The sequence below is a fragment of the Convolutriloba macropyga genome, chromosome 7 (assembly GCF_964194025.1).
Source record: "Convolutriloba macropyga chromosome 7, txConMacr16.3, whole genome shotgun sequence".
Classification (NCBI taxonomy): Eukaryota; Metazoa; Xenacoelomorpha; order Acoela; family Convolutidae; genus Convolutriloba; species Convolutriloba macropyga.
The window spans coordinates 53194444-53315175 of NC_134474.1; the positions used below are offsets into that span (position 1 = coordinate 53194444).

At 35.9% G+C, this 120732-nt stretch overlaps 1 protein-coding gene across 1 annotated transcript; it reads right to left on the reverse strand.

Annotated features, from left to right (window-relative positions):
• Positions 1 to 5996: 5996 nt before the first annotated feature.
• On the reverse strand, positions 5997 to 81084 carry LOC142343155 (erythroid differentiation-related factor 1-like). The gene is made up of 14 exons (XM_075394851.1): positions 80584 to 81084; positions 75890 to 76122; positions 69837 to 69928; positions 69459 to 69524; positions 65510 to 65742; positions 65015 to 65225; positions 64222 to 64562; positions 63689 to 63891; positions 45178 to 45568; positions 44324 to 44787; positions 12783 to 13280; positions 12268 to 12560; positions 7445 to 7982; positions 5997 to 6406 (listed from the first exon to the last, which is right to left on the reverse strand). The coding sequence occupies exons 1-14, from the start codon at positions 80736 to 80738 to the stop codon at positions 6066 to 6068; spliced, it is 4059 nt and encodes a 1352-aa protein (XP_075250966.1). The 5' UTR covers positions 80739 to 81084; the 3' UTR covers positions 5997 to 6065.
• Positions 81085 to 120732: the final 39648 nt, after the last annotated feature.

Below are 120732 nucleotides of genomic sequence, written 5' to 3' on the forward strand. Positions count from 1 at the left end.
TCAATTGGTTTTAAAGGTAGTTTGAAACAAGTCACGCTGCAATCCTACTGGCTTTTTCGCTCCCTTTCATAGCACAGCGTGACTAAAATCATCACTCTAATTTGGCTTGTCAGTGGCGTGTAAAGTCCGAAAAACAGATCTTAAAAACAGCATGACAAGACCTGTAATATAATTCAACGAATTGAGCAAATTGAACACAGCACACAACCTCGTGAAAGAACAGCATCTGATAGCTGACAGATCATATCTTTAGACAGTCAACCAACATACGTACGCACATACATAAGCAGAACATTACAAAAACAAAAAAAAAACGTTTCTCTTAGCAAAATAGGGTTATCAAAGATATAAGATCCAATAATGCCAACTTCAAAAATCTTTACACGACAGAATTTTATACAGCGAACACCAACTTTACAGAAAACCAATGCGAGACAAAGTAAAAGGACAAGGCAAACGACATTTAAGAAAAACAATTTCATTAGTGTCTTCAAAAAGTCATTGAAACGCGCAACTAAAACTAAAGTTGTCAACATCTATCGCACTATACACCAAAAGAAAGCACAGCAATAAACTATAATCTTTAAATGGATTCAATTATGCCTCACTAGAGATCACATAAATCAATGGTGAGACTAGCGCCCCACGAATGCTCTCGAACGACTGGCGAGGTAAACAATTTAGAAAGGAGAACTTCTGAATGGCAAGGGGTTCGAACACCCGACCTCTCGGATGGGAGACTCGGACATTCCCCTCTACGCTAAACGAGCTATGTCCGTTCAGAGCTCACAATCAATTTTCTTTTAGCAGCTGACTTAATTTATGCGCGCAATTCGAAGGAACAAAAAAAATCAAAGTCAAGCGTGAAAAAATTACTCAAGAAGTGTAATCGAAAGAACGTTCTACAAGAACGTTTTGCATAAAAAGAGCCACACGTTTAAAATAATTGCTTCCATTTGCCAGGAAAATAGGCACCGTTGACCGCATGGCGCATATTGGGATTGAAACAGAAAAAGAAAAATTAAGAGATTGAAATTGATCGATTTTTCTAAGTGTCAAAGTGTTCTTATTTGTTGTGCAATTTATGTATATTCGGTTAGTTCTAAAATTACACTGAATTCAACATCTAAACTGAAGGCTGTTAAGAATGATACTAATGCCAGCAAGCAAACGCTTTTATGAATTTTCGTAACATAATGCACTATGACCGGTCTTTATATGTTTATCCCGTTTCTTTTAACTTTGCTCTTCTGACTTTGACCGTATTCACTACATTACGTAACTCAATACGCGAAAGAATTTAAAATCCATTTAGTTGAAACTGGGTGAAGTAAGTCAGAAGTCAAGTGAGAAAATCGTGACTTATAGAAAACGAAAAACGTGATCAAAAGGTAAAGCGAATAAAAAAACATAGCAGAACAAGTCCTGAATACAGTCCAAAGAATTGAATGAAAAACTTAAAGTACTGCATCTGAGCAGCGTATCAAATAACACTGACATACAAAAGGCAAACAGTCCGAAAATTGGAGAAACTAAAGCAAACATAGCCGACTAAAGTCGCGCGAATGCTCTCACGAACGACCAACGAGTGGTTGACTTTGTCAGTAGCTAGCTACGTTTTAGTAAGGCTAGCTTAAGCTTAATTGAAGGGGCGTGAGGTGAGCGCAGGAGGGGGGGGGGGGGGGGAGGGGGGGGGGGTGTGTTGAGTGCATCAGTGGGGGGTCTTTGGCTGCATGGTGCCCTTACGGCATGAACGGGGATGTGCAGGGGTGTGGATTAGGAGGGTGGGGTTGAGTGAGGGGGCTGATGTGGCGGGGGTCAACCTCTAAGATCCGCCCTTCACGCCATAAATATGTCTCCGAAAAAATTTCTGTGAATCGCATACTTGAAGAATAGTGAGCAATTGATGCCTTCTGGGCGCTACCTGTTTATCCCGTTTTTGCGGCCGAAAAGTGGATCAGGCAAAAATGGGTCAAGCAAAAATCGCATAAAAAAGACCTACAGGACTGCTATAATCGCAACAAACTTCGTTTAAGATCAATTAATCAAATAAAGTAAACAAAAATATAATCAATGCTATATGAAGCTGTTACCTTGAAGGTCGAATTTCATCCAGTTGAAAATACCCATTAACCCACGCACACGCCTTAAAATCGGTTAATTGGCCACTAAAGACGGAAAAACATTAAAAACTGAATTTGGCAAAATATTTTTTAATGTATCTGAATTTTGCAAAATTGTTATGTTCAAAACCATTGTTGTTGCGTGCCTTTCGATTCTGTTCAGTAACTTATCTGCAAGACTTAAAATTTTAATTGGCCCTTGAAAATCGATAAACCCAGAAAATGATAAAAGTTTCCAAAATTGAAAAATTCAAATTTTACAAGGATAGTGCTAAAATGTTTGATATTAATATCTTCAGAACCTTTCATTGTCTTCAGAAAATATCCAGTTCAAGTCCCATAACTCAAGTTCAAGAAATGTTTCATTGGCCGGAACGTGATTATTTTCAGAGCTATTGAAAAATTTCAAACTCACTAAATTTGCAAAAACATGATAAAAAACGTTGAATACCATTTCCTTGACCCAACCAACTTTGCACAAACTACTTTCAAAACCTAGAGGAGGTTTCTTGGCCCCTCTGGCTGGAAAGACTCATGCAATGGTACCAAACTAAAAATCGCAAATTGTATTTAAAAAATTGCAAAAATTTGTGACCTTAAAAAGTTGAAAACCATTAAACAACTTTCAGTAACCTATTATCAAACGCTAGAGGAGATTCTCTGGCCTCTAGGGCTAAAAAACCTCAAAAAATGTCAAGAAATTGGAAAGAAAATTGCAAAATTTATCAAATGGCTGAATTTCGTGATGTTAAAATGTTGAAAACCATTCCATTACCGCTAGAAAATATGCAGTAACCTATGATCAAACCAGTGAGGCGGTTTTTGGTACCTTTAGCTAAAAAATATGACGAAAATTGTCAAAGAACGAGAAAAATAGCTACATTTGGAGCTCAAACACTCCTAAAGATGATATTTTAACCTTAAGGCCTTCCCAGAATCTTCGACACTCTATGCACTTGAAGGACTACTAAACGCGGCTAAGGGTCTTTAATGAATTCTGATGTTCGCTGAGCTTTACCTGTTTATCCCGTTTTGAAAGGTTTGTTTTGAAAGGTTTTGAAAGTCATGAAAAAAGGTTTGGAAGGTTTGAAAACAAAAAAAGACAAAGCAGCAATACAATCCAATTCTTGGATTGTAAAAAAGGAGCGCGCCTAAATAATAGCCGTTGAGAGGTTGACAGAGGCTATTAAACAACAAAAGGAACTTGTAAAATCGAAAACTCACCAGTAATTTTTGAAGCAAGCTACAAAGTCGTTAAAACTGTTAGATTTATTTTCAAATCACTTATTCGTTAATAATGGTCTTATCATTAATAAGACAAAGTAACAGAACAATAAAATCAACTGCAAAGCACGCAAAACTCAATTGAAAACAAATAGAATCAAAGTCTTAAAACATAACCGACTAACGTCGGGCGACTTGCTCTTAAACGACCGGCGAGCGGTTGGCTTCGTGAGTACCTAGCCAATGTTTAGTGAGGATAGATTTACCTTGATTGAAGGGGCCTGAGATTAGGGTAATAGACGATGACATCACGCCATATAACAGCCGCATCAACAAAAGAATTAAGGAGAGAGAGAGAGAGAGAGAGATTAAACGTGAGCGAGAAGGAGAAGGAAACAAACTCCAGCTAACACAGAGAGAGCGAGAGAGAGCTAGGAATTTTTTCCATGATGAGATTCGACTCAACAACCTCAAGTTTTCTAAACCTGTTAGTAACTAAATCATATAGAAAACTTAGTGCAAAATTCCAAAGAAAAGTTTCCACATTTCGCAGTAAAGAACATGTTCAAATACATTTTTTGCCTTTGGATTTTTTTCATGTAATTCATCTGCAAGACTTGAAAAGCTTCGTTGGCCAGTAATGATCGTTAAACTCAGAAAAGGACAAAAATACAGTAAATTTTAACAAAATCTTGCAAAAACTCGTGATAATAATATCTTCAGAACACCATTCCATTGTCTCAAGATACTATCTTGTATGCCTATTTCCAGCCCTAAACAGCTTCACTGGCTCATAAAGGTCCATAAACTTGGAACATGATAAATTTTCAAAAATTTTTCAAATTGAAATTTATCGAAAATTTTCTAAAACTCGAGTCATTAAAACAATGATAACCATTAACTCTAGAAACAAAGCAGCAGCTTAGTATCAAACCTCGAAGGAGGCTTCTTGGCTCTTGATGCTGGAAAAACCTAAAAAAAATGACAATTTCAAAAAGATTGGCGAAAATTTTTCAAAAAAATGCTTAAACTCGTTTAATGTTAAAATGTTTAAAAACACTCCACTGCATCTAGAAACTATACAATAACTTGTTATCAAAATCACAAAAATTGTCAGAAAAAATGAAAAAATTGCAAGTTTTAAAAAAAACAAATAGATAAAATTGTGATAATAAAAAGTTGAAAACCACTCCATTACCACTAAAAACTATGCAGCCACATATTATCAAATCCTCAAGCAGGTTTCCTGAACCCTGAGGCTGAAAAATCTTGAATGACAATAAATGTTAAAAAAATTAAAAAATGCTATTTTTTTTCGAAAAAAATGAGAAAATTCGTGATGTTAAAATCTTGAAAAAAAATTCCATTACGTCTAGAAACTATACAGTAACCTATCATCAAAACCTAGAGGGGGCTCCTTGGCTCTTGAGTCTGGATAAACCTAAAAACCGACAAAAATTTTCAAAAACCTTGAAAAAATTTTTTTTCAAAAAATTGCAAAAATTCGCAAAGTTGAAACGTTGAAACCATTCTATTACCACTAGAAACTTTGCAGTAACCTACTATCAAACCATAGAGTGGGTTCCTTGACCTCCAGAGTTGATGTAACTCCTCAAAAATTTAACAAAAGTTTTACAAAAATGACAAAAATTTTCAAAAAGCTTGAAAAAAATTGTGAAAATTTGTATAAATTTGCGTGTTTTTAGCGACCGGTTGTTCTTTAGTAACTGGCCATGGGGGGAGGTGCTGATGGGGGTGGCAACAGTCGGGTAGGGGGGCAACAGCGCGGTGAGGGGCAATAGTGGGGGGTCAACAGTTGGGGGGGGGGGGTCTTCAACCTCTAAGAACCGCTCTTCACACCATAATTATAGGTCTCCAAAACAGTTTGAGCTGAAACAGAGCTGAAAGGCTCTAAGAGCACTTAATGCCCGCTGGGCGCTACCTCTTTATCCCGTTTTTGAGGACGAAAAGTCAAAAGCGTCAGACGAAAAATCGGTCAAGCGAAAATTGCATAAAAAAGACCGACAGGACTAATATAATTGCTACAAACTTCGTTTGAGAGCAATTAAAAACCGTATCGTAAGTTGGGTTAAGTGCCTTTGGAGGGTTTAAACAACAGCAGCTATGCACTATTAGAACACACGTATCACTTCAGAAGTTTTACTGCAGAAAAAAAGATGAAAAGAAGTACAGCGAAAAGAGGAGTAAAATTGCCGCATGTGAAAATTTCCTCTAAAATATTTGCTCGCCGAAATTTTGTTTGAACGCCTATTTCTAAATTCACTTTGAAAAATTTTATGCCTAAAAACTGCTCGCTTTTCTTACTACTCCAGTGTGATTAGAATCACTATTCCAGTTTGACTTCTTATTGACTAGAAGAGGTCGCAAAAAGTGTGAATAGATCTTAAGATAGCGCACCTATGAATTTTAATTCTTTGAGTTGTAAAAAAGACAGCGCCCCAAATGCACTCCGAATGCTTCAAATTGTTAAGAAAGCGCCTAATTGATAGCTATTGATAGGCTGACGGCGGCTATAAAACACAAACCAAGTTTACCGCAAAATCAGATACATCTGCTAACCGACATTAAGTCTCGTTAAAACAGATTGTAATCATTGAGCTACCTCGCGCCAGACCGGAAAATGTTGCCTTCGAAATCAGACTGTTAAATTAATTTATATTACTAAAATGTAACCTAATTTCATTAATCAAGCGCGTTTTAGCTTTGGGTGGCAATAATAATCATCAAGTTTTTGAACTCAGACAAAACTTCGCGCCAACTCTCGTTATCTGAGTTATGAATTTTGAGGGACTTGGCATAAACTGTTTTTAACTTCTCTTTGAACTGATTTGTCTCCACTTCTTTCTTGGTCGATTTTCTCGTGTGACTAGGTGCGCAGAATTTGATAGTTGAGAGAAGAGTTTTTCGTAGTTGTGCAATGAATACTGTTGACAAGGAGTGCGATTGGAAATCTAGTCTCTCCAATGTTGTAAATGCCTCGCTCAGGAGTGCCACTGCCGTGTTCAGCATTTTGGATGTCAACTTCGGAATGGTTATATCTAAAACGGTTTGTCGGGCAATGACAAGATAAACATGTTGAGAGCTGGCAACTCATTGATATTCATTTTTGACAATACCAAAATTGGATATTTCGAATATGTCAACATCGTTTGTCTTATGTTGCATAATCGATAGATTTTATTAGATACATTTTATTGACTGTCAACGGTGAATCACAGACTTCCTCTCCTTTCCTTAGAGATGTAAGTCATAAATGTTTTAAAGTTATAACAATTGACCAAAAAAGGCTTTCCAGAAAAGGTTTAATCCTAACCAGTATTGTAAAAATGCCAAAAAGTAAGAACATACCCGGCAGATTGCCGGAAAATAGCCGCCGTTGATTCCAATAAGCATGATTGGGACTGAAAGAATAGAAGATATTGAAAAAAAAGATTTTTGTACAAAAACATTTTTTAAGTCCGATTTATTTTGATGGCATTTCGTAGTTGAACATACTTCTGTTTCTTAGAGAGAGGCTACAGGGGCTACTATCAATACCAATAAGCATTAGAGATGGTAACTAAGACTTATAGGAACGACGGTCAAATAGCGGGCATCCAAAATTGGGCTTTATGGGTTTATCCCGTTTCTACTTCTGACTTCAGTTTTTTATACTGACTCTGTTGATTTTGAATTGCTTTGCTGAGCAACTGATGTTCAAAATCACTGTTAGCAGAATGAGAGAAGAGAGAAACTAGCCTAGAGAAGTCAAAAAGATATCACGCAAAATATTGAAAAAGCGGCAAAATGAGGTAAAGCGAAAGTAAAAAAATAGGAGCGCTATAATAGAAGATGAGGGCGGCTATTAAACATCCTCAATGTGTATATGCCAGGGCGCTGAGAAGATGAGGGCGGCTATTAAACATCCTCAATGTGTATATGCCAGAGCGTGCAAAGAAACGTTTCATATTCGCCAGGCCATCAGACTAACAATTAGGCGACCCCTTAAATCTGGACACCTGCAATATATCTTCACGGAGCTGTCGCATCACTACCGATTATTAACTCTTGGGGATTTCGAACTGAAAAGTACTAACTGATTAGTTGGAACTCGATGAGAGCGACACGCTCAAGCTGCACTCTGGCATATAAGTCATCTCTCTCCAGTCTGGCTTTCTCCACAACTGCTGACGGCGAACACTCGAAGCTCTCATTCTCGTTTAAATGAAAACAATCAGCAGCCTTCGAGTAATGGAACTCTGCTAATGCATGTATTGACTTCTCCGCGTCCTGCTCGTACCTGTACGCTTGATGATACAGGGTTCCAAGACCTTGATGGATTTCTCCCAACCGCAACAAATGACGCTCTCTGGTCAAAATGTCCTGTTCAGACATTAATTGAGCACCAATGTTAGACGGCGGGATGCAATATTTCATTGCTTTAGTTAGATTGTCGATGACTTCTTGTTTAGCACGTTCTCTGGCCTTGTTGGAGGAGAGTGAGTCGGTGTTCTCTTGTATGAGTCTTCCGAGCGTGAAGTGGGTGCTGCATAGATCCCAAGTGAGGTTCCTCAACAGAGACTGATCGCCGGTATGCTCCAAATTGGCTAAAGCTTGTCTGTAGTAATCAATTGCCTAAAATAGTAATCAAACTTGCCAAACTCTATGGACAGACATATTACACATAGCCGGCAGATTGCCGAAATAGCTGCGAAATAGACTTGTGTGCCGTATACTGATAGAAACAGATACAGATATAATCAAATAACTATGTAAAAAACATCCAACCATAAATTAATAAGGCTTGTTAAACTTCACTACGTAGAAGCAATTTTATTAGGGACCTTTATTACACATTTAGTCACGTATGATCAAAATCTAATCACGCAAATGACTTAAAATCTTTTTTACTAGAGAGTGAAAAATGACGTTAGTGAGACGTCACGCGCCCAAATGACGTTAGTAAGAGGAAATTTGACATTTTCAGCTTTGCTGTGTGAACAAATGCAAAACGAAAAAAGAGTAAACAAATGCAAAACTAAATCAACATTTTGCTAGCAACATGAAATTATGGCAGTCAACAAAGCACATGATCGCAAAAATAAACAAATGACGAACAAAACTTAGAAAATTTTACTGATACAATGCCTCAAAATGAGTACAGAACAGGAATATTAAGAGCAAATGCAAAAAAGTCAAAAACTGAAACATAGAAAAAGGGACAAAGGAACAACATCAAGGCATGATTCAAAAGATTCAGACAAGACCCAATACCTTTTAAAAACAAAATGGTGCCCTAGTCAATAAAAGCGATTGTAAAAAGATACAGCCGATTAATAGACAACAATTACGCCGCGCTAAAAGGCCAATGAGCACAAAAAAACAACGAAAACCAACACATGTAAAGCTCAAGAGTCCACTAATAAGATTTCTCAAAAAGAGTTTAAAAATGATAAAAGCCACTGCTATGAACTCAAATCATCACTTAGATTCAGGTATGACTCAACATCTACAGAAATACCATTGCCAATAGTGGGAGGTTTTAGGACAGCAAAATGAACAAAAAAATGGCAAACTTGAAAAATTCTAACTTTTTTGATAATTTGTGCTCTAAACTAAATAATTCAGTCGATTATTTACGCCTTATTAGCAGTGAGTGATTTATCTGATCATTAGTCAGATTGAGTGATATGCGCAACACTACAAAACATAAACGCAAACTCAGATTTTTGATAGCAAAATATCGAATTCATGAAAAGCAATATGAACGCACGCCATTAACTAGATTTATTGACACCTAACATATAAAAGCAAAGAACTGCCATTAATGAGACTATGTGATAAGACAATAAAAATACAAAACTGGCAAGAACTAAAAAATCACCGACAAGTTTTGCAAACAAGTAATGACAACGTAGTTAACACATTTAGATAACAAATGAAACTATTACATAGCTTCTATAATGCCTCATTGGAGAGCCAATGAGAGCAGTCGTTAAGACCTCATTATAAGCTTAGACAAAAGAACTACAAAACCAGGTAAAAGTTAAAATAAAAACTCGTATTTTATTAATATAGCCCGCGAATTGCCGGCAAATAGCCACCGTTGACCCGCTTGAGGCACATCGGGATGGAAACAGTAAAGAGAAAAAAATTAACAAAATTAACAGTGCCTAAAAGTGTTGTGCAGTATACAATAATTCGGCGTGCAGTATGTTATATTCTAAAACTACACTCAATTCAGCTTATAAACTGAAGGCTATTAAGCTTAATACTGATGTAAAGCAATCGCTCTTATGAACTTTGATAACCTAATGCACTATGACTAAATGAACGGGATTTATCGCTTTACCCCGTTTCTTTTCATTTTGGCCGGCTTATGATCTTGACGCGGATTCAATATATTGCGTAGTTAACGAGAAAGAATTTCAAATCCATCCTGTTGATAAGTCATGAGTTAAACGTGAAAGTCGTCACTTCTGTAAAACGAAAAACGTGTTCAAAAGGTAAAGCAATTATTTTTTCTAACAAAGGGAGCGCCTATATAATAACCATCGAAAGGCTGACGGCGTCTAATAAAAATAAGCAGGGTGTAAATTCTCCAAGCCATTAACTGCCCATTGATGAACTAAAAAAACATTATATGATTATTACACATGTACGCCTAATTTCAGAAAAACCTCAAAATTAGAAGTCAAAATTGCTGCACATGAAAAAAATGCTTTTAAAAATAAAAATACTATTCCAATACCAGTTTCCAGCTCCACTCCAAATTAATTGAAAAAAATCACTCTTCAAATCTCGCTCTTGCTTTTGCGCTCTCTTAACTACTCCAGCCTGATTAAAATCACCACTCGAATTTGACATCTCTTGACATGAAAAAGTCGGAAATGTAAAAACATATCTGGCTTCGCAAATGTAAAAACAGATCTGCAGTCTCAAAAAGTAAGCAAAATCTGGCATCGTAGATCTGCAGTCTCAAGAAGTTAGAAAAAAACGAAATTTCTTTTTATTAAACGATGAGATAAATTTTGATTAGGAATTTGTAAAACTGATATAACTGATTGCTGCTTCTCTTAGCTGCTCTTAAATAACCTTCAATTAGAGTAACGAGCTCACTTCACCTTATTTCCTTAAGTAAAGAAAAGTCAATTTGAGAGTGAGGTAGTCATTTTTGAAAGCGAGGCCAGTCATGTTTCACCAAAAACTTAATCACGCGAATGAACAAAACGTTCGCTCTAGTAAGAGTGAAAATGACCTCACGCACGCAAATCAGTTGAAGTTACATGAAACAATGAACAAAAGCAGATTCGAAGTGATCGTGGCATCATATGGTCGTGACAAAAATTTTGACAGAATAAAAACATACCAGGACAAGTCCTGAAACAACTCAAAGATTTTTCATAGACAAAACCAAGAAATGAGACAATGAATTGACTCCGAAACCACTTTAAAACCATTCGCGAAACAATTCGATGAAAAAACGGTAAAGAAAGAAGTCCGGTTGCAGCATATGCACAAAGTTTAGCTCTCAAAGACCGAACGTTTTTCCAATACCGAAAGACCGTTCTCTCATTCCACTTTATAATTGGAGTAAAAATGCACGCCTCCAAACCACTGGCTTTTTTGCCCAATTTCCCGTTTGGGCGTGAATAAAATCACCACTCAATTACTCAATTTGACTTCAAAAAAAGCAAAACCGTGTGAACAGATCTCCAATAAATTTCAAAATCTTTGAATTCTAAAAAACCAAGAGGAAGCCAATTATAGCCTCAGCTATCGCCTTGCGGCTAACTAAAACATAGCTAGCAGATTGCCAGAAAATAGCCGCAATAGTTTCGTAGATCTGCAAAACGATAAAAATCAAGAGACGAACATGTTATATTTTGATTATGAAAATGTATAACTTATTGCTGGTTCTATTCGCTGCTCTTAAATAACCTTCAATTAGAGCGACACACAGTCACTTGATCTTATCTCTTTGAATTAAACTTAAGAAATTCAATTTCAGAGTGAGGAAGGCATTTTTGAGAGTTAGGTAAGTCACGTGTGACCAAAAACTTCATCAAGCGAATGAAAAAAAAATAAGCGAAAATACAATCCCAATCATATGGATTGTAAATAAACAAGAAACACCGCAGTATAGCTACGTTCTCAGCTGACAACTTCGCAGCAATAATAACATAGCCGGCATATTGCCGGAAAATAGCCGCGATAGACGCATGTGGCCTTCCATGGCATTGAAGCAACTAAAGAAATAAGATAGACAGATCGACCACCAGACTTTAAATAGACCACTAGACTTTTTGGCATAGATTCGGACTGTCATTTGTTATGAGACCCTAACGCTCTATAAGGAAAAGCCCTAATAGAGCTTTTTCAAAATAAATAATCAAAATCAAAGACTCTAATACGCAAGCATTAGGGCATAAACATTTGGCACTACTTCGATGCACACTATTGATCTTTAAATAGTAAATGTTCATAAAATTTAAAGTTCATCAAGTGAGTTCAGAAGTCATTTTTTGAGTGAGGTAAGTCACGCAATTGACCTCAAAAGCAAAAAAAAGACGTCACGCACTCAAATTTTAACTTCAAAGCACTAGAAGTCACTGAAACTGAAAAAGTCATCGCAAGAATCATCGATGGAGACGACGAATAAAAAACGATGTTCCCAATAATGCTCCCGCTATCGCTTCGCAGCTATGAAAAACCATTAGCGTAGCGTGAATTCGGAGACGCATGAACTCTGTATTTGAATGTAACTTTAACATTTTGGTGTGCGAGTCGATTTGATTTTTTTAGTCAAGTTGTGACTCATTAAATGCAAATTGCCAAATAAATCTTTGAATCTACAATTATTCACTTTTATCAAAGAAAACAAATAGCAGCTCGTACATGTTCGTTGAATGTTAACTACCTTGTAATAGTAACTTTTCTCCATGGAAGAAACAGCGCCATCATTTTCTTTGGCCGCAGAGTGCTCACTATCCTCATCTTTCTGTTTAATTATGTCTCCGTGCTTATTTGAATCTGCACTCTTTGGATCCGATTGGACCCCAATCAAGTGGGCCCATATTCTGCACAGTCTGCCCGTGTTACCCAGCACCAGACCCACATTCGCCCTGTCTCCTATCTGGGTGAAAAAATGATGTGACCTCTCAAAGTGTGTCTTCGCCAACAGCAGTAGATCCTCGGGTTTATTCGCATCACCTAAAATGTTCCTCCTTTTCCCTTCAAATTGGTATCGCTTTCAGATACGCCATTCGATGGTAACCTTTACTTTCAACTTTCATAAAAACACGCGAACACTTAAATTCAACGAAACTGTACATCACACCACAAACTCTGGGTTGTTAAAATTTGCTCAGGATCTACAACGGGGTGCTTATTTGAATGTAGAAGAATCGTGCTGAAACATTAGGCCAGACTAACTTTTATTATCAGGTGAAGAATAGTTTTCCATCAATCTGTTCTCGTACATCCTCCCGAGCTCATTGTTAACATTTCCCAGCCTCTTGAGAAGCGCTTCTTCGCCCTTAAAAGCCCACTCTTGTACATCTATGACGGCGGGAGAACTCTTCTTAGACACGCTCACTTCAGATGACCCCAATTGCGACTCAACCGACTTGCTCCCATTTTGACCTGGTTCACCGCCACTCACAGAAGCTTTCACATTTGACTTCCTACTCTTAGATGTCTTCTCCATTTTAGCCACAGCACTCTTATTTGTCCGGTTGTAGGGGCTGTTCCAGCGTCGCTCTAATACCGTTGGGGAATCATCTCCATTACTGTTGCTGGTTTTTACAGAGGACGTGACTGGTACGTGTTTAGCAGTGCTGATATGTTCTCTGCACAGACTGTAGATACTTGCCGCTGACTCAATACACTTCGAATATCCTCCGCATATTGAGAACTGGTCCATCTTTGCGTCTAAACGTAAAAACAACAAACTTTTTAATTCCCAAGTAGTTGTAATAATTTATTTATTGCAACATATATGCCAAGGAGTGTACAGACAGCAAATTTAAGTGACCACTTGGTATATTTTTCGGCTAGCTCTTAATTTAAAATCAGTTGTTTTCGATTGAGTGCATTAAGTGAACTAGCAGTGCAGAATAATGTAAATGGTTCACTAAGAAAGAGTTTAGAACTGCTTTCATTTGTGATGTAGAGAGCAAGTGCATATATCGTTTTTTTTACCCAACAAGCTATTTTTTGGAGGAGATGTGTGTGGAAATCTAGGTTTTTATCCAGGTTCACTCCAAGGTATTTCACAAACTGTTTTCACAAACAGTGGTGGATGACTTCATTGACATTAACAGTAGTATATCGTGAGCAGATCAGGGGGGGGGGGGGTAAAAGGATGTACCGATGTATTAACATTAGGTATAGCCCATTAGGTATAGCCCATCTTCCCTCAAATTCCAAGGATGTACCTCACAGCATGATACCCAAGCTGTTCACACGAAGTGGATTAGAAAGATAATACCTCAATAACAAAATAGTAAGGTCAACTACCCATTCCCATATTACACTTTACTAATGTAAAATTCCAGAGATGTACCTCACAGCAAGATACCCAAGCTGTTCACACGAAAGCGATTAGTTAGTTAATGTTTTAATATTAAATTAGATTGGATGACTCATTTACACTTATGTACGACTTACGTGATTTTCAAAAGTGTACCTCACAGCATGATACCCGTGCTGTTCACACGAAGGGAATTAGCAAGATAGTGCCTTAACAACAAATTAATAAGGTCATTTACCCATTACCATATTACACTTTACTGATGTCAAATTCCAAAGAGGCACCTCACAGCATGATACCCAAGCTGTTCACACGAAGGGGATTAGCAAGATAATACCTTAACGAAAATATCCCGCGCAGATAAAAAATACCCGATTCGTGCCAAATATAGCCAATTCTTGGCAAAAATACTTAATTCTTTCTAGCAAATACCCAATTCTTGCCACAAAAATAAGCAATTCTAGGCAAAAAATACCCAATTCTTGCTAAAAAGTACCCATATTTTGACAAAAATACCCAATTATTACGAAAAATATTCAATTATTGCCAAATTATCCAATTATTGCCAAAAACTACCCACTTTTTGCTGAAAAGTACCCTATTCTGGCCCGAAATACCCAATTCATTGTCAAAAAGTACCCAATTCTTGAAAAAACCCAATTCTTGGCAAAAAAAACACCCAATTCTTGCTAAGCAATACCCAATTCTTGCTAAAAATACCCAATTCTTGCCGAAAAATAACTAATTACTGCCAAAAATTACTCAATTATTGCCAAAAATACCCAATTTTTGCTAAAAAAATACCCAATTCTTGCTACAAATAACCAATTCCTGCGAAGAAATACCTAATTCTTGAACAAAATACCCAATTCATGCCAAAAATACCCAATTCTGTCTAAAAATATCCATTTCTTGGCATAAAGTACCCAATTCTTGGCACAAAATACTTAATTCTTGCCAAAAATACCCAATTCTTGGCAAAAATTACCCAATGCTTCTTGTCAAAAAATACTCAATTTTTTTAACGAAAAGAGCCAATTATTGCCAAAAAATACCCAATTTCTGCTAAAAAAATACCCAATTCTTGCCAAAAAGTACCCAATTATTGCCAGAAATACCCAATTTTTGCTAAAAAATACCCAATTGTTGCTGAAAAAACCCATTTCTTGCCAAAAAGTACCCAATTTCTGCTAAAAAATAGCCAATTCTTCCAAAAAGTACCCAATTATTGCCAAAAAATAACCAATTCTTGGCATAAAATAACCAATTCTTGCCAAAAAACACCCAATTCTTGGCAAAAATAACCAATTCTTGGCATAAAATACCCAATTCCTGGCAAAAAAACCCCATTCTTGCGAAAAAAAAACCCAATTCTTGACAAAAAATACCCAATTCTTACCAAAACATCCAAAGCTTATCCAAAAATTTATCCAGTTTGAGCCGAAAGCACCGAGTTTTATCAACATATTCTAAAAAAATTTCCCAAAGATGAAAGAAATTCACTCAAATTTTTTCTAAATTGTTCTAATTTACTCCCATTATTCCCACAATTTCAGAACCTTATACGTTTCAAAAACTATATTGGATAAAACATCTATAGTGGATCAAGTGTAAATTACGATTTATTGGAGACTCACTTTTAACAAAAAAAAATAAGAACTGTTTCTCGCTAATTAACAAAACTTTGTTTGTAAATAGATAAGCCTTTAGATTTCTTTTAAAACCACTCATTTCGACTCTTTAGGTCATTTACCCTTTCCCGTATTACACGTTAAAAATGTCAATTTTCAAAGACGTACCTCACAGCATGATACCCACGCTGTTCATACGAAGGGCACTAGCAAGTTACAGCCTTAATAACAAACTATTTAAATTCATTTACCCTTTCCCATATTACACTTTATTAATGTCAATTTCCAAAGAAGTACCTCACAGCATGATAAAGAAGCCGTCCACACGAAGGGGATTAGCAAGATAGCTCCTTAACAACAAATTAGTTGGGTCATTTACCGTTTCCCATAATACAATTAAATAATGCCAATTTCCAAAGACGTACCTCACAGCATGGTAACCACGCTGTTAAAACGAAGGGGACTAGCAAGATAATTCCTCAAAAACAAATTAGTAAGGTCATTGACCCCATCCCATATTACTCTTTACAAATGTCAATTTCCAAAGACGTACCTCACAGCATGATGTCCAAGCTGTTCACACGAAATGGATTAGCAAGATAATCCCTCAATAACAAATTCCAATTCTTGAAAGAAAACATTCCAATGTTGTCAAAAATGCCCAATCATTGCCAAAAAACAACAAATTCTTGAAATGAAACATCCAATTATGGCCAAAAACATCGAAATTTTGCCAAAAAAAACACCCAATTCTGGGCAAAATAACCAATTCTTGGCATAAAAAACGCAATTCTTGCCAAAAATGCCCAAATCTTACCACAAAATACCCAAATTTAATCCAAAAATTTATCCAGTTTGAGCCGAAAGCACCGATTTTTATCAACATATTCTAAAAAATTTCCCAAAGATGAAAGAAATTCACTCAAATTTTTCCTAAATTGTTCTAATTTACTGCCATTATTCCCACAATTTCGTGATTTCAGAACCTTACACGTTTCAAAAACTCTATTGTATAAAAAATCTATAAAGAATTAAGTGTAAATTACGATTTATTTGACTCACGTTTAACAAAAAAATAAGAAATGTTTCTCGCAGCTTAACAAAATTTTGTTTGTAAAAAAGATAAGCCTTTACTTTTTTTTAAAACTACTCATTTCAACTCAGCATGAAACTCATGCTGTTCACACGAAGAGGATTAGCAAGATAATCTGTTAATGAAAAACTATTTAAGTCATTTACCCTTTCCCATATTACACTTAAATATTGTCAATTTCCAAAGACGTACCTCACAGCATGATACACCCGCGTTTCAAACGAAGGGGACTAGCAAGATAATTCCTCAAAAACAAATTAGTAAGGTCAATCACCTTTTCTCATGTTACACATTACTAATGTCAATTTCCAAAGACTTAATTCACAGCATGATACCTAAGCTGTTTACACAAAGGGGATTAGCAAGACAGAGCCTTAACACCAAATTAGTTAGGTCATTCACCTTTTCCCATATTACACTTTACAAATGTCAATTTCCAAAGACGTACCTCACAGCATGATGTCCGAGCTGTTCAAACGAAATGGATTAGCGAGATTATCCCTCAATAACAAATTCCAATTCTGGAAAGAAAACACCATTATTGTCAAAATCATTGCCAAAAAACACCCAAATCTTGACATGAAACATCCAATTATTGCCAAAAATATCGAAATATTGCCAAAAAATATCCAACTCTTGCCAAACAGAACCAATTCTAGCCCGAAAAAAGCCGTTTCTCGTCCACAAAAACACCATTTTTAGCAAAAAAAATGCACAATTATTATGTTAGCAAAAATTCATAGTTCCTGCCAAAAAAGAACCCAGTTCTAGCAGAAACTGCCCAGTACTTGCCAAACAAAAGTTTTTTAAGGATTTCAACCGTCTTCATCCAAAAAACGCCGGAATAATGAACATCAAATCTGTGAAATTGAACAAAAATCTCAAAGCCTATTTCTTCCCCCGATTTCAATGATGATGTAGCAATTATAAAGGAGAAAAACGTTATTCGGCCGGGTAGCTGATCCTCCATTCTTAATTCCGAGGCAGCTTCTGGTCTACATTATTGCTATCGAAAATTCGCCTGAAGTCTCTGTACCATACAAACAGACAGTTGTAGACTTCTAAGAAACCACAACAAAAACACAACTTTACAACTCTCAGACAACATGGAACTGAGTAGATCAGTCCGTGAGCAATTTTGTTATTATGAATTGTCCTATAGAACAATGTATGAAAATGAACTGATTTTTCGAGGAGGAGAGAGAACTTAAATTTCTCTGGTGTGTGTCTGACGAGTATGACAAATTGCTGGAGCAGAAACCTGATCGGGATTGTGACGAGTGGGAAAATGGATCATTGACAGAGTATTATTCCAAGTATAGAAGAAGAGAACGTAATTGACCTTAAGTTCAGCAGCAAAAAATGTGGCAAGGCAGTCCACTTTTTGTGTTTTTCTACAGAAACTGGACAAGATACAATGAAAGAAGTACAGGGAGCATCAAATGTTGAAAATACTTCTCTCAAGTCTGCCAGAACCATCTTCAGTAAAGTAGTCGGTGAAGGTGCAGATTACCAAGATCATACTTTTTGCCATGATGCAATTGAAATAAAATTCAAAAAAAAATAAGAACTGTTTCTCGCTAATTAACAAAACTTTGTTTGTAAATAGATAAGCCTTTAGATTTCTTTTAAAACCACTCATTTCGACTCTTTAGGTCATTTACCCTTTCCCGTATTACACTTTAAAAATGTCAATTTTCAAAGACGTACCTCACAGCATGATACCCACGCTGTTCATACGAAGGGCACTAGCAAGATACAGCCTTAATAACAAACTATTTAAATTCATTTACCCTTTCCCATATTACACTTTATTAATGTCAATTTCCAAAGAAGTACCTCACAGCATGATAAAGAAGCCGTCCACACGAAGGGGATTAGCAAGATAGCTCCTTAACAACAAATTAGTTGGGTCATTTACCGTTTCCCATAATGCAATTAAATAATGCCAATTTCCAAAGACGTACCTCACAGCATGGTAACCACGCTGTTAAAACGAAGGGGACTAGCAAGATAATTCCTCAAAAACAAATTAGTAAGGTCATTGACCCCATCCCATATTACTCTTTACAAATGTCAATTTCCAAAGACGTACCTCACAGCATGATGTCCAAGCTGTTCACACGAAATGGATTAGCAAGATAATCCCTCAATAACAAATTCCAATTCTTGAAAGAAAACACTCCATTGTTGTCAAAAATGCCCAATCATTGCCAAAAAACAAAAAATTCTTGAAATGAAACATCCAATTATGGCCAAAAACATCGAAATTTTGCCAAAAAACACCCAATTCTGGGCAAAATAACCAGTTCTTGGCATAAAAAACGCAATTCTTGCCAAAAATGCCCAAATCTTACAACAAAATACCCAAATTTAATCCAAAAATTTATCCAGTTTGAGCCGAAAGTACCGAGTTTTATCAACATATTCTAAAAAATTTCCCAAAGATGAAAGAAATTCACTCAAATTTTTCCTAAATTGTTCTAATTTACTGCCATTATTCCCACAATTTCGTGATTTCAGAACCTTACACGTTTCAAAAACTCTATTGTAAAAAAATCTATAAAGAATTAAGTGTAAATTACGATTTATTTGAGACTCACGTTTAACAAAAAAATAAGAAATGTTTCTCGCAGCTTAACAAAATTTTGTTTGTAAAAAAGATAAGCCTTTAATTTTTTTTAAAACTACTCATTTCAACTCAGCATGAAACTCATGCTGTTCACACGAAGAGGATTAGCAAGATAATCTGTTAATGAAAAACTATTTAAGTCATTTACCCTTTCCCATATTACACTTAAATAATGTCAATTTCCAAAGACGTACCTCACAGCATGATACACCCGCGTTTCAAACGAAGGGGACTAGCAAGATAATTCCTCAAAAACAAATTAGTAAGGTCATTCACCTTTTCTCATATTACACATTACTAATGTCAATTTCCAAAGACTTAATTCACAGCATGATACCTAAGCTGTTTACGCAAAGGGGATTAGCAAGACAGAGCCTTAACACCAAATTAGTTAGGTCATTCACCTTTTCCCATATTACACTTTACAAATGTCAATTTCCAAAGACGTACCTCACAGCATGATGTCCGAGCTGTTCAAACGAAATGGATTAGCGAGATTATCCCTCAATAACAAATTCCAATTCTGGAAAGAAAACACCATTATTGTCAAAATCATTGCCAAAAAACACCCAAATCTTGACATGAAACCTCCAATTATTGCCAAAAATATCGAAATATTGCCAAAAAATACCCAACTCTTGCCAAACAGAACCAATTCTAGCCCGAAAAAGCCGTTTCTCGTCCACAAAAACACCATTTTTAGCAAAAAAAAATGCACAATTATTATGTTAGCAAAAATTCATAGTTCCTGCCAAAAAAGAACCCAGTTCTAGCAGAAACTGCCCAGTACTTGCCAAACAAAAGTTTTTTTAAGGATTTCAACCGTCTTCATCCAAAAAACGCCGGAATAATGAACATCAAATCTGTGAAACTGAACAAAAATCTCAAAGCCTATTTCTTCCCCCGATTTCAATGATGATGTAGCAATTATAAAGGAGAAAAACGTTATTCGGCCGGGTAGCTGATCCTCCATTCTTAATTCCGAGGCAGCTTCTGGTCTACATTATTGCTATCGAAAATTCGCCTGAAGTCTCTGTACCATACAAACAGACAGTTGTAGACTTCTAAGAAACCACAACAAAAACACAACTTTACAACTCTCAGACAACATGGAACTGAGTAGATCAGTCCGTGAGCAATTTTGTGATTATGAATTGTCCTATAGAACAATGTATGAAAATGAACTGATTTTTCGAGGAGGAGAGAGAACTTAAATTTCTCTGGTGTGTGTCTGACGAGTATGACAAATTGCTGGAGCAGAAACCTGATCGGGATTGTGACGAGTGGGAAAATGGATCATTGACAGAGTATTATTCCAAGTATAGAAGAAGAGAACGTAATTGACCTTAAGTTCAGCAGCAAAAAATGTGGCAAGGCAGTCCACTTTTTGTGTTTTTCTACAGAAACTGGACAAGATACAATGAAAGAAGTACAGGGAGCATCAAATGTTGAAAATACTTCTCTCAAGTCTGCCAGAACCATCTTCAGTAAAGTAGTCGGTGAAGGTGCAGATTACCAAGATCATACTTTTTGCCATGATGCAATTGAAGCAATATCTGCAAAAACTTCCCAAAAATGTGAGCAACCGGCGTACTGTACACAAAAGACTGTCAGGAGAAGGGCTCTTGCTGTCAATAACCCTGGGAGTGAGGGGAGTAGAAAGCCAGAAGGTGATGAGAAGGAAAAAAATTGTGTCCTCCATCGCGCAAATTGAGACGACCTGCTGAGTATATGGTAACTAAAACTAGCAATCTGTTTTTCCTTTGGCTGATTATTTTTGTTTGTATTTCCTGTATAATTGCATATGTGAAACTAATATTTTCTGAGATGACTGAACGACTGGTTAATTTGTAATATTCTGTTTTTACACTCAGAAAATCTGAAGTTCATGTATGCTTTGAATTAAAACTTTGATACTAATATTTATTTATGTTTTAATACATCGAGAAAAAATTTTATCAAAAGTTAAAATGCTTGTTTTCGTTATTTCTGCTCTTTCAAAATGCGGTCTAATAGTCGTTGCAGAGACTGTGAAGTTGAATGTAAATAGTTGGGTTGGAAACAATATGGTTATCAGATAATGGACCGTAGTCGACATACGATCACAGAATTTGTGAAAGGTTATCATGTGGATAGTTTTATTAATAACAGGTTTTTCAAGTCGCTGAGTGAGCTGACAGACCAGATTCTTGAGGTAGAAATGAGCAAGGCACGTATTGAGCAAAAAAAAACAATAATTTTTGGGTTCTTTATCCTCCTGTACGCCAAAATTACATTGTTGCAACTTAAATACACTTTCTTAACCTCTTTCTGCGATCCAAATAAATATGAGTTGAATGAAATGGATACGTAGTCTTTACTTGGCACTTAGTGAGGAAAGTTTTTACGAAATCGGTCGACCAGAAATGCAAACATTGTCGTACTGGTTGATGCAAAGCGATTGCAGCAATAATTTCGCAGCAGACTCTAGCAGCAATTGTTTACCACGAGAACAATGCATCACAGATGCTACCTTTAATCATGATAACAGCACCTGGTTTTTCTGAAGAATTTTCGGTGAAAATTTTTTAGATATAGATACATACATATCATTAAGTAGAAAATTTACAAGTTGAAAACCAATTCCATCATTCATTATTGTTTTGAAAAAAAATTATTTTACTAAAAGAATATTTTTTTAATGTTGTTTTTCACAAGGTTTTTAACAAAAAATGTAAAATTTGCTGTTTTTTTGCTCTTTTTTTCATTTGTCAGTTTTTGATATTTTTTAACGTAACATTTTGTATTTAATTATATTGCTTGAAAGTGAAAATTATATTACGTGTGAATTTACTTATTTTTGAAAAAAACGTGTTTTTCAAGGATTTTTTAAATCAAAAATGCCGTTTTTTACAAAAGGTTTTCAACATTATGTAAAATTTTGCAGGTAATAATTTAACCTTATGCAGAATGTATATTTTGTTGTTTTTCATTTTTCCATTTTTTAATTTTTTAGCTTTCGAAGTTTTTTCCAAAAACCCACAAAGTATACATTTTGGCGTAAAAACCTTATGTAAAAAACCCGAAATTTTTGAAAAAAAAATCATTTTAGTAAAACAACAGTTTTTAATGAAAAAACAATGAAATTGTAAATGTTACATGAAAAAACTTCAGAAACTGAAAAATGGAAAAATAGAAAAGTAAAAAACATTTAAATTTATACTTTTTGTTAAAACCTTACGTAAAAAACGACAATTTTGATGTAAAAAGTTTTTTATTAAAACACGTTTTTTTTTTCAAAAAAAATAATTAATTTCACACGTTTTGTTTCAAGCAAAATCCTTAAATACAAAATGTTACATTAAAAAATTTCAAAAACTGACAACTGAAAAAAAAGAATAAAAGACATCAAAATTGACATTTTTTGTTGAAACCCTTATGTGAAAAACGACATTTTTTTAAAAATTGCTTTTAGTAAAATAAGTTTTTTCAAAACAATAAGAAATGATGGAAATGGTTTCCAACTTGTTAATTTTTTACTTAATGATATGTTAGTATCTATATCTAAAAAATTTTTCAACGAAATTTCTTCAGAAAAACCAGGTGTTCTCTTATCATGATTAAAGGTTGCATGTTTGATGCATTGTTGTCGTGGTAAACAATTGCTGCTAGAGTCTGCTCCGAAATTATCGCTGCAATCGCTTTGCATCATCTAGTACCACAATGGTTGCATTTCTGGTCGACCGATTTCGTAAAATCTTTCCTCACTAAGTGCCAAGTAAGGAGTTTCAGTATCCCTTTCAATCAACTCATATTTATTTGGACTGCAGAAAGAGGTTAAGAAATTGTATTGAAGTTGCAACATTGTTATTTTGGCGTACAGGAGGACAAAGAACCCAACAATTATTGGTTTTTATGCTTAATACGTGCCGTGCTCATTTCTACCTCAAAAATCTGGTCTGTCAGCTCACTCACGGACTTGAAAAACCTGTTGCTAATAAACCTATCCACATTGGAACCTTTCACAAATTCTGCGGTCGTGTGTCGACTACGGTCCATTATCTGATAACCATATTAATTCCAACCCAACCATTTCCATTCAACTTCAGTCTCTTCAACGACTATTAACCCGCATTTTTGGAAAAACAGATATTACGAAAACAAGCATTTTTCGAGAAATATTTAAATTCAGAATTGAACTTTTGATAAAAAATATTTTCGATGTATTAAAACATAAATAAAAATTAGTATCAAAGTATTAATTCAAAAGCATACTTGAATTTCAGATTTTCTGAGTGTAAAACAGAATATTACAAATTAACCAGTCATGCAGTCATCTCAGAAAATACTATTTTCAAATACGAAATTATACAGGAAATACAAACAAAAGTAATCAGTCAAAGGCATAACTTCTCAGATTGCTAGTTTTAGTTACCATATAACTCAGCAAAGTGTCTCAATTTGCTCGATGGAGGACACAATTTTTCTTCCTTCTCATCACCTTCTGGCTTTCTACTCCCATCATTCTCAGGGCTATTCACAGCAAGAGGCCTTCTCCTGACAGTCTTTTGTGTACAGTACGCCGGTTGCTCACATTTGTGGGAAGTTTTTGCAGATATTGCTTCAATTGCATCATGGCAAAAAGTATGATCTTAGTAATCTGCACCTTCACCGACTACTTTACTGAAGATGGTTCTGGCAGACTTGAGAGAAGTATTTTCAACATTTGATGCTCCCTGTACTTCTTTCATTGTATCTTGTCCAGTTTCTGTAGAAAAACACAAAAAGTGGACTACCTTGTCACATTTTTTGCTGCCGAACTTGAGGTCAAGTGCGTTCTCTTCTTCTCTACTTGCAATAATGCTCTCTGTCAATGACCCATTTTTCAGAGACACACCCATTACTTATCAGAAACACACCAGAGAAATCTAAGATCCTCTCCTCCTCAAAAAACCCCAGTTGAATTTATACATTGTTCTATAGGGCAATTCATAATCACAGAATTGCTCACGGACTGATCTGCTCAGTTCCAAGTTGTCTGATACTTGTAAAGTTGTGTTTTTGTTGTGGTTTTTGTAGAAGTCTACAACTGTCTGTTTGTATGGTACAGACTTCAGGCAAAATTATCGATAGCAATAATGAAGACCAGAAGCTGCCTCGGAATTGAGAATTGAGGATCAGTTACCCAGCCGAAGCACGTTTTGCTCTCCTTTATAATTGATTCATCATCATTGAAATCGGGGAAGAAGAAATAGGCTTTGAGATTTTTATTCAATTTCACAGATTTGGTGTTCATTATTCCGGCGTTTTTTGGTTGAAATCCTAAAACTAAAGTTAAGGTTAAATTGACCCCTATTAAGACATTGCTGAATCTTTCTCTCCGAAAAATAAATTTGCTATTTGCAAAAGTTTCATATTTCATAACAGAAACGACTTACATGGAATGGAAAATAGGAAAAGGTCCTGGAGATGACGAATCTTCACTGAATGATTTATATTTGACAACTTAGTTTTGTAACAGAAGAACATTGAAACTGTCTCAACAAAAGAAGAAAAGCTAGCTGTAGTTGAGCTGTTGAAGAGAAGGAAAAGAAGCGCAATTTATTGGACTTTTGTTTGTACACTATGATGAAAAATGAAATCATTATGACGCAATAGTGACGTAATTATTACGATACTGAGTAAGACTTATATCACGTGAGCTGTGCATGCTTTGATAAAGTATCAATAATCATATCGTAAGTAGTGTGCATTATACTTTGTCAGTTTTTGAAATTTTTTAACTTAACATTTTGTATTTAATTATATTGCTTGAAAGTGAAAATTATATTACGTGTGAATTTACTTATTTTTGAAAAAAAAACGTGTTTTTCAAGGATTTTTTAAATCAAAAATGCCGTTTTTTACATAAGGTTTTTAACAATATGTAAAATTTTGCAGGTAATAATTTAACCTTATGCAGAATGTATATTTTGTTGTTTTTCATTTTTCTATTTTTTAATTTTTTAGCTTTCGAAGTTTTTTCCAAAAACCCACAAAGTATACATTTTGGCGTAAAAACCTTATGTAAAAAACGAATTTTTGAAAAAATTATTTTAGTAAAACAACAGTTTTTAATGAAAAAACAATGAAATTGTAAATGTTACATGAAAACACTTCAGAAACTGAAAAATGGAAAAATAGAAAAGTAAAAAACATTTAAATTTATATTTTTTGTTAAAAACCTTACGTAAAAAACGACAATTTTGATGTAAAAAATATTTTATTAAAACACTTTTTTTTTCAAAAAAAAATAATTAATTTCACACGTTTTGTTTCAAGCAAAATCCTTAAATACAAAATGTTACATTAAAAAATTTCAAAAACTGACAACTGAAAAAAAAAGAATAAAAGACATCAAAATTTACATTTTTTGTTAAAACCCTTATGTGAAAAACGACATTTTTTTAAAAATTGCTTTTAGTAAAATAAGTTTTTTCAAAACAATAAGAAATGATGGAAATGGTTTCCAACTTGTTAATTTTTTACCTAATGATATGTTAGTATCTATATCTAAAAAATTTTCAACGAAAATTCTTCAGAAAAACCAGGTGTTCTCTTATCATGATTAAAGGTTGCATGTTTGATGCATTGTTCTCGTGGTAAACAATTGCTGCTAGAGTCTGCTCCGAAATTATCGCTGCAATCGCTTTGCATCATCCAGTACCACAATGGTTGCATTTCTGGTCGACCGATTTCGTAAAATCTTTCCTCACTAAGTGCCAAGTAAGGAGTTTCAGTATCCCTTTCAATCAACTCATTTATTTGGACTGCAGAAAGAGGTTAAGAAATTGTATTGAAGTTGCAACATTGTTATTTTGGCGTACAGGAGGACAAAGAACCCAACAATTATTGGTTTCTATGCTCAATACGTGCCTTGCTCATTTCTACCTCAAAAATCTGGTCTGTCAGCTCACTCACGGACTTGAAAATCCTGTTGCTAATAAACCTATCCACATTGGAACCTTTCACAAATTCTGCAGTCGTGTGTCGACTACGGTCCATTATCTGATAACCATATTAATTCCAACCCAACTATTTCCATTCAACTTCAGTCTCTTCAACGACTATTAACCCGCATTTTTGGAAAAACAGATATTACGAAAACAAGCATTTTTCGAGAAATATTTAAATTCAGAATTGAACTTTTGATAAAAAATATTTTCGATGTATTAAAACATAAATAACAATTAGTATCAAAGTATTAATTCAAAAGCATACAAGAGTTCAGATTTTCTGAGTGTAAAACAGAATATTACAAATTAACCAGTCATTCAGTCATCTCAGAAAATACTATTTTCAAATATGAAATTATACAGGAAATACAAACAAAAGTAATCAGTCAAAGGCATAACTTCTCAGATTGCTAGTTTTAGTTACCATATAACTCAGCAAAGTGTCTCAATTTGTTCGATGGAGGACACAATTTTTCTTCCTTCTCATCACCTTCTGGCTTTCTACTCCCATCATTCTCAGGGCTATTGACAGCAAGAGCCCTTCTCCTGACAGTCTTTTGTGTACAGTACGCCGGTTGCTCACATTTGTGGGAAGTTTTTGCAGATATTGCTTCAATTGCATTATGGCAAAAAAGTATGATCTTAGTAATCTGCACCTTCACCGACTACTTTACTGAAGATGGTTCTGGCAGACTTGAGAGAAGTATTTTCAACATTTGATGCTCCCTGTACTTCTTTCATTGTATCTTGTCCAGTTTCTGTAGAAAACACAAAAAGTGGACTGCTTTGTCACATTTTTTGCTGCCGAACTTGAGGTCAAGTGCGTTCTCTTCTTCTCTACTTGCAATAATGCTCTCTGTCAATGACCCATTTTTCAGAGACACACCAATTACTTATCAGAAACACACCAGAGAAATCTAAGATCCTCTCCTCCTCAAAAAATCCCAGTTGAATTTATACATTGTTCTATAGGGCAATTCATAATCACAGAATTGCTCACGGACTGATCTGCTCAGTTCCAAGTTGTCTGATACTTGTAAAGTTGTGTTTTTGTTGTGGTTTTTGTAGAAGTCTACAACTGTCTGTTTGTATGGTAGACTTCAGGCAAAATTATCGATAGCAATAATGAAGACCAGAAGCTGCCTCGGAATTGAGAATTGAGGATCAGTTACCCAGCCGAAGCACGTTTTGCTCTCCTTTATAATTGATACATCATCATTGAAATCGGGGAAGAAATAGGCTTTGAGATTTTTATTCAATTTCACAGATTTGATGTTCATTATTCCGGCGTTTTTTGGTTGAAATCCTAAAACTAAAGTTAAGGTTAAATTGACCCCTATTAAGACATTGCTGAATCTTTCTCTCCGAAAAATAAATTTCCTATTTGCAAAAGTTTCATATTTCATAACAGAAATGACTTACATGGAATGGAAAATAGGAAAAGGTCCTGGAGATGACGAATCTTCACTGAATGATTTATATTTGAGAACTTAGTTTTGTAACAGAAGAACATTGAAATTGTCTCAACAAAAGAAGAAAAGCTAGCTGTAGTTGAGCTGTTGAAGAGAAGGAAAAGAAGCGCAATTTATTGGTATTTTGTTTGTACACTATGATGAAAAATGAAATCATTATGACGCAATAGTGACGTAATTATTACGATACTGAGTAAGACTTATATCACGTGAGCTGTGCATGCTTTGATAAAGTATCAATAATCATATCGTAAGTAGTGTGCATTATACTTTTTCACTTGAGTTCAATGAGCCCATACAATACCTGTATATCCGTTATTGTGGCAATCATACGACTTAGTTGAACTTAACTTTGTTTCAAAGAGGTAAGCGACCCACCTACAAGGATGAGATCACCTAATTGTCCATAATTCTGAAGATAATATGACGTAATTGTTAAACTATTATGATAAAACTGATACATTTTATAACTAATTTAAGACGCTAGTAGATAATTCGTCACGAGTTCCTGCTCATAAAACCTATATCAATCAGCTGAGAAGATTCGTCTTACAAAAGATGATGTCAAAATTTGATGTTTGTAAGGTCACAATATAATTGAATTTTCGAGAAGAATCTGGATAAATACAGATGATGGCAAGATTGTCTAATTTTTGATATGTTTCGGATGAATATTTGATGAAATTTTCTTATTTTGCTTACTATTTGGATATTTTGTGAAACTTCTAATAAATTAGATAGAGTTTGGTTGTTTTTTGACAAGATTTCGCTATTTGTGGTAAATATTGATATTTTTGGCAAGATTTGTCAGATTTTGTTTGGCAAGTACTGGCAGTTTCTGCTAGAACTGGGTTCTTTTTTGGCAGGAACTTTGAATTTTTGCTAACATAATAATTGTGCATTTTTTGCTAAAAATGGTGTATTTGTGGACGAGAAACGGCTATTTTCGGGCTAGAATTGGTTCTTTTTGGCAAGAGTTGGGTATTTTTTGGCAATATTTCGATATTTTTGGCAATAATTGGATGTTTCACGTCAAGATTTGGGTGTTTTTGGCAAAGATTGGGCACTTTTGACAATAATGGTGTGTTTTCTTTCAATGAGCCCATGCAATACCTGGATATCCGTTACTGTGGCAATCATACGACTTAGTTGAACTAAACTTTGTTTCAAAGAGGTCAGCGACCCACCTACAAGGATGAGATCACCTAACTGTCCATAATTTTGAAGATAAAAGGACGTAATTGTTAAACTATTATGATTAAACTGATACATTTTATAACTAATTTCAGACGCTAGTAGATAAAACCTATATCAATCAGCTGAGAAGAAAGATTTGTCTTACAAAAGATGATGTCAAAAGTTGATGTTTGTAAGGTCACTATATAATTGAATTTTCGAGAAGAATCTGGATAAATACAGATGATGGCAAGATTGTCTAATTTTTGATATGTTTCGGATGAATATTTCATGAAATTTTCTTATTTTGCTTACTATTTCGATATTTTGTGAAACTTCTAATAAATTAGATAGAGTTTGGTTGTTGTTTGACAAGATTTCGCTATTTGAGGTAAATATTGATATTTTTGGCAAGATTTGTCAGATTTTGTTTGGCAAGTACTGGCAGTTTCTGCTAGAACTGGGTTCCTTTTTGGCAGGAACTTTGAATTTTTGCTAACATAATAATTGTGCATTTTTTGCTAAAAATGGTGTATTTGTGGACGAGAAACGGCTATTTTCGGGCTTGAATTGGTTCTTTTTGGCAAGAGTTGGGTATTTTTTGGCAATATTTCGATATTTTTCGCAATAATTGGATGTTTCATGTCAAGATTTGGGTGTTTTTTGGCAATGATTGGGCACTTTTGACAATAATGGTGTGTTTTCTTTCAATGAGCCCATGCAATACCTGGATATCCGTTATTGTGGCAATCATACGACTTAGTTGAACTAAACTTTGTTTCAAAGAGGTCAGCGACCCACCTACAAGGATGAGATCACCTAATTGTCCATAATTTTTAAGATAAAAGGACGTAATTGTTAAACTATTATGATTAAACTGATACATTTTATAACTAATTTCAGACGCTAGTAGATAATTCGACACGAGTTCGTGCCCATAAAACCTATATCAATCAGCTGAGAAGAAAGATGATGTCTTACAAAAGATGATGTCAAAAGTTGCGGTTTGTAAGGTCACTATACAATTGAATTTTCGAGAAGAATCTGGATAAATACAGATGATGGCAAGATTGTCTAATTTTTGATATGTTTCGGATGAATATTTGATAAAATTTTCTTATTTTGCTTACTATTTGGATATTTTGTGAAACTTCTAATAAATTAGATAGAGTTTGGTTGTTTTTTGACAAGATTTCGCTATTTGTGGTAAATATTGATATTTTTGGCAAGATTTGTCAGATTTTGTTTGGCAAGTACTGGCAGTTTCTGCTAGAACTGGGTTCCTTTTTGGCAGGAACTTTGAATTTTTGCTAACATAATAATTGTGCATTTTTTGCTAAAAATGGTGTATTTGTGGACGAGAAACGGCTATTTTCGGGCTAGAATTGGTTCTTTTTGGCAAGAGTTGGGTATTTTTTGGCAATATTTCGATATTTTTGGCAATAATTGGATGTTTCATGTCAAGATATGGGTGTTTTTTGGCAAAGATTGGGCACTTTTGACAATAATGGTGTGTTTTCTTTCAATGAGCCCATGCAATACCTGGATATCCGTTACTGTGGCAATCATACGACTTAGTTGAACTAAACTTTGTTTCAAAGAGGTCAGCGACCCACCTACAAGGATGAGATCACCTAACTGTCCATAATTTTGAAGATAAAAGGACGTAATTGTTAAACTATTATGATTAAACTGATACATTTTATAACTAATTTCAGACGCTAGTAGATAAAACCTATATCAATCAGCTGAGAAGAAAGATTTGTCCTACAAAAGATGATGTCAAAAGTTGATGTTTGTAAGGTCACTATATAATTGAATTTTCGAGAAGAATCTGGATAAATACAGATGATGGCAAGATTGTCTAATTTTTGATATGTTTCGGATGAATATTTCATGAAATTTTCTTATTTTGCTTACTATTTCGATATTTTGTGAAACTTCTAATAAATTAGATAGAGTTTGGTTGTTGTTTGACAAGATTTCGCTATTTGAGGTAAATATTGATATTTTTGGCAAGATTTGTCAGATTTTGTTTGGCAAGTACTGGCAGTTTCTGCTAGAACTGGGTTCCTTTTTGGCAGGAACTTTGAATTTTTGCTAACATAATAATTGTGCATTTTTTGCTAAAAATGGTGTATTTGTGGACGAAAAACGGCTATTTTCGGGCTTGAATTGGTTCTTTTTGGCAAGAGTTGGGTATTTTTTGGCAATATTTCGATATTTTTCGCAATAATTGGATGTTTCATGTCAAGATTTGGGTGTTTTTTGGCAATGATTGGGCACTTTTGACAATAATGGTGTGTTTTCTTTCAATGAGCCCATGCAATACCTGGATATCCGTTATTGTGGCAATCATACGACTTAGTTGAACTAAACTTTGTTTCAAAGAGGTCAGCGACCCACCTACAAGGATGAGATCACCTAATTGTCCATAATTTTTAAGATAAAAGGACGTAATTGTTAAACTATTATGATTAAACTGATACATTTTATAACTAATTTCAGACGCTAGTAGATAATTCGTCACGAGTTCGTGCCCATAAAACCTATATCAATCAGCTGAGAAGAAAGATGATGTCTTACAAAAGATGATGTCAAAAGTTGCGGTTTGTAAGGTCACTATACAATTGAATTTTCGAGAAGAATCTGGATAAATACAGATGATGGCAAGATTGTCTAATTTTTGATATGTTTCGGATGAATATTTGATGAAATTTTCTTATTTTGCTTACTATTTGGATATTTTGTGAAACTTCTAATAAATTAGATAGAGTTTGGTTGTTTTTTTGACAAGATTTCGCTATTTGTGGTAAATATTGATATTTTTGGCAAGATTTGTCAGATTTTGTTTGGCAAGTACTGGCAGTTTCTGCTAGAACTGGGTTCTTTTTTGGCAGGAACTTTGAATTTTTGCTAACATAATAATTGTGCATTTTTTGCTAAAAATGGTGTATTTGTGGACGAGAAACGGCTATTTTCGGGCTAGAATTGGTTCTTTTTGGCAAGAGTTGGGTATTTTTTGGCAATATTTCGATATTTTTGGCAATAATTGGATGTTTCATGTCAAGATATGGGTGTTTTTTGGCAAAGATTGGGCACTTTTGACAATAATGGTGTGTTTTCTTTCAATGAGCCCATGCAATACCTGGATATCCGTTACTGTGGCAATCATACGACTTAGTTGAACTAAACTTTGTTTCAAAGAGGTCAGCGACCCACCTACAAGGATGAGATCACCTAACTGTCCATAATTTTGAAGATAAAAGGACGTAATTGTTAAACTATTATGATTAAACTGATACATTTTATAACTAATTTCAGACGCTAGTAGATAAAACCTATATCAATCAGCTGAGAAGAAAGATTTGTCTTACAAAAGATGATGTCAAAAGTTGATGTTTGTAAGGTCACTATATAATTGAATTTTCGAGAAGAATCTGGATAAATACAGATGATGGCAAGATTGTCTAATTTTTGATATGTTTCGGATGAATATTTCATGAAAATTTCTTATTTTGCTTACTATTTCGATATTTTGTGAAATTTCTAATAAATTAGATAGAGTTTGGTTGTTGTTTGACAAGATTTCGCTATTTGTGGTAAATATTGATATTTTTGGCAAGATTTGTCAGATTTTGTTTGGCAAGTACTGGCAATTTCTGCTAGAACTGGGTTCCTTTTTGGCAGGAACTTTGAATTTTTGCTAACATAATAATTGTGCATTTTTTGCTAAAAATGGTGTATTTGTGGACGAGAAACGGCTATTTTCGGGCTTGAATTGGTTCTTTTTGGCAAGAGTTGGGTATTTTTTGGCAATATTTCGATATTTTTCGCAATAATTGGATGTTTCGTGTCAAGATTTGGGTGTTTTTTGGCAATGATTGGGCACTTTTGACAATAATGGTGTGTTTTCTTTCAATGAGCCCATGCAATACCTGGATATCCGTTATTGTGGCAATCATACGACTTAGTTGAACTAAACTTTGTTTCAAAGAGGTCAGCGACCCACCTACAAGGATAAGATCACCTAATTGTCCATAATTTTTAAGATAAAAGGACGTAATTGTTAAACTATTATGATTAAACTGATACATTTTATAACTAATTTCAGACGCTAGTAGATAATTCGTCACGAGTTCGTGCCCATAAAACCTATATCAATCAGCTGAGAAGAAAGATGATGTCTTACAAAAGATGATGTCAAAAGTTGCGGTTTGTAAGGTCACTATACAATTGAATTTTCGAGAAGAATCTGGATAAATAGAGATGATGGCAAGATTGTTTAATTTTTGATATGTTTCGGATGAATATTTCATGAAATTTTCTTATTTTGCTTACTATTTGGATATTTTTTGAAACTTCTAATAAATTAGCTAGAGTTTGGTTGTTTTTTGACAAGATTTCGCTACTTTGTGGTAAAAATTGATATTTTTGGCAGGATTTGTCAGATTTTGTTTGGCAAGTACTGGCAGTTTCTGTTAGAACTGGGTTCTTTTTTGCCAGGAACTTTGAATTTTTGCTAAAATAATAATTGTGCATTTTTTGCTAAAAATGGTGTATTTGTGGACGAGAAACGGCTATTTTCGGGCTAGAATTGGTTCTTTTTGGCAAGAGTTGGGTATTTTTTGGCAATATTTCGATATTTCTGGCAATAATTGGATGTTTCATGTCAAGATTTGGGCGTTTTTTGGCAATGATCGGGCACTTTTGACAATAATGGTGTGTTTTCTTTCAATGAGCCCATGCAATACCTGGATATCCGTTATTGTGGCAATCATACGACTTAGTTGAACTAAACTTTGTTTCAAAGAGGTCAGCGACCCACCTACAAGGATGAGATCACCTAATTGTCCATAATTTTTAAGATAAAAGGACGTAATTGTTAAACTATTATGATTAAACTGATACATTTTATAACTAATTTCAGACGCTAGTAGATAATTCGTCACGAGTTCGTGCTCATAAAACCTATATCAATCAGCTGAGCAGAAAGATGATGTCTTACAAAAGATGATGTCAAAAGTTGAGGTTTGTAAGGTCACTATATAATTGAATTTTCGAGAAGAATCTGGATAAAAACAAATGATGGCAAGATTGTCTAATTTTGATATGTTTCGGATGAATATTTCATGAAATTTTCTTATTTTGCTTACTATTTGGATATTTTTTGAAACTTCTAATAAATTAGATAGAGTTTGGTTGTTTTTTGACAAGATTTCGCTACTTTGTGGTAAATATTGATATTTTTGGCAGGGTTTGTCAGATTTTGTTTGGCAAGTACTGGCAGTTTCTGCTAGAACTGGGTTCTTTTTTGGCAGGAACTTTGACTTTTTGCTAAAATAATAATTGTGCATTTTTTGCTAAAAATGGTGTATTTGTGGACGAGAAACGGCTATTTTCGGGCTAGAATTGGTTCTTTTTTGGCAAGAGTTGGGTATTTTTTGGCAATATTTCGATGTTTTTGGAAATAATAGGATGTTTCGTGTCAAGATTTGGCTGTTTTTTGGCAATGATTGGGCACTTTTGACAATAATGGAGTGTTTTCTTTCAATGAGCCCAGGCAATACCTGGATATCCGTTATTGTGGCAATCATACGACTTAGTTGAACTAAACTTTGTTTCAAAGAAGTCACCGACCCACCTACAAGGACGAGATCACCTAATTGTCCATAATTTTTAAGATAAAAGGACGTAATTGTTAAACTATTATGATTAAACTGATACATTTTACAACTAATTTCAGACGCTGGTAGATAATTCGTCACGAGTTCGTGCTCATAAAACCTATATCAATCAGCTGAGAAGAAAGATGATGTCTTACAAAAGATGATGTCAAAAGTTGAGGTTTGTAAGGTCACTATATAATTGAATTTTCGAGAAGAATCTGGATAAATACAGATGATGGCAAGATTGTCTAATTTTTGATATGTTTCGGATGAATATTTCATGAAATTTTCTTATTTTGCTTACTATTTGGATATTTTTTGAAACTTCTAATAAATTAGATAGAGTTTGGTTGTTTTTGAACAAGATTTCGCTACTTTGTGGTAAAAATTGATATTTTTGGCAGGATTTGTCAGATTTTGTTTGGCAAGTACTGGCAGTTTCTGCTAGAACTGGGTTCTTTTTTGGCAGGAACTTTGAATTTTTGCTAAAATAATTATTGTGAATTTTTTGCTAAAAATGGTGTATTTGTGGACGAGAAACGGTTATTTTCGGGCTAGAATTGGTTTTTTTTGGCAAGAGTTGGGTATTTTTTGGCAATATTTCGATGTTTTTGGCAATAATAGGATAATTCGTGTCAAGATTTGGCTGTTTTTTTGGCAATGATTGGGCACTTTTGACAATAATGGAGTGTTTTCTTTCCAGAATTGGAATTTGTTATTGAGGGATTATCTCGCTAATCCATTTCGTGTGAACAGCTCGGACATCATGCTGTAAGGTACGTCTTTGGAAATTGACATTTGTAAAGTGTAATATGGGAAGGCGTCAATCCCTAACTAATTTGTTATTGAGGAATTATCTTACTAGTCCCCTTCGTTTGAACAGCGTGGGTATCATGCTGTGAGGTACGTCTTTGGAAATTGACATTAGTAACGTGTAATATGGAAAAGGGTAAATGACTTAAATAGTTTGTTTCTAAGGTTTTATCTTGCTAATGCCCTTCGTACGAACAGCGTGGGTATCATGCTGTGAGGTACGTCTTTGGAAATTAACACTATTAAAATGTAATAAGGGAAAAGGTAAAGGACCTAAATAGTTTGTTATTAAGAGATTATCTTGCTAATCCTCTTTGTGTGAACAGCTTGAGTTTCATGCTGAGTCGAAATTAGTAGTTTGTAAAAACAATTAAAGGCTTATTTTTTAGAAACAAAATTGTGTTAAGCAACGAGAAACAATTGTTCAAAGTGAATCTCAAATAAATCGTAATTTACTCTTCAACCTTTATAGATTTTTTATCCAACAGAGTTTTTTGAAACGTGTAAGGTTCTAAAATTACGAAAATGTGGGAATAATGGGAGTAAATTAGATTAATTTAGGAAAAATTTGAGTGAACTTCTTTCAATTTTGGGTAATTTTTCCGAATATGTTGGTAAAACTCGGTGCTTTCGGCTCAAACTGGACAATTTTTGGATGCGATTTGGCTATATTTTGGTAAGAATTGGGTAATTTTGGCAAGAATTGGGTAGTTTTTGTCACGCATTGGTTATTTTTTTTTGGCAAAAATTGGTTTTTTTTGCCAAGAATTGGGTATTTTATGTCAGGAATTGGTTATTTGTCGTTTTTTGGCAAGAATTTTTTTTTCAAGAATTGGATTTTTTATGCCAAGAATTGGTTATCTTTTAGCAATAATTGGATACTTTTTGGCAAGAATTGGGTATTTTGTTAGCAAAAATTGGCTATTTTTCGGCAGTAATTGGGTAAATTTTGGCAATAATCGGTTATTTTTTGGCAAGAAATGATAATTTTCAGCAAGAATTGGGTATTTTTTTTAGCAAGTATTGGGCATTTTTTCACAATTGGGTTTTCACAAATTATTATTATTCAAGAATTTTTTTGACAAGAATTGGGTATTTCTGGCCAGAATTGGGTATTTTTTTGGGTTTTTTTCACAAACTATTATTATTCAAGAATTTTTTTGACAAGAATTGGGTATTTCTGGCCAGAATTAGGTATTTTTTAAGCAAGAAGTTGGTATTTTTTGGCAATAATTGGGTCATTTTGGCAACAAATGGGTATTTTTGCTAATAATTGGGTATTTTTGTCAAAAATTGGGTACTTTTTAGTACGAATTGGGTATTTTTTGCAAAGAATTGGCTATTTTTTGGAAAGAAATGGGTATTTTTTGCAAAGAATTAGGTATTTCTTCGCAACAATGGGGTATTTGTAGCAAGAATAAGGTATTTTTTTAGCAAAAATTGGGTATTTTTGGCAATAATTGAATAATTTTCGGCAATAATTGGCTATTCTTTCGCAAGAATTGGGTATTTTCAGCAAGAATTGGGCATTTTTTTTAGCAAGAATTGGGTATTTTTGCCAAGAATTGGGTTTTTTTCAAGAATTGGGTATTTCTCAAAATATGGGTACTTTTTTGCAAGAATTGAGTATTTTTTGCCAAGAATTGCGAATTATTTTGGCAGGAACGGGGTATTTGTTAGAAAGAATTAAGTATTTTGCCAGGAATTGGCTATATTTGGCAAGAATCGGGTATTTTACTATCAAAGCGGGATATTTTCATTAATGGATTATCTTGAAATGGGTAAGAAATGGGTATTTTTTAGACAAAATTGAGTATTTTTTGGCATGAATTGGTTGTTTTTTTCAAGAATTAGGTATTTCTTCGCAGGAATTGGGTATTTGTAGCAAGAATTGGGTATTTTGTCATCGAAAATTTGGAATTTTTGGCAATAATTGTGCAATTTTTGGCAATAATTGGGTAATTTTTGGCAATAATTGGTTATTTATTGGCAAGAATTGGGTATTTTACTATCAAAGCGGGATATTTTCATTAAGGGATTATCTTGAAATGGGTAAGAAATGGGTATTTTTTAGACAAAATTGAGTATTTTTTGGCATGAATTGGTTGTTTTTTTCAAGAATTAGGTATTTCTTTGCAGGAATTGGGTATTTGTAGCAAGAATTGGGTATTTTTTCATCGACAATTTGGCATTTTTGGCAATAATTGTGCAATTTTTGGCAATAATTGGGTAATTTTTGGCAATAATTGGTTATTTATTGGCAAGAATTGGGTATTTTTTAGCAAGAATTGGGTATTTTTTATAGCAAGTGCGCACTTTTTGCCAAGAATTGGGTTTTTTTCACAAATTAAATTTATTCAAGAAAATTTTTTGACAAGGATTGGGTATTTCAAAAAAAGTGGGTATTTTTTGGCAATAATTGGGTAATTTTGGCAACAACTGGGTATTTTCGGTAATCATTGGGTATTTTTGTCAAAAACTGGGTACTTTCTAGCAAGAACTGGGCATTTTTTGCCAAGTATTGTGTATTTTTTTGGCAAGAATTGGGTAGTTGTTAGAAAGAATTAAGTATTTTTTTGCCAAGAATTGGCTGTATTTGGCAAGAATCGGGTATATTCTATCTACGCGGGATATTTTATTAAGGGATCATCTTGCTAACTCCCTTCATGTGAACAGCTTGGGTATCATGCTGTGAGGTACATCTCTGGAATTTGACAATAGTAAAGTGTAATAACGGAACCGGTAAATGACCTTATTAAATTGTTGTTAAGGCACTATCCTGCTAATCCCCTTCGTGTGAACAGCACGGGTATTATGCTGTGAGGTAAATTTTTGAATACCACGTAAGTCGTACATAAGTGTAAATACCAACAATTTGGTAGTTGTAGCAAGAATTGGGTATTTTTTGCAATTTTTGGCAATAATTGGGTAATTTTTGGCAATAATTGGTTAATTTTTGGCAAGAATTGGGTATTTTTAGCAAGAAATGGGTATTTTTTTAGCAAGTGGGCACTTTTTGCCAAGAATTGGGTTTTTTTTCAGGAATTATTTTCAATCAAGAAAATTTTTTGACAAGAATTGGGTTTTTCTGGCCAGAATTGGGTATTTTTTAAGCAAAAAGTGAGTATTTTTTGGCATTAATTGGGTAATTTTGGCAATAACTGGGTATTTTTGGTAATAATTGGGTATTTTTGTCAAAAACTGGGTACTTTTTAGCAAGAATTGGGTATTTCTTGCCAAGAATTGTGTATTTTTTGGCAAGACTTGGGTATTTGCTAGAAAGAATTAAGTATTTTTGCCAAGAATTGGCTGTATTTGGCACGAATCGGGTATTTTTTATCTGCGCGGGATATTTTCATTAAGGTATTATCTTGCTAATCCCCTTAGTGTGAACAGCTTGGGTATCATGCTGTGAGGTACATCTCTGGAATTTGACATTAGTAAAGTGTATTAACGGAACGGGTAAATGACCTTATTAGTTTGTTGTTAAGGCACTATCCTGCTAATCCCCTTCGTGTGAACAGCACGGGTATTATGCTGTGAATTAAATTTTTGAAAACCACGTAAGTCGTACATAAGTGTAAATAAAGTCATCCTATCTAATTTAATATTGGGTATTTTGTGGCATGAATTGGGTGTTTTTTTTTCAAGAATTAGGTATTTCTTCGCAACAGTTTGGTAGTTGTAGCAAGAATTGGGTATTTTTTGCAATTTTTGGCAATAATTGGGTAATTTTTGGCAATAATTGGTTATTTTTTGGCAAGAATTGGGTATTTTTTAGCAAGAATTGGGTATTTTTTTTAGCAAGTGGGCACTTTTTGCCAAAAATTGGGTTTTTTTCAGGAATTATTTTTAATCAAGAAAATTTTTTGACAAGAATTGGGTATTTCTGGCCAGAATTGGGTATTTTTTTAAGCAAAAAGTGGGTATTTTTGGCAGTAATTGGGTAATTTTGTCAAAAACTGGGTACTTTTTAGCAAGAATTGGGTATTTCTTGCCAAGAATTGTGTATTTTTTGGCAAGAATTGGGTATTTGTTAGAAAGAATTAAGTATTTGTTTGCCAAGAATTGGCTGTATTTGGCAAGAATCGGGTATATTCTATCTACGCGGGATATTTTTTTAAGGGATTATCTTGCTAACTCCCTTCATGTGAACAGCTTGGGTATCAAGCTGTGAGGTACATCTCTGGAATTTGACATTAGTAAAGTGTAATAACGGAACGGGTAAATGACCTTATTAGTTTGTTGTTAAGGCACTATCCTGCTAATCCCCTTCGTGTGAACAGCACGGGTATTATGCTGTGAGGTAAATTTTTGAAAACCACGTAAGTCGTACATAAGTGTAAATAAAGTCATCCTATCTAGTTTAATATTAAAACATTAACTAACTAATCGCATTCGTGTGAACAGCTTGGGTATCTTGCCGTGAGGTACATCTCTGGAATTTTACATTAGTAAAGTGTAATATGGGAATGGTTGATTGACCTTACTATTTTGCTATTGAGGGATTATCTTGCTAATCCCCTTCGTGTGAACAGCTTGAGTATCATGATTTGAGGTACATCCTTGGAATTTGAGGGAAAATGGGCTATACCTAATGTTAATACATAGGTACATCCTTTTACCCCCTTTTGTAACTTCAGGCTGCGAAAGTACTTTGACAGCATGAACGTTTTGCTCAAGATTATTATTGCTCATTATTTCTTCTTTTCTTCTGTTGATGTTGTAACTAACATCGAGTCGTTCGCATACTGGACAAGTTCACCTGCTTTTTCAAGGTGTTGTACCATGTCATTTATGTACAAATTAAAAAATTAAAGGTCCAAGTACCGTTCCTTGGGGAATCCTTCTACAATTTCGCCGGACACAGTGTTATTTGCAAGTTCTCTTTATCCTCTCAGTGAAAGGAGACTATCAGTGAATAATATTTTTTTTTATTAAATCCAATTATTTGTGAACAAAAATTTATTGTCAATAGAAAAAGCTTTGACGAATCCGAGAAGACAGCTGAACCAAAAATTGTTTTAGACAGTGTGATATCTTAAGTGCGGTTGTGCGCGCTAATGCATTAGTTCAGTTGTTGTGCTCTTTTTCCTTAAACCGAGTTTGCTTCGACTCAGTAGCTCATATTTGTTCAAGAACTCATCAATACTGAGCAGTTTTCAGCATTTCTGAAAAGGTCCATCTTAAAAAGCAATAGTTTATTATGAAGCAGAGAAGTTTGCTAACAACTGATGCGGCGTCCTTCAAAGCCCATGGAGGAGTAAGCGACGGCAGTTGAGGTATCCGTTTGCCTAGTTCATTAATTCTACGGATATTCTTGCTCAGTAATGTCGCGATTTCTTTCGGAGATGTTTTCTGTGATGTGAAGGACTCACATCAGAATCGATAATTTACTAGGCTGGTAAATTTTTTTGGCTCGTTTACAAAATCTTCCTAGACGTTTTGAGTGTTTTTGTCTTGATTTTGGGTGAGTTACGGATTTCATTCACTAAATTCCAACGTTCTATGGAGTTGTTGATGAAAGAGAGTAGAGACTTAAACACCTCTTTAAAATCCCTCTTCGAAAACTGTCATACGCTGCTTCAAGTTTTTGAAGATATTGTAATCGTTTTCTTTCAGAAGAATATTGCATTTGTTTTCTAGTTCTTTAGTTTTACCAAATTTCTTCATCTTGTTAAATGTGATTTATCTTTATGAACTTTCTCTCGGTTAGTGTAACTGGGACTCGAAAAAATTTCGAAAAACTTCAAGCATTTGATTAGGTTCAATGATGAAACATTTTGTTAGCTTAGATTTTTCTTCTATTACAGCGGCGGGAAATTCAGGGCATTAAGAAAGACAAAGAATCTTAACCCTGGCCGAGCTAAGCCACAATGATGACTCATCAGAACAGAATAAAAAAATTTACCCGAATTATATACCTCGTTCGCGGTATTGTAATAACAAGAACAATACTACATTGGATAGTTTTGATTAGCATGTCGGAAATGCACACCTTTCTAGAAAGGTTGATATCTATTGACATTATTAAAGTTTGCACGAGGAGTTTTATAAGTAGACCTAGGTTGTGGGTTATTAGTAGCAGCAGCAACAGAAGATTGAGTTGTTAGGGCTACAAATTCTTTACAGGATAAAAGGAGCCGCGATAAGAGCCAGTTTTTCAGCAACCCATGTTTGTGATTAGAGGGTACATTGTCAAAATAAAAGTAATTATAGCCATTATTGTCACCAGAATTTATAGCAAAATTTATAGCAACATCGACATTTAATGGCAAAATTTTTAACTGATTACCGTTTTCGAACGTTTCATGGGGTAGTGCAAGGAATTTATCGATCCATTCATAGGTTGTATCTTATATAACACAAAGGATTCGGGATTATTTTTTTTACATATGTCAATCAGCTGCAACTTTTCTCCAAAATTGGCTTCGGCGTTTTCACTATTATAATACATTATTGCTGAGGTCTTGTAATAAAATTATAGGGTTTTTTCGTATTCTTGAACAACTTCCAATTTTTCTATCATAGTCTAAACCCTGTATCCATGAAAACAATATCAATGTTGATTGAGGCGTCATGTTCTAATTACTATGCTGCTCCCGTGTGCAAAAATTTTTCTGTTTCAATTCAGTTTTTAGGAAATCTCACTCGTTCTGCATCGTCAGTTTGGGTTGATGCGTCAGCCTTCTGATCATTGTTTTGCTGCACGTCACCTACCAGATCGTTGTTAAGCACTTGGTCTGCAAAGTTGGTAACAATATTTTGAAACATAGCCGGCAGATTGCCAGAAAATAGCCGCCCTTGACGCACATTGGGATTGAAATAGAAAAAAACATAGCCGGCAATTTGCCGGAAAATAGCCGCGATAGACGCTTGTGGCCTATCATGAATTGAAACAACTAAAGAAATAAGATTGACAGACCGATCATCAGCTTCTTAATAGACAACTAGACTTTTTGGGTAAAAATCGGACTGTCATTATTATGAGACACATTTGCTCTACAAGGAAAGAGCCCTAATGGAGTTTTTTCAAAATTAATATTTAATATTAAAACTCACTACTCTATTACTCAGGAATTAGGGCACATAAGTGTGGCACTCCTTAGATGCACACTATTGACCTTCAATTAGTAAATGTTCACGAAATTTAAAGTTCCATAAGTGAGTTCAGAAATCAATTTTTGAGTGCGATAAGTCACGCAATTGACCCAAAAGCAGAAATCACGTCACCAATACAAATTTTAACTGCAAAGCAATAGAAGTCACTGAAGTCATTGAAAAAGTCAATTCTAAGAAGTCAGGGTAAGACGAAACAAAAATGCTAGACGAAGTAAAAGAAAAAAAATTAAGAGCGCTATATTAGCCGCCTAGAATTGATGACGCGGCTATTAAAAAGAAGACCAATGGACCGATTTTTTTTTGTTTTTCAGTGTTTTCTGTTTTTTGAAAGTGTTCTAATTTGGAATGCAGTTTCAGTTAGACTCCAGAACTACACTTAATTCAGCTTCCAAACTCAAAACTAATAAGCTTAATACCAATTTCAGCTAGCAAGATAACCTTTGATAACCTAATTCTCACTGACTTAATGACCGGTCTTTATAGGTTTATCCCGTTCATTTGATTTCGCTCTTTTGACTTTGACAGAATTCACCACATTGCGTAATTCAATGCCTGAAAAAGTTTAAAATCCATTCAGTTGAAACAGTGAGTGAAGTAAGTCAGAAATCAAACGTGAAAATCGTGACTTATGTAAAACGAAAAACGTGATCAAAAGGTAAAGCAAAATAAAAACGGAGAGCGCCTTAATAATATTAAACATAACCGATTAACGTCGCGCGAATTGCTCTCAAACGACTGGCGAGCGGTTGGCCTCGTTAGTAGCTGGGGCTTAGTGATGCTAGCAATAGGGAGTGTGAGCGGAGTTGGAGCTACAGCAATGGAGGCATGGTTGTGGGAAAACTGGATGAGAGGGGGTCCAATCGCAAGGGTTGACAGTGGTGTGGGGGGTCAAATTTTTAAGACTAGGAACCGCCCTTCACACTTTGAAATCTGCCTCCTCAAAACAGCTTCGGTGAATCGAATAATTAGATTAGCAAGGCGTAAGGCTCTGAGAGAGCTCTGCTCGGCCATTAACGCCATCCGAGCAACAACCTGTTCAACCCATTTTCGAGGACGAAAAGTCAACGAAAAGTTCGTCAAGTGAAAAAGCGCATTGAAAAAGACCACAGGACTAATATAATTGCTACAAACTTCGTTTGAGAGCAATTAATAAAATTATTTTTCTTGTAGTTTCGGTGAAATTTCAACGTAAATTTTGTACATTTCTTGCTTATTTAGCATCCTGAAAGTGAGTTCCTCGCGAATCGCAATGGTTCAGGTTTTGTTCACAAGATCTGAGTGTAATGATGGAGAGAATTGTCGGATTACAATTGTTTCTTCTTGGGAACTCTAAAAAAAATTGCATAAGTTCAAATTATTTGATAAGATGTCAAGGTTTGTTTACGATGAATTTGATTGTTTTCCCGTTAGATGCCGTCAGAGAAAGAAGCGACTGTTCCGAACGAAAGTTTATCTGTCTGTGCATGTAGGTAAACCGAATTATATATTTAAAAAACAAACATACTTGGGAATCAACATTTTTCAAAGGGACTCAAACGTTTCATCCAAGCGATCTTACACTCTGCACGTTTATATTGAGATCAATACTTGATTAACAGAATCTCTAGCTTTTGGAAAGCTAGACATCATGGAGACAATTTTTGGGACAAAGACATCTACCGAGGCCAACAAATTCCTAGACAGCAGAAAAGTTGAATAATTACTTTTTGCAAAAAATGCCGGAACCAAAAGATAAAGCTGTCCATATGGCTTTGACCTGACAGAGACCGGGCACTCACAAAACAAATGGCGAAAACAGCTTCTAAATTAGGCCAAAAGCTGGAACATGGATCATCTGGGCCTAGTTGTGTTGATACTAACAGAGTTGGTTGTTGTTTGGCGTCAAGAAGCAGGACAGTTGCAACTCTATCGCGGTGTGTCCTTTCAGTCCCTCCTCGGTGTGCAACTCAGTCTGCTCAGGACTAGCGGCACAGTTGGCAAAAAACACGAATACATCTCCAATCAGCTGCAGAATCTTCCCAATCAACAGAGATCCACTTTTCACGTCTTCCTCACAAGAGGTGGCATCCCCTGGTGGTAGCTTCTCATCCTGTTTGAGCTCTGGAGTTGGTTGTTGACTTATCGAGCAGCAGGCTGCCAAAGCTAATTTGAGATAGCGGTACGCACGTCCGTATTTTCCAGTGTCGAAGCACTGTAAACCGAAAGTGGAGAGGATGACAGCCAATTTGTACTGGAGACTGCACTTGATGCTCTTCTTCCAGGATGTGGTGGAATTTACTGAGATCAAAGAAGTCTCAGTTTCATCTGATGGCGTATCACTTGTCCTGCAGCACGTCAAACCCAAAATAATTACTTCATTGAGACTTCACAAACATATCTCCATTAAGAATCTGATTGCGTTATTGGGAAATTTGTGAGAAAAGATTATATTTTAGTCACTACCGTTCTTTTTAGAAATGGATCAAATAAATAATCAGTGAAGTTGCAAAATTTTCAACATTCAACTATTTGTTCGTAAATTTCGAGTCACAACTTCTGCTGAAAACATCTGCATTAACTTTTTACTAAGAAACTGAATGCTGTGTTGCAGTGAAGAGAACAGTTGCATATTATTTTTTTGGCAAAACCGGCAACCGCAGCTACCCAGCAACCTGTACAGCAGCCTCAGACGACTCTCAATGTTTTGAGAAAAGCATTATTAAAACTGTAGTTACTTGTGTTCAAACTTGTAACTCTCCAAGAACTGGAAACACTTGAGCGTATACTCCAGAGCAGACCGACACCTCTCTTCAATGGTCAAGTCTAGGTGGGAATACTCATGTGCTTTCCTATGCTCCTTCAGCAAATTTCTATCTGATTTGAGGAGAGATTTACGATCTATTGAGACACCTTTGTACACATCGGAACCATCACTGGTACCAGTAGGAGAATTGGATCCCTTCGAACGCGTTGACGTCGAGGAATCTTCTCGATCCTCTCGCTTGGAGGTGGTACTGCTGGGACTAGATCTGCTGGATGGTACGCTACTGTCATCCGTCATCTCAGTATTGAAACTCTCCTCGCATTCGGATCCCAGATCGTCCACACTTTCGCTGTCATCGCTTCCTGCATCATATCAAAATCCTATTTAAGGGCAAATTGAGATGACCCAATATGCGAGGTCCATCTGATATTAATGGCACGTATCAGCTCTCAAACAACGTACGGTGGTGCTCTTAAGTAGTCTGCTTAAGCGTGTATGCAGGGAGGATCTGAGGATCTAGCTGTAAAAGTCATTTTATTGAGTCAGTCACGTACGATCAAAATCTAATCACGCAAATGTCCTAAAGTTTGTTAGAGTGAGTGAGACCTCTTTAATTGAGTAAATCAAAAACAAAACCGCTTAAATTGAGTAAATTGGTTAGTTAATTACTTAACATAAATAAGATTTTGGTAGCAAGAGTACTACTTTCCGATTACATGACATTTTACCCAATTTTAGCATACCCAATATGCAATAACATAGCCGGCAGATTGCCGGAATAGCTGCGAAAGAAATAGACTTGTGTATTGTATAATATAGACAGAAACAGATACAGATATCAGTATGACCTTAAACTAATTCAAATTAACTTAAAGTTAAAAACGTAAAAGTCATTTTATTGAGTCGGTCACGTACGATCAAAATCTAATCACGCAAATGTCCCAAAGTTTATTAAAGTGAGTGAGACCTCTTTAATTGAGCAAATCAAATATAAAACCGCTTAAATTGAGTAAATTGGTTAGTTAATTACTTAACATAAGATTTTGGTAGCAAGAGTACTACTTTCTGATTACATGACATTTTACCCAACTTTGGCATACGCAATATGTAATAACATGGCCGGCAGATTGCCGGAATAGCTGCAAAAAATAGATTTGCGTATTGTATAATATAGACAGAAACAGATACAGATATGCGTTGAAAAAGTTATCAATGTCGCTCCGAAAACTATTCAGCAACGCATTAAAAAAAGTTTTTAAAATTCATTCTGCGGAATCCTTTTCACTAGGGACCTTTGTTACACGTATGAGTTCCTATGACCTTAAAGAATTTCTTTAAATTAACTTAAAGTTTCAGTGTTTGTTTTTTGTGCAACATTTTTGGCTCAAAAACTGCGTCCTTGCCGGTAGCTTCACCACACTAAGCACTTGCAGGGCTAGTAAACGCGGCTAAGGGCTTCTAAGGAAACTTAATGCCCGCTGGGCGCTAACTGTTCACCCCGTTTTTAAGGACGCGAAGTCAAATGGGTCAGACGAAAAATCGGTCAAGCGAAAAATCGTATCAAAAAGACCAAAAGGACTAATATAACTTCTACAAACTTCGTTTGAGAGCAATTAAACAGGTAAAAAAACATCCGAAAAGAAGCTGAGAAAACATATAGCATCTGCAAAAAGGTTGCTGATCCAAAAAACTAGGTCTTGACAAACACAGATAGTTTGCAAAACGATAACAATTGGCAGATAATCCAACTAAATCGGTTCGCAAAGTATCTTGATTCATCTCCTTCAGATCAGTAGTAGCCCACGCAGTAGTTGACAGAAATTCTGACAAACAATTATAAATTGCAAAGAACAAACAATCTGAAAAAAAATTGTGAAAATTTATTTCAGTGAAAAATGCCTTGCCTGGCCTTCAAGTCACAATTCGGCAAAAATGAATTAAATCTTTTGCTGGATCAGTCACCCACCAACCACCCGGCAGAGAAATATTCAAAAAAACCGGAAAATTGAAAAAAAAAGTGATAAGTGCCATATTTAGCCAACTGCCAAGGTTAGGTAGAATAGCTTCTAATTAAAAATTGATCATGAAAAACTACAGCGAGAAGCATAAATTAACAAACAGACAAAAAGGGAAAAAATTGCTTAAAAATGCCCAATTTTATTGAACAAAACAACTCAAAACTAATAACATTCAAAACAAAAGACAACCCAAACTGCTACAAAAACTCATTTCAACCACAAATCTCCCCATGTAATGTGAATTTGTCCAGCTATATTAATGCAACGAATTTGGTGAAGTGATTTATCTCGCTGAATTATTTAAATACTTAGTAATATAGTATTGTTACATAAATTATTCTTTTCGCCAATATTCCCACGGCCAGAGCGGCTTGAGTTTTCAATTCTAAGGGTCGACAGCTAAATTAGTCTTCTGGTTGAAAAGAAAAGATTTCAATCTACAACTGAATTTTCTGGCGGCTGATCTTTAGCTTAACAATTTTTGGTTGTTCTCCAGATTATTACGTTTTAGAGACCCGGGGCCCGTATTTACATTTGAGTAATCACTGAACAAATATATCAAGACTAACTCCAGATAACTAAAACCTCTGGCGCGTGTTGTCCGTGCCGGAAAAATAAAGTGAGCATAGAGAACTGTACGATGTAAAAAGGTTTTGATAATAAATATACTTGAGAATGTTTACAGGATATTAAAGTAAATATACAATTTCTCATCTTAATAAGGCACAAAAATTAAATCTATATTTGGCCTTGAGATTATAAAAGATTTAGCACTATATAAAAGGATTAGTAGGAAAGGGGAAAAGATATATCCATTAGTATATGACACTTACTTTAGGACGTTATACTACCCACGTTTAAAAAAAATATAGACATAAATTTCAAAAGGGGCGCACAGTTTTAATAAGGGCCACCCTTAAATTTCTGTCGCGTTTTCCTCTTCTTCAGTGTAATCCGTATAGAGATTTTGACAGGATCGCATGGGAAGAATCTGAGCAAGTTGATTTAGATCGATTGAGCGATCGAAATGGTTTTGATGGTTGAAATATGTCAGCTACTAAATGCCCTGATACGTGTTTAGGTGTCGAGTTTTTATTTCTTGGATGAGTTGATTATTCAATTTTCTCGACCCTGACTTCGGCTTTAGGAGTTGCATTTTGAGGGAAAATGAGCTGCTATTTTGTCTGAATCGGCCTGTTATCAAATTATGAAAAGTACTGATCATTTCTGCTCATAATTCTTAAAACAATTCAAAATTACCGTCCATTTTTGACGTAAAAAAAGAGCTTCTCAATTTCACGTAACGATGAGATTAGTACTGAAGAGGGTCAGCAAGTTTAACATCGATTCGAGTGCCTGGATTTGTCTGGCAACTCGTGAGACCCAGTCGGATTTATGTTTTTGCTGATCAATTGGATTCCACATTGGAGAGTTGTTACAGACATTCCTCCTTCTCTTCGCATCCTTCAAACTGTATTCTCTCCGAGTAAACGGCTTTGCGCTCATAACTAGCCAAATGCCGTAACCGAGATTTCTGGCAGTTTCAGGCGTTTGAAGCAAACCTTTTTCTGTTTGGCATACTGATAGTGCGACAACTGGGGTGGGGAAATAGAGTGTTAATAAGCAAGGCGATTTTGCTAGGTGAGACTCGATAGTTTTGTGACATTTACAATAAGTTGAAGATCATAGACAATAATCAAGTTGTTGAGTCAGCTTAGTCATTTCCGTGGAATCCTGCGAAAATGCCAAGTATGGACCTTCGGTGATCCATTGAAAGTTTTATTCAGGATCCTGTTGGGGCATTGGGATGAAGTGCGCACTGTAGACATGGAATGCCGTTTCAAGAGATGCAAGGTGAATGGCTAACGTTAAAAGTAGTCTTTGTTTGACGGGGGCGATTTCGTAAACAAGTTTGGCATCAAGGAATGACATGTGAGCCTTCATGGGTATTGCCGATGACAAACGATCAGTTGAATGTTTCTGGCTATCATGAGCGGATACAACACCGCTAATAATGATTCTTGAGGTACTAAAGACATTGGTAGTCGTTTATGCAACAAGATGGTTATGGAATTTAACAAGTTTATACTATAGACATATAAAGCTGAACGGTAACTTTTGATATCGGCGTATCAAATTGATAACAATAAAGCTACAGTGTCAAAGTTAAAGTTTAAATGTTCAATTGAAAATATCAATAGTGTACAATCTCGTAGAAGACGGACAATTTGCGATTTTGTACTACTTACCAGTTTTTATTTTGTTAATCTTGTGATGGATTTCCGAGATTTTAGCTATTTTGTTCGAAATAAAGAATTTTTCATAGCTCGCTGACTCAACTGCGGGTACAAAATCAGTAAGGACGGATGTGTAATCGTAAAGTCGTGCAATAATTTTTGCATTTTTGCGTCTGTAATTTTGGCATTTTCCAAACAATCCCGTCATTCCACATCCTTCTGAGCTAGCCATTGAAACTCTAAGCGATCCAAAACGTGCTATTCCAGCAACCGCTGCCCGCTATTGGCACTGCACGTTGTTTCTTTGTACAATTTCTTCTGCGGGATTATTTAGCGGTAAATCAGCGCATATGTTTCACTTAGTTTTCGGCTGCATCTGCTTAATTATTGATTTTTGAGAGCATCCAATCTAAGTTGAAAGGTTTATTAGATGAGTTAAATGCCTCTGAGAAAATAACTAGGCCTAAAATTGACGGTTCTATCGACATAGTTGCCAGTTTTTTCAACATATCTTCAATTTGTTTTTTCATTACGAAATCTCACTGCGGGAAAGGAACTAAGAATTCTACGTTAAAAAACTTTTCTGCGAGCCAAATACGCGATTCCTTCTGCACCATAATTCCTTTAAAAAGTGCTTCAAATTTGGTTGGTGTCTCTTCCTTAATAATTTCAGAAACTGAGAAGAAGAAATAATTGAACAAATTGGTGTTTTCATCATGAGAGAAGCAAGATGTGCTAAAAGTACATGTAAAGATGTGCTAAAAGTAGATGTGTTTTATGGTAAATACTTGCGCTAGAATTGTATGAATTTATTTCCAATTTTGCTGATTTTGAAGTATTTGTCAATAAACATACTTCTCCCAGCTTCACGGGTCGAAGCAGCAAAAAATCTGACAGTAACGATTACGCTTAGGGAGACCACTAGGGCCAGAACCCGCTTTCGTTCTTAATTTTTTGGCAGTCTTGAGGGAAAATGTGTTGAATGGGTTGTCAATTTTAGCTCAATTTTTCGTAATTTTTTCAGAACAAAATTATGTGATTTAACGTTTCAGCTTCAAAAGTTGTATTGACATATTTTCCCAATGGAACCTTTCATTCTGCTTTTGGAGTTCGAACTAAAGTTAAGATACTACAATGCAGATCTGACTATCCAATTCAAAAAGATTCGGATTCCGCTCAACTTGTATTGAGCTGGATGTTTTTACTTGTTACTGTATTTAGTTGCATTCTGTGTGGTTGGAGATAAACAGAAAACTCAGGGAGTGGTTTGATTGGTTCGCTGGTTTAATTGTTGATTGGGGACGTCCTCTTCCCCGTTTCATTTAAATATCAGTTCGGGTATTTGCCGAAGTCAGTCAGCGTAGCAGTTTGTTTGTTTAGTGATTATTCCAAATTAGAGGACTAGATTCCATTTTATGCCTCATGAAGTGCAAAAGTTCAGTATAGACGTTGCTCACTTTGCATAAGCTATATGAAGAACACATTGCTTAATTACTGAGATAATGTGTAACAAGTCCTTTTTGGCTGTGGGTTGTTTTAATTTAACAGGTTAATACAGCGTTTCGTATTTGTGGTTAGCTTATCACCTCAATGCTCAGATTGAAAGTCAGTCTTTCTTATTGCATGAGTTCTACGCATGTTCGGAACAGCGCTAACTTATTAACTTTGTGAGTTTAGTTTGAATGTAAATGCAGTCTGTACCCTTATATAAATGTTAATTATTTATTCAACGGTCTTTTCTCTGGGTTCATAATTTGTTTCAACGAGCGATATATTAGCACGTGCCAAATCCGGAAGTTTTAAGTCCTTTGGTGTGAAGAAACTGGAAGTTCGTGATGATTACCAATTTGGTGAAGATTCCCAACTGAAGCATTTGCGGTCAGAGGTCCCAATTCGGACCGTATTTTTCGATGGAGCGATTCTTTAGAGAGTTGTAATCCAGGAGACGTTTCATAAACGAGGATCGTAGAAGCGTTATAGCAAAGAACACCAGTGATGGTTTGACCGGAATTGTTGACTCGGAAACAGTTTCCATCGACCTCCCTCGTACTGAGCTATTTTTCGAATAACCGTCAAATTTGGTCATCGCGAGTACAGCTTGTTTAGCGGCGTCATCGGGGTGTTTACCATTGACGTATCGGATGGGGGGAGGGGAACCAATTGCTAAAGTTATTTCCGCGCCAAAACTTTGGCTTACTGCAACGAAAGCGAGAGCGGGAAAACTTCTGTTTGCCCGTTCAACAAATCAATCAATTGTTAAATTTTTACAATCCTTTGCCGTCATTACTGCGCCTGAAGTAAGTCGCCGAAGAAAATGCTGGTCGTTTGTTGCAGGTTTTGAAGCCATAGACGTGAGGATGAAGTCTCCTGCCAGGCGAGTAATTGATTCGTTTAGAATTGGTTAAAAGTTTGGCGTCATTGCAAAAGAGACCCATCTTCATGGCCACGCTCGTCTCGTACGTTTGTTGAAAATTAGATTATCGAGTAATCGTCAAGAAATGTACAGAAAACGGTGGGTTGGATTTTGAAGACTATTATGCAGAGGCTCCCGTTATAATGCATGTAAAAGTATTATTCAAACTTGATAATGATTTGGAGGCTAGTCTGACTGCTGCAACAAGCAAACAGCTCAGCAGGAAGAGGAAAGGGGCCGAGACCTCCCGACTTCATCTGTAAGTTCTTTAATGGATGTCAACACTGTCGGTCTGAGTTGACCGATGAGGAGCATCAGCCAAGGCCCCAGACTGTTATGGAGTTTCTGGATGCTTCCGCAGCCCGTCGGAACTGACAGTTGTGTCTTTGTTATGGTGAGTTGTAATAAGTTTCTAATATGCATTTTGGCCCCTAGTGCGTGGTCAATTCAGAAGCTAATAACTTGTTTTGGGGATTTCAAATTTAAAAAAAAGGGCAAAGAATTATAAAGAAGGCTAAGCGTGGGCTTATTCTGACGAGTGGATAAGATTGGCGATCACTTTAACTTTCTGGTGACATTTGTCACTCCTTTAATTCATCCGCAACTGTGAATGATAACTTCACGTATAATTCTTGCGTCCGGTTTATAAGCTAAATTATTCACGTATGAGCTTGTTTTGAAAATGGGCGACTAACTGTTGATCATTAGGAGGCGGAAAACTGACTGTTTGATCCAAAATTGAGGTCATTTTTAGGGGTCCCATTTCCGCTATTTCAAGTCCGCAGTACTTTTAGCCAATCGGCCTCAGAATTTTTCCTCCTGGGGCCTAGTTTGAATCCTTCGTTGCACCTGAGGCTTAGTTTGTGCGTCCAGAAAAATGTTCCCGGGTCGTTGGGGGCCTTTTTCGGCTCTAACTTGGTCGTTTTTCAGGTTCACTTTCGTGTTTTCAGTTTTTGACCATTTTCTAGAAATAAGTTCATCTTTCTCCGATATGGCTTAAAATACACTAATTTCTGGCATCTCAGAATCATTGGCAACATGAAAGGAGGCTATGGATGTACTTTTTTGTCTAAGGTTAGTTTTTGTTGAGGATTGGAGAATCCAAGTGCACATTTTACGATCTTCAAATTTTTTTCGAGCTTTTGGCGCTGTTTTTGGATCTTTTGGACTTGATAATGGATCAAACAGTTAGTTGGCCACTCCAAAACATCAGTTAGTGGCCATGAAATGGTTGTATAGGTGAATTTTTACTGGGACATCAGAAAACACTTCAAAAATTTGTCGTAAAACACTTTTTACCGAAAATTGATCGAGTCCACATCCGAGTTTTGGTAAACTTATCGAGCGTATGTTATGCTTTAATATAACAAATTGTAGTGCGTGAAGAGAAACAGAGAGATTGTAATAAGTATAACATAATAGTTTTCTTTCTTGGCCAGTTGAAGATATATCGATAAAATATCATATCGTAAAATGAGTCATATCATAAAATGATAAAACTGAATCTATTGTCGGTTTTTGGGCAAATTCTTGACTTTGAGGTATTTCGGGGTATTTATTGGAAATTACCAGAGCAAGGCACTTGACCATCTTCATATGGCCTAATATGCAATGTGCAAAAGAGCTTCTGGAAATAAGAATATCACCTCTATGGTGGAGGAATTTAGCTCTAATTTTTCCAATGTGAATTAAATTTGTGTTCGAAGTTGATTGTTTGTTTCTTCGTTGGCTTCGAGTTACTCGTCTTTTATCGTCGGTTGATCCTCTCTGGCATATTTCAATGATGGATTAGACTTGATGTAGTTTAATTTCTCTAGATGGAGTTTGGTCTCTCCTTGATCGTCGTGATGAATCTTTAATTAATTGATGTTTTTGTTTTTTTGTTAAAAAATGACGGCTGTGTTGGAGATGCGAGCGGTCGCAGTGTTTTTGAACATAAACCTTAGCGTGCTACAAGTTCCTATGATTTCTTTCGCATTTTTGCAAAATTAACTCTATAAATGCTTTTAGTACTTGGTCCTCCTTGGTGTTTTTGTATCTTTTTCGTCATTTGCTCTGATTATCACCGGTTCAGCGGCTTCTGGAGGCTTTCAGGATTCTGGAATTCCTCAAGTGTTGCAATACTGTCAGAGATATCCAAAAAGCTGGCTCGGGGTTAATTTTTTTGTGAATTTCTCGGCGAATTCACTGGTGAAGGTGTTCTGATTTTCAACGGCGGCATTGCTGGTATTGGCGGTATTACCGGTACTTTTGGAGATACAGGGGCTACCAATGGCACCGAATCAGCACCATTTAGGGGAACAGTAACGCCATGGCGTATTTGCGATGGTTGAACTGTCTTTGAAAACAAGGTAATTTGAACCAGTTCCAATAGGTTTGGAACGTATTCGTCAGAGAGTTCTGGCTCGTTTCTTGTTATTCTTCTTCAAGGATCCGTTTCAAATTTTGCCGGGCCAATTTCTTTTATATCTTCTGGTGGCTCTGTCAGTTTGATTGGCCTCGACCTTATCCGATGAACACATTCAGCATAATTTGTCCCTATTTTTCTGATAATGTAATTTGTATGTGTCAGGACTTTCTCAACTCTATAGAGCGGTAGCCATGTTTGTACAGCTTTCCTAATACGGTCGTTTTGCCGTGTCAACATAGGGTTTAGTAATAGGTAATGATAATAAAGTTTGAGTGGCTGTGCTTCACCTTTTAGATCATAGTAGCTTCTGTATCGCTGTTAGGAATCCAAAAGTCTTTGCTTGTTTTCGCCAAATTTTTGAAGCATTCCGTCTTGTAGTTGACACATAATCTGAATTAATTTCAACTGCTTGCATTTCTCTTGTTGAAAGGAAAAGCGTAGATCAAGAGCCTTAACAGGTTCTTGCCCATGAAATAGAGGTGTAGGGCATCTATCAGTTGAAGTATTATAAGATGTGTTATGTATGAGTTGCAAAAGGTACAAACTTGTGCCAATCGTTCAATTGTTAATTTGAGTTGAGTTTTAGGATGCCCTTCAGTGCAGCATGTGAGCGTTCTACTACTCCGATTTCCATTTTCTGTGGATGTGTTAGTGGGGTGTGTGAGTTTTAATTCCAGTAACTTCGTTAAGTCGGCAATTATTTTTGAAGTGAAATTTGTTCCTAAATAACTCAATAAAGTACTTGTCAAATAGCTGAGTTTGAGAAAAATCTTCACAACCTCTCTGGCAATAGTGTCAGCACTACCATCTGTCACTGGTACTGCGAATAAGTACTTCGTAAAAACATCAATTCCACTAAGAAAAAATTTGCAAATTGGGCGTTTTTGTTCAACTAAATCAATTTGCATCATTTCTCCGGGAAATGACTGCATTGAAGATACAGGCGGTAATGGTTTCTGTAATTACTTATTTGTTGTTTGCTTGAGCTGTAAGCATGTGATGGAGTTTTTAAAGAAATCGATGTTCAGTATAAACAGTATAAAAAAATCGTTTTCGGAACTCTTGAATTGTTGGAAGTATTCCCAAATGTCCTCCCGTTGGTGAGTTGTATAATCTATAGATTATCTGGTTCCAAAGATGGGCACACAGTATTGCTTGAATATTATTTTGCCTGTGTGGTCGAAGAACTGTCTGTATAATTTATTATTTCCAACTTCTAAAGGTTCAACCTGTTTTGCGCATTTTTTCTATTGTCCAGATGCATACTTCAAATTGTACCTGAACCATTGCGTTTCCACTTGATTGTTTGCTTTATCTCCTCGTCTTTTGTCTGCTCATTCGCTAAATCTGATGTTTCTTTATCGTTTTTTTATCGTTTAAAAGATCCGCTTGGTTCGCATATTGTATTGCATTAATTTCCGCACGTTTCAACTTGAAGAGGCTGTTCATTTCATCTCCATTTTCCCGTTTTCGTTCAACATACGTGTCATAAAGTCCAAATTACTTTAATTGTGAAAGGATAATAACTTCATTCATCTCTGCTCCAGAGACATTGTTCAATTGGTCGATATTCCAAATCAAAACATCAGGTGATTTCGCTTCAGATTCAACATATATTTCCTGAACTCGTACTTTGTCTTTTACCTTAAGGGACAGACAGACTCCTTCGTCCGTTTTTTCTCGTAAGAGAAAGTCTGCTTTATAGTTCGCTTTGCCAGGAAAATGGGCAATAAATTCCATAATGATGGAGGAATTGTTTGTCACTGAAAGAAATGCGTTAGACTCCGATTATCTATGAGTACAATGACTAGATGCCCAGATGTAGTGAAAAAAATGGTCTAGTGCAAAGTAAAGTGCTAAAAATTCTGTAATAAGTGGAAAAATTCAGCTGTACTGTCGTGAAAAGTAGTGATCCAAAAGATACTGGGGCATATGTTCTTTTCCTTTGACTGCTTTCCTGTCACGTAGTCCTCAACCATAAGCACAAATCCGGCTCCGTAGTAGCTTACATCGCATCGGAGGACATATTATAGGCCAGGCTTAGGCAATCTGAGCGTCATCTCTGTTGCCTCAAGTAAATCATTTTTCACAGTTTCTATTGCGCTGTAATGTGTTTCATTTGCTTCAAAGTCAGCTCCTTTGCGTAGCAATTTGTAAAATGCAATGAGCTTCTAGCCTAAATTTGGTATAATAGTTTACAGAACCTGGGCAAAGCCATTTAGTCTTTTTACTTGCTTTGCTATCTTTGGCATCGTAACCTTCTTCGGAAATTTTCCAAGCTTGTGGCGATATTCCTTCAATTGTAATTAAACTACCCGGAAACTTGATTGACTGTGAAGCTGTTTCGCACTTTTCTGGAGACAATTTCAGTCCAGATCTTCGGATGCATTCAAAAATTTTTCTTAGACTAGGAAGTAGCCGACTACGGCACTCCCAATATCATCCATGAATTGAGTGCATATTGCGGCTGATAGACAGGTGTTTAGATAATGGCAGATGAATGGACTGAAACCAGTGACTGAGTTGCTAAGTCCTTGAGCTAAACATTTATACGCGTAAGTTCTCGATGAGAAGTTGAAAGCCAAGAGTTGTACTGAAGTGTCGTCCGCCATCTGTACGCAATGATAAGCTTGTGAGCAAGCATTGTGAACAATGTTTTCCCTGCAAAATGACTATTTGCATCAGCCATGTTTGAAATTGGAAAAGTTTGTTCTGTGATAGTAATTTTTAAGAAAGTGGTTGACTCTTTTCAAATCGATCAAAATTTGCCGTGTGCCTGACTCTTATGAGCAAATAATGGGTTACTGTATTTAGAATGTGATAAAGTTGTTATAAGTCCAAAATAATGCATCAGCGCTCATTCAATATGCAGCTCCTCACTTCGATGGATTAGAGTTGGTAGTCTTTGTACATATATTGATAAGTCATGCTCTGGAGTTAGTTTAATTTTCAGTTCCGTATTATATCCGACGTCAAAAGGATGTTTTGCAAAAAATGGCACACTGCTCCAACAACAAAACTTCACATTCTTCTATTCGCTCCCGATTTAATTGCAAATTTTCCCAATTGAATCTGCTTAGAAAAAAATTTCGACCATCATTGCTTTGTGGGTCAACCTGCTCCAGCTTTCGGAAATATAACAATTGGTCATAAATTTCTTGCTGTAACAAAGGCTAATTACTTGGGTCCTCGCAAGTTTCTGGTGTCGGAAACGATAGTTTACTATATTCGGGCGGAGGTCTCCTGGTTTGGCCAGGTTTCTGTTGGGTAGTCCTTGTTGTCGGTAGCTGGTTCAATTCCGCAAATTAACCAACTTTGCTTCTTGATTTCGCTAACGCTATCAGTTGTGGGACAATTTGTATCGACTGATCGGCTCGTTTGGCTGAGAGTATTGAGAATCGACCTACATTTGTTCGACTATTGATTAAGATTAGAAGTTCAGTCACGTTTAGGGCAGAGAATTACAATGCATTATTCTTGCCTACTGAATTTAGCGAAGAAATTAAAGCAATTTCTGTCTCTTTTTCCAGGATTTAATTCGGGGTGATTACTCCAGTTTTGTTTTCAAATTGGTCAACTCTGTCCGGTAAAAAGCATTCCAAGAAGATTTGTTCGTTTGGCTGAATTGCGTGCTTTTTATTTGTGTAAATGGGAATGTTATTGTGTCAGACGGCTCGTCATTTTTCATTTACTGGCTTATGTTCATTTATTTGGACTGTCAGGTCGGGTAATTGGATAAGGCTTTGTTTTGGACTAATAAAGCCTTGTTTTGGTTACCAAGAATGAGTGAGTTAGTTGAGGAGAGGACAAGGAAGTTTTCAACAAACTTTCTGTGGGCAAGTATAAATTTGATTTTAGCCTGCTTCTCTGTTCTCACTAGTTGTCCTGCAGCCATTATGACTGAAGTAAAATCTGGCAGCTTTAATTTGACTGCGTTCATGTCAGTTTAAGTGATTTCTCTAAGTAGTCTATATTTTATACCGTTGGCACAAGCGCCTGTGTCAATCAGCGCTCAACGGCGTAATTCGTTATTAAATTTAATTTTGACATAGGGGAAAAGGGATGATCCCAGATTTGGTTTTATATTATAAAGATTAAATGGTTTATTAGACTGGTTTACTAGATCAGGGGAACTGTTTGCGACTGTTGGGAATTAAGGGTGGCTTGATTACTTTTTGATAGGCGGTTAAAAGGAAATGACGTTCCTCTATTATTACTACGACCTCTCTGAGAAGATCGGTGATTTGAGTAACCACAGGTATAACAGAATGTACCACTAGATATAGTCACAGGCATATATGGGCTGGTGGGTATGAGGACTTGTGACTGCGTAAATTTTCGAGGGAAGAAAACTTGAGCGTTGGTGTTCGGGAATCAAAGACTCAGGTTTCTGTTTAAAAGAAATTTCGGCCCCTAAAACTGTTTCACTTGTTTCACCTGTAGAAGTTGCCATAATTTTGACTCGCCTAGTTTTAATCATTAAATGATTGGTTGGGGAGTAAGTTGTATCTCTGTGCGTTGCTTTGAAGTTTTTTGTCAAGAAATCTTGCACCTGGTTCGATTTACAGAGCGCATTTATTAAGTTCTAAGAAACTGCGTTGTTGATTTCAATGAACCCATCTTCAGGGTAGTCTTCCTTTCTACACATGCTCTGATTGCCATCTGTTGTCTAAGAGTGGTGCACAGATCGCTCACTGGCGTAGCTGGGGGTTCCATTAGTTCTGATCTAAGCCAACCAGACATGGCTTTGATAAAAATTCCCTTCACCTCATTTTTCTTGTCCTCCGCAGCTTTTAGTTTAGCAACTCGTGCGGCTGTTGCTCCATCAAAACGTGCGTGCTCTGCTCAATCACTGGCTCCTCCATCTCCTGGAAGCACTAATGCTGCAACTGCTGGCTGATTTGGCGTTGGGTAGGCCCGTTGTGCTTCTGTTTGTAAATTCACCAGGAACCAAATCGTAGCTGTTATATTTTGAGAACATGGACTTCTTGAAGACCTTGATTGGCAGTAGTCTCCGAGTGCTGTGAGGCTTAGTTCGAGATCATTTCTGGTTGCTTAGGGAAGCGTTTGAAAATATCGCAACGCTGCGTCTCGTAAGTGAAGTTGTAAAAAGTTAGATTGCTGGTTAGGAGGGGGGTTGCTGCGACACTGATGAAACCTCAGAAAAGCAGCTCGAATTGGCGGAAACTTTGATTTTCGGCTCCCCTATAATATTTTACTGTTAGATGGGCGTTAGCAGTCATCTTAGTTTCGTATAATTTTACAACTGCACTGAATGAAATTAAAGGTAATGAACTGAACAGGTTGGGATTGCTTGATTAATTTTCTGAGTGCAATTATTCTGAAATTACGATAAGGCGAGTAAATCATTTAAATCAATATCGTAGCCATGGGTCATGAGATGTTTTACTTTAGAAAATCCTCGGGCATTTTGTCGCAAGTTTTTGGGGGTGAATAGTACTAAGGCACGTCTGCAATAGCATTTTGTGTTAGGAGCACGAAGCGTTTTGTTTTATCAGAAACAAAGGCACTAATGACTGTTGAGGTAACAAGGTTGTTTGTTTACGGGCTAATGAGTTGAATGTAATTGCAGTCCAAATATTCAATAAAATGATCCGAATAGCGGCAAATCTTAACAACAAGGAGTACTGGAGTATTATATAAATCGTGAGAAAACATTTTATTTTCGCAACAAAGTTTGTGCGTTCTAACTCACAGTTTCCTGGTTGACTCAGTTTTGTTACTTCGTTGACTCAGTTGAGCAGTTTACTCTCTTTCGTTCTGTGAGTATATGTCTCTAACGTCTGTAATAGGAAAACTAATGGCGCTTTCTGTCATGAAGAGGTAGATAAAGAGTGCTGTAAATCATACAATAAACAATAAAAATAAAAAATGCTGCAGTAAAATGTAAACAAAATCGATATTGGATGCATTGTGAATTACTAAAATCATTTAGAATCTCCGCTTTCGAAAATTAATTTTCAGTCAAGAAATTTCAGTCCTTCTAAAACGAGATACATTTCCCTTTTTATGTGCTTAATTACTAATTTAAAATCATACTGATCATCGAATGGTACTACTGCAATGAGTCTGTCTGTGAAGTCTTCGGTAAATCCTACAATAAAAATAGTGAATACATTATCTTCAAGAAAATTAGTATGTTTCGGCTGATGTATTTGCGATGTTGTGACATCCGTAAGAAAAAAGCGCTAAATCAAACTCATGCAACTGTCTAACGCAATCTGAAAAAAATAAAGGTGTAAATAATGTTTTGAACGACACTGGCACCAAGAAAAATTGGTAAAATTTAAACGATAAACAATTTTTAAGAAGGAACCAATTGAAAAAGCTGTCTACACTCCTGTCACTATTTAATGAGACTTTGGCTAGCTATACTATTGCAATGAATTTGGTGAAGTGGTGTTTCTCGCGGAATTACTACTTAAATACTTAGTAACATAGTTTTGTCACATAAATTACTTTTTTCGCTGATATTAACAGGGCCAGAGCAGCTTGAGTTTTTACTTCGGAGCAGGGCCGACAGACAAATAAATTTTCTGGTTGAAGAAAAGGATTTCAAACTAAGACTGAATTTTCTGGCTGCTGATCTTTAACTTGACAATTTTTGGTTGTGTGTTCCTCAGATTCGAACTTTTCAAGACGCACTGGCCGTATTTACATTCGAGTAATCATCGTACAAATACATCAAGATTAACTCAAGATAACTAAAACTTCTGGCGCGTGCTAGCACGTGCCGGACAAATAAAGTGAGCGTAGAAGTGTACGAGGTAAATATAAATAGCGGTCAGCATTATCACAAATTCCTGGGTTATGAGACAGGCTATATATGTCAATGAGATCAAAAAAGATTTAGCACTATATAAAAGGATCAGTAGAAAAAGGGGAAAATATAACCATTAATATATGGAACGTACTTTAGTTTTCTATAAAAATGAGTTTCTATGAAATTGAGGAAAACAAAAACGGCTAAAAAAGCTTAAAACAAGGCAAAATGGTAAACAAAACATAGATGGAAATCCAACATAAAAGTGTAATATTTTCTTGAGATGGTCAAAAAGGCTTTAAGAGGCACTATTACTAGTTTATACAATTGAGAGAAACACCCTTGAATGAAAATGCTAAAGTTTAAATTAACACACTGCTTTCAAAAAGCCGCACGTGATTAAAAGAAAACTTTTCTTAAACCAATTTGTTTCACTATCTTTCAAAAAAAGACATGGACAGAAAACCACTCTCTCTTCTCTCTGCTCTTCAGGTTTCCACAGGAATTTGACCAAAACACTTTGTTTCCACGCATTTCACTTCCTGTTTTAAATACACTCCATCTCAAATTACCGATCAAAAAAGACACTACAGCAATACTCTTGTATTGTAAAAAGACAGCGCCCCAAAACAATTCAAATTCTTTGAACTGTAAAAAAAAAGACAGAGCACCAGTATACTTGCATTTTAAAAAGGAGAGCGCCGTCGAGAGGCTGATATCGGCTAATAAAAACCACCGTACCTCCTAATCGAGTCGCAAAAAATAAAACATACCCGGTAGATTGTCGAAAAATGGCCGCCGTTGATTCCAAAAAGCATGATTGGGATTGAAAGAATAGAAGTTATTCTTTATAGGAAAATTATTTATAGGAATTTTAAAAGTCCGATTTTTTTTGATGGCATTTCGTAGTTGAACATACTTCTGTTTCTTAGAGAGAGGCTACGGGGGCTACTATCAATACCAATAAGCATTAGAGATGGTAACTAAGACTTATAGGAACGACGTTCAAATAGTAGCGGGCAACTAAAAATGGGCTTTATGGGTTTATCCCGTTTCTATTTCTGACTTCAATTTTTTATACTGACTCTGTTCATTTTGAATTGCTTTGCTGAGCAACTGATGTTCAAAATCACTTTAAGCAAAATGAGAGAAGAGAGAAACTAGCCCAGAGAAGTCAAAAAGATTTCACGCTAAATGTTGAAAAAGCGGCAAAATGAGGTAAAGCGAAACCACATTTTGTTCGACGAAGTAAAAAAAATAGCAAGACAAGTCCTGACGAACAATTCAAAGAATTTTCATTAAATAACCAGAAAACTAGACCAAAAACGGACTTTGAATTGATTGGGAAAACCATTTAGAAAAAAATCCAATCCAGAAAATTGAAAAAAAGGTAAAATTCAAAGTGAAATGGTCGCATGAGAACAAAAAACCACTAGCGAGAAAGCGAATTTTTGTGCAAACACCGCTTTCTCACTCTACTTTAAATTTAGAGCAAAAAAATTTCATGTCGCGAAACCACTCGCTTTTTCGCTCCACTTCCTGTTTCGGCGTGACTAAAATCACCACAAATTTGACTTCAAAATCATGACAATGTGAGAACAGATCTAAAAAAAACATAGCCAGAAGATTTCCGGAAGGAGAAAATTGCCCATACTTATTACTAAACAACTACAACAACTATTGTGAACCTTGAACCTCCAACAACGCCATAAAAAAATTTAAGGAAGAATAGAAACGGCATTCAAAAACAAATTGATTAAAAAAACGGGAAAAAATAGTACAAGGAAACATAAAATTGAAGAAAATTCTTTTCCAACTAGAGCAATGAAAAGCTCGCAATGGGCAAGTCATAATCGGCTAAGAGAGAAAAACTGCAAAAAATAAGAAAAATGGTTTAAACTTTCTCAATTTTTCTGTCAATTTTCCTAAGAAAAAAATGAGTTACATCAATAAAACATTAGCCAGTTGGTAGCTGAATATTCCTTAAGTAACAAGCTTCTATTCAAATCCCACTTAAAACATTGAAACAAAAAACAGTCAAAAAATCATTAAATTTCGTCTAAAAATCAGCAATACCTCCAAATGATCATTAAACTCCTTGAAACCTTCAATTCCTATCAAAACAAGCCTGAAATTAATACAATATCATAATCAAACCTCATAACCATCAAAAGTGTCAAAGAAACTGCTTTTAAAAGCCACGCGTGAACAAAAAAACTTCGCTAGCTTGGAGAACAATTTTTCACACCTCAATTTCTCGCTCTCTCAAAGACAGCGGTATGAACAAAAACCACTCTTTTCGCTCCGCTCTTCACTTTTGTTCAGCACCAAAATCACTCCAAATTTTTTCACGCGTTTCATTTACCGCTTCAAAAATCACTCCAATAAAATTGATTAAAAAAGGACTTCTCCAATACTCCGTAAAAAAAAGCGCCCCAATACAATTCAAATTTTTTGAATTGTAAAAAAATTAGGAGCCCTAATAGCCGGTTGAGAAGATGAGGGGGGCTATTAACAATGAGACAATAATAGTATGGCCATCGCTTCGTGGCAAATGAATAAAGGAACTGTAATTCCTAAACATAAAAAAGCAGCTGTGATCAAATTGCGAATGGCATACCTGATGCCCAGTCCTTCCAGGGTCCAGAGGGGATATATAGTTGAACCAGTAGGAAGTAGATGCATCCCTCGAGGTTCCTACATTGTGGATCGACTCCTCCACCACCACTACCATCCGAAGTCTCACTTTTACTCCGCATATCTTGAATGAGCTTGAGAGCATTTCGTAACAAGGAGTAAACGGTGTCTCTCACTTTTGAAGACCTGGACAAAAACAAATTGGCTTTATTGCCTCAATTAAATGAAACATTGGTCTATTAATTGATTTCCACAGCTGCCATGATCTAGAGCGAAACTTATACTTCCCGCAAGATCGTACTCAATCTATTTTTTTTTGTTTGACTTTCACTTCCATATAATGTATCGAATCAAGTTATATCATTAAACTTCGGTTCACCATTCCGTCTCCACCAACACCCTGACAAGAACATTGTTTTTACACATTTTTCCGTTTCCGTTTTGCCTTTCTAAAAATTCAAAAGAGAACAGAAAAAAAATGTAGACATGTTAAATTGGCAGCACACGCTTGGATACCTTTCACTATCCTGTGCGAATTTGGCCACTAAGTTCTTAGCCACTCGATACAAGAGAAATGCGACCGGGATTGCGAATGGATTGTTCATATTCTGGTACCCTGTCTCTGTTTCACCCCCTCCTTCCTGTTCCGTAGACGCAGTTTCACAAATAGAGGTCAGATCGTACAGCTTCACAATTTCGTCTCCGTGTGGTTTGAACAGCCAGTAAGTGTGCCCTTCTTTGGTGCAGTTGTTGTTGAGGAAAGACAAGATATTCTGTGCTATGTCTCTGACTGCAGTCGGAGAGAATTTGCTGTTTTCCAAGTTGGGAATATCCATTGTTTTGTACACTTCGTACTTCTAAAACAACAAACAAAACTATTTCGTGTCACAGCAACCGCTTACAAACCGTCTGATCAAAACGGAACACAACGCCAATATTTAAGGACAAATTGTTGAAGCCTTGCTAGGGTCTGCTTATCTACTCAGCCATGGATGAATGACCTTGATAAGTGTTCAAAACCATGTTTCAAAGTACTGCGGTGTCATACCAGAGACGCACATTGATATGGTAATAATGATGTTTTGAAACTGATTAGGTAGTAACGATTGCGCAACGAGAAAAATGACGGTTAACTTTTCTGAATAGAAGTTCCTATGTACTCTCGTTTTTAATTAGGAATTTTGTTTGTGTTCAGAAAAAACGATCAATTTATTTTTGTTGACGAAAAGACAATCAAACTAAGCGAATCGAACTCATCTACATTTGATGGCCATTAAGAACATTTTCTATTTTTTATTGGTTATTTCACCTGAACAATTCCGTTGATGTGGAAGCACATAGCCAGCTCAGGCACGTTGCAAATGAGGTTGTCGAGCCAATAGTCCAGTCCTGTTAATACATTGATGGGCTTTGAGTCGTCATGTAGCCTAAGACTCACAACAGGATGATCTGCTCCCCCAAAGATAGGCAAGTTGCTGCCCAACAACATCTGCATGTTCTCAAACTCCCACAACACTGTTCTGTAGCACATTTACAGCTTCAGTTCAATCCAAAAACGGGGCCAAACTCTTTCTGGGTACATAAACCCCCTTTGAAACTCCATGAACAAGTTGGTAGAATATTTTTTTTTCTAGTGCATGAATAATCCTTAAAAAATGTACGACACTAGTCCCGGCGGATTACTGGAACAGCTACCAAATAGGTTTAAAATTTGCAGTTCGAAATGGACATTTTGCAGGTAAATTGCGTTCGTTTGGCCCACTTCAGTTTTGTTTCTTCAAATTTAGAGATCAAGATTGTGTACCTTGATGACTCTTCTGTTTTGTTGGCACCAATGAATCCACTGTCGTGTAGAATGGACTCCGGAAGATTCAGCACTTCGTTTGTGTCCGGAGGTGCAATCACTGTCTCCTCTCTGAAGTTGGTCTGTGATCCAAGCATGTGAGGCACAACGCTGTAGTGTAGGAACTTGGACAACATGTTATGTTCAACAGCAGCTGGAGTGGACCGACCATAGGGTCTCTTGATGTGAAGATTCTGTCAAATAGATTTTAGTTGAATTTTTCTTTGAAATTATATTTCAAATTTGCTTCTACCGTTAAGTTAGTTTTTTTTTTCAATTACGTTTAAGACAAGACTGATGCGCCGATACACGCAGCGAAAATTTATTTCAGACTCGTTTCAAAATCGAAATCACTATAACTATGTCCAGTTTTTAGGCAGCAGCCACCGTTGTATTCAAGGAGCTTTTGACATCAAGCGGTAGAACAAACTGTTGGAGAGGATAACCAGAGTGAAACTGCCTAAATAAGTCGTTAAAAAAGAGAAATCGACCGATATCTTTTCTGGTTTTTTTTCAAGTGTCAATAAGTGTTATAATTTGGCGTGCAGTTTTAGTTGGAAACACTCCAATGAACTTTGATAATCTAATTCCCAATGACTTAATGACCGGGCTTTATCGGTTTATCCCGTCTCTTTTGATTTTGCTCTTTTGACATTGACAGTATTCACCACATTGCGCAATTGAATGCTTGAAAGAATTTCCAAAAAACATATCAAAAAAATTAAAACTGAAAATCAATGCCAAAAAACAAGAAATGGTAGCGAGAAATGGAAATTTGGTTCAAACAAAAAACTAGGCCTAGAATGAACTATGAATGGATTGGGAAAACCATTCATAAAAAAATCCGGTCCAAAAAATCGTAAAAACGGTAAAATCAAAGCTAAATTGCCGTATGTGAACAAAAAACTACTATAGAAAAAGCGAATTTTCATTCAAACACCGTTTTCTTCTTCTACTTTAAAATTAGAGTGAAAAAAATTCACGTCGCAAAACCATTCGCTTTTTCGCTCCACTTCTTGTTTCGGCGTGACCAAAATAACTACTCCAATTTGACTTCAAAAAGACAGCTAACTACTCCAAAAAGACAGCTAATATTAATATTTAATATTTGAAAGATAAATTTTAAGACAGTCTAAAAATTTGCTGAGCTCATTCAGAAAAAATATGCCAAGCATCGTTTTTATACAGCTCAGAGCAATCAAACTTAAAAAAAAGGAATTGCAACTAAACGCATGACCCAATACCTTTGTTTTGCTTAAAACAGATAATTAAAACATAGCTGGCAGATTGCCAGAAAATAGCCGCAATTGATTCGTAGATCGGCAGTTTAAAAAACGAGTAAAAAAGACAGACCAAAAAAATTCGTCTTTTCATTGAAGGCTGATCTGTTATATTTTGATTAAAAATATGTATAAGTTATTGCTGCCTCTATTAGCTGATCTGAAATAACCTTCATTTAGAGGGACACACACCCATTTGACCTTATCTCTTTGATCTAAAGTAAATAAAAGTCAATTTCTAAGTGAGGAAGTCATTTTTGAGAATGATGTAAGTCGAGTGTGACCAAAAATTTAATCACGCGCATGAACAAAAAACTCGCTCCACTAAGAACGAAAAATGACGTCACACATGCAATTCAGTTAAAATTGCATGAACGAATGAACAAAAAGTGACTGTGACGTCATATGGTCGTAACAAAAATCATGACGAAATAAAAAAACATAGCCGGTAGAATACCGGAAAACGACTCGAATCGTCGTGCAAAATAATCTCTACCATAAATTGGACAAAATCAGAATATCGAAAAAACAGAAACAACAAAAATAGCAGACCAATATAACATAAAAATCGTTAAAGTTTTTTTCAGTTCAGGGGTGTGGGTAGGTGCTGGTGTGGGGGGAGTTGGTAGGTGGGGGCAGGTAGGTGGTGGTGAAGGGTGTAGGTAGGTGGAATGGGTGTAGGTACGTTGCGGGGAGGGGTAGGTGGGTACGTTGCGGGGTGGGGGTTAGGTAGGTACGTGGGGGGGGGGGGGGGGGTAGGTAGGTGCTTGGGGAGGGGGGTAGGTAGGTACGTGGGGGGGGGGTAGGTAGGTACGTGGGGGGGGGGGGTAGGTAGGTTCGAGGGGGGGGGGGTAGGTACGTGGGGGGGGGGGTAGTTTTTTTTGGGGGGGGGTAGGTAGTTAATTGGGATCAAATTTTCTCAAATTGACCTCTTCACCTTGAATTACAGACTTTTACCAATTGCTATACTTTACAAACTAAGCTATTGTTAAAATCCAATGTTCGAAAACAGAAGTCAACAATCAAAAACGGAGGTAAATGCTCGAACAGAAAGAAGTCAAAATTCAAGTCATGAACAAACTTGCTTTCTGCTAAAAAAAACATAGCAGGACAAGTCCTGACGTACAATTCAAAAAATTTTCATTGACTAAACAAAAAAAACTAGACCTAGAAGGGAATATCAGTAAATTGAGAAAACCATTTAAAAAAATCAGATAAAAAAACCAAAAAAAAAACAAAAAATCATTGTCAAAATGCCGCATGTGAACAAAAAAAACTACTGTCGAGAAATTAAAATTTAATTCAAACAAAAAACTAGGCCTAGAAAGAGCTGTGAATGGATTGGGAAAACCATTTAGAAAAAAATCCGATCCAAAAAATCGAAAAAACCGTAAAAATCAGAGTGAAATTGCCGCATGTGAACAAAAAATCACTACCGAGAAACCGAATTTTTGTTCAAACACCGTTTTCTCACTCTACTTTAAAATTAGAGCGAAAAAAATTCACGCCGCAAAACCACTCGCTTTTTCGCTCCACTTCCTGTTTCGGCGTGACCAAAATCACTACTCCAATCTGACTTCAAAAATCATGAAAATGTGTGAACAGGTCTTAAAAAAAAAGACAGCGCCCCAATACAATTCAAATTCTTTGAATTGTAAAAAACCTGTAGAATATCATTACTCCTCTTCGAGTCGTAAAAACCAAGAGAAGGCCAATAATAGCCCCAGCTATCGCTGTGCGGCTATTAAAAATCTGCAAAAGTAGAATAGGATGTAGTGCATTGCATACAGATATCTTGAACCAGAAATTTATAATTTTATAGGTCATAATCTATTAGCTGCATCTACAGCATGACATTTAGATGGAATGTATACTTAGAGACCAATACTCCTTAGAGAATTCTCCAATACTCCTTTTCGAGTCCTAAAAAAAGACTTGAATTGTAAAAAAGGAGAGCGCCTTAAAAATAGCCGTTGACAGGCTGATGGCGGCTGATGGCTGTAAATAAAGATTAGGATCTCTTTATTTAGGGAGATGCACTTACGCCCGATCCGAAATTCAAGATCGCTTCTTAATTTCTTGCTCAAAAGTTCCTTTCTTCAGTGAGCGAGAAAAGGCAATTCCGGAAGCAATTCCATATCTCTGTTGACGATATAAACCTGTATCGTTTACGGCAGATTTGTATGCACATGTGTGCAGATGCACGCATTTGGCCATGCTTTGCGGGCCATGGCCATGCCTAAGCGGCCTATGGGACTTGATATGAATTGATCACAACCACCCAAAATATCACGACCGAACATGATAACCGCGCAATAACATCAGTTCGCTCTCAATTCTGATTAGTCAATTTCTCTTTTTCGGCTAATACTCCATTCGGCTAATATTCAGGGCACCGTGTGTCCCATTAGCAAATTACGCAAAACTTGATAGTGAGGGTCCATTACAAACACAGCTTATTGTGTGGGGAGGCTGGCTACCTGAAGTTAACAGTTGACGGATTGTTCATCAAAAAGATTCTATTGCTGTTACTATTGTTGACCACGAAAATATTAATAACGCTCATAGTCAAATAATTCTCCTAAGACATGGAAACGAATCTTTTTTTTGAAATTCTAATGCCAGCTAACCTTGCGCTTCAGCTCGTCCAACACATGACTCTGCACGAAGTCACGTATCCACTGCCATTCTGTTTCCTGAAAAATGAACAGATGAATCATAACAAAACAAGCTCCTCAAATTGAAGAGTTCATTCATTACGTTTTGCGATTTTCACTCTCCTCCTACGACAGTGCCTATAATTACTTGCAACTACACTTAGAATACGGCAATATGTTATGGCGATTTTTCACACCTGCAGAGCCATAGATACATACAGTAACAGCATCCACCTTTTATAAGCTGGAGCCAATTTCGAACGATTGCAAAAAACACGCACTAGATTTTGTCTACAGACGATAGTGAAAACGAAAAATTTGTTTACCGGTGGAAAAGAAAATAGATTTAACCTCAGTTGCAATTAGTAGTGCCAAAATGTCAAACTCGTCCAACAGAAGAGTCTTCCCAATCCGGTGCACCATTATGCTCAGCTGCCTCTTATCTAAACAATCAAACACACTATCTGCATCCAGATCGAAACCTCACTAAAGTAACTCAAGTTTCAAATATGCCCAATTGGTCAGCTGTTATGATCCGTACCTCCACTACTGATTCGAATTGAGCTAATGTCTTCTTAACACAAGGGGGACCTTCTCAAGCTTTGTAACAATTCATTGAAATATTGAGTACTACGAATGGATAATTAATCCAGTATATCGAACGCATATATTGAAGCGTTAATAGCCACTAATTTAACACGCTTCAAACAAATTAATGCGCGCTTAGACTAACAACCTCATATCATTGCAGACTTTCATTTTCTAATTAATAAACGAGCCCAACATTAGGCCTGGATGACACAGGACTACTTAGAAACTCGAAACATAGCTGGTAGATCGTCAGAGTATAGATCCGCAGTCTCAAAAAGAGAGTAAAAAACAGACCCAAAAATTATTGCTGAGATGATATATTGTAATTGCAAAATGCTCTCACATAACATTAGTGAGAGTTATTTTGTTCATTCGTGTGATCAAATTTTTGGAAAATGCGTTTTTATTTTGAATGATTCTTAGAATAATAAGACTTGGAAACAGAACTTTTCTAATTGTTTTTAGATTTGTTAATTTTTGCTTATTTAGGGTCATGGACTGCACTGACTCTCTTTGTTTCATGTAAATTTAAAAATGTTAAATATTAGATGCTTATTTAATTCAAATCTTTGGATTGTAATTCAGGACTTGTCCTTAGATTTTTTTTATTTCGTCAATATTTGTGTTACAACCAAATGGCTTAAAAATCAGTAAAAATCTGCGTTTTAACCATTCGTTCATGCAATTCCGGCTGAATTGCGTGCGTGAGGTCAGTTTAAGCTCTTAATGAAGCGAGTTATTTTGTTCAATTATGCGATTAAATTTTTGATCACACGTGACTTACATCTCTCAGATTCACTTTTCGTTAGTTTAGTTCAAAGAGATAAGGTCAAAGGAGTGAGTGACAATCTAACTGAAGGTTATCTAAGTGCAGTTAATAGAAGCAGCAATTATTTATTTAGATTCTTAACCAAAATAGAAAATCTTAGCAATTAGAAAAGAATAATTCTTTTGATCTGTTTTTAGTATCCTTTTGAGACTGCAGATCTACCTTCTGGTATTCTGCCAGGTATGTTTCGTTTATAACATTATTCCTGGATAATCAAGGCCTAAAGTTAAGCTCGTTTATTAGATAGAAAATTAAGGGCTGAAATGAAATGACACAGTTAGTCTAAGCCAGCGTTAATAAGTTTATGGCGCGATTGAAAGAAATCAGACAGCTGATAGATTGAAAGAAAAAAGATCTGCAGTTTCAAAAAGCAAACTTAGCTCCCAGAAAGTCAGAAAAAAGATCTGTAGTCTCAAAAAGATAGTAAAAGACCAAAAAAAAACAATTTTTTTCAGTAAACGCTCATATGGCATATTTTGATCAGGAATCTATTGCTGCTTCTATTAGCTTCTCTAAAACAACCTTCAATCAGAGTTACAATAATTCAATTGACCTTATCTCCTTGAATGAAAGTAGAGAAAAGTCAATCTGATAGAGAGGTAAGTCACTTGGGATCAAAAATTTAATAACACGAATGAACAAAATAACACGTTTTAGTAAGGTTATCTGAGCGCAGCCAAAACAAGCAACATTAATTTATATATTCTTAAAAAAAAACCTTCTCAGCAATAATTTTTCGCTCTGATTTTTAATCCGTTTTTGAGATTGCAGACCTATTTTCCGACATCTTCTAGCTATAATTCAATTTTAAAAGTAGACTTTTATAATCCAGGCCTCAAGTTGGGTTCGGTTACTAATTAGAAAAATAAAAGCTAATTAATAAACAAGCCCGAATTTAAACCTGGATTATCCCGGACTACTTTTGAAATAGAAACACAGCTGGCCGATAGCCTCACGAAGAGAGTAAGAAACAGACCAAAAGAAAATTCTTTTCATTAAATGCTGAGATGTTATATTTTGATTTAGAATTAAATTAATTATTGCTGCTTCTATTATTTGCTCTCAAATAGCCTAAGTGGAGCGAGTTCTTTTCAATCACGTGCTTAAAATTTTGGTCACATGTGACTTACCGCACTCTCAGATTGACTGTTCTTTAATTTAATTCAAGGGGATAAGGTCAAACATATGAGTATCGCTCTAATTGAAAGCTAGTTGAGAGCACATAATGGAAGCAGCAGAAAATTATTTAGGTTTCAAATCAAAAAATGACAACTCGGCACTTTCCGAAAAGTCTTAGGTCTGTTTTAAACTATCTTTTTGAGAATGCAGAACTACCCTCTGGCATTCTGCCTCTATGTTTCGATTTAAAAACTGTAGAAACCGGGCTCAAAAATGGGCTCGTTTATTAATTAGAAAAGTAAAGGCAGAAATGATATGACGTGTTTAGTCTAAGCACGCGTTAATATGTTTAGACTAACATTGTCAAATCATTTCAGTCTTAACTTTTCTAAAGGATAAACGAGCCCAACTTTAGGCCTGAAATATACAAGAATAATGCCAAAAAATAGACAGAAAAGAACTAAAAACTGTTTTCATTAAACACTGAGACGTTATATTTTGATTAGCAATCTAATCTCTTTTTAGATCTGCAGATCTCTTTTCTGGCAATCTGCCAGCTATGTTTCGGGATTAATAAAAGCCTTGGATAATCCAGGCCTAAAGATGAGCTCGTTTAATAAATAGAAAAGTAAATATTGAAATGATATGACGTTGTTTGTCTAAAATTAACGGGCACTTAGACTCTTAACGTCATATTATTTCAGTCTTTATCTTTCTAAGTAATAAACGAGCCCAACTTTAGGACTGTGTTATCCCAAATTACTTTTAAACTCGAAACATAGCCTGCATATTGCCAGAAAATAGATATGCAGTCTCAAAAAATAGTAAAACAGACAAAAAACAATCTTTTCATTAGATACTGAGCTGTTATATTTTGGTTAAGATTCTATATAAATTATTTTTCGCTTCTTTTAGCTGCTCTCAAATAACCTAAATTAGAGTTGCACTCACTCATTTCACCTTATCTCATTGAATTAATGTGAAGAAAAGTTAATCTGATTGAGGAATGTCACGTAAGACCAAAAAATTAATCGCATAATTGAACAAAATAACTCGCTTCATAAGGAGCTTAAAATGACCTCACGCACGCAATTCAGTCGAAATTGCATGAACGAATGGTAAAAACACAGTTTTCTAGTGATTGTTACGCCATTTGGTCGTAACACAAATATTGACGAAATAAAAAAGCTAAGGATAAGTCCTGAACTACAATCCAAAGATTTGAATTAAGTAAGCATCTAATGCTTAACATTTTTAAATTAACATCAAACAAAGAGTCAGCGCAGCCCATGACCCTAAGCAAGCAAAAATTATTAAAATCTTAAAACAATTAGAAAATTTCTGTTTCCAAGTCTTTTTATTCTAAGAATTACTAAAAAAAACGCATTTTCAACATGAGCAAACAATGCAAATTTGTGTGAGTCGATGACATAGAAAAAGACAAAAGCAAAAAACCGGCAAAATTCAATTTATATTGCAAAACCTTATAACTGCCTGCCAGAAATTCTTAACTACATAACTACAGCGTGCCATATCACTTCAGAAGCCGTTAAACATCTTTCATTTCTTATTAGCCACCAATTAATCTTGTAATTAATCTTGTAAGACTTCGTTAAAGACAACAAAAAGAACCAAAAGAATGGGACGAAAACTCCAAATAGCCACTGTTTTTGGGAAAAGAACAGCGTATATGTTATAAGAAACAATAACAATAACAGAACCGATTAATTGTGTTTTTTAACGCATCTTAAGCAACAGAAGAGACCGGTCCATAATAATATTAAGAGATTAGTGTAAAAAAACTCATGGCATGTAATTTTTTGAGAAATGGTGTCAGACTCATAGAAAACATCAACTTCCAATTCCAAAACAATTTCATTGATTTTCATTGATTAAGATTATTCCATTCAGCAACCTATGAGGCCACTCACTAATGAGATTAAATGGTTAAAAAAAGTTAACTTGTTAAAGTTCGACGAAGTAAAAAAACATAGCAGGACAAGTTCTGACGTACAATTCAAAGAATTTTCAATGAATAAACAAAAAACTAGACCTAGAACGGACTATGAGTGAATTGTGACAACCATTTCTAAAATAATCAGATTAAAAAATTTAAAAAAAAAACAGAAAGTCATTGCTAAAATGCCGCATGTTTACAGAGAACCACTAGCGAGAAAGCGAATTCGTGTTCAAACTCCCGTTCTCTCACTCTACTTTAAAATTAGAGAAAAAAAATTTCACACCGCAAAACCACTCGCTTTTTCGCTCCACTTCCTGTTTCGGCGTGACCAAAATCACTACTCCAATTTGACTTCAAAAATCATGAAAAAGTGTGCACAGATCTTAAAAAAAAGACAGCGCCCCAATACAATTCAAATTCTTTGAATTGTAAAAATATAGAAACACAATAACAGCCGCCTGTAATTGCTGACGCGGCTATTAAACAGAGGTCAAATTGCCGCACGTAAAAAAATTCGTTTCCAAAAACGGAAAATTTGTTCAAATAGCTTCTCAATCCAAAGGTAATTCGAACAAAACCACGCTTCAAACAGATTGGCTTGTTGCTCCCCTTACATCTCCACGCTCATTAAAATGACCACTCATCTCACTTCTCACTAATATGAAAAAGCCGAAAAGTTCGAGCACGTCTTAACAAAAGAAAGCACACCAATACCATCAAAATAATTTGGATTGAAAAAAACGCAAAGTGATTGTAAAAATCAATCGGAAGGCCAATATGAAGCCAAGCTATCGGTCTGCGTCTGTTAACAGGAAACAAATCTTAGTAGGCGTTGCTAAGACTGCTCGATTGCCCTGATCTTTAAATGAATTTGCAGCTAAGGGGAATTTTCAAACGAGCAAAGCAGCTGGATCAGGAAGAAATCAATAAATTACCTACATAAACCTCAAAGTTATCTAGTTTTTAAGAGCAGAAGGGGAGGAAGTTGGGCACCTAGGCGATGATGAATTAGGCTCAAAGGCTACCACTTTTCATTTTGAATGGAAAAACGACATTTTAACCCGCCCGATAAGCAGAGTTGATTCTGGAGTTCTCGGGAAATAGGGAAATTATAAAACCGTTCCACGATGAACGTGAACGTAGTTTTTGGCATCCTGTCGGTGCAAAACTTCACTGATAACAATGAGAAAAGAAGCGTGATAAAATTGTTTATTGAAAGTTCAATCGCCACAGACAACGGCTTTCCTTCTTAAACTTCCTAAAATCTACACAGATTTCTCCGACAAGATCTTTCTGAGACAAATAATTATACTAAATATAATTTTAAATTTGCAATTTTTTTCTCGTGAACATCCATTGTTTATAACGCCAACGAAGTGCAGGACCACCTATCTCACCAATTAACACAGCTCACCTCAATACAACTGGTAATAGCTAGTGTGTCAATTTATACTTCAACTTTCATAAATTCAATCGTTCAGCCCCAAGATAATAATACATTGAGACTTATAGCACAAACAGGTCTTAGGCATATACCTTTGCCTTCAATTTTGTTTTTTATCAGACTTCACTGGCATAAATAAAGAGATTGCGAATTGTGTGATCTGTAGCTAGTCCAGTCAAGTTTGATAATATTTCTTGTAAGAGCAAAAACCAAAGACGTCAAATGTGAAATTGGGGCGAACAAAACTGTGAAACTCTTGCTATTTGAAAAACTCCGATTATTGAGAAACTATTGGGCAAGACCAAAGGCGGCGTATTAGCATTAAAAGTAAAATTATCTAAAAAAAATTCTCTATTTGGTTTCACGGCGAAGAAAACGTGATTTTTATAGTTCAGTGAAAGATGAACATCACTATTGGTTATATTGTTGGATATCCAGTAAATTCTCAAGTTCGAATTTACCAAATGGAAGTCTGATGAGTTTCTTGACAACATCCGAGTGTGCGATCACATCCACATCTCCAACCATGTCTACATTGTTGTAAGCCATGTGAAAACTGCCTCCGGCTGGATTGGACACCAGGTCCAACAAGGCACTCCCCCCTCTCTTCCTGCCTCCATCCGAGGACACAGAGGCAGATGAACTCATGTGGGGCATCGGAATCACAGGGTTAGTCACCGAGGCCAATAGATCCCTAAAAAGGAAAATAAACTTGATGCATTAAAACATACAAACAGCGGAAACGTTCAATACAAGCATTAGGATACGCCAAGGGGGCTACATTTTACATCAAAATTTAAAACTGGTCCGAAAATGATCCGAAAAATGGGAATAGTTTTCAAATCAGAAAAGCATAACAAATCCCAGAGCCTCAGCTGCTGCGGACAACAAATTCGAAGCATCGACAGGAAAATTTGTAGTATCGTAGTGTCGAATGGTTACGTTTTTTCATAACTTTTTAAAACTGTTTTTGCAGAACTATCAACAAAAAACATACATCGCAAAAAATGGAAATGCTAAAGTCTAAATTGTATTTCAAAATTTATATTAATGTCTTCAAAACCAACATTTTCCTGCCAAACACTACAAAACATAGCTGGCAGATTGCCAGAAAATAGCTGCAATAGATTCGTAGATCGGCAGTCTCAAAAAAACAGTAAAAAAGACAGACCAAAAAAATTTGTCTTTTCATTGAAGGCTGATCTGTTATATTTTGATTAAAAATCTGTATAAGTTATTGCTGCCTCTATTTGACACTCACCCATTTGACCTATTCTCTTTGAATTAAAGTAAATAAAAGTCAATTTCTAAGTGAGGAAGTTATTTTTGAGAGTGAGGTAAGTCAAGTGTGACCAAAAATTTAATCACGCGAATGAACAAAAAAACTCGCACCACTAAGAGCGAAAAATGACGTCACGCATGCAATTCAGTTGAAATTGCATGAACGAATGAACAAAAAGTGGCTGACGTCATATGGTCGTAACAAAAATCATCACAAAATAAAAAACATAGCAGGACAAGTCCTGACGTACAATTCAAAGAATTTTCATTGACTAAACAGAAAACTAGACCTAGAACGGACTATGAATGGATTGGAAAAACCATTTAGAAAAAAATCTGATCCAAAAAATCGAAAAAACAGTAAAAATCAAAGTGAAATTGCCGCATGTGAACAAAAAACCACTACCGATAAAGCGAATTTTTGTTCAAACACCGTATTCTCACTCTACTTTAAAATTAGAGCGATAAAATTTCACGCCGCAAAACCACTCGCTTTTTCGCTCCATTTCCTGTTTCGGCGTGACCAAAATCACTGCTCCAATTTGACTTCAAAAATCATGAAAATGTGTGAACAGATCTTAAAAAAAAGACAGCGCCCCAATACAATTCAAATTCTTTGAATTGTAAAAAACCAAGAGAAGGCCAATAATAGCCCCAGCTATCGCTGTGTGGCTATTAATAACTACCTTGAGGGCTAGCCGATCCCTGTCCGACTAATAACAGAAAATAAGCAAAACTCCACTCCACAATTTTTTGTGTTCAAGTGGGCAGGCATGACAATCCACTTAAATAGAAACAATTCACTTAAAGCAGTTCTTATTTCTAAAAGAACTTAATGAACTGGCCAATATAAAGTTAAGATACATTTATCAGAAAATAAAAAATGAAAAAGCGCAAAAATTGGGGCTCAAAAACTTCGGGGCTCAAAAACTAATTCAGGACTTCCATTCAAGCTTTCCCACTAACTTCAGCACAATGCAACCAGCTCACTTTAACAATTATTGCTATTTGAGCCCTACGGCTTCATAACTTCATCCAATTTCAAAAGCTCAAAATCGTCGAAATAAGTTTCCTAATATTTCAAGAAAATCTAAAATGAATCCCTTAATATTTGAAAGAAATTTTAAGACTGTCTAAAAATTTGCAGAGCTCATTCAGAAAAATTATGCCAAGCATCGTTTTTATACAGCTGAGAGCAAGCATTCTTTAAAAAAAACGAAAAGAATTGCAACTAAACGCATGACTCAATACCTTTCTTTAGCTTAAAACAGATAATTAAAACATCTGCAAAAGTAGAATAGGATGTAGTGCATTGCATGTAGATATCTTGAACCTGAAATTTATATTATAGGTCAAAAACTACAAGTTGCATCTACACCATGAAATTTAGAAGGAAAGTATACTAATTAGAGAACTACAAGGAGGCTTGGTAATATGCGTTTGCACATAATGTTCCGACCCCATTCGACCGGTTTTTGAAATTAATTGTCCACCAAATGAGGAAGAGAAAGAAAACTTTCAAGAAATCTTTTCCGAAAACAATTGGTATTCATTTGAAAATCGCTTTGCGCTCTAACAACTATAAAAGTGAAAAAAACATAGACAGCAGCATGCCGGAAAATAATCAGCGTTGACGCGCCTGCTGCACATCGGGATTGAAAAAGAAGGAAAAAAAGGAGACAAATTGACTGATTTTCTTCTTTTATTAGTGTCCAAAAGTGTTATAATTCGACTTGCAGTTTCAGATTCTAAAACTATACCTAATTCAGCTTCTAAACTGAATGATAGTAAGCTTAATAACGATATCAGCTAGCGAACACTTCAATGAATTTTCCTAAACTACCGGGCTTTATCGGTTTATCCCGTCTCTTTCGATTTTGATAATTTGACTTTGACAGTCACCACAATGCGTAATTGAATGAGTGAAAACATTTAAAATCCATTAAGTTGAAACAGTGAGTGAAGTAAGTCAGAAATCAAACGTGGCAATCGTGACTTATGTAAATCGAAAAACGTGATCAAAAGGCAAAGCGAATTTAAAAAATGAGAGCGCCCACAACAAATCAAATAAAAACAACGAGAATTACTTACGACCAAAACACATTGTCTATCAGTTTTTTTTAAAAAAAAAAACTCAATGAAAAAGTCAAAATAGCATTAGATAATAAGTAAGCTAGTCAATTGACTTGCATTTCACCAGAAAAGATACAGGGCCTGTCTTTATTGAGAAAATTTAACCAGCAGACAAAACAGCAACAGCAAAAATAGAAAATAAGTTCATACCTTTTGAAAACAACTAAATTCAAAGCCATAAAAGCAATTAGCTATCAACTGAAATCATCCATTGCCTTCGTTTATACCTTCATACGAATACGAAACTATTGAGGCCTGTCATTATTCAGAATGTCATACTACTAAAAAAATAGCAAACACAGGCAAAAACCAAAAAGTCACTTCATTTTTGCGAGGAAATGGTGTCGAAGCCTTAAGCTCAAATCTATTCACTAATAAATTGCATATAAGCAAAAGCGCCTTTTTTCAGCGCCATTAGTCTGATATGTGCCGTTAATGAGATGCTCCGAAAAGAAAGCAAAAGAATTATGAAAACTCGTAGTATCAACGACAAAAAACCATTATTTATATAAAAAACCAGCAAGGAAGGCTACATTATGATTTATTTGAGAACGAAGGCGCCTTTTCTCTTTGGTGAAACTACTCTGAAATGTTGCAGAAAAAAAATGAAATTGGCAAGTCTCAAAATACCATTTATTTTTTGAAAAAAAAAATTGTTAAGGCTTAAGGAATAACAACCTTAAGCTCTCCATTTAAAACTGTTGAATAGTTTAAATTTTTACTGCGTAGGAAAACAATTTTGCAAGTCATTAGTGAGAATACGGCAAAAGACTCCATATTAACACCAAATTCAGGCAGAAAAAATTTCATGTTCAATTTTAGGTAAACGGCGTTGAAGTCGAATAAGTTGAAGTCTTCACGCCAATATGCTTTACGCCAAAATTAATTTGTATTTCATGTGACATTCGTTCACATGTCAATTTGACCTGTCAACAATTGAGATTTGATTTGAAAACATTCTGGTCTGTAACTAACATTAAAATTCGAACCCCACTTACATTCGATTAATTTTTAAACTATTAAATTCCGTAGCTACAGCAAAGCTTGCCCTGCTCCTGCTACTTCTCCATTACAAAAAAATGACGCTAATGTTATCGAAATAGCTAATTTCACCAAAAAATCATTATATCAAAAATAAATACCTATTGAGTTATACTAACAAAAAACCATTTTGTCATCTGAAAGCATTAGATAAAAAATAGCTCCATAGATACCTAATTAAGCATTTGATTAACTAGGCTCAGTCATAGGTCTACAAAAGAACACCAAACGCTGGCAAAACTCAATTAAGTAGAAATTATTCAGAATATTTTGGAGCCATAAACACCATGAGCTTTACGCATAAAACACAATTTTGTTGCATTGGACCTTATTGGAACATAACAGGACCCCTTATTAACTATATCTACATTCTTTAGATCGGTTTAAATTGGCCAAAAACCACAAAAATGTTATTTACAGAAATTTTTCATAGAAAATGGAGGCAAAATTAGCTCATATCTGAAAAAGGAAGATTGTGTTAACAGTTTTAATGATTGCACCACAGTTCAAACTTGAAAAGTGGAACAAATAGGCATATTTCATGTCAATTTTTATGAAAAAAATGAAGATTGTGTGCTTAATGTCAGTTGATGTTCAACTGTATTATTGTGGCTGTGTGTTATAAGCCACAATTCAAGGTTCAAATTGAGGTTTCTCTTACAGAGCAAACAAACAGTCCAGATATCATATCATAGCGTACCTGGACACGTCCTGATCCACCTGGAGCCAGTCTTTGGGGGGTTTGTGCAGGTCCGTCTGGGGCGCTATCCTGTTGAACTGTTCCGGCCGTTTGAATGGGTCAAATTTCACCACGGCCGTTGACTTCACTCCATTCTGCTCACTGGCCGTTGCCATTTTAACCCACACTTTTTAAATTTGTTCTAATTTAATTCCGTAACTTTTATCTGAAGAAACCAACTTTCGGTACCGTTTCATACGCTAACATTATTCTCTAGAAAAGCGAAACAAAAAATGAGAAAACATGCGTACGTTTTGCCAACTGTGACGGTTACAAATGTTCTAGAACAATTACACAATCCGAATATTCTAGAATATGTGAACATGAAACTTTGAACAATTTGATTTGCGTGGTGGCAGCGCACTATAACAAAACTGAAGGCGCGTAAGACAAACTAGATAAAACTGACATGAACTTAAGTAACAGAAATGTAAGTGACTGTTATGTTAGCAGAAAACTGGTTTTCTTGATTACACGCCAGTTACAGCACCTTACTTCGGGATAAATCGTTTAAGCAAAAAGAGAACACATACTTGGAGGATCCCGCCTGTCCTCCAAAAATTAGGAAAAGCTCGTTAAATAAATTGAATTATCTTGATTTTTCTATCCCAAGGAAAACAGATTTTAAATATCGAAGAGTAATTAAATATTCGTCAGGATTAACCCCACCCCCCCATCCCCCACTAATGTAAAGCTACACAAACTTTAGCTTTTGAAATAATACATAAAGTCGTGAAAAGGTAAACAAATCAGTCCAGATAGACTTACAGACACATTCACAGACAGTGCCAATAAAAAAGTTTTAAAATGTTTGAAAAGAGCCAACAAATTTTGTAAACACAAAACACTATCACAATAATGTGAACGAAAACAAAACATGCCAGCAAAATGTCCTAAAATTTTCCGTAATCTAATGTCAACTCTCCTTAATTTTAATTAGCTGAAGCCATACAAAACAAGAAATTTATTAAGAATGATTTCTAAATCGAAGCAAAGTATTCAAATTTTTAACAGTACAACTATTTATTAAGTAGCACAAACTGCTAACAGTAAAAAAAATTCGCCAAAAATCTTCAATCAGGCCTCACATAACCTTTATAGATAGCTTGTCTTATGCGATGGGTCTTCCTCAGTATTTTGTTCCAACTTAATGTAAAAAAATCAAAATTCCAGAAAAATGCTCATTTGGGACCAAAGATTGTACATAATAACACAATAACATTAAAATCCTATATAAAATTAAACAAAAACCCCAGAGATGCAGCAGCAAATTAGTAGTTTTCAAGATGATTAGTAGAAAAAGCAAGCATTCAAGAAAGATCAATAAAGATACCATCATTTTGTGCACGCAATGAAAACTTTACTGTGGCATATGCCCTCCACTGTCCGAAAGAATGATACATCCACATGAGACATAATGAACTTCGCGATTCCGTTGCAAATTTGTCGTGATGTCTGTCATGATTTCGAGATCGATCCAACCTCATATTCATCCATTGCAAGAGGAAACTTTTGATCTTAAACCAACGACAGCTGATGATGATGCAAGATTAGATATCAAGGCCAACTGATTTTGGGAATCCCGGTACAACAAAAATTCTTTGATGTAAAAACTTTCAACCCGCTAGCGAACAGTTGCCCTGAAAGCAGTAGCTCCCCCGAGAGCCTACAAGTATCATGAATCTATTAAAAAGAATAAATATGAACGAGTAACTGATGTTGAGAAAGCAACATTTTGTATTCGCAAGCACTAGTGGAGCTGGTCAATCAGCTTCAAAAGCGCTGAAACAATAGGCATTGAAGCTCTAATGCTTCCTCAAGACATGCTTTCATGTCTTGAGGACAAAAATGAGCTTGGCTCTCCTAAAGAGTTCCATCCTATTCATTCGGGGCTCAAGAACACTCAGGCGGTGCGAAAATGTCGATGCTTCAACGAGAGCTGTTGTTGAAGATGGAGTCTGTTGGTTTGAATCATATACTTTCGCCATTGTTTGTGTTCTAGTGCTGTCTATCTTTTGTTCTCAGCTGATGTTAGGGAAAAATATTTTCGTTACAAAATTTGAGAAGTAGCCAACTGCCATGAAGTTTTCCTATTGATGTAAAAAAATTACCATTATGGAAAAAGGAGCAACGAGCGAAATGATCAGCAACCAACATTTGTCTATCAACTTAAATCTAACAATTATGGTACCAAATTGTTACATATGTGAACAGAACTTAATAAATTGATCGAAAGTACCGAAAAAGTGACGAAAAAATTGTAAAAGGCTGAATGTTTACAAAATTAAAATTTTGATAGCTTCCCGAAAAAGGAATATCCTAATTTTACTAGCCAAATAATTACTTTCTTAACACTAGACAAGCAATTCTACGTCAAATATACCTTGCGGCCAAAATTTGCTGAACGCAAAGCCCCGATGAGCATACAATTTCTCCCTCAAAATCTGGGTTGAGTGCTAGTGATAATCAATATCAAGTCATTGGAGAGTAAAAAATCAAGTTTTTACTCGGGCGCAGTCATTGGATCAGAAGGACAAACATTTCAATATTTTCAATTGAAAATATTAATTATGCGAAATTTTCCTTAAATGCTGAACGGAAATATATATTAAAAACAGCAAAGTAACTAAAAAAAACAAAATTAAGAAAACAGTTTCCCCAGAAACGATGAACGCTTTAGGGTTTTCGATTGATACCCACCAGTTTCATTGATACTTTAATGAGAAAAATTCAGGCTAGCATATAGCTCTTTCCCTCATTACATGAAGTCGAAAAAACTTCACAAAAACATGCCAGGTCAATTAATACGAAAAGAACAAAAACTAGCATTAAAATTATAGTTACTCTTTGTAGCATTAAAATTCTAGTTGATTTTTGTGCTACGACAACGAAAAAAAACTGTTTCCTATTAAAATAACTCTCAGCTAAACCTTGCTCGACATATAAGAGGAAAGATGATGATTGGAAAATGATAAGAAAAATGACAAAACATAAAGAGCAAACGAAAAGTTTTCAAAAAAATTCTTCGCCTGCTAATTTCCTAAGATCAGCATCCTAAAACCAAACACAGTGCAGCGAAACTCTTGCAGGCTCAATTGCAGTTAATTCCGTAAATACGAAAACAAAAATGACAAAACATTACCAAAAATTGAGAAACTTCGAAAACGATATGAATTTGTTGCAATTTTTCAATACTTTTCCGAAAAAAATTTTGTTAGCAAAATCAGCAGAACAATTAATCTTCAGCTTATGAGAAACCTGCTTGAGGAGCAAAAACTGTTCAAAAACGTAATTACAAAAGTAATTACAAAAGTTTGCCGATATTTTTTAAACTCAAAACCTCAACACTAAATTGTCACTTAGAAAACCACTCATCAACCCACTTGCAAAAACTTAAAATTTTTTATTTAACCCTACAGCACAAAATTGGCAAAAGTTTGGGATGCAAAAATTCGGGCTGGTGAACTTCAAACAATGCCTTGAAACCTTGAACTTCCAAGCAACTTCAGCACAGTTAGCACTAAACAGACTACAGAACCCAGCTGATGTACTCCATTACTCTAATTCAATTAAATAACCCTTGAGATTCACCCCTTTAACACAAGTCTTGTTTAGAAAATAGCGGGACAAGTTCGGAATAAAAATTAACAATCGTTGACCTCGCCACCAGACCGATCTACTTCCTGTTTAGTCCTGAAGAAACCCACACTCCAATTAGACTAGAAAAATGATAAAGTTTGTGAAAAGATCTTAGAAATAACAAGGAAGGATTAGTACTGAATTACAAATCGAAGTACCACAAGTAAGACCGTCCCAACAAAGGTTTGACAAATTTAGAGAGAAATAAAAAATATAGCTTTAAATAGATAGCATTTGAGTTAAGGTATTAAAAACCAATGTTTCATCGAAAACGCAAAAACGCTACAATTGAAAACTCGGCATGCAAGAGAAACGTTGCTGAAATAGAAAAGATGAGCAAAAACAGACAAACAGCAAACTGGCGAAAAGAAACTATCGAAAATTGTTTCAACCAAAATCACTTAATGAAAATAATTCAAGTAAAAGCGCCTAGAAGGACTGTAAAACCGAAGTTCTTGAGTTTATACACAAAATAGACAACTTCTACATTCTAATTAGATGTTCTAATTAGATTCACAAGTTCTAATTAGATATTAAACCTTTTAAACGTCGCCGCAAAACAATGCCCCAAGATTTATCGACATATTCCTGAACATGGCATGTATCGAGGGAAGGCAGAGATGACCAGAGTCAAAGCAGCCATTAGCATCCAAAGCCATATATTTCAGCGCCTCAATTGTAGTCTGTCACTTGCTCATTTGGCCCCTATCGCTCTAACGTGAAATTAATTAAAGCAGTACTCATCCATTGCAAACTCGGCCACTTAGTTCCTGTGACATTTCCCGTATTTAATTTAAGAAGGCTTCGCTAATGGTGTTACTATCCTTCTAGTAAGGTTTTTATTCGGTATTTTGCTAAATTTTTATAAGTGCGGTGTACAAGGTTAAAATGTTCTTATTTCTGCTAAGTTAATTTCTAAGTTAATAGGGGTGCTTGACACACGCGACTGAACCGAGGTGCTGTAGTGGTAGTAACTAAAATTATACAATTTTAGTGCGTGTAATATTTTAATTTTCTCTTTTTATCAACCAATCAAAAGCTAAATAGTGATAGTTCCTATTTAAATATTTTTTATACCATATTTGATTTTTATTTCCATCTATGATCGTAACCCTTAAATTTTAAATCTTCATAGAAAACAATCGGAAGACACAATAATTGTTGTACACGTAGAAACCTAAAGTATCTAAAGAAAAATAGTTACATTTTCAAATTTCAGAACTACAAAAATGTATAATAGAAAAAAATGCTATGTAATAAAATTAAGAAGAACTCGATGAAATAATAATACTAATAAAACGGCTGTTAATTGTCGTTGGTAAATGTACCCATTTAACACCAAGAAACGCGGAAACTGGATGTTTGCCAGCTTGAGAAATGAGCAAATGTTTACGAAGAACCAAAACATCCCGAGGCACAGGTCTAAGGAACGCCCGCAGAACAGACAACCAAAGACTCTTCTTGAAATTCAGTTGACAAAATTCTTCGCACTTGAAAAATTTTCTGAAAAGTTTATGTGTTTTGTGACAATGAAAACCGGCTTAATAAATAGACAATTTTTATAGAACTCACCTCTCTCAATCCGAATAAGATTGGCTAATTTTGTTATATTATTAGAAGCATACTATAGCAGCTAAAAGTGGTAAAGTGCATTACTCGCATCTGAAACTACACTAGCGAGCTTTGGTCGTAATTAAGGTTTGTTACTTGATTTTTATTATTGTTTTTGATAGTAGTGCTATTAACAACAAGTCCATTGGACCTCTAGCGTCGTGGAATTGTTGTATTCCATTGCATTTTATACGCTGTATAATTATGACATATCTGCTTTGAACTCATTGCCAGCCCAATCTTCAAAAAACAGAAAAAAATAAGGTGCATCAGCAAAAAATGGTATCACGACTATTACGAATATTGTATCACGATTAAATGGGTTTAAAAAGCACAAATCGTATCTTCAACAGTTCATAGAACAATTGTTTTTGATGCCCTTGATAATTATGACATATCTGCTTTCATCTCGACCAGTTCAACCTAAAAAAAACAAAAATATTTAAAGTGTATCAGAAAAATTTTGAATCACTATTACATCTACTATACTCAATCGCTTAATGAACTTTGATAACCTAATGCACTATGACTTAAGGACCGTGCTTTATATGCTTATCCTGTTCTTTTATTGTGCTCTTTTGACTTTTAACGTATTCGCTGCAATGTGTAATTCAATGAGTGAAAGAATTTAAAATCCATTCAGCTAAAACAGCGAGTGAGGTAAGCCAGAACACGACAATCGTGACTTATGTAAAACGAAAAACGCAAGATAACCTTTGAGAACCTAATTCTCACTGACTTAATGACCGGTCTTTATAGGTTTATCCCGTTCATTTGATTTCGCTCTTTTGACTTTGACAGAATTCACCACATTGCGTAATTCAATTCCTGAAAAAGTTTAAAATCCATCCAGTTGAGACAGTGAGTGAAGTCAGTCAGAAACCAAACCTGAAAATTGTGACTTATGTAAAACGAAAAACGTGATCATAAGCTAAAGCGAATTTAAAAAAAGAGAGCGCCTAAACAATAGCCGTTCAGAGGCTGACGGCGGCTATTAACAAAACTAACTAATTTTCTAAAGTGAACTATACAATAAGGCGAATAACAATAACGCCAAACTACGGACTTGCTTACAGAAACTTCAAAAAATTGGAACAATTAAAAACAAAAACAATTGTGTAACAGCAACTTCAATTGCAGAAAGTCAACGAGCAGATTTCCTACTTCAATTAAAAGGTATTTTTTGAGCAGCAACAACATTAATCTTTACCAAAAGCATAACCGCATTGATAGATAGTAGAGTGGTGCTACATAAAAAACAAAACTGAACTGGTTTATTTAAGGACTATTGTATGCAATGCTACTGGGCTATTGACTTAGTAAATGTCGACATGGTCAATTAAACAACCAGAATATGCCAACTGTCAACATATGCCAATTGTGTAAACCATCATTAAAAAAGCAGTAAAAATGTAGTAGAATTCCTTTTTCCAACCCCGCAAAGAGAGAATCAACTGGCTGGCAAATCAGGCCCAGCAATAGAGGAACAGCCGCAAATAACAAAAAGCTCGGATGAATGCGGCTAAATGCTTAGCTATAATACTCGAACGGTGAGAACCAAATACTTAGCTCATTTGTTTTCTTCTGTGATACCTAAAAGTATTGGTTATTTTAGACAGCGAATACTTTATATAAGTACTTGTTTCCAACACAATAGACCATCATCCACGCTAATTTTTACTCTATGAGCACATTTTCTATCAACGATTTGAGAGGTAAATTACTAAATGTAGAAAGTTGAAACTTAATCCCAAAAATTGAACGATCATAAATTTCAATGCACAGTAAGCTTATCGAGCCCCATTATTACGTGTAACCAGCAGCGCTGAAAAGGTATGGGGAGCACCTTAGATTCGAAAAAGAGACATCCGCAAGAGCTGATTTTCCGCAGAGCACAGAAAAAATGTGCATTGAGAAAACCATGCCACGTTGGCTAAAGCTAAAGTTATTTGAAAGACCAGCAACTGACAAGATTGATGACTTATTCAGCTGAGCCAGACAAAAGTTTTCCATAAGATAAATATATTTCGATGATAGCTTTATCAGCTAGCGGAAATTACAACTGGCAAAATAACTGTACAGTTAAAAAAACGTCAATTGTTCACCGGGAACTTCAACCGGACTTCAAGGAAAGAGACAAAGAAACCGAAAATAACAAAAATCAACTAAACAAACAAATTACAATAGCACATTTGTCCTCGTTTAGAAGGAACTGAAACAGGATTTATAGGAAATAGAAAGAGCAAAAAACAGCATGCACGAACAATCAATCATTTAAACCAACCATAAAAAAACATTCCTGAACAAAGCTATTGAGTCGCAATTACCGAGGCAATATGAAATAAACTACCACTACCAGCCTAGACAACAACATTATCAAGGTAGTCCTCAGACTTGCCAAAGCCAGAAAACTTAGACCCAGTTATGAGCTTTTTTTTGTATTCAAACAACTATTATGTTTGCTAAAACCCGTTGAATACCCCCTAACTATTTCAATAGAACTATGATGAAATTTCCAACTAAAGATACCACAGCGAACTTAATTCGCCAAAGAACAGTGCCAGCTCACAAATCAGAAACAATAGACCAATATGGCATGATCCAATATAAAAAGATTAGTTACCAAGGTCCCATGCCTCGAGAAAAAAATTACGCCTTCAATCAACACAACTTATACAACCACGCAATAATAAAAACACAAACAACTATAAAATTTTCCAATGTAACAACAACACCAATCTGACAGTAATAACCATCAATACAACCTCAATGAAAATAAACATTGAAATATAAAAATACATTGAGTTAACAAATGAACATGTATCAATTTTGAGTGTGAGGTAAGTCAGATGTGACCAAAATATTAATCACAAGAATGAACAAAAAACTTGCTCTAAAAAGAGTGACAAATGACGTCACGCATGCAAATCAGTTGAAATTGCATGAACTAATCAACAAAAAGCAGATTTGAAAAAGTTGTGACGTCTTATGGTCATAAAAATCCTGACGACGAAATAAAAAAGACATAGCAGGACAAGTCCTGAGGTACAATTCAACGAACTTTCATTGACTTCACAAAATCTAAACCTAGAACAGTCTATGAAAGAATTGCGAAAATCAATTTTAAAAAATCAGATCAAAAAAAGTTTTAAAAAAACTGAAAATCAATGTCAAAATGCCGCATGTGAAAAAAACCACTAGTGGGAAGAGATATTTGTTTCAAACAAAAAACAAGGCCTAGAATGAACAATGAATGGATTCGAAAACCATTTAGAAAAAAAATCCGATCCAAAAAATCGAAAAACAGTAAAACTCAAACTGAAATTGCCGCATGTGAACAAAAAACCACTAGCCATAACGCAAATTTTTGTTCAAACAACGTTTTCTCAATCTACTTTAAAATTAGAGCGACAAAATTTCATGCCACACAACCACGCGCTTTTTCGCACCACTTCCTGTTTCGGCGTGACCGAATTCACTACTCCAATTTGACTTCAAAAAACATGAAAATGTGTAAACAAATCTTAAAAAACATAGGCAGAAAAATTCCGGAAACGACTCGAAGTGGAAAATCCATTTAACCACCATCCAACTACTCATCACACAAAACGTACCTCTACTAATTGATGAATATCTTGAAATAAAACAATAAAACAAAAAGTAAAAACAAGAAAATCAAATCAGTTAAAATATGATTTAAAAAAATCTGATCAAATTTTGTTATAAATTGAGATCCCGATGTAACTATCTCTGCCAAAATTATTTCATAAGGGTCTTTTCAATACCCATTTGTGCCAATAAAACAAAACAATCGTCAAAAAACGCAAAAATTAGCCCGATAATCAGCAAAAAACATGAAAACCCTCCAAATTACCATAAAATACACATGAATTTCCAGAAACCTTCAAACCACTGCCAGAACCAGCATAAAATTAAAACAATATCATAACCAAACCTCGTAAGCAAAAAAAATAAAAATGCTTTAAAATGCCGCATGTGAACAAAAAATTTCGCTTTTACAGAATTTTTTTTCACACTCAATTTCTCGCTCTATAGAAAACAGCGATATGAACAAAAAACCACTCTCTTTTCGCTCCGCTCTTCATTTTGTTCAGCAGCAAAATTTTTTCACGTGTTTCATCTCCCGCTTCAAAATTCACTCCAATAAAATTGATTAAAAAAGGACTTCTCCAATACTCCTCTTCGAGCAACCCAATAGAACTCAAATTCTTTGAATTGTAACAAGAGAAGGCCAATAATAGCCTCAGCTATCGGTTTGCGGTTACCAAAAAAGTAATGAGGAACAAGTAAAAAAAGTTGAAACTGAGGGAAGCTGACTATAATCAGAGTAGAAAGCGAAGACCAAAAAAGTAAACAAAACAATCGTCAAAAAACGCAAAAATTAGCCCGATAATCAGCAAAATACATGAAAACCCTCCAAATTACCATAAAATACACATGAATTTCCAGAAACCTTCAAACCACTGCCAGAAGCAGCATAAAATTAAAACAAAATCAAAACCAAACCTCGTAACCAAAAAAAAATAAAAATGCTTTAAAATGCCGCATGTGAACAAAAAATTTCGCTTTTACAGAATTTTTTTTTCACACTCAATTTCTCGCTCTATAGAAAACAGCGATATGAACAAAAAACCACTCTCTTTTCGCTCCGCTCTTCATTTTGTTCAGCAGCAAAAATTTTTCACATGTTTCATCTCCCGCTTCAAAATTCACTCCAATAAAATTGATTAAAAAAGGACTTCTCCAATACTCCTCTTCGAGCAACCCAATAGAATTCGAATTCTTTGAATTGTAACAAGAGAAGGCCAATAATAGCCTCAGCTATCGGTTTGCGGTTACCAAAAAAGTAATGAAGAACACGTAAAAAAAGTTGAAACTGAGGGAAGCTGACTATAATCAGAGTAAAAAGCGAAGACCAAAAAAGTAAACAAAACAATCGTCAAAAAACGCAAAAATTAGCCCGATAATCAGCAAAATACATGAAAACCCTCCAAATTACCATAAAATACACATGAATTTCCAGAAACCTTCAAACCACTGCCAGAAGCAGCATAAAATTAAAACAAAATCATAACCAAACCTCGTAACCAAAAAAAATAAAAACGCTTTAAAATGCCGCATGTGAACAAAAAATTTCGCTTTTACAGAATTTTTTTTTTCACACTCAATTTCTCGCTCTATGGAAAACAGCGATATGAACAAAAACCCACTCTCTTTTCGCTCCGCTCTTCATTTTGTTCAGCAGCAAAATTTTTTCACGTGTTTCATCTCCCGCTTCAAAATTCACTCCAATAAAATTGATTAAAAAAGGACTTCTCCAATACTCCTCGTCGAGCAACCCAATAGAATTCAAATTCTTTGAATTGTAACAAGAGACGGCCAATAATAGCCTCAGCTACCGGTTTGCGGTTACCAAAAAAGTAATGAAGAACACGTAAAAAAAGTTGAAACTGAGGGAAGCTGACTATAATCAGAGTAGAAAGCGAAGACCAAAAAAGTAATGAAGAACACGTAAAAAAAAGTTGAAACTGAGGGAAGCTGACTATAGTCAGAGTAGAAAGCGAAGAACAGCTAAGAAGAACAATAAAAAACATAACCGACTAACGTCGGGCAAATTGCTCTCAAACGACCGTCGAGCGGTTGGCTTCGTCAGTAGCTAGCCAGGGGGGTGCACCGGGAGCTGATGGGGGGCAACACTGGGTTGGGGGGGCAACAGCGCGGTGGGGGTGGAGGTAATAGTGGGGTGGGGGGGTCAACAGGGGGGGGTCTCAACCTCTAAGAACCGCCCTTCACACCATAAGTATAAGTCTCCAAAACAGTTTGAGCTGAAACAGAGCTGAAAGGCTCTAAGAGCATTTAATGCGCGCTGGGCGCTACCTGTTTATCCCAATTTTGAGGACGAAAAGTCAAAAGCGTCAGACAAAAAATCGGTCAAGCGAAAAATCGCATAAAAAAGAAAGACCAACAGGACTAATATAATTGCTACAAACTTCGTTTGAGAGCAATTAACAATTGAATTATCCGCATTAATTGTGGGAGGCACCAAAAGCAAACCCGCTTACATCATATGAAGAAAGATAAACATCAAGGAAATGGTATTTTAGTTGCCCAGTAATTTCACTCCAGCAATTCTTAACAGACGCATATCACCTTCAAAGCAAAATCAATCGGTACCAAAATCACACACAGCAAAATCAGTTTTAACATAGACTTTATGATAGCCAAGAGCAAAGTACGGGAGTGTTTGTTATGAAGAAGACGAACCACCAAACTAAACCTTACGAATTGCGAGATCTGGGCGTTATTGTGTTCCGTTCCCGTGATAGCCTGCCTCATAAGTTCAGAACCTTACGTCTACAAATAATGTAGTAGTTGTACAAATAATACTTGTACAAATTTCGTACCAGTTCTGAATCCACACAAATGTTAATAATAGCATCAGCTTTCGTTCCCGTTATCCAACTCTCAACTACCAATACAAACTACTGAAACTCTTATTTTTCAAACACTTATTTTTCCTTTGAGCATTAATTAAAAGAAATGAAACAGGACAAAGACACTTCGTATATTCTCAGACCGATCCATTTGACGATATCCCATCGCATTTAAACAACAAATAACTTCGAATGTCTACGCCATTTAACACCCAGCAACTTTCCAACCTAAACCAATTGCCCCAAACCCGTGTCAATTATCCACAAATTTGGCGGTATTTCGCTGTTATCAATTAAACTCGGGTTTAAATGATAGGGGCGGGACCAATAATGACAAAATAATAAATCAGGACACCGAGCTTTAAAGCATGCACACTTCTGACACGTTTATGGCAGGGTGCTATTATAATCTCCACTTGCGAATTTCTAAAACTTCAAAGAACGTAAAATGTATTCAAAATTTCAGTAATTTAACAATTGCGTTGTATAAATAACAAACAAAATTTTCCAGAATTAGCAGTGAAGGTTGAAGGCAAAATGAGAACGAGTACGAAAAAAATATTACAACGAGAAATATTAAGCAATTAGTTATTACTAAACAGAATGGAAAAAATCAAGTCAAAAGGAAGGTATTCATATAAATAATATAGCGCATGGAGTGAGCATTTGAAAAAGTCTATGCAGTTCAGAAAACTGAGTAACCGCAATGTTCATTTTTTTAAACAAAGTTCAAGACCCTTCACAGCTGATCAGATCAAAAGTTTTGCAGAGAAATTTTTGTATGTATTCAAATGGGATCAGCCAATATCTGGCGGCTATCTTAAACTGAACTCTAAACAACTAAAAGTAACCAAAATCCACTTAAGACTTTGGACAATAAAACTATTAGTTTTAGTTACAAATGTTCATATTTCTAGATGAGTAACCTATACCTGAGGTGGTAACTGTGGGGAATAGACAAGACTTACCCATAAAAATGCTTTTTTAAAATTATATCTTCTTAATCGCAATTCCACGTGGGCCCTGACGTATGTAAAACTAACGAAGTTTTGAATATGAAAACATTTAAACAAACACCCGTTCAAATTCTAAGAGGCTTCAACTTGTAAAATAACAAGATACTTTTTCCGCATGTTTCACAATATTTTAGAGCTCGATTAATTTTAATCCACATCGAATGATATATCCAACATTGGACTCTGACAATGGAAAATAATTTGATCTGCGTAGTGCGATTTTCCTGTCCTTGGTTCCTGTATTAAATTTGGAATGGTCCATAAAAAGACGGCTAGAGCTCAGTAATGATGCTGACAAAAACCCTGCCCCAATTACCATGACCATAAAAAAAGAAATCGATGCTGAGCACCAGTCCTTGCAACATTAGCAATTGTCACCTTAACAGCCGGATTACTGTTAAAAAGCGTAACGAAATAAATTTTACTTATACGCAAAACTGGGAAATAAAATGACTTACGTGAAAACTTGCCAATATCGGACGTCGACCAAAAGCTCTGGGAAATAAACACAAACATATACATGATACCGGGAAGATCGGAATGTTAAAACTAATGCTCGACTTAAGACGGCGGAGGAGTGATACTCGCCGAGTACAAGTACTGAAGCTCGGAGAAATGAAATTTTTATTCTCTCGATGCAACTGACAAAAAAAGATTTGAATTAAAGTAAATAAAAGTCAATTTCAAAGTGAGGAAGTCATTTTTGAGAGTGAGGTAAGTCAAGTGTGACCAAAAATTTAATCACGCGCATGAACAAAAAAACTCGCTCCACTAAGAGCGAAAAATGACGTCACACATGCAATTCAGTTGAAATTGCATGAACGAATGAACAAAAAGTGGCTGTGACGTCATATGGTCGTAACAAAAATCATGACGACGAAATAATAAAACATAGCAGGACAAGTCCTGACGTACAATTCAAAGAATTTTCATTGACTAAACAGAAAAACTAGACTTAGAATGGACTATGAGTGAATTGAAAAAACCATTTAAAAAAACAGATCAAAAAAATAAGAAAACATACCCGGCAGATTGCCGGAAAATAGCCGCCGTTGATTCCAATAAGCATGATTGGGATTGAAATAACAGAATATATTGAAAAAAAAAGATTTTTGTACAAAAATATTTTTTAAGTCCGATTTATTTTGATGGCATTTCGTAGTTGAACATACTTCTGTTTCTTAGAGAGAGGCTACAGGGGCTACTATCAACACCAATAAGCATTAGAGATGGTAACTAAGACTTATAGGAACGACGTTCAAATAGCGGGCATCTAAAATTGGGCTTTATGGGTTTATCCCGTTTCTCTGACTTCAATTTTTATACTGACTCTGTTCATTTTGAATTGCTTTGCTGAGCAACTGATGTTCAAATTCACTTTTAGCAGAATGAGAGAAGAGAGAAACTAGCCTGGATAAGTCAAAAAGATTTCACGCAAAATGTTGAAAAGGCGGCAAAATGAGGTAAAGCGAACCTTTTTTTTATTCGACGAAGTAAAAAAAAATAGGAGCGCTTTAATAGCTGGCTGAGAAGATGAGGGCGGCTATTAAAAAAAACACAAAATCAATGTCAAAATGCCGCATGTGAACAAAAAAAACCACTAGCGAGAAATTAAAATTTAATTCAAATAAAAAAATTAGGCCTAGAATGAGCTGTGAATGGATTGGGAAAACCATTTAGAAAAAATCCGATCCAATAAATCGAAAAAACAGTAAAAATCAGAGAGAAATTGCCACATGTGAACAAAAAACCACTACCGCGAAACCGAATTTTTGTTCAAACACCGTTTTCTCACTCTACTTTAAAATTAGAGCGAAAAAAATTCACGCCGCAAAACCACTCGCTTTTTCGCTCCATTTCCTGTTTCGGCGTGACCAAAATCACCACTCCAATTTGACTTCAAAAATCATGAAAATGTGTGAACAGATCTTAAAAAAAAAGACAGCGCCCCAATACAATTCAAATTCTTTAAATTGTAAAAAACCAAGAGAAGGCCAATAATAGCCCCAGCTATCAATGTGAGGCTATTAAACATAAACCAAATAAAGTCGGACGAATTGCTCTCCACCGGCAGGCTGGGAGCAATTAATTTAAGGGTGTAGCTTAGAAACTTTTTGTGCCAAAACTCGACCTGATAGGGGTTCGCACCATTGCCCTCCAGGATAGAAGTCAGCCATCTTAACCACTAGGCTAAAATCACGTTGCTTCTCAAACGCTAACCACCTTTTTTACATCAGCAAGCAACTGCATTTCAGAATGAGAGCAATTGATGTCACTGAAAATGAAAAGCTTGAAAAAGTCCATTGAAAAGTCACAGAATGTTCTTTGATTACTCATTTAACAGCATTCCTTTCTTCCAGAAACGGTCAAAGTGCTTATAATCAGTGGCATTACTGAACAGCTGAGCTTAAATTAGAAGAAGGATGGCGAGGGGTAAAAGGGTTAGGGTTTTAGCAAGCCTCATCTAAACATAATTTTATCAAAAGTTCATCAAAGATTTAAAAAATCACTCCGCTGTTTTGACTAGATTGGGAACAGTTAAAGGTGAAAGTGTGCTCTCTTGGTAAGTGATATTTCTATTTTTCATTTGTTTAAATTGCTGAAAATTTCTTGGTTTTTCTGTCTGACACTTATTGCCATGAGTTGTCCAATGGCGTGGCTACAGAATCAATTGTTATGACAACGGATCTCACGTTGAAGTGACGGAACACAAAGTATGGAATGAAGAGAAACCTCTGTTATGTCATAATGAAAATTCAAGTTTCAACTGGTTGGGTCTCGTCTGCCTGATACCTGATAATTACAGGTCTCTCTTACCGCCAATGTAATGAGCTGTCTTTCTGGTACACAGTATACCAGTTCACCAACTTTTCAGGAAATTCAGGAGATTGAGCTGACTTCGCATTTGACTTTAGATTTATTTTGAAAACTTTCGAAACTCTTTGTGTTAGATTGTAGTTTATTAGCAGTTGATTTTTCAGTTGATTAGGTTTTTTTTCCTATAAGGTTTTGGTGAACACTTAAATCTTTTGTTTTATAGTTCAAAATGGATGTAATTTTAATCAAAACGATCGTTGAATTCAAAAAGAAGGGAGAATCAAAGCGAATATTATTTTTCGAGATAACAACGACAAGCGGAAAAATAGGAAGCGATGCTCCAGACTGTCTCTACTGAAAAACGAAAAGTTCTGAAAACATCCCAAAGGGATAGATCCGAGCTGGGCGTCGATAAGGCGTTCCCAGAAGTGCATTACGAAACGAAGCTGCATTGCATTGACAAAAAGCTCTTAGTATGGGCGCTTCTTGCAGCAAATTTCAAAAGGCCAAAGTTCGTAGGCGGCCTGGGACGTGTTTCAGAAAAAGCTATTATTATTTGGTTTTATCATTTCAATTGTCAACTAACACCCAAAGAGCCAGATCGTTGCTTTACACTTAGGTTTCTGCGATCATGATCAAACTGCTTTAGAAAGCAAAAGGATCAATTTATTGTGACAGGAGTGAGAGAGTATACAAAAACAGATTTGTGCCGAGAACTTGGCATTGATTTCATTGAGGATCCAGTAGAGCCGATTACGAATCACATTATTCTCGCAACTCGGGGTAACTCGGAGTCCAAGGCCGAAGAATTTTGGCAATGCTTGTTTACGTGGGCATTGTGTTAACGGGTCCAAAATCAGGTAAATCGCTCTAACTTTCATTTTGAAGTCAAATCTCCCAACTGTTTTGATTCCGATTTTCAGATCGAAAACTGACACATTCTCAGTGTCAAAATATACGCGTCTGTACAGGTTAAAAAATCCCGGAGACGGAATTCGCAGAGTTGTGAAAACAGCATTTGAATCTGCACTCCGTTCGAAATTATCAAAAGCCGCAATTCGTCCTCACCAGCGGCTGATCACTGGGTAACTAACATATAGCGGTTTCGGAAAATCAATTTCATCAATTGACCAAATGGTACATCTATAAAGCTTCATCCCTCGTTTGTTTCTTGGAGTGGTTTATATGCGTGGAATATAGTTCTGTATCCATTACAAGAACACAAACGGAAAAGATACGTGAGTTAGATAATATTGGTTATACGAGTTGGAAAGCAGCACGGCTATAATTGTGAACCAATTTTATGTTTCCTCTGAAGACTTAGTTTTCAATCTTCAGTTTGATTTTGTGCGGTTTTCACAATGTGATGTACTTGCTTATTTAGCAAAGTTAAAAGCTTAGATGCTAACTGGGCAAATGGTATTGTTGCCCCGCGCTCATAAGCGGCTTCTCGCTAATAACTGCGATAAAGTTGATTCGAGCTAATGCTCAAAGGCCAACTACCGCTAATGCACCTATGTATGCGGCTCGTCTGACACTGTTTCTTCGTGCTCGGTCATTGTCCATAGAAAGAAAGGTTGCGGTTTCCAGTCCAATGGAGTCGGATTTGGATAGGTATAATTCTTGATCAATTTTGCTGAACATCTAATCAAATTGAATGAGGATAAGTTTGATGAAAACTGACCGGAGAAATCGAGCGGGCAATGGACTGATGGCTCCTTCCAAATATCATTGTGGTTTTCATTGATGTTTTGATGCCATTTTTCAGTGTAAAATTGAAGGTTTGGAAAGGTACGAGAAACTGCTCTGGATTGAATTTTTCCGCTAGCAAGATCTTAGATACCACATTAAACAGAATTCCCTCCTTTCAGAAATCGACAAGGTATTGCTTATAAACAGTGGCCTTAGTGAAACGCGGTGCTTGGATTATAAGCAGCATGGTTAGGGGTAAAAAATGAGGGCTTCAGCAAGCCTCATCTAATCATAAATTGCTCTACTTTTTATTTAACTATTGTTTGTGTTGTAGATTTAAAAATTCACTCCTGTTTTGAGTACAGTGGTAGCAGTTAAAAGTGAAAGTGTGCTCTCTTTGTCAGCAACCTGGCTAATTTTCAAATGTTGGTATTCCTGAACAGTTCTTGGTTTTTCTATCTGACACTTGTTGCAATGAGTTGTTCAATGGCGTGGGCAGAGAATCAATTGTTGTCACAACGGATCTCACGTTGATGTGACGGGACACAAAGTATGGAGTGGAGAGAAACCTTTGGTATGTCATAATGAAAATGCAATTTTCAACTGGTTGTGTCTCGTCTGCCTGATACCTGATGATTACAGGTCTCTGGTCCTGCAAATGTAATTGCTGTGTTTCTGGTACACAGTATACAAGTTCATCAACTTTATTGAAAGATATGAGTAAATTCAGGATATTGAGCAGAGTTAGCTATTGACTTTAGAATGACTTTACTGACTTTTGAAACTCTTGTGTTATGTTGTAGTTTATTAGCTTTTTCAGTTGATTAGATTTTTTCCTATAAGGTTTTGGTAAACACTCACCAAATTAAATCTCAGTTTTTCAGATAAAAATTGATATAACTTTAATCAAAACAATCGTTTAAAAAAACAAGGAGAATTCAAGGGGTACATTATTTTTCGCGATAACAACGACAAGCGGAAAAATAGAAAGCGATTCTCCAGACTGTCTCTACTGAAAAACGAAAAGTTCTGAAAACATCCCAAAGGGATAGATCCGAGCTGGGCGTCGATAAGGCGATCCCAGAAGTGCATTACGAAACGAAGCGACATTGAATTGATAGGAAGCTCTTAGTATCGGCGCTTGTTGCAGCAAATTTCTAAATGCCAAAGTTCGCAAGTTTCCTGGGACGTGTTTCAGATAAAGCAATTATTATATGGTATGATCATTTCAATTGTTGTCAACTAACACCCCAAGAGCAAGATTGTTGCTTTTCAATTAGGTTTCTGCGATCATGATCACACTGCATTAGGAAGCATAAAATGGATCAATTCATAGTGGCACGAGTGAGCATTGATTTCTTTGAATTTCCAGTACAGCCGATTATGAATCATATTACTCTCGGAATTCAGGATAGCTCGGAGACAAAGGACAAAGAATTTAAGCAATGCTTTTTTTCGAGCATTTATTTTCTGTTGATGGGTCAAAAAATCATGTAAATCGATCAAATATTGAAGCCAAATCTCCAAATTGTTTTGAAAGCGCTGTCTAGATCGAACTGATACAAAAAATATGTGTCGAAAAATACGCGTCGCTACAGGTAAGCAAATGCTGGAGCCGGATTTCTAGGAGTTGTGTAAAAAACAATTGAGTTATATCTACACTCCATCAGAAATCATCAAAAGCCGCAATTGGTCCTCACAAGTTGGTGATCACTGGGTAACTATCAATTAGCAGTTTCGGAAATTCCGTTTCATCAATTGATTAATAGGTTCATCTGTAAAGCTTGCATGCATCGTTTCGGTTTCTTGGAATGGTTTTTTGCTTGGAATATACCTCTGGATCTATTACAAGAACAGAAACGCAAATAATACATGGGTTAGATACTATAACTCTGCCGATTTCCAAAATCACGGAGCTACCGCCCTGCTATGTCTGAGCATATACGAGTTGGAAAGCAGCAAGGCTATCATTGTGAACCAATTTTTTGTGTTCCGTTCGAATACTTAGCTTTTAATCTTCCGCTTGATTTTGAGCGGTTTTCACAATAGGATGTACTTGTTTATTTAGCAATGTTACAAGCTTAGATGTTTCTTGGGCGAATGGTAACCATCCCCGCGCGCTCATTGGCGACTTTGCGTTGATATCTGCAATGAAAAGATGATTTGAGCGTATCGTCATCGAACAATCAATGTTATAATCAGATTCAAAGACGTGATGTACTACTGTAAAAATAGAAATAAACATGTTCAATTTGAACTTTTTTCTATATTGTCAAAATGTGCGTTCGAGGTAAAGTCGAAAAGTGAGAGTCAACTATGTGATGTGTGGTCAGCATAAATGCATTGAAAATAGTTCATATAGCAATCTAACCCCAACCCCACCTTCAGGAGTCTAAGGTGATTCTTTAACTTAGCTTTGTTAATTTTTTGTTGGGCTCTTTTTGTTTTCTCGGACTTTTTACATTCTCTTTTGAACTGAATTTTTTGCCGGTAAAATAGTTAGATTTTAGTATCCAGCAGATTAGTATTTTGCATTTTCCTAAAGATTGTCGGTTTTTAAACATCGAGTTTCAAAACTCAAATGTGCTGCTTAGATGCAAAAAAATAGATGCATCGAGATTCATTCGCATTTTATCAAATTTATTTATGCAACAAAGATAAAGCACAATTTCTGATTTGTTAAACGTCTCACTAATGATTTTTAGCACTTAAGAGAATTCTAAGCCCTCTGCATAGAATTGCTCTCTCGCTTTCTTATCGCTGCTTTTACTTCTTTAAACTATTACATGATGCAGATCAATGGTATAGAAAAATCAAGAACTTTTTGTGTAAAAGTTTTGTGTCAGAAAGTGTAAGAAGACCTTTCGGATCAAAGTATTGCTTATATTCACTGGCCTTAGTGAACTGCGGTGCTTGGATTATAAGTAGAATGGTTAGGGGTAAAAGAATCAAGGTTTTAGCAAGCCTCATCTAACCATAAGTTTCTCTACTTTCTAATTAACTATTGTTTGTGTTTTAGAATCATAATTTCACTCCGCTGTTTTGAGTAGAAGGGTAACAGTTAAAGGTGAAAGTGTGCTCTCATGTAAGTGCTCTTGCTGGTTTTCAGTTGTTCGTATTCTTGAAAGCTACTTGATTCTTCTGTCTGACACTTATTGCCATGAGTTGTTCAATGGTGTGGCCACAGAATAAATTGTCACAACGGATCCCACGTTGATGTGATGGGACACAAGGCATGGAGTGGAGAGAACTCATTGGTATGTCATAATGAAAATGCAATATTTAACTGGTTGGTTCTCGTCTGCCTGATACCTGATAATTAGTCTCTGTTCCTGCTAATGTAATGTGCTGTGTTTCTGGTACACAGTATACAAGCTCATCAACTTTTTTTGAAAGATATGACGAAATTCAGGAGACTGAGCTGAATGACTTTAAATTTACTTTACTGACTTTTGAAACTCTGTTAGGGAGTAGCTTAACAGCTATTTCAGTTGATCAGATTTTTCCCTATAAGGTTTTGGTGAAAACTCAAAGGGAAAGATCCGAGCTGAGATGATTTAGATAAAACGTTCCCAGAAGTGCATTGTGAAACGAGGCTGCATTGCATTGACAATAAGCTCGTAGTAGCGGCAATTGTTGCAGCAAAATTTCCAAATGCCAAAGTTCGTAGGCAGCCTGGGACATGTTTCAGATAAAGCGATTATTATTTGCTATAATCATATCAATTGTTGTCAACTAACACCCCAAGAGCAAGATCTTTGCTTTCCACTTAGGTTTCCGCGACCATAATGATACCTCTTTAGGAAGCATAAAAAGGATCAACTTATTGTGGCAGGAGTGAGTGAGTATACGAAAAGAGATTTGTGCCGAACTTGGCATTGATTTCATTGAGGATCCAGTAGAGCAAATTATGAATCATATTACTCTCGGAACTCAGGATAGCTCAGAGATAAAGGATGAAAAACTTACGCAATGCCTTTTTTTCGAGCATTTATATTCTGTTAACGGTTCAAAAATCAGGTAAATCGCTCAAGCTTTCTCATTTTGAAATCAAATCTCCAAATTGTTATGAATTCGCTTTCTAGATGGAACTGATGCAGTCTCCGTGTCAAACAGTACGCGTCGCTACAGGTAAACAATTACTGGAGCCGGATTTCTAGGAGTTGTGTAAAAAACAATTGAGTTATATCTGCACTTCGTCAGAAATCATCAAAAGCCGCAATTGGTCCTCACAAGTTGGTGATCACTGGGTAACTATCAACTAGCAGTTTCGGAAACTCCGTTTCATCAATTGATTAATAGGTTCATCTGTAAAACTTGCATGCATCGTTTCGGTTTCTAGGAATGGTTTTTTGCTTGGAATATACCTCTGGATCTATTACAAGAACAGAAACGCAAATGATACATGGGTTAGATACTATAACTCTGCCGATTTCCAAAATCACGGGGCTGCCGTCCTGCAATGTCTCAGCATATGCGAGTTCGAAAGCAGCAACGCCATCATTGTGAACCAGTTTTTTGTGTTCCGTTCGAATACTTAGCTTTTAATCTTCCGCTTGATTTTGAGCGGTTTTCACAATAGGATGTACTTGTTTATTTAGCAATGTTACAAGCTTAGATGTTTCTTGGGCGAATAGTAACAATCCCCGCGCGCTCATAGGCGACTTTGCATTGATATCTGCAATGAAAATTGATTTAAGCGTATCGTCATCGAACAATCAATGTTATAATCAGATTCAAAGAGGTGATGTTCAATTTGAACTTTTTTCTATATTGTCAAAATGTGCGTTCGAGGTAAAGTCGAAAAGTGAGAGTCAACTATGTGATGTGTGGTCAGCATAAATGCATTGAAAATAGTTCATATAGCAATCTAACCCCAACCCCCACCTTCAGGAGTCTAAGGTGATTCTTTAACTTAGCTTTAATAATTTTTTGTTGGGCTCTTTTTGTGTTCTCGGACTTTTTACATTCTCTTTTGAACTGAATTTTTTGCCGGTAAACTAGTTAGATTTTAGTATCCAGCAGATTAGTAATTTGCATTTTCCTAAAGATTGTCGGTTTTTAAACATCGAGTTTCAAAACTCAAATGTGCTGCTTAGATGCAAAAAATAGATGAATCGAGATTCTTTCGCAATTTATCAAATTTATTTATGCAACATAAAGATAAAGCACAATTTCTGATTTGTTAAACGTCTCACTAATGATTTTTAGCACTTAAGAGAATTCTAAGCCCTCTGCATAGAACTGCTCTCTTGCACTCTTATCGCTGCTTTTACTTCTTTAAACTATTACATGATGCAGATCAATGGTATAGAAAAATCAAGAACTTTTTGTGTAAAAGTTTTGTGTAAGAAATTGTAAGAAGACCTTTCGGGTCAAAGTATTGCTTATATTCAGTTGCCTTAGTGAGCTGCGGTGCTTGGATTATAAGTAGAATGGTTAGGGGTAAAAGAATCAAGGTTTTAGCAAGCCTCATCTAACCATAAGTTTCTCTACTTTCTAATTAACTATTGTTTGTGTTTTAGATTCATAATTTCACTCCGCTGTTTTGAGTAGAAGGGTAACAGTTAAAGCTAAATGTGTGCTCTCTCGTAAGAAAACTTTCGAAAAGAAAACTTTTGAAAACTTTCGAAACTCTGTGTTAGGTTGTAGTTTATTAGCTTTTTCAGTTGATTAGGTTTTTTTTCCTATAAGGTTTTGGTGAACACTTAAATCTTTTGTTTTATAGTTCAAAATGGATGTAATTTTAATCAAAACGATCGTTGAATTCAAAAAGAAGGGAGAATCAAAGCGAATATTATTTTTCTAGATAACAACGACAAGCGGAAAAATAGAAAGCGATTCTCTAGATTGTCTCTAGTGAAAAAATGAAAAATTAAGACATCCCAAAGGGATAGATCCGAGCTGGGCTGATGTCGATAAAACGTTCCAGAAGTGCATTACGAAACGAAGCAACATTGCATTGACAAGAAGCTCGTAGTATCGGCAATTGTTGCAGCAAATTTCTAAGTGCCAAAGTTCATAGGCAGCCTTGGACATTTTTCGGATAAAGCGATTATTATTTGCTATAATCATTTCAATTGTTGTCAACTAACACCCCAAGAGCAAGATCTTTGCTTTCCACTTAGGTTTCTGCGATCATAATGACACTGCTTTAGGAAGCATAAAAAGGATCAACTTATTGTGGCAGCAGTGAGAGAGTATACGAAAAGAGATTTGTGCCGAACTTGGCATTGATTTCATTGAGGATCCAGTAGGGCAAATTATGTATCATATTACTCTCGGAACTCAGGGTAGCTCGGAGATAAAGGATGAAAAATTTACGCAATGCTTTTTTTCGAGCATTTATATTCTGTTAACGGGTCAAAAATCAGGTTAATCGCTCAAACTTTCTCATTTTGAAGTCAAATCGTTTTTAATGCGCTTTCTATATGGAACTGATACAGTCTCCGTGTCAAAAAAATGCGCGTCGCTACAGGTAAACAAATACGGGAGCCGGATTTCGCGGAGTTCTTTTTGTGTTCTCGGACTTTTTACATTCTCTTCTGAACTGAATTTTTTGCCGGTAAACTAGTTAGATTTTAGTATCCAGCAGATTAGTAATTTGCATTTTCCTAAAGATTGTCGGTTTTTAAACATCGAGTTTCAAAACTCAAATGTGCTGCTTAGATGCAAAAAATAGATGAATCGAGATTCTTTCGCATTTTATCAAATTTATTTATGCAACATAAAGATAAAGCACAATTTCTGATTTGTTAAACGTCTCACTAATGATTTTTAGCACTTAAGAGAATTCTAAGCCCTCTGCATAGAACTGCTCTCTTGCACTCTTATCGCTGCTTTTACTTCTTTAAACTATTACATGATGCAGATCAATGGTATAGAAAAATCAAGAACTTTTTGTGTAAAAGTTTTGTGTAAGAAAGTGTAAGAAGACCTTTCGGGTCAAAGTATTGCTTATATTCAGTTGCCTTAGTGAGCTGCGGTGCTTGGATTATAAGTAGAATGGTTAGGGGTAAAAGAATCAAGGTTTTAGCAAGCCTCATCTAACCATAAGTTTCTCTACTTTCTAATTAACTATTGTTTGTGTTTTAGATTCATAATTTCACTCCGCTGTTTTGAGTAGAAGGGTAACAGTTAAAGCTAAATGTGTGCTCTCTTGTAAGTGTTCTTGCTGTTTTTCAGTTGTTCGTATTCTTGAAAGCTACTTGATTCTTCTGTCTGACACTTATTGCCATGAGTTGTTCAATGGTGTGGCCACAGAATAAATTGCCACAACGGATCCCGCGTTGATGTGATGGGACACAAGGCATGGATTGGAGAGAAATCATTGGTATGTCAATGAAAATGCAAGTTTTAACTGGTTGGTTCTCGTCTGCCTGATAATTACAGGTCTCTCCCCGCCAATGTAATGAGCTGTGTTTCTGGTACACAGTATACCAGTTCACCAACTTTTCAGGAAATTCGGGAGATTGAGCTGACTCCGCATCTGACTTTAGATTTATTTTGAAAACTTTCAAAACTCTTTGTCTTAGGTTGTAGTTTATTAGCTTTTTCAGTTGATTAGGTTTTTTTTCCTATAAGGTTTTGGTGAACACTTAAATCTTTTGTTTTATAGTTCAAAATGGATGTAATTTTAATCAAAACGATCGTTGAATTCAAAAAGAAGGGAGAATCAAAGCGAATATTATTTTTCTAGATAACAACGACAAGCGGAAAAATAGAAAGCGATTCTCCAGATTGTCTCTAGTGAAAAAATGAAAAATTAAGACATCCCAAAGGGATAGATCCGAGCTGGGCTGATGTCGATAAAACGTTCCAGAAGTGCATTACGAAACGAAGCTACATTGCATTGACAAGAAGCTTGTAGTATCGGCAATTGTTGCAGCAAATTTCTAAGTGCCAAAGTTCATAGGCAGCCTTGGACATTTTTCGGATAAAGCGATTATTATTTGCTATAATCATTTCAATTGTTGTCAACTAACACCCCAAGAGCAAGATCTTTGCTTTCCACTTAGGTTTCTGCGATCATAATGACACTGCTTTAGGAAGCATAAAAAGGATCAAATTATTGTGGCAGGAGTGAGAGAGTATACGAAAAGAGATTTGTGCCGAACTTGGCATTGATTTCATTGAGGATCCAGTAGGGCAAATTATGTATCATATTACTCTCGGAACTCAGGGTAGCTCGGAGATAAAGGATGAAAAATTTACGCAATGCTTTCTTTCGAGCATTTATATTCTGTTAACGGGTCAAAAATCAGGTTAATCGCTCAAACTTTCTCATTTTGAAGTCAAATCGTTTTTAATGCGCTTTCTATATGGAACTGATACAGTCTCCGTGTCAAAATGCGCGTCGCTACAGGTAAACAAATACGGGAGCCGGACTTCGCGGAGTTGTTTAAACAACAATTGAGTTATATCTGCACTCCATTTGAAATTATCAAAAGCCGCGATTGGTCCTCACCATTGAGTGATCACTGGGTAACTATCAACTAGCAGTTTCGGAAATTCCGTTTCATCAATTGATTAATAGGTTCATCTGTAAAACTTGTACGCATCGTATCAGTTTCTTGGAATGGTTTGTTTGCTTGGATATACCTCTGGATCTATTACAAGAACAGAAACGCAAATAATACTATAGCTCTGCCGATTTCCAAAATCCCGGAGCTGCCCTCCTGCTTATGTCTGAGCATATTCGTGTTGAAAAGCAGAAAGGCTATCATTCTGAACCAATTTTATGTGTTACCTCCTAAGATGTAGTTTTCGATCATCAGTTTTTATTTTGTGCGGTTTTCACAATAGGATGTACTTGCTTATTTAGCAATGTTACAAGCTTAGAGTTTTCTTGGGCGAATGGTAACAATCCCCGCGCGCTCATAGGCGACTTTGCGTTGATATCTTCAATGAAAAGTTGATTTGAGCGGATCGCCATCGAACAATGAGAATGTTATAATCAGATTCAAAGAGAAATAAACATGATCAAGTTGAACTTTTTTCTATATTGTCAAAATGTGCGTTCGAGGTAAAGTCGAAAAGTGAGAGTCAACTATGTGATGTGTGGTCAGCATAAATGCATTAAAATAGTTCATATAGCAATCTAACCCCAACCCCCACCTTCAGGAGTCTAAGGTGATTTTTTAACTTAGCTTTGTTAATTTTTTGTTGGGCTCATTTTTCAGTTCAAAAGAGAATGTAAAAAGTCCGAGAACACAATTTTTTGCCGGTAAACTAGTTAGATTTCAGTATCCAGCAGATTAGTAATTTGCATTTTCCTAAAGATTGTCGGTTTTTAAACATCGAGTTTCAAAACTCAAATGTGCTGCTTAGATGCAAAAAAATAGATGCATCGAGATTCATTCGCATTTTATCAGATTTATTTATGCAACATAAAGATAAAGCACAATTTCTGATTTGCTAAACGTCTCACTAATGATTTTTAGCACTTAAGAGAATTCTAAGCCCTCTGCATAGAACTGCTCTCTTGCACTCTTATCGCTGCTTTTACTTTTTTAAACTATTACATGATGCAGCTCAATGGTATAGAAAAATCAAGAACTTTTTGTGTAAAAGTTTTGTGTAAGAAAGTGTAAGAAGACCTTTCGGGTCAAAGTATTGCTTATATTCAGTTGCCTTAGTGAACTGCGGTGCTTGGATTATAAGTAGAATGGTTAGGGGTAAAAGAATCAAGGTTTTAGCAAGCCTCATCTAACCATAAGTTTCTCTACTTTCTAATTAACTATTGTTTGTGTTTTAGATTCATAATTTCACTCCGCTGTTTTGAGTAGAAGGGTAACAGTTAAAGCTAAATGTGTGCTCTCTTGTAAGTGTTCTTGCTGTTTTTCAGTTGTTCGTATTCTTGAAAGCTACTTGATTCTTCTGTCTGACACTTATTGCCATGAGTTGTTCAATGGTGTGGCCACAGAATAAATTGCCACAACGGATCCCGCGTTGATGTGATGGGACACAAGGCATGGATTGGAGAGAAATCATTGGTATGTCAATGAAAATGCAAGTTTTAACTGGTTGGTTCTCGTCTGCCTGATAATTACAGGTCTCTCCCCGCCAATGTAATGAGCTGTGTTTCTGGTACACAGTATACCAGTTCACCAACTTTTCAAGAAATTCGGGAGATTGAGCTGACTCCGCATCTGACTTTAGATTTATTTTGAAAACTTTCGAAACTCTTTGTGTTAAGTTGTAGTTTATTAGCTTTTTCAGTTGAGTAGGTTTTTTTTCCTATAAGGTTTTGGTGAACACTTAAATCTTTTGTTTTATAGTTCAAAATGGATGTAATTTTAATCAAAACGATCGTTGAATTCAAAAAGAAGGGAGAATCAAAGCGAATATTATTTTTCGAGATAACAACGACAAGCGGAAAAATAGAAAGCGATTCTCCAGATTGTCTCTAGTGAAAAAATGAAATATTAAGACATCCCAAAGGGATAGATCCGAGCTGGGCTGATGTCGATAAAACGTTCCAGAAGTGCATTACGAAACGAAGCTACATTGCATTGACAAGAAGCTCGTAGTATCGGCAATTGTTGCAGCAAATTTCTAAGTGCCAAAGTTCATAGGCAGCCTTGGACATTTTTCGGATAAAGCCATTATTATTTGCTATAATCATTTCAATTGTTGTCAACTAACACCCCAAGAGCAAGATCTTTGCTTTCCACTTAGGTTTCTGCGATCATAATGACACTGCTTTAGGAAGCATAAAAAGGATCAACTTATTGTGGCAGGAGTGAGAGAGTATACGAAAAAAGAATTGTGCCGAACTTGACATTGATTTCATTGAGGATCCAGTATAGCCGAATATGAGCCAAATATGAATACAGTAGAGCCGAATATGAATCATATTACACTCGGAACTCAGGTTAGCTGGGAGACAAAGGATGCAAAAATTTCCGCAATGCTTTTTTTCGAGCATTTATATTCTGTTAACGGGCCAAAAACCAGGTTAATCGCTCAAACTTTCTCATTTTGAAATCAAATCGTTTTGAGTGACTTGAGCGGATCGCCATCGAACAATCAGAATGTTATAATCAGATTCAAAGAGTTGATGTACGGCTGTAAAAATGACATGTTCAATTTCAACTTTTTCCTATATTGTCAAAATGTGCCGTTCGAGGTAAAGTCGAAAAGTGACGGTCAGCTATATGAAGTGTGGTGAGCCTAAATGCATTGGAAGTAGTTCATATAGCAATCTAAACACCCGCCCCCACCTTCAGGAGTCTTAAGGTGATTTTTTTAGCTTTGTTAATTTTTAAATTGGCTTTTTGTGTTCTCGGACCTTACACATTTTCTCTTTTGAACTGAATTTTTCTCCGGTAAGTGTCATTCAGCTGGCTCTGGATACGCTTAACACTAAAAGCTGTCAGAAGACCCTATTTGATGCTTCTTGTTTTCAGTTTTTTCAACTAGTAAGATTTTAGTATCCAGCAGTACTTTGCTTTTTTCCTAAAAATTGTCGTTTTTTAAACATCGAGTTTTAAAACTCAAAAGTACTGCTGATATGCAAAAATAGATGCACCGAGATCCATTCAAATTTTATCAAATTTACTTATGCAACATGAAGATAAAGTTCAATTTCTGATTTGTTAAACTTCTCACTAATTATTTTGAGCACTTACGAGAATTCTAAGCCCTCTGCATAGAACTGCTCTCTTGCACTCTTATCGCTGCTTTTACTTCTTTAAATTATTACATGATGCAGCTCAATGGTATAGAAAAATCAAGAACTTTTTGTGTAAAAGTTTTGTGTAAGAAAGTGTAAGAAGACCTTTCGGGTCAAAGTGTTGCTTATATTCAGTTGCCTTAGTGAACTGCGGTGCTTGAATTATAAGTAGAATGGTTAGGGGTAAAAGAATCAAGGTTTTAGCAAGCCTCGTCTAACCATAAGTTTCTCTACTTTCTAATTAACTGTTGTTTGTGTTTTAGATTCATAATTTCACTCCGCTGTTTTGAGTAGAAGGGTAACAGTTAAAGCTAAATGTGTGCTCTCTTGTAAGTGTTCTTGCTGTTTTTCAGTTGTTCGTATTCTTGAAAGCTACTTGATTCTTCTGTCTGACACTTATTGCCATGAGTTGTTCAATGGTGTGGCCACAGAATAAATTGCCACAACGGATCCCGCGTTGATGTGATGGGACACAAGGCATGGATTGGAGAGAAATCATTGGTATGTCAATGAAAATGCAAGTTTTATCTGGTTGGTTCTCGTCTGCCTGATAATTACAGGTCTCTCCCCGCCAATGTAATGAGCTGTGTTTCTGGTACACAGTATACCAGTTCACCAACTTTTCAGGAAATTCGGGAGATTGAGCTGACTCCGCATCTGACTTTAGATTTATTTTGAAAACTTTCGAAACTCTTTGTGTTAAGTTGTAGTTTATTAGCTTTTTCAGTTGATTAGGTTTTTCTTCCTATAAAGTTTTGGTGAACACTTAAATCTTTTGTTTTATAGTTCAAAATGGATGTAATTTTAATCAAAACGATCCTTGAATTCAAAAAGAAGGGAGAATCAAAGCGAATATTATTTTTCGAGATAACAACGACAAGCGGAAAAATACAAAGCGATTCTCCAGATTGCCTCTAGTGAAAAAATGAAAAATTAAGACATCCCAAAGGGATAGATCCGAGCTGGGCTGATGCCGATAAAACGTTCCAGAAGTGCATTACGAAACGAAGCTACATTGCATTGACAAGAAGCTCGTAGTATCGGCAATTGTTGCAGCAAATTTCTAAGTGCCAAAGTTCATAGGCAGCCTTGGACATTTTTCGGATAAAGCGATTATTATTTGCTATAATCATTTCAATTGTTGTCAACTAACACCCCAAGAGCAAGATCTTTGCTTTCCACTTAGGTTTCTGCGATCATAATGACACTGCTTTAGGAAGCATAAAAAGGATCAACTTATTGTGGCAGGAGTGAGAGAGTATACGAAAAAAGAATTGTGCCGAACTTGGCATTGATTTCATTGAGGATCCAGTATAGCCGAATATGAAGAGCCAAATATGAATACAGTAGAGCCAAATATGAATCATATTACACTCGGAACTCAGGTTAGCTGGGAGACAAAGGATGCAAAAATTTCTGCAATGCTTTTTTTCGAGCATTTATATTCTGTTAACGGGCCAAAAACCAGGTTAATCGCTCAAACTTTCTCATTTTGAAGTCAAATCGTTTTGAATGACTTGAGCGGATCGCCATCGAACAATCAGAATGTTATAATCAGATTCAAAGAGTTGATGTACGGCTTTAAAAATGACATGTTTAATTTCAACTTTTTTCTATATTGTCAAAATGTGCCGTTCGAGGTAAAGTCGAAAAGTGACGGTCAGCTATATGAAGTGTGGTGAGCCTAAATGCATTGGAAGTAGTTCATATAGCAATCTAAACACCCGCCCCCCACCTTCAGGAGTCTTAAGGTGATTTTTTTAGCTTTGTTAATTTTTTAATTGGCTTTTTGTGTTCTCGGACCTTACACATTTTCTCTTTTGAACTGAATTTTTCTCCGGTAAGTGTCATTCAGCTGGCTCTGGATACGCTTAACACTAAAAGCTGTCAGAGGACCCTATTTGTTGCTTCTTGTTTTCAGTTTTTTCAACTAGTAAGATTTTAGTATCCAGCAGATTAGTACTTTGCTTTTTTCCTAAAAATTGTCGTTTTTTAAACATCGCGTTTTAAAACTCAAAAGTACTGCTGATATGCAAAAATAGATGCACCGAGATCCATTCAAATTTTATCAAATTTACTTATGCAACATGAAGATAAAGTTCAATTTCTGATTTGTTAAACGTCTCACTAATTATTTTGAGCACTTACGAGAATTCTAAGCCTTCTGCATAGAACTACTCTCGTGCATTCGTACCGCTGCTTTTACTTCTTTGAACTACTACATGTTGCAGCTCAATGGTATATCAAACTTTTCGTGTAAAAATCTTTCGCGTAATTGTAAAAGAAATTTTCAAATACAGAAAAGCTCTTCTCAATAAACAATTTTTAAAAAACTATGCTGCTGCTGGGCTCCAAGAAAACGCTGGGAGTCCGAGAAAAAACGAAGGGAGTCCGCACAAACTGTTACCCGACCTGAGTGTGGTTGCATCAATTATAAGCCGATATCTGTGATGCAGCAAATTATCATTCAAGCTCAAGTCAACGAAAATTGTGATAAAGTGGATCAGAAGTACTCATATACCAGATGTGCGTAGTAACAAAGAAAAAATTCTGATATGATAACCTACTAATTTTAAACAAAAATGCTTGTTTGTTTGTACTTGTGTGCATGCACTAAAGTTTTCCTTAGGTTTCAGTGTTTCTACAAGCAACGGCGAAGACTGCGGCTTTCAAGGTTTTTTTCAAGATTTGAAAAAATTTATTAGTGAAGACGTCAAAAGTATTTAAATATGAAGTTCACCCAAAATGAGAAACAATGACTAGTAATGAAAAAGTTCAGTTAGATTTTTTAAAATTAACATAAGAGAATAAGTATCAACAAAAGAAAATTAGCGCTGAATTAACCAACTGATTATTAGCTTCGTTATTGAGTCTCTTCTAATCTATAGTTCAAAACTAAGATGGGGCTTGCTGATATTTAGATACTTTTTTAACGATTGCTCTGAATAAACAATCATGCTGAAATCAGGCTGATTAAGATTCATGATATAGGAAATTTTCTGCAGGACGTCACTTTATCGTCATATAAATTACGTCACTCTATCGTCGTACGACGTCACTCTAACGAGAAACTTCCAGAATAATAACTTGTCTTCATCATCAAATGACGTCCAATACAAAATTCGTCACAAGGTTCCAGTCCTATGTTAAATAAAAAGGAATTGAACAATCTGAAAAAAAGCAATACGCAAAATTTGGCTGCAATTTGCGGACAAATAGCTCCGAATTCGATCTTTTCGCGACTAAATATGGGCTCAAAAAGCGTCCTCTGCATGTTTTACTCGAACGGTTATAAAATTATTTTTACAATTAAACTGCATCTTGAGGTTCGATTAGCATTGTTTACGAGCGAAACATTGGGAGAAAAACAACCTCATTGTCACAGCATTCTGCGGCTTTGAGAGAAGAACTGCGGAAAAGCAACATGACCCAAGGAGTTCATGGCAATTCGGTATTTCGAAGCCAATACAGCTGTAAAATTGAGTCTGGGACCTCCTTATTGACTCCATCTAATACTCAGAGATTGCTAAGCATCTATAGCCCATTTAATAGCCAGATGAGGTCTGTCGTCAGGCATTGGGGCAACTCTCGCACCAAGTTGAAAAAAAAGACTGTTTGTCGAGATGCCAACGGTATGGAGAGAGTTAATACTAATACTTCGGGTACCGTGACAACGTCTCGTAGCAGTTTTGCGTCGTAGCAGGAGAGCAAATATGTTTGCTTGAGTTGCTAGTGACAGCCTACCTCCTGACAACACGAGTTCATCTCCAATAGGTTTAGGGATAGCGAGAAGTGATTCTTTAGGAAGCAAAGACAGAGACGTTGGAGTTAAGATAAGGAAGTTCAGTACTTTATTCCTGTATATATAAATAGCAGATCTATAGCTGTCGACATCTGCATACAAGAGCGTTAGCAGCGAACCCGCGGTATCAAAATTGAAGTTCAGCTGTTGGTTGGAAAAAACCATCGGCTTGCAATCACGCATATGGGAGTTCTCGATGATTGTTCTGAACTGCTCTTAAATAATCTGACAATTTCTGTTTTGTCAATTGGTCATCTGCTTCGAAGCTTTCTCGATACCTTGATACTAACCAAGAACATCTTATCAGTGTGTGTTGTCATCTTCGACATATAGTTCGTTGTAACAGTGCTCAGATGTTCGATGTTAGGAGCGATGGTTTTGAACTGATCTTGACTTGAGCCATCAAAACTCCATTAAAACCGCATTGTACTGATAGTCAAATCAGAAGTCCTGATACGAAAGATTCGATGCCAGCTACGGCTAACGCACCTACGTCTTCGGCTCGTCACCTTGTTGCTTTTGTGCTCCGTCATCCTCGGTATAAAGAAAGGTTGCAGTTTCATGCCTAATGGAGTGGACGTCGGATTTGCATAGGTATAATTCAGGATCGATTCTTTGGAACATCTTATTAACGTTGAATGAGGATACGTTTGATGAAAACTGACTGAAGAAATCAACCGGGCAATGAACTGATGGCTCCTTCCAAATTTTATTGTTTATTCAAAAAAGTTTTTTCAATAATGTTTTGATGTCATTTTCGGTGTAAAATTGAAGGTTGAGAATGGTACAAGAATCTGCTCTGGATTGAATTTTTCCGCTAGCAAGATCTTAGATTCCTCATTAAACAGAATTCCCTCCTTTCAGAAATTGTCAAAGTATTGTTTATAATCAGTGGCGTTAGTGAACAGCGGTGCTTGGATTAAAGTACAATGGTGAGGGGTAAAAGGGGTTAGATTTTCCGCAAGCCTCATCTAAATATAAGTTTATCTAATTTTTAATTAACTATTAAGATTGTGCTGTAAATTTAAAAATTCACTCAGCTGTTTTGAGTTGAGTGGGAATAGGCGAAAGTGAGCGTGCTCTCTTGGTTATAAGATCTTCAGTTTTTCAGTTGTTTGTAATGTTGAAAATTGCTTGATTTTTGTGTCTGACGCTTGCTGCTATGAGTCGTTCAATGGCGTGGTCACACAATCAAAAATTGCTACAACGGATCTTATTTTGAAATGATGGGACAGAAAATAAAGAATAAAGAGAAACCATTGGTATGTCATAACGAAAATTCAAGTTTCAACTGGTTGGGTCTCGTCTGCCTGATGAATACAGGTCTCTGTATCAGCCAATTTAACGTGGTGTGTTTCAGGTACACAGTATACAAGTTCATCAACAATTGTAAAAGATGTGAGGAAAATCAGGAGATTGAGCTTAATTAGCTTTTGACTTTTGAACCTCTTGTGTTAGGTTGAAGTTCTAACATTTTCAGATGAATACTTTTTTCTCCTACAAGGGTTTGGTGAACGCTTTATTAAAGTAAATCCCTTTATTCAGTCAAAAAAAAATTGATATAATTTCACCCAAAACGATCGTTGAATTCAAAAAGGAGAATCCAACGGGAGTATAATTTTTCGAGATAACAACGACAGGTGGGACAATCGAAAGCGATTCTCCAGACTCTCTACTGAAAAATGAAAAGTTAAAACAGCCCAAAGGGAAGTCCGAGCTGGTCTGATGTCGATAAAAAGTTCCCAAAAAGGCATTACGAATCAAAGCTGCATTATATTGACAAGAAGCTCTGAGTATCGGCGCTTCTGGCAGTAAATTTCTAAATGCCAAAGCTCCTAGGCGGCCTGTGACGTGTCGTTTCAGAAAAAGCTATTATTATTTGGTATGATCATTCTAATTGTTGTCAAGTAAAACCCCAAGAGTAAGACGGCTTCTTATCGCTTGGGTTTCTGCAATCATGATCACACTGCATTAGTAAGCAGCATAAAAATGATCAATTTATTGTGGCAGGATAGAGAGAGTTTACGAAAAGAGATTTGTGCCGAACTTGGCATTGATTTCATTGAGGATCCAGTATAGCCGAATATGAAGAGCCGAATATGAATACAGTAGATCCGGTTTTAAATAATGTTACTCTCGGAACTCAGGTTAGCTGGGAGATAAAGGATGAAAAATTTACGCATTGCTTTTTTTCGAGCATTTATATTCTGTTAACGGTTCAAAAATCAAGTTAATCGGTCAAACTTTCTCATTTTGAAATCAAATCTCCAAATTGTTATGAATTCGCTTTCTAGATGGAACTGATACAGTCTCCGTGTCAAACAATACGCGTCGCTACAGGTAAACAATTACTGGAGCCAGATTTCGCGGAGTTGTGTAAACAACAATTGAGTTATATCTGCACTCCATTTGAAATTACCAAAAGCCGCGATTGGTCCTCACCAGTGAGTGATCACTGGGTAACTATCAACTAGCAAATTCGGAAATTCGGTTTCATCAATTGATTTAACTGAGGATCCAGTAGAGCCGATTGAATCATTATACTCTCAGAACTCAGGGTATCGCGGAGCCTAAGGCTGACGAAAATAAGCAATGCTTGTTTTCGAACATCTATTTTCTGTTAACGATTCAAAAATCAAGTAAATCGCTCAACTTTCTCATTTTGAAAACAAATATCCAAATTGTTGTGAATCGGCTTGCTAGATGGAAATCTGACACAGTCTCCGTTTAAAAAGAACGCGTCACTACAGGTGAGCAAATGCTGGAGTCGCGTTTCGCGGAGTTGTGTAAACAGCAACCGAATTATATCTGCACACCGTTCGACATTATAAAAAGCCGCGATTCGTCCTCCCCAGTGGGTGATCACTGGGTAACTAACCACAAGCGGTTTTGGATATTCGTTTTTATCAATTTACCAAATGGTTCATCTGTAAAGCTTGCATGCCTCGTTTCAGTTTCATCGAGTGGCTGATATGCGTTTCATCAATTGATTAATAGGTTCATCTGTAAAACTTGTACGCATCATATCAGTTTCTTGGATTGGTTTGTTTGCTTGGATATACTTCTTGATCTATTACAAGAACAGAAAAGCAAATAATACTATAACTCTGCCGATTTCCAAAATCACGGAGCTGCCCTCCTTTTTATGTCTGAGCATATACGAACTGGAAAGCAGCAAGGCTATCATTGTGAACCAATTTTGTGTTACCTTTGAAGATTTGGCTTTCAATCTTCAGTTTAATTTTGTGCGGTTTTCACAATAGGATGTACTTGCTTATTTAGCAATGTAAAAAATTTAGATGCTACTTGGACGAATGGTAATAATCCCCAGCGCGCTCATAGGCGGCTTCGCGGTGATATCTGAAATGAAAAATTGATTTGAGCGGATCTTCATCGAGATAAATCAGAATGTTGAAATCAGATTTCAAGAGTTGATGTACTGCTGTAAAAATTGAAAAACATGTTCAATTTGACCTTTTTTCTATATTGTCAAAATGTGCCGTTCAAGGTAAAGTCGAAAAGTGGACGCCAACTACGTGAGCTGTGCCACCGGTAGTTGCATCAAAATTATTTCATATAGCAACCTCACCCCCCTTCCAGGAGTCTACGGTGATTTTTTTTACTTAACTTTGTTTATTTTTTGTTTGGCTTTTTTTGTTTTCTCGAACTTTTTACATTTTCTCTTTTCAACTGATTTTTTTTGCTCTCGATATGGTTAACACAAAAGCCTCTTAGAGGACCCTATTTTTTTGCTTCCTGATTTTAATTTTTTCAAGCTAGTGATTTTAGTATCCAGCAAATTACTTTGTTTTTTCCCAAAAATTATCGTTTTTTTTCAAAATCAAGTCTCAAAAAACAAAGGTGCTGCTAAGATGCAGAAAATTGGATGCATCGAGATTCATTCCCATTTTATCAAATTTATTTATGCAACAAGAAGATAAAGTTAAATTTCTGATACAAATAATTTCTGATTTCGTCTCACTAATGATTTTGAACACTTGTGAGAATTTTAAGCCTTCTTCCTAACATTAATCTGTGGTTAGTTTGCGAATATTGTGGTAATTAAACCCCTTACGACGAATAGATAAAAATTTTCTCCAATTTAGGATGCTTTAGCGTTTCTTGAGGCTTTGGAAGCTAGATTCTAAATAAATCTTATCCCTATTTCGTCAAAGCATGAAATTAGGGATCCTTCTTCTAATTGGCTGGTGTTTTCAAGCACAGTGGAGGGAACTATTTGAACTATCAGCTCATATGGCTTTGCAATGTAAACCGATTGGACAACTGAGCAGAAAGCTTATGAAAAACCACTTCTAAAGAAGTAAAAATTTGTCACATTATCATACAAAGCTTTCATTTCTCCGCTATTTTTCTTCTTCTCCTGACTTCTTTAGCCTAGCTCACTGTTTGCTCCCACAACTAAGCCATGCAATAGTGACGGTTGCTTGTGAGTTGGTTGTTTTGACGTTTTAGATGTTAATTGTGTTGATGAGCTTGTTGATGGCCTTTACAGTCTGTTTTCCAAAACTTCTTGTCTTCGATTCAAGTCAATTTTGTTGCTCAAGAAGGTCCTCGCTGATTGGCTAATCGTTTTGTACTGTCTCGTGATAACTACACTATTTGTGTCGCTTTTGGTCTTTTGATAACTTTGAGAAAGGAATTACTTTTTCAATCTTGTGACAGGATTATATTTCTTTTTGATTGAGTTAGAGCTGGTTTTGGTATTTTCGTTGAGTCTGGATGGAAGGTAACCTTCCTTGTCACGTTTTGCTGCAGGGTAGGATTCGCGGGTGTGCTCATGTCTAACTTGGATCTTCACAGGGTATTTCATCATCGAATGTTTCCGGAAAATCGGCAAAAGGGAAATCTATTTAATCTTCTAGCGTTCCTCCTTTATTGTCCACCGGCTGTGCTGCTACCTCAGGATTTTGGCTTTTTAAACCTCAAATTCGGAGTCGTTATTTGACTGTAACTGTACGTCTGGAGGTTCACGAAAGTTCTTCCGTTTCTGGTGGTTGTAAAGATGGAGCAACTTGTAAGGGCGGAAGAATAACTGGTGGAGGTAATGGTCCTGGTTCAGCCACAGCTGACGCGGCTACCTGATAGTTAAGTGTCGTTCTGACAGCTTGATTTTCTTCGTGCTCAATCGCTTATGGAACACTGCTGATGAATGTATGTTCAAGGGGCTTTAGAATTTTATGATTGAACAATTCTGGTTCCTCTAAAAAATTTCCAAAGACTGGGTCCAGTAGGAACTTCCCTGGATTTTTTTCTTCGAAATCATTGGGAGCCTCTGTTGGCTCCTAAGGTCTTGAGTCTGATCGGATGAAGGACATTGTTAAAAGTTGGCTCTAACTTTACGAATAAGATCATTTGAGATAGTTAAAACTTTTTGCACACGATATAGGGTTTCCAGACATGCATAACTTGCTTCCAAAACCAGACTGATGAGATAGTTTAGAATCTAAAATGACACAAAAAGTGAAGTTTTAGGGGTTGTGCATTTGGTTTAGCATCATAATATGCCCGATATTTGTGAGAGCTTTTATTAGGTATGGCTTGTTTTCGGCAAAATTTTGATGTTGCGCAAACTGTAGCTCGATCAGAAAATCGCATCTCGCGCTCCTTGATTGCTTCATTATTGATTCGGACATCTATAGGTTAAAGTGGCTCTCTGCCGTGAAAGATAGTTGTTGGTGTACAACCTATTGATGAGTACTAGGAAGTGTTTGAAAGTATGTCTCCAATAGAACATCTTTGTGCAAGGTCAACTATATCCATCTGCAGCAGGTAGCGTGCAAATGAATATAATGATGATAAGGGCTGTAAAATTCATCGCAGTGCTTTCTATGAAATTGCTTCTTGCTATATGCATATTACACAATTTTTGATTGGTTGAACGAAGTACTCAACAAAATCTGAAAAAAGTATTTCCCGGAAATCCTGCATAGTTCTGTCTATGCCAACATGAGCTGCTATAGGCCAAATTGTGCAAGCGATATAAATTTTTGTTTTATATAACTTGTTTTTCTGTAACCCCGATAAACTGAGAAAAAAGTTCAAGTAAAAAATATTCCTAAACATTCCTTGTAATAGGCCGAGAATTTTAACTGGGTTTTATTGAAGAGCTTTGTACCGAAACCTACTTGTGCATAAATTTTCCATTTTTTGTTTTTCTAATCTAAAATATAATCTTCAGTCATTCGACCAAATCATGAATCATGGTAGATAGCGGCGCTTAATAACACATTTTGAAGGGCAGTTTTATCTAATGAGTGTTAGAAATTCAATTTTCGTCGGTCAGTTCTCAACATCTATGTTTTCCTGTAGGTCAGGGATATAATCTCTCCAAATTGTCTTTGTCAATGTGAGCTTACACAAAAACCTCAAGTTTTTCGCTCTCCGGTTGAATACCTGATAGAGTTATTATTTTGCCCATTTTAGGGTGTTGTTACTTTTTGTGTGCCAAATTCACATTTGTTAGAAAACATCCAACCTGATTTCCAAACGCATTCAAAGAATTAGATCTTTAAATTTTTCTATAGCACTACAAATGTCATCCATATATTGTGTACAAATATTAGCTGCCAGGCATGGATCAAAAAAATGCTTTATGAAGGAACTGAAACATATTACAAAAATACTTAGACCTTGTGGTAAGCATTTGTAGGCGTAAGTTCGTGAAGCGAAGCTAAATGGTAATAGTTGAACTGGGGTTGAAAGGTCAACTGCCATTTGTACACAGTGGTATACTTGCGAACAATCTAGTTTTGTTAACAATTTAATTCGGGCAAAGTGGTTTGAGGCATTGCTCATATGGGATTTGAAAAATCGTGTTTCAGTTCATTCTTTAGGTGGTTCTCCAACGCTCAAAATTCAAAGTTTGCCTGATGAATCACGTTGAGCAACACGTGACTACTATATTTGGAATGAGAAAGTTGTCACAAGATTGAAATTCAACAATAAGTTCACCCCCCAAAATAATGGCATAAACAGGTATGTCATGCTCAGGCGTTAGTTTAATCTTCAGCTTAAAATCTACATCGACACGATGTTTAGCCATTATGTCGGAAAAATCCACATAAAGCCCGTCAACTTCGGCGGCCTTTTGATCTGACGTAAAAAGGTATGTCAAAGGGTATGTAAACAGGCACGTCTTTGAAAGGGACCGAATTCTCAAGTGTTCAAGTTAGTCATAAATTTATCTGTCCAAAGATGGCAGATATTCTGAACAACTACAGGTTTCGTAGGTTGGAAAACAAAACTTTTCATATTTTGGGCACAGTAGACTTTTTGATTACAGATATCAGCTTGCACTAATTGATTCAGATTTTCCAGATCAATCGCATCTCTCATTTCCGCAAGGGCCGTTATCTGCGGGTCAATTTTAAAACGCCTATC

Coding starts and splice junctions, on each gene's coding strand:
- LOC142343155 (XM_075394851.1), bottom strand. CDS start 80,738: ATGGCAACGGCCAGTGAGCAGAATGGAGTGAAGTCAACGGCCGTGGTG. Junction 76,123..80,583: donor GTGGATCAGGACGTGTCCAG/GTACGCTATGAT, acceptor TTTCCTTTTTAG/GGATCTATTGGCCTCGGTGA. Junction 65,226..65,509: donor AAAACAGAAGAGTCATCAAG/GTACACAATCTT, acceptor AATGTGCTACAG/AACAGTGTTGTGGGAGTTTG.